Source organism: Netta rufina (assembly GCF_964035555.1).
Source record: "Netta rufina genome assembly, chromosome: 2".
Taxonomy (NCBI): domain Eukaryota; kingdom Metazoa; phylum Chordata; class Aves; order Anseriformes; family Anatidae; genus Netta; species Netta rufina.
The window spans coordinates 117,759,483-117,903,661 of record NC_140124.1 but is presented as its reverse complement, the minus strand read 5'-3'; the positions used below and the strand labels follow the sequence as shown (position 1 = coordinate 117,903,661).

General features: G+C 40.8%; 1 protein-coding gene and 1 pseudogene across 5 annotated transcripts; both read right to left on the bottom strand.

Annotated features, from left to right (window-relative positions):
* Positions 1 to 35,929: 35,929 nt before the first annotated feature.
* Positions 35,930 to 36,926, bottom strand: LOC311222477 (neuropeptides B/W receptor type 1-like; annotated as a pseudogene). Its single transcript has one exon. The product of its transcript is annotated as a neuropeptides B/W receptor type 1-like (transcript).
* Positions 36,927 to 58,268: 21,342 nt separating this feature from the next.
* OSBPL1A (oxysterol binding protein like 1A) lies at positions 58,269 to 134,966 on the bottom strand (the record flags this gene model as incomplete). Of its 4 annotated transcripts, XM_084282481.1 has the most annotated exons (30): positions 58,269 to 59,450; positions 62,038 to 62,061; positions 62,946 to 63,036; positions 65,161 to 65,284; positions 66,005 to 66,121; positions 69,170 to 69,296; positions 69,553 to 69,642; positions 69,734 to 69,841; positions 70,336 to 70,518; positions 71,241 to 71,338; positions 71,675 to 71,809; positions 73,218 to 73,293; positions 78,365 to 78,521; positions 86,584 to 86,746; positions 107,707 to 107,813; positions 112,062 to 112,143; positions 113,258 to 113,383; positions 114,609 to 114,710; positions 115,766 to 115,829; positions 115,909 to 115,982; positions 117,302 to 117,346; positions 117,435 to 117,502; positions 118,267 to 118,411; positions 121,806 to 121,891; positions 123,009 to 123,120; positions 124,294 to 124,368; positions 126,354 to 126,439; positions 130,540 to 130,662; positions 134,102 to 134,208; positions 134,905 to 134,966. In XM_084282481.1, the coding sequence occupies 28 exons, from the start codon at positions 130,658 to 130,660 to the stop codon at positions 59,348 to 59,350; spliced, it is 2,889 nt and encodes a 962-aa protein (XP_084138607.1). In that variant the 3' UTR covers positions 58,269 to 59,347. The 4 variants fall into 4 exon arrangements, with proteins under 4 accessions (XP_084138607.1, XP_084138610.1, XP_084138608.1 ...); XM_084282484.1 differs by lacking the exons at positions 134,102 to 134,208; positions 134,905 to 134,966 and having other exon boundaries at positions 130,540 to 130,675; XM_084282482.1 differs by lacking the exons at positions 62,038 to 62,061; positions 134,102 to 134,208; positions 134,905 to 134,966 and having other exon boundaries at positions 130,540 to 130,675.
* Between the last annotated feature and the right edge of the window lie 9,213 nt (positions 134,967 to 144,179).

Here is a 144,179-nt window from a genome sequence, read left to right as displayed (position 1 = left end):
AGATGTGATGTACATATCTGTGTTCTTGTTTTCTTTGAGGACAAACATTGCTTTAGGGCAAAAAAAAGTTTTATTTTGTTTACTTATTTATTTTTGTAATGATCATACCTGACAGACCAAGTTGTCTGAAAGGGACTAAAACAATACTACGAGTAGACTGAGACTTAGTGGAAACAAATTGCTTATGTGTGTAAGAGAGAAAACATCTATTGATATAGCCTGCCTTGCTATTTTTCTTGCTGCCCTTTAACTTGGTAATGTAAATGTAATACAGGAAGTGTCTCTTACCATTGTCCAGACTGGTAATGTCACTTTTTTTTCTTTAATTAGATGGCCTTTCACCATCTCAGATCATCCAAAAGTAGGAAAGACCTGATTTTAGAATCTGAAGTATTGTAAATGTACTGAAATCTAAACAGCAAATATGCCTTGGCCTTTAGCAAAGTTTTGTTTTACCGTTATCACCTATGTGCTTTTCCAAAGACAGTGGGGATTCATAAAAGGTTCCTGATGATGCCAGGGAGAGAAACCAATTGAGTGAATTTTAAACATCACTTTTCAGAAATGTAAAGTGCTCATGGGGTAAAGAGACAGCAGAGAATGGAAGAGAAACAAAACATATGCCCAAAGATATGAAATTGGTACCCTAAAAGCTGTGGGAAATAAACAAACAAAAAATCAACACTAAAGCTTTTTAATTTTACTGTCAGGAAACAAGTTGTTTGAGCAATAGAGAAATGTCTTGGTGTGTTAAACAAATATAAAATTAAATGTTACTAAAATAATAACAATAAAAGAGAAACAAGTAACACAATGCTGAGATACTTTTTAATTGTAATTGTAGCATTTGAAAACATTTCAAAGTGAATCACAAAGGAAAAGATTTGGAAGAAAATTCTTAATTGTTTGCATGGAAAATATTTAGAGGAATTTTACTGGTATTGAAGGGGTTACATGATAGGTCATAGATTATTAGTGACAAGCTATAAAATAAAAATTAAAATATGAAGTTTTATATTTATATATTCTTCCTTTTTTATTTGCCGACTAAGTACAGATTCTTAATTGTCTTGAATTCCAGTGTAAAGAGTGTTGTACACAGCTATTTCATTTTGAAATGACTAATCTTTAGAAGCATCCATAATATTTAGTTATTTAAGAACACATCTTTTGCAAATTGCACATCTTATTTGCTAATACCAGAATATCTTTCAATGACATGAAACTGAAATAGCTTTCTGTTTCAAAATTTCATGGTTTCTTGTACCTGGAAGAGGTCAGCATGTTCTCTCAAAGCTTCATCTGTAGCTTATTCTCCAACTGTAGAATAATTTATTTTTTTTTGCTGAGGTTCAAGAGATCTTGGAAGAATCAAATGATGTTGCTGCCAAAGATAGAGGGACCACATGCTTTAGATCCACTTCCATTAATAATCACTCTTCTGTACTTCTTATTTATCTTAGAAAAAAGACTTCAGCTCTTACATTGCTTTCATCTTGTCTGACTTGTTTCCCATCCACTAATTTATCCTTCCCACTTTCCTTCCTCTCCCAACTTTTACTCAAGCCTTTTTTACTTCCACTATTTTCTGTCTTATCAGACAGATGGTTTTCTTGACATTATGAGCAATGTCTATTCTTGCAAGAGAAACATTTCCTTCTTTACATAGTCTTTCCTTTCTCTTCAGGACCCGCATATCCTAAGGATGTTCTGGTGTTCTTTCTCTTCTAAGCACTACTCTTCATTTTCAAGGAAGGGAAGGAGAATTGTTACTGCCATGGGCAAATAAAGATTGTCATTATCTAATCTCTTCCTATTTTATAAGTCAAGGTCCTTGGCCCAGAAAGACATTTGCTGCAATGAAAACTCTCCATAAGTGAATAAAAACAGGTAGGTAGGGACTGAAGGAATATACGCATATTGCAGATCTAATGAACAATCAAATCCTTTTACATTTTGTTAAATGCAAATAGATGTCCATATCCAATCATAATGGACTGTCATTTTTAGGCATGTATTCCTCAGAGTTGGAACAGTACTTCACTTTTGGAAAAGTTTAAGATGTTCTACACTACATTTTTATTGTAAGGGCAGAAGAGATAGCCTGAAGCTAATACAGATGATATAGGTGACAGATTTACTTGATACTGCTGATACGAAAACCCATTCAGCAATTACAAGATCACACTTTATTAACCTTACTTTTGGCATGCTGAAATGATGCAGCGTAATATGCTGTTCATTTCAAATGAAAGTATTTGAACTCATAATTTTTTGAAGTTTGGAAAGCCAATGCATATCAGAGAGAAGGTAATTTTTAGTGAGGGATTGTTTATGAATGTATCAATTTTCAAGAACAGAAAATTATTTAAAACTACATTATTAGACCAAATACATCTTTAGTGTAGTTTTCCTATACCAATGGAAGTTTATCTGAAAAACATTTGACTATAAAGTATATTTCAATACAACTGAAAAACAAAACAAAACAAAACAAAACAAAGTTGGCTGTACACAGTTTTAAAATTAAAGGAATATTTAGCTCTGTTTCTATATAGTCTTCTACATTAGATGCTTAAGTTGGAAGGCTTAGTTATTTAAAAAGACAGAGTAGAACTAGAGTCCAGATTCAGGTATTCTCAATCACCTTTGGAGCCTTACTGACAACATTAGTTCAACTACTGAAATTAGATTGTCTGAAAGTCTCCTTCCTTCTGCTGATTTTCCCTTTCTTGCTGTTGCCTAATAACTCCTTTATCTTTCTTAAACCATTACCTACATCCCTTACCCTTAATATAATTCACTTAATCTAACAAAGCTTCTTTATTTATAATCTTTTAAATAAAACCAGGTAAAGACTATAGAGACTAAATCTCTTTAATGCCCATCTTTTAATATTCATTCAGTTCACTGAAAAACAAGCTGTTCTGGCCCATCAGCTCAACAGTGCAGTAACACCCTTTGGGCAGGCTAAAGAAACAAGTGCCTAAAGCCAATTAGTAAGGCATCAACTTCTGTCAAATAACTATTTTACTTTTGACACCTTTGGATGTGTTTTTTTGAACTAAGGTTGTATCTGTTCGAGGAGATGTATGCTAATGTCTGCTGGGAGTCTTAATATCCACCCAGTTTCAAATTGCCTGTAACAAAGGCTTTCTGCCAAGCTAAGAACTAAGGAAATAGATAATCTTTTCTGCTCAGGATATTTACTTTAGAATGACCCAGGCATGACAGTGTTAAAATAAATGTTGTCTGTTTAGACAAAAAGGACATGCTGTTTAAAATAAAATATAATCGGGGAAAAAGCACTTAAGCAAAAATCATTAAAGCATTTTTGTGTTCAGAATAGTAAGGGAAAATCAAATCTGCAGTGAACAGAGGAAGCAATGAACACTCAACATTTAAAATGTTGTAGAAGATCACCTGCAGTCTCTTGGAAGTTCATATGGGTGGTATTGATTAGGATCAGTAATATGGAATTTATAATAACTTATACCTGGATCTTCAAATAAATCCCTAAATAAATCCCTGAGAGTGAGGTAATTCTCATGGAAATTCAGCTATAGACGAAAGTGTAATATTCATGGACTCTTTTTAAAAAAAAAAATATATTGTCTTGGATTTTTTATTGTATTTTTATTTTACAGTATTGGATTTTTTTCATTTTATGAAAACAACTTGATGTTCAAGAAAAGAACCAGCTATTACTAAAATAAGCATTTAGAAAGAGATTTTAAATAGGGACTTCTAGGGGCTATGATAAATTATTCCAGCTGTGGAAAAGCCAATTTCATTAACATCCAGTGATTGTTATTACTGTGCAAAACACAGCAATCCAAAACAATCGGGATTTCTAAAGCTTGTGTTCTCTTTTCTTCTTTAATTCTGCTGAGGAAATATTCTAAAGCTGGGGAGAAGTAGGGTTTACAGAAAGCGTAGTGATACCAGGTAGGCATTAAAAGAAGCAATATTCTGTAAGTGAGAATGAAATATTTTGTTATGATTGATATAACCATAAGCAACCTCCACAGTTCTCTCAAATTAGTGCCCCAAGATAAATAGCTGACATCATGATGCATACAAGTGGTGTGTGTTATGAAGCCAATCCAGTTACAAAGAGCATACTAGCAAGCACCTAACCCTGTGTTTCTGTGCTTGTGGGGATGAGCCTTCCCCATGGGGACTACACTGCTGTCATCCAGCCTGCCAGAACAGCACCTAAGGTGCTGGTCTTGTTCTTCCCCCCAGAGCATTACCCTGGTAACAGCACTAGATTGTAAGGGATGTGTTCAGCTTTTGTTGCCAAGATGGTAAGAGTAAAGAATTTTAATGTGCTTTATATTATTTTTATGTGCATCCATGTATGATGAGGGACTCTGAAACATCAACAGGGATGGCTTATTCAGTTACTTCCAATTAGAAACTGTTATATTTTACTGTATGCAGAAACCCTTTCCAAAGATCCAAGCCCTCCCCTTGCTCTTTTTGTGAGTGAGCAACAGATGAGACGTGGAAATGCTGCAGTGAGAAGACAGGGCAGCAATACACTCAGGCTGGGTTTGTGCAGGAGAATAATAATTATGCCAGAAGTAGGAGAACAGAATGTCCCATCACAGAACAGGGCTGCTTTGCTCAGCTGTGCAATTTAAAAGAGAAAACTGACCCAAGGGCTCAATTTTGCAATGGTGCCTTATTCAATAACAAGCAGTGGCTCCAGCAGTTTTACTAATAGACTCCAGTAGTTTCCAGCCTCAAAAGAAAAATAAAAGACAAGGATGGATTTACCAAGGGAGAAAGGGACAGCTAAAATTAGAGCCTTTAGCCTCCTCTGCCAGGTAACACGAGAGGCAGGCTACACCTTGTCCTAGCCCCAGGTGCCCTGTATCCTGAAGTTAGCCAAGAGCAGCATCTTCCTTTGAAAAGGCAGATGGGATTTTCTTCAAACTCCGAGCTACTAGGTTAAAGAGTTAAGCTTTAGTCTTTCAAACCAACCAGTTTGTGAAAATGAAAAACTGCAAAGTAAAATTGAAATGGGAGAGGCAACATCGCAAAAGACAACTATTTCATTACACCAGGGAAAAGCTAGCAGTGTTACTCGAGATTAAAATTGTCAAAAACTGATTTCAGTCTGCAAATGAACAGTGAACTCTAACTGCAATAATTTAATTTAGGTGAGTTTTAGTTTCTAATCCACCTTAATAATGATTTTATTATGAAAATGCGCAGGAGAGTGTAATGTATTTTAAATCTTAACAAACTGATTTATTTGACGATCACTGTTATTTTTACTTATTTATCCCCCCTCCTCACACCCAATATTTACTAATTAAAGCCATACAATGTGTGAATTTCTGTGGCATATCATAGCAATATCATAGCAGAAAAACAGGAAAATAAGTGAGTTAAATGTATTATACTAACTGAAAATGAAAACTGTGTTAAATTTTCTGGTTGAATAAAAACTGCTATTAAAAAAAAAAAGTATTTAGGTCATCTTAAGTAAACAGTCATAATATCAATAATTTTGGGTTTCAGATCATTTTGTTCCTTTTTTTTTTTTTTTTAATTTTATTTTTTCCTCCCAGCTGAAATGGTTTGATTAAGGCAGTATGAATTGGTTATAATTACTAGTCACTGTGAACATACGTCACCAGTGAATTTATTTTTGCCCAGTTCTATTTTTATATCCATTAAAAAACTATTATATGGAATGTTAAGAGAAAATTCAAACTGTGATACCAGAAGGGTTTAGTATCCTCAGGCTGATTTCAAAGCTAGTTTGAAAGAGATCCTTTCAGCTGGGCAAGAGAGGTAGGAAGCCTTAAAAACAACTTTGTATGTGCAAACAGGTGTGAACATGACTGATAGATCAATGCAGACAATAAAATCAATGGAGCTAACATGAGATGTGTATTCAGTTCAGTGAATTTGAGGTTCCTGACATAAATACAGCAGTCTGATGTATCGTGCCTAAAAGTGCACGTTGTGCTCCCACAGCATGAAAGATGAGTGAAAAATATGAGAAGCACCTTGAAAAGCTCAGCACAAAGCACGTGGGAGTGCTCAGAAGTTTGCAGGGAAGCAGTGTGAAGCAAAGAGAAGAGAGTACAGAAGGGTAAAATTGTCATTGTGCCTTCCTTCTGTCAGAAGTGCCGCTTCTCTGAGTCACTGCTGCCACATGACATCTATTGCTTTGAAGCAGCGATTTCATAGGGAGCAGGAGTTTCTAGGCATCGGAAAGAAGAGATCTTGCCTGTGAAATGGGAATAGTGTACTTTCTGCCAAAATACAGTGTTGGAATAAAGCCATGGCAGAGATGAAAGGAAAACTTTAATATCTTACCGTTGGCCAATGCTTTCAACAGATGCTTTAGCAACAATCCAGAATATGTGAAAGATTGTATAGGAAGATGAGTTTCTGAAATATTTTTTCACCAATGTGGAATTCCAAAAGATAAATGACAAAACAAGTAAAATTAGACTGGCATTGATGGGCTGTTGTATGGATGGGAATCTATCAACATTAACCCAGTAAACACTGAAAGAAACATGAAACAAGAAAGACTACTCATTATAACCTATGAGTTTTTATTTAATGACTGTTAATCTATCTAGGAGATAAAGTATAGCTAAATTTAGAACAGGAAGATTATGGTAACCTTAAGTAGGTTCAGAAGGATCTTATGTTGTAAGAAGTTGTACTGATCTCAATAGTATTTAATCTCCAGAGTAGATGAAAAATTTCTCTACTAGTTTTTCTCTACACTAGTAGAGATATTTTATATCATGAGTTTGCAAAGCAATAATGTAAACTGAAGTAGAGGTAAAATTACAGTGCACTTCAATTTAAATTAAATCAACATTTATTGACATTTAGTTAATCTGAATATTACTACTCAATAGGAATTAAATTTTAAAGTTGGTGTTTGTATCAATTAAACTATGTTGGTTCAAATTCAAATATTAGATTACATTGGATCAGACTTACATAACCTTCCAAGAAGCTACCTTAAGTTAAAAATGAGCAAAATGGAGAAATGAATAATTTTGTTTAAATAAAATTATATTGATATTTTTAATATTTCATTAAATACCCTGCTAGTATGATGGCAGCCAATCTGTTGTCCCCAGTTCTATCCAGATGCTTATAGAAAATCAAATAAACACTTTCTTGTTTTGTGAGGTTGGTGAGTTCATTATAAACAAATTATTACCTCCAAATGCACCAAACTGGAAGTATCTCCCACTTTATGGCTTGTGCAAAATGATTTTAGTAGCTGATGAACAGCACCTTCTTCCTGCAAAGTATAAAGATCATAGAGACATTTCTGGGCACAGACAGACATATTAGATATCGACTTCACATTCCTGTAGTCAAATCCTGTGAGAATTTTTAGGGCCACAATTCTGACCAGTGGTCCTTGAAATGATATTTGAACACAATGGAAGTAACAATATCTGCATTGGCACACAGTGAAGCACAAAAAAACAGTTCATGGAGTGAAACGGTACTGAGGAGCCAAGGTGTGCATAGTACACTATATATATATAGTGTATATATGTAATATATATATTTATATATGTATATATACACATATCCATATATGTGTTTATATATATATATATATTTTTTTTTTTTGCTCCTGTTGCTTTTGGAAGAATTTAAGGACTTATGTTATAATAAGCAAGTATGCTTGTTGGACATGGTCCCCAGGGTCACAGCAGAATATCTGGGATAACATGATAGCTCATGTTGTTGCCTTGCTAGATAGGAAACACATTTCTTTTCACAAACCACTCTTTCTCTTTGTTCTAGGTTCAGTTTGCATGTTCAGAGCTGTAGAGACTAATCAGGTAGAAATTATTTGGAACAAACTTTATTTTTTCTTCCTTATCTTCCTCTCATGCATCACAAACTTGAAGTCTTTTATATTATTAGCAATGTTTATTTTACTTGTACCTCAAGCTAATCAATGCAATAAGCTTTTATTGGTGAAATGAGAAGCCTTAGGATATTTTTTACTTTGTTTTGAGGTTTGAGGATTAGACTTAAATTGATTAAAAACCTCTTAGACTGTACCAGCCGGTAGATATTGGCTCCACTACCAAATTTGTCTTTACAGTCATTCATGGTGCAATAGACTTTTGGGTGGCATCTGTCTTCTTTGGAGTGTCCATTCTTATCACAACTGTACAGTGTAGAAACATGCAAGTTAAAATAACATGAGACCAGATCCTACTTGTGCTTTGTTAGCTTGTTCATATTTTGAGCTAAAAGAGCAATTCTTCCTCTTGCAATGACTTGGCAGACAAAAGTACTTCTGAGTGAAAAACAACAACAACAACAAAAAAAACACTTTAAGTAATTGGGATAAAAGTTTAAACTATTTAGAAGCAGTCCTGAACTGTGTAAGTCTTATCAGAGCTAAACCGAACTCATTATTAGAAACAACTTTGATCCCCAGATTGAGAGGCTTGCTCCAGCTGGTGACTGCTTTAGATGAGAAGTTGCCATGTAATCTGCAGTAACGCAGCTGTTTAATTGTAGTCACTGAGCTCGTCCTTATCACCTGAAAACATCTCACAGGCACTTGGCTTCTCATGTATGTGAGATCACTAACTGTGCACAGAAGAATCTCTTTAAGAGAAATTCATGTCCTTAATCACTGGAAACATCTAGCTCCACATATGTGAACTACGGTGAGGTGAATTAAAATACTGGGGACTCAGGTTATTCTTGACCTCTTTAAGAATCTAGAAACAACACACTTTTTAAACAAAAATGTGAAGAGTACACAATAAAATTATACATTAATGATTAATTAAACCTGTGAGCAAAGACAAAACCCATGTTCTTTCATAGGTCAAATTCCACATTTTTTTGGGGAAACCCCAAGCTGAAATGGGAAATCTTGTGAAAGGATGCAGGATTTGGTCAGAATTTTCAGGAAAATAACTGGTTTTTTTGAATACTGTGGGCTGTGCTGCAACCTGTCATGTCTTTATGATGTGCCATACACTGAATGTACAGTAATGGGTTGATATTTTAGAACAGAAAATATGTTGTTGGTTGCAATGAACTTGTACAAATTGCTGAAGTTGCGGAAAAGTTTCTTTAAAGCTGGCTAGCTGAACAAAAGTTTTTGACTATCACTGATGCTTTTGCATCTGATTGTTCACCATACATGACCCATGGAATTACTTAAGAACACTTGTTTTGATCTTTCAGCATATATGGCTGGTTTTTTATGTCAGACCTGGTTTTCCAAAGAAATAAAACAGATTCACCACATAATAAATTATCATTTCTCATGTCTCAGCTTACTGGCAAACATTGCCTATGTGAAGACAGCTTCATAATCACACTTTTGTGTGTGTGTTAAATTTGTTGATTATTTTTGTTTGTTTGTTTTTCTCAGTGTCTATTGGCAAGTCATACTTGAAAACAGATCAGTGAATAGAAACGAGAAAACTCAGAGAATTTGGTCCTGTGATAATATTTAGCAATTTCAATGTAGTAAATGAGATTTCCTTTCGGGTTAGAGAAAAACTGTGTTTGAAGTGTTAGTAGAGAAAAATTTTAAATGTAGGCCTTTAAAACATTTCCAGCATATCACATTAGGATGTCTGGTCCCACCTGTGGTATGCCAGGAAAACACTCACCTAATCCCTTTTCTTGGTACAGAACAGATAAATTGCTGTGATGGCAAGAGGCATTTCCTAGTCACTCTCAGATCAGGTTCACAGTATATACATTACACATTATGTTCACAAATCTTTATTACTTGTCACAACAGATAGCTTGAGGTGAACCTCCTGAATTTTCTTGGTGGTGTACAGATAGGGAATTAGACAGACAGGAAATACACACTGAAGATGTAGCACTGCCAGTCTGACACTTTTAGAAAAGGGTGAATTTAATGCACACTTGCAGCTGGACTGTGCTACGTGCATGGTAGTGTGCAAGTGTGGACATTAAGCTCAGGCACAGACATCTCTAATATCTCGATATATAATCGATATCTCTAAAGATGTGTTATATTTCATATCCAGCTGAACAGTTTGGGCATCACTGATCATTGTACATGTGTTGTTTTTTTTGCTCACATTTCATGGAATCATAGAATAGAATCACAGAATGATTTAGTTTGTAAGGTACCTCAAAGATCATCAAGTTCCACCCCCATCGCAATGGGATGGGAAAACTTTCAGTGGTTCAGGTTGCCCAAAGACCCATTCAACCAGGCCTTCCTGTGGATGTCCCATTCCTAGGGCATCCATAACTTCTCTGTGAAACCTATCCTAGTTGTTGTGGTTTAACCCGGCTGGCAGCTAAACACCACACAGCCATTCGCTCACCCTCCTCCCTCCCTCTCTGGCACGGGGGAGAGAAATGGAAAGTGAAGCGCGTGAGTTGAGATAAAGACAGTTTAATAAGACAGGAAAATAATAATAACGATAACAATAATAATACAATGATGATAATAGTACTACTACTAGTAAAGTGTACAAACAAGTGATGCACAATGCAATTGCTCACCACCCGCTGACCAACGCCCAGCCTAACCCCAAGCAGTCCAGCCTCCCTCCCCTGGCTAGCCAGCCCTAGATATTGTTTAGCATGACATCAGATGGTATGGAAAACCCCTTTGGCTAGTTTGGGTCAGCTGTCCTGGGTCTGTCCCCTCCCAGCTCTTGCTGCACCCCCAGCCTGCCCATAGGCAAGAGAGAGCAAGAAGCTGAGATGTCCTTGGCTTAGTATAAGCACTGCTCTGCAGCAATCAAAACATTGGGGTGTTATCAGCACTCTTCTCATCCTAAGCCAAAACATGGCATTCTACCATCTACTAGGAAGAAAATTAACTCTGTTCTAACTGAAACCAGGACACTAGTGCATCACCATTCTCATAATAAATAATTTCTTCCTAATATCTAGTCTAAATCTACACTCTCTCAGCTGTTTCTCATAGATGGAGAACTTTGAGCTTCTATGAGCTGTGGTGAAATTCACCAACCTGTAATCAGCACAGCCAGGACAGTAGGGAACTCTCTGCAGGTCACAAATGGTCTAAAAAGTTGAATAAATACTCCCATGAGTAGCTTGTTCTGGGCAAGTACCTGTGGTGAGCAAAAGTTAGATTTATGTATTTATTGTTTCTTTTTTTTTTTAAGGTACTGTGGTGATGCCTACCTCAACAGTAGTGCAGTTTAGAAGTATGCGAAATTCCTGAGAGAAACCTGATTACAAATGCAGCCTTCCTGTACACTGGAGGGCTTATTGCCTGCAAAAGTGTGTGAAGAAATTTCAGGACAAACATTTTGCTAGAACTCATTTCAGTTTGACAGTATATTTATCTTCTTGCTCCTTCAGTTGTGGAAATTGGTGTTTGAGGAGAAACTTGTGTTTGAATGACATGTATTCATGTATAACTATGACATTATACATATCTGCAAGTCAGAGAAGGGAGCATGTAGGCAATATCTTGGAATTCTAAAACCATGTTTCCTAAGTGGGAGAGGTGAAAAAATCAACTGAAATTCTCCAGCCTGCCATCCTTGACACGTGGCTGACCCTTCTCTGCAGTGAGGCTGATCTACTGTCTTTTCAGCAGGGTAGGTATGGAGGGTTTGGGCTTTGTAGTGATCCTCTGGGAGTCTTGTTTCTCCTGTGTGGAGGAGAAGTATATCTTTACCTTAGAATAAAAGTGGTGGGATATGGCGAACACAAACAATAGGCTTTTTTGATATGACATTTTACAGGAACTAGCCAGTGGTGAGATGTGGTGATAGTATGTCTTTCTCAGAGGTACCTCTCTGATCTTTCTTGGCAATGCATGAAGCAATGGAGCAGAAGGAACATGAATTCCAGATGATGGGAGCATCAGTCTCAGATGATGGGAGCCCATCAGGTTCGGGATGTCTTTGTCCAGCTGTGTTTGTAGTTTCTTTGGAGTGTGTAGCTATGGACTTTAGCATACATGCCAATACCTTGGAGAAAAACACATATATCACCTGTCTTTGGGCAAATATAGAAATACTTTTGGAGATCTGAAGATGTGTATGCCATCTTTTCACATTCATTATGGTGCTTGGTAGATCATATGATATAGATCTGCAATGATCATTATGAAGAACTGGAATACCGGAGATTCCACTTTTCTTGGAAGCTTCCTGCCAAATATCTAATAAAAGGTCTTGGGCATTAAAAGGCTTAATATGGGTTTTTAGGTGTGGCTTCTGTTCTCTGCTGCTGTTTGGACTAGTTCTCTCCTTCTGAAGCAGGACATCATCTTTTTACCAAAAGAAAGATGGTTTCCCAACCTGAGAAACTGGCACCCAGTATTGTTCCTCACAGTGGATTATAAGATTGCAGGGATGGCCACATTGCTGAAGAGCAATTATGTGCACTTATAATCCTTTCAGGTCAGACCTATGAATTTCCAAGATGCCTATCAAAGATTTCACCTCTCCTCCAGTGACAACTTTAGGACCTTTGTACCTCCAATCTATGGTATACAAGACTATGAGATTCTGTTCTGAGAAAGTTTAAGGACTAAGGTTTCCCTTAATTTCTAGCTATTCCCTTTAACACAAGGGAAGATAGTTAGGTCCATATGCAGTGAAAAACATTGGACAGGAGGAAAATTGCATTTAAAACTTCATTATCAAAATGGAGGGTTAGAAGCTACATCTCTTATTGATAGGAAAAGTGGGACACTAACCACTGCTGAATTGGGGGTGACACAGTGCTACAGTGTTCTTTAGGAAAAATGGTCTGGCCTCATTTGACTTTGAAAAATATGACTTGTGTAGCTAATGTTAGCTTAGGTTATTGAGTTATGAATTGTAAAATGTGGGAGTTCCCTTCCGGTGTACCAGAGTAAGCATTAAGTTTCCTTCTCCTCTAAGGCTTATGTTAGTGTCTCCCTCCCTTCTGCTGTGTATTGCCAGCTCTGGCTATGAATCTGTAGGGAGCCCCAGTGTGTAAGTGGATTTCCTGGAGGATGAGGTATGTAAAGGCCAAGTGTAGCAATAATAAGCACAAAGTGCCCTAAAGATTTAACTTTAGGCTGTTTGAGTTTAATGCAAAGACTGTTGACATCAATAGGATTCGAATGTAAGGTTTAGGGATGCCTTTTCAAATTTATGAGACTGAGGTGAATTAAGCCAAAGAGTCCTACTGAGGTGAATATATCATAGGTCAGGATACTGGTATATGGAAAGTTCCTTTTCTTTAAGTATCTGGTTTGTGGTAGTGTTGAGGTATCTCTATTTACTTAACACTAGCTTTGCCTGTTTTTCATAAACCACACCTATGAGAATATGAATATATTATCTGAACCAAGAAAAGTTGAACTTATCTGACAGGTAAACCTGCAAAACTTGAGACTGGAAACACTCACTCATCGTTCTTTGCAGTTGGTTCAATTTTCCTGTCAAAATGAAACAATTATTTTCCTTGGAGAGCCAAAAGTCTTTTTTTTTTTTTTTTTTCCTCTTCACTTTCAGTTAAAAAAAAAAAAAAAAAAAAAAAAAAGGTAAGATGCTGCTCTTCTGTGATTTTGGGGAAAATGCATTAATGCCAATTTAACTGTAATTTTAACTCACAGCTGTCTTTCAATGCCACTAAAAAACATAGTATCAAAAACACTCCATAGTGTTTAGTTGTCTTGAAATTTTGAATTGTGCATGGTACCTTTTATTCTTCATAGCTTGTCTGCCTGCCATATTTATTTAAAAATGAGCTAAATGTAAATTGTATCAATCTCTGTTTTTTTCCAAGACCTTTCCAAACAAAATTATTCAATGCTGCACTATGTCACTAGAAATACTTCAGGATGAATTTAATCACGATTTTTGCCTTATGTTCTGGTTTATGAACAGCTTTTCTTATCTCTGAAAATGCAAAATATATATATACGTAAATGTCACATTTAGCAACAGATTGTGTGCATTGGCTGGGCTAGACACATATTTAACATTTATCTTCTGGCTTCAATCCAATAATTCATTTAAATTACTCATGTGCTTATGACTAGATAAGTGTTTAGTGGATTGGGGTCTAGGCTTTTTTTTTTTTTTTTTTTAAATCTTAAGCTTGCAACGTTTGCCTAGACTTTATAGCTCTGTAAGATGTGAAATTTAATTTACCATGTAATTCTTTTTCCTTTCCTTTCCTTTCCTTTCCTTTCCTTTCTTTCCTTTCCTTTCCTTTCCTTTCCTTTCCTTTCCTTTCCTTTCCTTTCCTTTCCTTTCCTTTCCTTTCCTTTCCTTTCCTTTCCTTTCCTTTCCTTTCCTTTCCTTTCCTTTCCTTCCTTTCCTTTCCTTTCCTTTCCTTTCCTTTCCTTTCCTTTCCTTTCCTTTCCTTTCCTTTCCTTTCCTTTCCTTTCCTTTCCTTTCCTTTCCTTTCCTTTCCTTTCCTTTCCTTTCCTTTCCTTTCCTTTCCTTTCCTTTCCTTTCCTTTCCTTTCCTTTCCTTTCCTTAATTCCCCTTCCCCTTCCCCTTCCTCTTTCTTTCCTCTTTCTCCCCTCTCCCCCCCCCCTTTTTTTTTCTTTTTCCAGTGGAGCAGGAAAGAACAATAAAAAGAAAAATATGGTGTAAAGAATTAAGACAATGTTAATCAGTCATGAAAAATACTGTTCAGATTAAGAGGCATTGTTGTTACATTGAAGAAAAACAAGCAAATAAACAAACACACATACAAAAACTTTCTGGTTCCCCCCAATTCCCTAAACAAGATTCAATCGACTAGTGCAATATGAAGAACTCCGCAGTAACCTGGTCTGAATATTCCAGTGTACTTCGCCTTTCCACACACAGCCGTAAGAAAGCTTTGAGTTGCCAGAAGATTCCTTAAGCGCATTTTAATTTTAAACCAGTAAAATAAAACCTAAGAACAATTAATAAAGTCTCCTACCTCTCTTTTCTCCTTTTCTACAGCTTGCTTTCTTTATACATACAGTGCTATTTTTTACCTCTTCTCTCTAAATTTGTCAAACAATTTAGGAATATTTTAATCTCTCAAATGGATGGGACAAATTATAAAGGCTGGAGCTAACCATCTACCTTACGTGAGAGACATATAATGTTGTTTTTACTATCTTGTTTATTTTTTCACTATCCCTATTTTCTTTTCAGATGGCTAAGTTTTGAGACAGGGACATCTGTGTACAGTGCCTTGTTAGACAGCTAATAGGATAGAAATGATCCTCAAACATTTTAGCTTACAAAAAGGAATAAGTTCCAGATGCTATGTCAGTATGTAAGAGCAACATGCAAAATCAGAGTAAAGGAAAATGTGGCTATTGGCAGATTACAAAGGTTCGACAAAATAAAAACAAATGAAACAGACATTGATTGGCATTTTGCACTGATCTCAACTGAAGAGGGACAGAGCACTGATGGGCTTTCCTTCACGGTACCCTTGGCTCAAAGGGATGAGGATCAATAGCGATCAGTTCTGCAGTCGGATCCTTCCTCCCCCAGGGTGAAAATGGCCTAGAGAGCCTGTTGTTTTGTGTCATTTCACTTTTTTGTGTGTGTGAAAGGATGCTACATATATGTGGAGGAAATCTATTATAATTCACCCCCACTTCTACAGCCACACTGGTGGTTTCCCTGGCAACTTACATAGAGTTTGGAAGGACGTGCACAGTCTGCATTTGGGAGAAGGTAGAAAGGCGATGCAGCTCATCAGCATGAGTGTGGCTACAATGCTAGCTGTAATGTAAGCATGTCTTTAAAAAAATACACACCTATTCTGTTTTTATGTATTTATTTATTTATTTTAATTGTCAGTCATCTCTGTAACCTGAAACACAGTGCCGGAAAGTCTTTGTTCTTCTTAGGCTTTTAATTCTCTCCCTTTTCCTTTAGTGTGCCATGCATGAAGACTTCTCATCCACTTTCACTGCGGCTCTGGGAGGAGCTCTACCAGGACCAGGTCTTGGGCTGTGTTGGTGCTCCTTCCTCTCTTATTCCTGAACAAGCTCAAGTCATTAGAATCATCATAGAATGTTTTGGGTTGGAAAGGACCTCAAAGATCCTCAAAGATCCCCTATTTCCAATCCCTTGCCATAGGCAGGAATGCCACCCACTAGATCAGGTTGCTCATGGCCTCCTCTATTCTGGTGTTGAACACCAGTATGGGGCATCTACAGCCTATCTGGACAACCTGTACTAGTGCCTCACCACACTCTGGGTGAAGAATCTCAGCAGACTGGAATTCTTCATGTGTACTAGAACCGTGCTGGTGATGTGATGTGGGATAAATCTACCATGGGACAGCACACCTTGAGAAATCCCAGGTGACTGTCACTGTCAGAAAGTTTTCAGAGGTGTAAACAATTTTTTTAGCCTCCCACTTAAAGAAACATTGCTTTACTGAGCTGTTTTGTTCTGTAAAGAAGGTTGTTCAATTTTGATTAAGTGAAACACACAAATCTTTTCCCATAGTGGATATTTTTTAATTAATGCAACCAAGACATCTAAAACCTCCCTTAAATTGCCAACATCCACGCCACATTAGAAGTCTTATCTCCATATTTTAATTCTATCTATACCGATTCTGTTTCTATTCTTGTAACAGCCAGAATAAAAATATTATAACTCAATAAACTTTGGGTTTCTCACAAATGTTGCGAGAAAATCTTATATTCTTGATAGCATGTAGCTCAGCTCAGCTCGGCTCTTTTCCTTCTCTCTCACTTTCCAAAGAATAAGGATCTGCACTGTGAAGGTGTGGTTCACCTGGAGTTCAATCTGATAAGCTTCTGTTCAACTGGTTTTGTGCCTCATTTAATATAAGGCCAAGTCTTCATCTTTGCTTAGTGACTGAAAGCTTAAGATAGCATTCTGCCTTTCAGTTGTACCTGACAATGTGGTAAGTTCTTAATTACAGTGAAACAGCAGACAATCTAGCTTACACAAATTGCCAGTAATTTAAACTTTACAGTGTTATTAAAACAAAGCAATTGAATTGATCTGAACATGGTGGGGTATCTGTTTGTTGTCTTCTTACCGTGCTGAAATACTTAGGCTTTCAATAATCCAGTTTGGGACTGAAGTTGCTATCTTTTTCTTAATTTAGTAGGTTCAAAAAAGAAGAACGAGTTTCCTCAGTTGTTTACACTTTTCCTGGAATTGTGATATCACCCAATCACTGTATTTGATCCATGGCCTAAGTTCTATATTATCGCATGAGGAAAAAGAGTTTCAGACAATTTTTTGTGCAGAACTACAGGAACCCTTCATAATATTATTTCTCGTTTTGCTTCTTTTGCAGGATATCACTTTTCTTCATCTAACTTTTGGGGGAGTCTGTACCTGTTATTCTAGGGCAAGTTCTTGTGACTAGAAACTTGTGGAAGAAGTAAAACCCTGAACCACTGAAGCCAGTGATGAAACTCCCAATAACTTGCAGAGACACTGACTTGTTTTCTAAGTTTTGTCACAGTGATGCTTTTAATATTCTGAATAATAAGGAGGCAATAAAAGAATTTTTTTTTTCCCTGGACATTGTCCTCACTACTGTATCAATATGAAGGTCTTCATATGTACAGATGTGGAGAAACCAGAGAAAAAATGAGGCCACTGATGAGAAAGGAGTTCTTACGACTCAACGGGACATTTGAAGATTCATTGGCTCAACAGAATTCTTACGGCTCAACAGGAGATTTGATTTTCACCCACTGAAGTGGATGAAGTACTGATCTGCTGAGCAATCTCCCAGGTACGTGCCCATGTGTGATAAAAGAAGAAAACAGCATCTTGCTGACAGGACTTGGGTGGAACTTCTCAGTGTGCATTTTTGTTTTCTCTGAAGCGTAAATCCCACTTTCTTACCTGAGTCTACAAATAAAGTTGTGTTTCCAGATCACCTTCCCTGATAATTATTATCATTAGTCTAAACGCTCCCTTTAGTGCCTTTGTTTTGTTCACTGATGTTCATTGCTTGACAAAGAACAGACTGATAATTTGTTTTCAAGGATATTTTCTCAACTTCTGGGTTAGAAACTCTTTCAAAACAAAGTGTTCCCATTATGAAAGCAGACCAAAACATATACCTGAAGTTTAAATACCTGAGAGCACTTGTGTGGGGAAGGCAGAGGAAGAGAAGTGACAACACACTTTAGAAAACCCCAAATGGCTTTCGCATTCATTCATTCTCAGTAAAGATCCAGCAATTTCTCAACCATCTCTGCTGCTTCTGGCAAGCCCTGATACTTGCTGCACTTCTGTGCCAGCCCCATGCTGGAGCACAGCCTCCTTCTCTGCTGTGTGAGGGACCCTGCTTTCTCCAGGCCCTGGCACAGCACAGCTGGCATCTTCTGTTTGTGCAGCTCTCTCCCTCCCTCTGGCTTTCTGGGCTCCATCTCTCAACACTGGTTGAGCTGCTTAGGCAGCTCAGTCACCGCTCAGCAGCATTATTTCTGGTACTGGTAAAGAACGGGGTTCTCTGTGGGTTAGAGACATTCATTACAATACTGCACTGTGGGTTGCTTAATTTATCATTTTGGTAATTTTTCTGTAATTAATGGGGTGAAACTATCTGAGATTGCACTTCACGAGATTTTAGTTCCCATTAGTACTGAATGTTAAAGATATGGAGCAGTACCCTGTATGTGTATGCACAACTATTTCCTGTGCTTATGGTATTACTGCATTATTTTTATATGATTTTTAGTGAACGAAATCCAAATAAAGAAACAAGTATCATCATTGAGATGAGTTAATCCTTATGGAAATTCATATTTTTCTTTTCATGCAGGATTTTTTGATCCTAGATATCAAAACAAGTCTCTCTGTTTCAGAGGCAAAAGTAACCCTCTAGCTTCCAGGAACAACAATAAGCAGGAATTTGAAGGCATCCTCAACATCACATCTGTGGAAGGAAAGGTCACACCAGAATAAATTTGAAAAGCAGAACAACAGAATATATAAAATATAAATTATTAGTCAATGAGAGCTCATAGATTGCTGTATATGAAACTCAGTCACTACAAAGTTATACACTAACATAACAAAAATAAAACTTGATTTTTTTGTGATATTGGCAAAACTCCCATAGATGTCAATACCACTTCCATTTAAAACAAAGACATTATTTTGCAGGTCTGTTTCGCATGTTTGGATAATCCCTTCTATTTTATAGTGTCTTATTCTGGGGTTGTTGATTTGAGAGCTGGACCAATCTATAGGTCTGCATAACTGTGGAATGATATACCTGGATTAAATTAAATATTTATAAAGCCTGCATCCTACAAAGCAGTAAGTACTATTAAAATGTCAATAGTATTTATTTTGAACAAAGCATCATTCATTTTTCCCTAATGAAAAACTCTTTCCAGCACCCAACTGCCTGGATAAAATGCTGTCTCTTGAAAATCTCAATGGGAAAACAGTTTCTCTTGAAGGCAAACATCCTGACACAAATGGAGAGTAAACTACTTGAAACAGCCCTAATGTGATCCAAAATATCTTTGTGACAATGCAAAGACTTTTTTTTTTTTTTCGCTTACATTGAGTTTACAATAGATGACCCCTCAGCTTTTTCTTCAGGACAGCACAGTGGAAGAGCTTTCCATCTTCAGCTCAGCTAAAGCAGATTGTAGCTAAAGCAGGAGTCTGATCAGATCACTCTATTTTCAGTCAGACAGAATTTTCTCCTGAGGAGATAGTTGGCAGAAGATAGCAAAAACAAGCTCAGGATTTGGACATAACTCAGCCAAAGCAAGGTAGAAATCCTTTTTATTTATTTATTCCTGCTTTGCCAACCCTGAACAATAGTTGTCCTCTGAAGTATACTTCAGCGGAGTTCTAATTTTATAATGTATGCTGCAGTAGATTTTCTGGTGAGCATTAATTCCATTCCCACATCATACATTTTTGAATGGGTATCTCTTGTAATGAGGGTAATAAAAATCATCAGTTAGATTGTATTCTGGGAAAAAAAAAATATCTTTGGGTTATATCTCCTGTTTAGCATATTTTAAAGGTGTCTGATCTGTGTAAGAGGAAAAAATCAATAATTTGACTAGAATTTCCCTGGGAAATAGAAAGGTGTGTAAAATTAGCTTTCAGGTGACAATGTTTATTTTGTCTTTAGAAAGTTCATGTGCTTTTTGCAACAAAGCAAATAAGGTGCTCCTGGTAAGTACATCCTGAAAGAGTTTTTGAGCTGATGTGGTTTTGGAGACAAAAGCAATATTGTACATATATATACACTATGTATGCAAATTCATACATATATGATCTATTGTATTTTGACAACAGCCGACTGAGAAGGTTGTTACATATATTTACTGTTGTGAAAAGAGTAAACCATGCAGGAGTATTGTAAGAAAGCCAGGTTCTTGCAGGGAAGTACCCAGCAGAAGCTGACAAGCAACAGTGCTGCAGGAGTTTTTTACCCTCAGTAAGTTTGCAGATGACACCAAGTTAGGTGCGTGTGTCGATCTGCTTGAGGGTAGGAAGACTCTGCAGGAGGATCTGGATAGGCTGGACCGATGGGCTGAGGTCAGCTGCATGAAGTTCAACAAGGCCAAGTGCCGGGTCCTGCACCTGGGGTACAATAACCCCAAGCAGAGCTACAGGCTGGGAGATGAGTGGTTGGAGAGCTGCCAGGCAGAGAAGGACCTGGGAGTGATGGTGGATAGTCAGCTGAATATGAGCCAGCAGTGTGCTCAGGTGGCCAAGAAGGCCAACAGCATCCTGGCTTGTATAAGAAACAGTGTGGCCAGCAGGGCTAGGGAGGTGATTGTCCCCCTGTACTCAGCTCTGGTGAGGCCGCACCTCGAGTACTGTGTTCAGTTTTGGGCCCCTCGCTACAAGAAGGACATCGAGGTGCTCGAGCGGGTGCAGAGAAGGGCGACGAAGCTGGTGAGGGGCCTGGAGAACAAGTCCTATGAGGAGCGCCTGAGGGAGCTGGGCTTGTTCAGCCTGGAGAAGAGGAGGCTCAGGGGCAACCTTATTACACTCTACAGGTACCTTAAAGGAGGCTGTAGCGAGGTGGGGGTTGGTCTGTTCTCCCACGTGCCTGGTGACAGGACGAGAGGGAATGGGCTAAAGTTGTGCCAGGGGAGTTTTAGGTTAGATGTTAGGAAGAACTTCTTTACCGAAAGGGTTGTTGGACACTGGAACAGGTTGCCCAGGGAAGTGGTGGAGTCACCATCCCTGGAGGTCTTTAAAAGATGTTTAGATGTAGAGCTTAGGGATATGGTTTAGTGGGGACTGTTAGCGTTAGGTCAGAGGTTGGACTCGATGATCTTGAGGTCTCTTCCAACCTAGAAATTCTGTGATTCTGTGATTCTGAGTTTAGCAAAGTAACTCTTTTCCAAAGCCTATGTTGCTGTTGGTTATGACCTGACTTCTGAAAAGATCTGGCTTCTGCCACCATGTTCATGAGACACCTGTGAAGTGGAACAAATACTCACTGTGCTTGTTCTTGCATAGCTTTTGCCTTGAAGAAATTCATTTGTCACCACTAAGCTTTTTGTACCACTTATGTTGTGCTTCAGCCTTGCTGCTCAGACCCATTGCCACCTGTCCTGTTTCTGTTTGTGACAATATATTAGTAAACAATCAAATCCATGAGGTGTGACATGGTTATGTGGCTCTGTTTTCTTCGACAGCATGTGGACCAATAGTAAGAAAAATAAAATTAAAAATATAAAAGAATCTTTTAGAAAGTCTTCAACAGAGACAGTTGGAAATACTCTGTCAAAATGATTTCTTAATAGGCTCAGGTTTGTTAAAACTGGGTTTCTTCACTCACACATGTCAGCCATTTCAAGAGCAAGGGACCTTTGGAAAATTCATTACTCTCTGGTTAGATTGGGAAACATCCATTGGCAGCCCAGGAAATCGTTAGTTTTGTGGTAGGTAAGCATGGTCTTTAGTTGAAAGGACACACAGAGAAAATTCTGGGAAGAACATCCCTCCTGCAACCAGTCTGTGCTGGCTAAATGCTACAGGGTTTGGCTTAGGCAGCCTTTGGACAAATAACAGAGAGAAACTGGGGAGCAGGACCCCAGCTGCACATCTGTTTCCTTGCCCTTGGAGTTTTTAAACAAAGCATCATTTATTCATTTGAAGGTATGAAGCAAATATGAAAAGATAAAACTAAGTACCCCTATTTTAGTTTCCTTCCTTCCTTCCTTCCTTCCTTCCTTCCCTCCTTCCTTCCTTCCTTCCTTCCTTCCTTCCTTCCTTCCTTCCTTCCTTCCTTCCTTCCTTCCTTCCTTTCTTTTTGCCTATATTCATCACTCCTGCTAGGAATATTATGGTCTGTTGCTCTCCAGTCCTCTGAAGTCTTGATTATTTTCTCTTAATTATAAGCTTTGCACTGCAAAGAACAATTATCCTTAGTCTGGTTGCAGTTGAATTAGCTTCTTCCAGATAAACATTGCCAATGTTTGTGCTTGTGATTTCAAGGTCTTGTTTTTTTTTTTTTCTTTCAAACTACAGGGAATTTCTAGAGAGAAGGAGGCTGAGAGGAGACCCTGCTTCTCCCTGCAGCTTCCTGAGGAAGGGAAGTGGACGGAGGTGCCAGGCTCTGCTCTTTTGGAACCAATGACAGGATGATTGGGAATGGCACAGAGCTGTGCCAGGGGAGGGTCAGACTGGGCATGAGGAAAAATGTCTTTACCATGAGGGTGGTCAAACACTGGAACAGGCTTCCTACAGAGGTGGTTCATGCCCTATGCCTGTCAGTGTTCAAGAGGCATTTGGATTATGCCCTTAATGATATACTTTAACATTAGGTTAGGCCTACAGTGGTCAGGCATTTTGACTTGATGATCTTCGTAGGTCCCTTCCAACTGAGCCATTCTGTTCTCTTCTATTCTCTTCTAAAAGATAGAATATGCTGTACAGGGTTCATTTAATTTTATAGGACCGAAGCGCTCTAGGAAGTCTTCAGAAACTTACTTTTCAAAATATGCTTTTATTATGTAATAACTTTTGTGATTTCTTGGCTATTCCTTTCTCAACTGAAAGTTTTTATGAGCTGTGTAATTCTTTACTGATGACCCAAATGATTTTCTGTATCATGATTTTTATTTATGCATTTATTTAAATGATTCAATATACTTTATATATATATATATATATATATATATATATATATATATATGTTTTTATTTAAAAGACTCAGTAAGCTTATTCCTTAATATAAAAAGTACACATAAAGAGTTCCTGGAAATTTATTTCCTAGCAAAACAAATAGAAAAGCTCTAGAAAAATCTTCCCTTTGGAAACCTACTAACTTGATATGAAACAAAAAATAAATCGTCTTAGATAAAGCAATATTTAAACTAAGAAGGAAGAAAATGAAAATCTTGCCAATTATCAAAAAGTCTACAATTGGACTTCTATGACTTTGTAATTACACAGTGAATAAATTTCTCAGGTATCTGCAATTATTCTTAATTTTTGTAAGATGACTTCTATACATATGAAAAATCCATTCTTATCTGTACTGTTCTACTTCACATATTATAGCTAAAGTCTTGCATATAATAACATGCAATACAAACACAAAACCTGACAATTAGTTTTACTGTTTCTTTGTTTATAAACTGTAATTATAGCATGTTAATGAAATATTTTCTGGTTAAACTTGGTGTTAGAAAGTGAAAAAAAAGTGGTGACTGGGATGATTTACAGCAGGTAGGGTTATCTGGTTACCTGTTCTAGCTCACTAGAGGGCTGCTTCTACTCTTCTCTTCCACAATCTTTCTTCTAAATTTTCAGGCTATCTTTTGGAAACAAATATGTCTTCATCCACAACTTTGGGAGATAATCAAACTTTGCAATTCCTGTATTAGTTTTGCTTTTCCTACCCTTCTGATTCTTTATGAATTCTTCATTTATCTACTAGTTACTTTTGTCTTAAAAGAGATTAGATTTAGCTTTATTCATAGACAAACTGTCTTGTGGTCAGTATTTTGCAGAATGGCCAGCCCACCTGAATCTTTCCAGGGCCACTATGCACTCTCATTGTACAAATACAAATAATTTTAAAGGGTTTCTATTTCTGCCTTTCCAGTCTTAATTCTGACTGATCAAGCTGTATATCACCCACCTACACAGTATAATAGTGTCCCTGGAAACAGCTGTAAGTCACCATTATAAATCCTTTTGGAGACAGACTACTTGGCAAACTGGACTGTTAGTTGTTTGGGGTTTTTTTTGTTTGTTTGTTTGCGTACTTTTACCTGCAGTAATGTGACTCAATGGTAGCAGTTCTTCAAAAGCTGAAAAAATTAGCTATGTAGCATAACCTCTGCGTAACACTTAGTCTAGTCTTATCTTGTCTTGTCAAGACAATATTCCTTGTCTAGTCACAGAGGAGTGGAAATTGACAACCATGAATTTAGCAAGCCTTGAATGAAAGTCTAATATCAATACAGGAAAACTAACAAAACAAACAAACAAACAAACAAACAAAACCAAATCTGAAGATCATCATTAGCAATGGCAGGGACTATTCAAATTATTTCTGCATTCTTCTGTCTTATATTCAGCCTTTCCCTGGCTTACTTAACTGTATCCTAAGCTATTTATACAAGGATTCATTTCACTGGATAACATTACTTGCTGCCTTTTTAATTTTAATGTAATTTAAGTAAGAGTTAGCAGAATGCTTCATTACACTAAGAAGATAGTCAACTGGGTTTAACTTTGTTCAGAAGCTTTTGAGAACTGAAGTTTTTGAGAAGACTGCTAAAATTTTGGTTTAAGCTAGGGTAGAGTTAATTTTTCTCCTAGTAGTTGGTAGGGTGCTATGTTTTGGATTAGGATGAAAAGAGTGTTGATAACACACTGATGTTTTAACTTATGTTTTAATTTTAAACCTGATCCCCAGATCTGGTCCCCAGATCTGGTCCCCAGAATTTTTCCACCAGCAACACTAGTCAACAGAGCAATCAACCATTCCTGTAGCTTTGGAGATGCTGAAATGGTCCCTGGCTTAGATGGAACCTGTTTCCATCCCAGCTCTAGAAATAGTTGCTTAGGGCTAATATCTGAGTTTCCTTTCTGTTTCGTGAACATCCAGAGAGACTCATCCTCCCTTCTCAGTTGAGTTCAGTGCTGCCTAGTCTTAAGATTTTCGATACTCAATAGTGTATCCCAGACTCCCATGTTTTGAGAGGGATTGCACTCCCCTTACATAATGTGGAAATCTCATTTTTCTGTCTCAAGGGTGAAGGTGTAAGGCATTTACAAATCATTGCAGATTGTGGTTGTTGTCAATTGCCATGTAAATTAAGGCCATGCAAGTACCTTCTACTGTTTCACCTTCCCTTTCATTTGTAGTCTGGTTACTACTAAATATTACATATTTGGAGAAATGTCCTAAAAAAAAAACAAAAACAAACAAACAAACAAAAAAAACAAAAAAACAAAAAAACAAAAAAACCCATTACTTTTTAATTTTAATGACTTTTTTTTTTCTTTTTTTCTTTCTTTTTTTTTTTTTTTTTTTCCCCTCTAGGTCTGACAGTAGCTGACAAGGTGGAAAGATGTGCTTTTCTCTTTCATTCTTCTGAAGTTAGAGGCAGTGTCAATTTGAACTGTGACTGAGGCTCTTCAATGGCATGTCTATCTTACTCCTTCAAATTCAGTGATGCAACCCGAGTTTACATTAATTAACTTTCAAGGATTCAACTGATTTAAAGCTTTTGGACACTGACAATTATTTAATAGCATTCCTACAGGTTTATTTTCTTCATTTATGTTTGTTTGCTCTCCATCTCATTCAAAGCAGTCAGGTTTTGGATTGCTTCTCTCTGCTCTGGAAATTTGCATTAGGAACCATTATTAGAATCAGAATCCTGATCTAAGAGTATGGTGAAAAATGTTGCACTCCAAGTTGGAAATTGGAGAGGAAAATGTTCACGTATATGTAAGAATTATACTCAAACAGTTGATTACACTTTTGCTTACACCTTAACAGATGCTTACACCTTTTCAGGGAAAACTTTAAATCTGAGAAGTAACAGGTAGCTTTCTATGTTTCCCTTGGAGATAGTGTACTCTTCTGTATTTTGCTTCTATAAAACCATTCAAATTTTTAAAGTCCTGTTGTCAGTCATACAACCAAACAACCTTGCACGACCTTACATGTTCCCCTCCAGAGAGATCGAGCCCTGAATGCAAGATCAGACGTAAATAATGCCAAAGTGTAAAACTAATTTATAAATACATTACTTTTTGGAGGGATTTTTGGCACTTTGTGGGGCTTAACTGTACCGCAGTGAGAAGAATGTCTTCTTGTATGAACTGAAATACCTCTATGCCACAATGTCTTTTTTTTTTATTTTTTTTTTGGTGATGGTGGACACCTGAAGGAGATGCAACATAATAAAATTAGGTGAAGGAAAAGTTGTTGTTTTTTGTTTGTTTGTTTGTTTGTTTGTTTTTAATAAAATTTAGGTGAAGGTAAAGTTCCTTCTCTGTTGTTGTTGTCTTTGTTTTCTTTTCCATACAGTCTTAAATCGAAGGTTCCATTTTGTGGCCTTTGGTGGATTATAAGCATGCTAGAACACTTCACATTATGTAGATCATATTTGTCTGAAATGATAATCACTTAGCTAGTCGGCTGCAGGCTGAAAAGTAGCCTATGCCTCAGGTACTGTTTTATGCCTTTGCTTTTGTTACTACATCCTTGTAAGTCTTCCAAAGGGAAATGAAATTATCCTACCCAGAAGAAACACTGTCCAGAAGACACTTGAGTTGTTAGGGCCTGGCTTCTCACTGAAACCAAAGGCGGTATTGAATCATAGAATATCCTGAGTTGGAATGGTCCCATAAGGATCATCGAGTCCAACTCCCAGCACCACGCAGGTCTACCCAAAAATTCAGACCCTGTGGCTAAGTGCACAGTCCAAACTCTGACAAGCTTGCTGCAGTGAGCACTTCCCTGGGGAGCCTGTTCCAGTGTGCGACCACCCTCTCGGTAAAGAACCTCTTCCTGATGTCCAGCCTCAACCTCCCCTGCCTCAGCTTGACACCATTCCCGCGGGTCCTATCACTGGTGACTAAAGAGAATAGATCAGCACCTGCCCCTCCACTCCCCCTCATGAGGAAGGTGTAGACCGCGATGAGGTTTCCCCCCAGCCTCCTCTTTTCCAGGCTGAACAGGCCAAGTGACCTCAGCCGCTACTCATACATCTTTCCCTCTAGGCCCTTCACCATCTTTGTAGCCCAGTATTTTACTGACTTGAAGAAAGTGGCTTTAATCTGTCCTGGTTTGTTTGCTAACGGAGGAGCACAAAAGAGACACAAGTCCTTGTGTTCCTTATCACTAAGAGGAGGTGAAGGAACAGCTACTGCAAGGAACACAGAAATCAGTTGTGCCAGATGTGGCTGTATCTGAGCTTGGAGACTGCAACCCTCTTCAAACTTCCAGATCTAGAGAAACACTTGATGACAGATGAAAATCTATGATAGCCATTTTGCCTTAAGATCATTTTCTCTTTTATTTATGTTTATTTATCTTATTTTATCAGGCTCTGTACTAATTTTCCTCTCAGAATGACTAGCAGAAATATGACCCTTACATGCCTTTTGTAGTTAATTCATTAGGTCAACTCTAACCACTAAGCCCCTTGTCAGGTTCTTTCTGTTAGCAATAAGGAGCAATTGAACCTTAAACATTGAAACGAGCTTGTTGAGCCTATTCCACAAGGTCTCATGACTCCACACATGTGAAGTGAAATCTGCCAGGTGGGGATCATTTCATCTTTGCTATATAGGAAGCATGAGGACTTATAGAAAGAATTGCCTCTCCAGGGGAGTTTGAGGCTCAGGTTACCTAAGGCACCTTTCTAGTGTCATGGTGAAATGGACTCAGTGTTCCCCAGCAGGCTGCTTTTCCTTCATGTTTTTTTACTGTCTCTGTGAAAGAGTTTTAGAGACTATTAGCTAGTTACCTTGGTGGTGCCTTCTCAGTACAGTAAAACCCTGGTGGTCAGACTTCACTGGGAAGTAGCTTGGAAGTGACTCAAGTTCAGAAGCTGGCAGGTAAGTGTTGCTGGGTTCTACCATTGTTTAATGTTGAGGAGTTGGAGTACTTCCTTCACCTTGTATGTTTTCAGTGAGACTGAAAAGAGAGGGAGGGGGGAGAGTGAGCAAATGGCTGTGTGGGCTTATTTGTCAGCTGGGTTAAGCCACAACTTCCATGTTATGTTTGGATGAGCAGTTAGATAAGTATGGAACCCTTGGAAGAAAGATTACTGCACTCTTTTGAATGTTTTCCTTTTAATCCTGCAATACACCTTAAAGTATTATTATAGAGAGGTTTTATTTTATGCTTTTCTCTAATTGGTCAAGTTGCTCCCTAAAGATGACAGCTACCTGCTCTCTTGTTCTATATGAGATTTTCAGCTTTATTTGTCCAAAGATCCCACAACATGTTGTATTACCAGAAGTGAAAAAATGATCTATCACTTTAGCTCTTAGTAATACCTGTGTAGCTGTATCTCATCACAGAACAAATGCCAAACAAGGGCTCATCAAATACGAAGACAATATCTTCTATAGGTACATAATATAAGGAACATGAAAGTTTTATATAGCCTATTGCTGCTGTGTCACTATGCCAACCAGAAATTAGTCTAGTAATTTCTTTAGTTGAAGATCACTTTTATAACACAGACTCGGTGGACTGGGGCATAAAAGCCCACATGTAACTTCAGATTCAGTTTAAAGGTGAATTGAATACAGACTTTAGAAAAGGCATACTTTTTTGAGGGAAGCAGAAACCTAGATATTCATTACATTATCTATGGGAATTGTAGGAAAATATTAGGCAGTAATAAGTTAGGAAAAACAGATTGCATTGATGGTTATTCATGTATTAAAAGTATTAAAAACTGTATCCATTGTGTTACTTACAGCTCTCCAAAATTTTGCTAGGTGCCAGGTAAACACTCTGCTCCTTAACAGAAATTTTTTTTTTTCTTAATATGCACATTTAAAAAAAAAAAAAGATTTGAGGCATGTTTTCTTTAAAGAAAATCACAATTTTTTTCTTTAAGAATTTGTGAGTTCTTCTTGAAATGCTGTTATCTTACCGATCTGCCAGGAGTCTGCATTGTGAAATTGAATTTGGAAGCAGTAAGGAGTTATAATCTAGATTTAACCTAAACTAATTCTATTTCAGCAGACTTCGTTTAGCCATTCAAGCACTCTCTATTGAAAAGTACAAACATCCAGAATTTCTCAAATGTGTTTGGATATCAGTCATGTGGATGGGGACATCACATCACAACATTGTATTTGAGTGTAGTAAGATCTGCTCTGCAGGTGTTCCACCCTGGTTCAATAAGCAGCTTTTACAGCATTTATTCCCTGACTTGCCTGAACTAAGATGTGTTCAAGGGTAAAATTGCATTTACCAGCTAGATCTGCCCATATCATTTAAAATAGAGCCAGGCTTATTGAAAGTTTGATCACTCTCCTGCAGCCATGTGGAACAGCCCAGGCATTTCCCTGAATACAGCGAGCTGAATCTGAAGTACATGTACTCTCCTCCTTCAGCCTGCTGTGTATTCAAGTTGCTTTATATATAATTTATATTAATAAAAAAAAAATCCCAATGTTTTGCTGTTTCCCTGAAGACTGGCTAATTTCTATTCGTGTGGGCATATCCCATAGCTCTTGGAAGCATTTTTGTTTGTTTTTAAATCTGGTTTAGGAAAAGAGCAATGTCTTCTCAGTGAAGAATCAGTGCCATCTAGAGGCTGAGAGCTGGAAGGAGAATCAGTGCAAAAACCACTAAATACAGCCTGGGGATACACAGTGGGAGCTAGGGACAGGAAAAACGGAAATAATGGGAAAATCTAGCAGATAAAAATAGTGGGAAGCACAGTACGGTGACAAACAAATCCTTGCCCAGATACAAGCTCGGGCCATGGTTTGAGTAATGAGAGGGAGGAAAGGTGGTCTCTGTCAGCCAACACTGCCTTTGTTTTGTGAAATCAGCTTCGTGTGAGTCAGACTCCTGAAAAACAGTCTACCCACGGGGCAGATTTACTGGGAGTGAGAATGTACGGGAGGAAATGGCCCCTCAGCTACGTCCAAACATTATGCTTCGTGGCATTTAAAAGTGCTATACATCTAATGAGCATGCTTACAAAACCACTGAGCAGTTCTGGGCTCACACCTTTAGAAAACTATGACCTAAAAACTATGTTCTTTACCTATATTTTTAAGCCTTTCCTTAAAGCCGTTCTAATATCCTGCTTCTGTTATGCATGCGAGTAAAATATAAGGAAAAGAGCTTCCATAGAAAATGCTTGATCTGTGTCAGGAGAGACAGCAACTCGAGTTCCCACGCAGCAGGTTTCTGAATAACTTGTCTTTGAGCCCCCTCTGGTGGTGTAGGGTTTTGTAAGCAGATAGAGGTTCTGTAGGTAGTCGTGGAGCCTCAAATAACATATTCGTAACATAATGAATATGGAAGAAGATAGGAAAAAATGCAAATCCATAACACTTGCACAGAGGCTTTTTTCTTTTTTTTATTACATATCGAAAGAGAAAGAAATTGGTTTTCTGTCACTCAAGAGATTAATGCCAAATCATCTTTAGTTATAATCATGTTTTATGGTTAGAAGTAGCAAAATTGTACAGCTTTCTCTATTAACTACTATGAAACTATTTGAAAGAGGATAGGAAAGGAGAGGAATGCAGACCATTCTAACTGGAATGGGATGGTCTGCCATGAGCTGTTCTTTCTGCACTAATAGACATGGTAATAGACAGAGTCCAGGGTCTTCCTTCCCTGGATCCAGACACAGGGAGTATTGTACTCTGACATTGTGTGATTCTTTGATGTTGTACACTCCCTCTTTCTACTGACTGCTGATGCTTCTCCTGGCTTCAGGGCAGCTTTATGCTCTGGGACAAATAATCAGAGAGAATCGATCGCTAAAATGCAAATGATACATAGGCACAGAATTTATTGGATGGGAAATGTAGAGATGGCAGAGCAGATGTATGTTCTGAGAGCTGCTTTGGCCATCCAGTGATGCAGTGCATCTGGATATGAAAAATATCATAGTGTGGTGTATCCCTTCCCTTATGCCAGCTTTCAGGGGAAAAGATGATGCAAATCTCCACATGGAGGAAAAAAAAACTTTCCTGACCTGAGTGAGAAACCTGCCAAAATCCTCTGGTGTCAGGGCAGTGTGTTGGAGGAGCCCAAAAGAGCTCAGGGAATACTGGCTACCACTAACTGCTATAGGTTTGGGGTAGTCATCTGAGAAATTTGTTAAAGCCTTTTTGCACCTTTGTGATTTCTTGTGGACAACAGTCAGTACCTCAGAAACACTATTGGTTTAATCCTTAATCAAAAGGTGCTCACAAAACAAGTACAGTCAGAAGGAGCTGGCTGAGTGTCTGCAGATCAGGTCCCTACCCATGAATGGTGCATGTGGGTTTGGTGATTGGGCTGTTGGCAGAGCCCCGTGTGCCAGAACCAGTGCTGCAGGCTTGCCATCCTTTGTGCTTCTGCTGTATTAGAGGCTCAGACCCTTCTGGGTCCCTGATCCAAGCAGAGCAAAGTCACCTTGCATTATACAGGTGCATCTTCCTGGTACTATAATCACAGTCTTGAAACTACAGCACCATCTCCTTTCCCCATCTTCTTTTCCTGGAAAAAAAAAAAAAAATCACACACACATGCATACAAATAAATTTCTACATAGTCGTAGGTAATTCAAATATAATTTAATTCAAAATTATTGAATATAATATTTAATATAATAATATAATATATATAATATAATAATAATATAATATAATTTAATTCAAATATAATAATATAATATCAAATATAATAATTCAAAATGCTGGGTTTAACACCAACCCAGTCAAGGGTGATTAAAAACAGAGGGTGAAGTACAATTAGCTGAAGAATGCTTTTGTGGGATCAGCTCTATGTATGGATGGATACCTGCCACTTGTGATAAGTTACCTGTGGTCAGGACACCTCAATCCACAGAGGGTTCAGTCTTTCTTTCCTGGCCTGTCTGGCCTACAAGTAGTTGCTTGTTAGGTAAATGTAGGATGTAGCAGGTCAGGTGTTGTCTGCCTTGATACCTGTCTCACAATGTTCCTCTGCAGAAGTAAAATCTGTGTTTTCTTTTTGAGAAGCTCATGCCCACATTGAGGGTGCTACTAGCCATCTGGATCTGCAGTTCATCCTGGATTCATTTCCATCTGAAAATGCAGGTCCACTTGAGAGAAAGCCACTAACCAAGTAGGATTAGGTATCTTGCATTTGCTAATCCAAAGCATTTTGTATCAGGATATACTGGTGATATATCACAGGATAGTGATGACCTGGCTGCAAATTCTCTCATTTCCCCTTCAGTATAGTGAAAGAAGTCTGCCTTTTTAAAATTCTTAATTGTATTTTATTATTTTATATTGGCTGTACTTTTTCTCTGCTTTTTCTCCTGAAAGTCTGTATTACCTGCAGTATCCACAGCAGGTCACACAGAAAACTTGTGCTGTGATTGTGATAAATTGATTTATTTTTTAGCTTACTCATTTTCATTAATACATCTTTACAGCAACTATAGTGTCTCAAGATGTGACGCCACTGAATGTCCTTATAGCTTGTTAAACATAGGCTGAACAGGAGGATAAATCCCTCCTCTAGAAAGGAAGTATAGAGGTTTATGGGAGTGCAAGTTTTGCTGAGATATTATCCTCTACTGCTTCTGAGGGAGTCAAAGTTTCTCTTTTAAAGAGCACCAAGTTGCCCTTGCTGACCAGCAGAGCTGAAGATCTAACCTCTCCCTATCTTTCTAGGTTTGGTCATATTTGGACCAAGAATGTTCTGTTTCCTATACTAAAAGGTGGAACAAGAAAAGAAAAATATGTATTGTTTGTTTTAATGCTGAAGTTTCTCCAGGCAGAGGAGGCCTTACTTAGCTTTCAGCATTTTCCATGCTGTTCAGTCTCACCTTTCTTATTAGTAGCTGTCAAACTGCAGTACCTGAAGCAGGGTAAGGACAGGGTCCAGTCCCACCTTGCAGACATGTCATGTACACTGAAGACAGCCCAGCCAAGTGTGGGGAAGTCCTGCCCCACGGGAATTTGAGTGGAGCACCCTCATCACAGCTGAGCTGTTGTTGAGTCTTAGCCATCTCTGCAATTAGATGCTGTGGGAAAACTCTGGGCATTTGGGCAAACACTGAAGTCTTCTTCATATAGTCATCCTACTATGAAGAACAGGTATGGTGGGACTTCAGAATGAGAAGGAAGATATGGAAGGGTAGTGTTTAACATAGGTGGTAAGAGAAATTTAGTAAAATATGGTACTTGCCATATTTCCCCAATGGGCAACAGGAATTGAAGACAAAGAGAATTTTCTTTTACAGCATGCCTTTCCTCATACTTAGTATATTATCCTTCTTTAAAGAAACATTGATGTAGTGTAAAAGTTTTCGTTTTATTTTTTTAAATCTTGAAATGGATTATATTGTTCAGGAACACAATATTTTGAGATTCAAAACTAGATAAAAATGAAATACAAATCAGATTGTCCTTATAACCTATGGTTATCATCAATTGAGCATCTCAGAGATGCATCTGGTATATAGCTAGAGACCAGGTTTTGCAGAAGTACTCTATAAAACTACTCAAATGTCAGTAACATTTCTAAGATAAAGACAAGTCCCAGTAGGTGATAAGACAAATGTACCTGTGTAACAGCATCAGTATCAGGAGCAATGCTCAAATCTGTGCTACTATTCAAAGTGATTGTTTGTTTGTTTGTTTTTTAAAAAAAAAAGTATTTTACTTTCATTCTTGATATCCAGGGAAGGATACCAATGAAAACACAGTAATCTTGGAAAAAATCTCTTGTCCTTTAATGCTGTTTAGTTTCAGAACTGTATGCAGAGTTTAGAGAAGTAATGTTGCACATCTGATGACTTAAAGATACAGGAGAGGTGATGTGTGTATTGACTAGCAGCCTAAATGGGGACCTACCTTGCAACTTGGCCTGTGCAGAGAAAAATGCCAGAAAGTGCATCAGACAGGAACATGAAACCTTTCTGCACAGCAAGTGACTGACCAAAGAGAAACATCAGTACAACGTAAAAGCCTAGCTGAAACAACAGGCAGCTGGTGGGAAAAGCTAATTATTTTTTCTTTCAAGAAGCAAGATGAAGTGGGACACTAGTTCCTGCGGCATGCTTTTGTACATGTGTAGAAATGAGTCCTCAATGCTTTTTGGACTTGCTCTTACAAAGGACAGCTTCTGTGACTGATGCAAGTCAGTCACATGCTACCCACTGACTTTAGTGAAGCAGAATTAGACATCATTGTCCTGCAAAGTAATCCTTCCATTTCCACTACAGCTGGAATGGGTGTTGAAATTGGCACCGGCTGCCTCACAGAACATTAGTGACTCACACAGAAATAATTTAACCATTAACACAGCTACATGATGTTATAATGTATTGGGGTTTGTATAACTGAAAATCTGCTGTATTGCTGCTATCTACAAGTAAAATTCTTATTTGGGTTCTCTTTGGAAGGATATGGTGAAAGATGCTCTCCATGTGTTGATAACAGAGCATTAGATTGCAGCAGTGGGAAGGGAACTAGTACAAGGACTTTCAGGAAGAATCTGCAAATCTGAGCATGTGACACATGAATCCTTATGCACCTCCTGAAACCCATCTTCCCTTCCTGTGTAAGTGGAAATGCCGTTCTTTAACTGCATTTCCCTACATCTCTGTACTCAGTGGAGGGGCAAATACATAACAAAATATTACCCTGCTACAGCAAAGAACAAGACCACCAAGATGATAAATACTAAGATTGCAAGCATTTTTACAGCATTCCAGTTTGTTTTCCTTGGAGGGCTAACAGAGGACAAAAGAGGAAAAAGCCTTCCCATGCTATGTGTGGACACGTGAATGCAAGTGAAATTCTCACTGATTCTCTCTCCTCTCCTCCCTCCCCCTTTCTGTTAGAAATAACTTAAAAGCTGCACATAGTGTTTATCATTTGTATGGAATAAGTCTTCCCTACATTTCAGCAGTTCCCTTTCAAACTCCAAAGGCTATCTCATATCAAAAATAACTTTTGATTCTGTTTTCTGGGGCGGGAGAGGAAGTGTGCCAGAAGGAGACTAATTTATTATACTTCATATGTTTATAGGCAAACACCAATTCTGGTGCAAAGAAACTTAACATTTTACAAATTATAGACACAAACTACGCATTTTAGCTTTCCACACCAAATTGTACTAAACCCCCTGGTATTTTATTCACCAGTGAGGTACTGGTCTTCCTTTAAACCAAGCTGAGTCCTTCTTGCCTGTTCTCAGGGATTTTGACTACTTTTGAATAGTCTGTGACACAAAATGAGCTCAACGCCTTGGTTTGCTCCTTACCTGGTGCCTTGGTATATTGCCTATCCTTTCAATCTGTGCCTTTTTCAATATTGTTAAGTTTGTGAGACTTTTGGCAAGCAGTTTCTACGGATATGAAGGAGGCTGAGGAATCATTAAGCAAGAGACCCAACAACACACCTTTTATTTGGCTTTACAAGTTTCTATTAACAGAGACAATCATGTGGTATGAGCTCACCAAGCAGTACCCTGTTAAATGGAAAAGGGATCTGCTGCAGCTCTGTGAGCTACAGCCCTAGGACATAAAGCACGTTAGAGAGAAGGATGAAAAAGCATTAGTGAAAGAGATGGAGAGCAATGCTGAGGCAATGGGCACAGGAGAGTTAAGAATGACCCATCTGTCCCCAGTTTGTGTTTGAGTAGTGAGACAACCTGAGGCACTGTGGACCATCACACAGTAGACGGAGCATAAGCAGCCTCTGAGCTCCTGAGTCACCCAGGAGGAGCAGATGACGGTGCAAGGACGTGAGAGGGAATGGTGTTAGCTCTATGAGGTGGTTCTGCAGTCCATCAGTTTGCGAAAGCTCCTCTAGAAACTGTCATCTAGAAAGGCATACAGGAAAGGGTTAAAGCAGCTGTTAGTATAACTCAAGCTAGCGATGAAGTAGGAAATCCCAATGATCAGAGGAGTTTGTGGGATGTCTATGGTGAGGGCCACCACTGAGCTAAGGTGATAGGGTGTCCAGTAGAACAGGCACACAGCCAGAATGACAGCCACCACCTGTGTCACTTTCTTTTTGGCTTTGTCCAGGGCTTTGGCATTGCTGTGGAGATGCACTCATCTCAATCTGCACAACATGATGGTGTAGAGGATGCAGATGGTGGATACTGGGATAGCAAAGCCTAAGATAAAGGTGTAGATCCGACTGCCTTTCCACCACATGCTCTCAGGGTGGGGGAACACAAAGACACACTGGGAGCGCCCCTGCTCCTTGTGTATCTTAGCAAATACAGTGAAGGGCAGGATGATAACTGTGACGAAGGACCAGATGCAGAGGCTCACGATCTTGACCGCTTGGTAGGTGCGGTAAGACATCTTCCTGGGCTTGGTGGTGGCCACCGCAACAAGGTAGTGGTCAAGGCTCATGATGGTAAGGAAGTAGATGCTGGAGAAGATGTTGTACTGGTCTATTGAGATGATGAGCTTGCACATGAACTCTCCAAAGGGCCACTGCAGGAGCAAGTAGTCAGCAATGTTGATGGGCAGCACCAAGGTAAAGAGCTCGTCAGCAATGGCTAAGTTGAGGATAAAGATGTTGGTGACTGTCTTCATCTTTGGGGCTTTGAGGATTACATAGATGACAGCAGTGTTACCTGTCAGCCCCACAGCACAGATGATGGAGTAGATGACAGGCACCGTGATGTAGAAGCTGGAGCTCAGCAGGGGAGGGGGGCATATTCAGCCCCTCATCCCCTCTCCCTGTGCAGTCTGTGTGCCCAGGTGCACATGAGGAATTGAGCTCTGGAAGTGAGGAGTTTTCCATGGCCACAGCAGAGGGGCCAGGCCCACTGGTGGCGAAGAGGACTTGGAAGAGGGGGGAAAGGCATGGATCCTGGTTATTCTCAAACTTATCTCCTCCAGAGCATCCAACCACCAATGTCCTCCTTTCAGCTACCGTGTGCCTCCTGCCACTGGGGACCTGCTGGGAGCAGCAGGATATCACCATGGGCTCAGCTGAGGCTCCCATGGTCCCCTCACAGCAGGAATGGTCCCCACCAGCTGCTCTTGCCCACCACCAGTGCTGGTGGGATCCATGGGGTTGACAGGACTGGAGATGGGAGCAGGGGGAGAGGGAATAGCTCACAGCCCCACACTCCCCTAAGGTGACCACTGAACTAACTCCACATGGGGACTCCCCAGCCCCCCCATGTCCCTTACCAAGCTCATGGCAGCTCACCAAGCCTTGAGCCTGAGGCAGGGTCCAGTGCCTTTAGGATGCTTGGGGATGAGAGAGGGAAGCAGAACCCCCCCTCCAGAGCTGGGGTAGGCTCGGGGGGGGCTGACCCACAGACTTGCCTGGGCTCAAAAATAAGTCAACCTACCCCCTCCCAGTGAGGCTGAGCACTTTGAAAGGTGAGGAAGAGCAAGCACACTGACCTTTCCCAGCTGGCTGGGGGGACCCCTGGGTCCGACTGCGGGAGCAGGTTTGGCTGCGGGCAGGCATCACTGATGACACATCTCAGCTTGATCCTAAGCACAGCCAGGAGCTAAATGCGTGCCCACCTCGCTTTAGGGAACAACAGAGAGGCCACAGTAACTGCAGAGAGGAGGGTTCAAAATTCAGGAGCTAGAGCTGTACCGCAGGACAGAAGAGTTTTGTGCAATTACCCCTAGTAAAATCGCCTCTCAACAGCTGCGGAGGGTTGCAGTGCAGCAAAGGTGGGAGAAATCCGAGCTGCAGACAGCATCTGCTTGGTATGCTGGGTCTGGGAGCATGGAATCCACCACCAGGTCCCCAGGGGGGCCTGTGGAGATGTGTGGGGGCAACACGTAGCTGTCAGGTGGCATGGCACATAGCACCCCGAAACACACTGCCAAGCCCAAGCAAGGTGCGCCAACAGGAGTTCTTATACCTCTGTACTTCCCCTCCTTCACCTTGGGATAATGACAGACCTGAATATAATCCCGTGGGAGGCAGTCTTTTGTAGAGGGTAATTCTGAGCTCCTAATTTACCTTTTTTTTTTTTTTTTTAAAAAAAAAAAGTCTCCACATGCTTTTTTTTTAAAAAAAAAAAAAAAAAAAATATTTACCTTTCTATCTGGCTTCAGTTTTATTGGTTTTGCTTCAAATCCATGGGCTTGTAGTACATTTGATAACATTTTGTGTCTCTTAAATCAGAAGTGAAAACAATGTTTTTCATAGTGTTATCAACACTACTGGTTACAGGTATTAAGCTGTTAATAATGTAATGCATGCTTCCTTTTGCAAGTAATCTGGCAAAACTCTTCAATACCTCTGAGCTCACACCACAGAGTAAGAGAGAAACTCAGTTCTTTGCTCTGACTGTCCCACATCCTGCTGCACAATTACCTATGTTACCAGGATTTCACAAATACGAAAATTCAAGCAAAGGAATTAATTAGTAAATGTATTAAAAAGTAACCAGAGAAAATTAGTTTTTCTTCATTGTGGTTATGTCTGTCTGTCTTTCTTTTTTAATTATTTATTACTGGTAGCTACAAAATATAGCAAATGATACTTCATGGTACATCAATGAAGGATCTGTGATTCTTGGCTTCCTTTACATTTGCGAAGGAAAGGTGTTCCCACCCTTATGTGCTCCCATAAGAATGATGTAAAAACTGTGTTGCAGATTAACCATGGTGTTTTGATCCCTTTTCTGCATACTTTATTTTTCTGGCTTGTGAAAGTATAAACTCACCTTTACTATGAAGTTTCCTAAAAGCTAGCACCTGAGTCACATTTTTCCAGCTCAAAGACATAGGCATAGTTGTGTAAAGTGTATATAGCTTGGAAAACTTTACATAATAATCGCATTATTAATGCTGGGTGTGGTCAAAACTCCAGTTGAACATCTTTTTTTAGCCTTTAATTTCCAGTGGTGTAGTGTGGATCATACCACAAGCCCTTTCTTTCCCTTTTTATCTACCTAAATAGTCCCAATTGCAAAATGTAAATTTAATCATGGGTAAACTGATTCACTTATTTTTCACTACTCACACACTTCTCTGGAGAAGCTTCTTGATCCTCCTGTGTTATTTCAGAACTGTTTTGTTTCGTTTTTCTTCAGAAATACTGCTGAAATAGCAATTCTTACTGAAGTCTACTAAAACTTTTCTTAATAGTTCAGCTCTGTTTTAAGATCAGCCATAGCAGAGTTCAAACAAAACAGAACACAAATGCTGAGTAACATCATAATAGCACCAACACAGGGTCTATGATACACTTTTTGGTACTCTAGACAGGCAGAAATTTTTCTTTGTAGAAATGTTTTTGGAGGATGTCAGCCACGGTGTGTGCTTATTGCAGTAATATGAAAGGTAGCCTAAGTAAATAAAATCTGTGTCTCTACTTGTGGTGACTGGAGGAGACCCTTGATGACGACAAGAGACATGTCATACTCTCCTGCAGAAAAAGGGAGACAGTCCAGGGAACTACAGACTGGTCAGTCTCACCTCAGGCCCTGGAAGGATTACTGAGAAAATCCTCCTGAAAGACATTTCCAGAAATATGAAGAATAAGAGTATTTCAGAGCAACCAGCATAGATTCAACATAGGCAAATCACGCCTGACCAGCCTGGTTGCCTTCTGTGTTTCTGTCATGAGATGACTGATTCCATGGATGAGAATAGTAGGTGTTGTTTACTCACCTAATTTTAGCACAGCCTGTGGCAGTCTCCCTTGGACACAGTGGATAGGTGGGTTCAAACAGTAGCAGTCAGGAATTCAACATGTAATTGGTGGTCAGTTATTAGTAACAAAATAGAATGGAGTGCCATAGTGAGGAGGCTGGAGCACGTTACAGAGGAGGGGATATTGAGAGAACTGGATTTGGGGGTGTAGTGGAGTCACTGTCCCTGGGGGCTGATTCAAAGATCGAAGCCGAAATTCCTTTAAGTGGTATATTCTTTATTGCAGCGCTGGATGCACGGGGGATCTCTCCACCTATCGTGCATACCCAAAGCAAAAAGCAGTCTTGAATTTATACAATCAATCTATCAATATTCTATAAGCACCTATACATATGCATTACCTATCCCCGCCTTCCCTCGCTTCTCATGCTAATTAGCCTTTTGGCACCTTGCGCCTGCGTAGAGCCTTCCAAGAATTGTGGGCAGGGGTCTTTGGGACGTGGGCAGGGGTCTCTGGGAGGAAGACCCCGAGTCTTCCTCACAGTGTACTTTTCACCTTTGGTCAGGAATCTGCTGAATTGGCATGTTTCTTAATTGCGAGAGCTGGTTGTTGCCAATTCTTCCGTTTGTTGTATCTTTATAATGAATTCCAATGTCCAGTTTTGAGATTTATAGTCCTTACGTTTGTTTCTCTGTCCGTCTGCTGCTTCCTTATCATGAGTTTCAGTGTCTTGTTTCGAGATATACAGTCCATGTCTGGGGATTGTCCTTGCCTCCCCAATGCCTCCCCAATACCTCCTTAATCAGGGCGTTTAAGCTAAGCTTAGGGACATGGTTTAGTGGGTAATATTGGTGGTTGGGGGATGGTTGGACCAGATGATCTCTGAGGTCTTTTCCAACCTTAATGATTCAGTGATTCTTTGTTTTTCTTAGAGAAGAGAAGGCTTGGGTGGCAGTAGAATCTAATTGCTGTTTTCAGCCATCTCAACTTGGGTTATAAAAGTTGCAGCCGGTTTACGTGGCAAGGTTTTGCTAGCGGGGAGAGCTGCAGGGGTGGCCTCTGTGAGCAGAGCCCAGCAGCTGCCCCACGTAAGATAGGGGTCAGTTTCAGCTGGCTCCAAAGGGGGCTGCCACTGTCCAGAGCCAAGCCAATGTTGTTTGTGCCTGTGTGAGACCATATTAAAGAAAAGGGAAAGAAAAACCTGCTGCTGCTTGCTCTCTGGGAGAGCAAGGAGTGTGAAGCAGTCCTGCAGCCCCCAAGGTCAGTGCAGCAGGAGGTGCTGCAGGCAGCAGCAGTTGCCATGCAGCCTGTTCAGGGAGAGGCCCCTGGTGGAGCAGGCTGTCCCCCTGCAGCCCATGGGTCCCACATGGAGCAGATCTCCACGCTGCAGCCCGTGGAGGAGCCCCCAGTGGAGCAGGTGGATGTGGCCTGGAGGAGGCTGCGGCCCATGGAGAAGCCCCCACAGGAGCAGGCCCTGGGCCGGAGCTGCAGCCTGTGGAGAGGAGCCCATGCAGGAGCAGGGTGTCTGGGGGGAGCTGCCGCCCACCCGTGGGGGACCCGTGCTGGAGCAGTTTGCTCCTGGGGGATGGACCCCATGGTATGGAGCCGTGTGGGAGCAGTGCTTGAAGAGCTGCTGCCTGTGGGCAGCCCCCGCAGGCTCAGTTTTTATGAGACCTGTTCTATAATAGAATTCTTATGGTGACTGATACAGTCTCAGTGTTTTTCTCTCTTATAACTGCTTCCATGTTGTTGAAATAATTTCAAGAGTTAAATATGTGTGAAGGAAATCTTTAAGAATTAAATAGAGAGGAAAAAAAGTTCATTTTACATTTTAGGTATTTTTTTTTTTTTTTAAAGAGAAACCCAACGATTAATTATATTTTAACATTCTTTGACTTGGACTGATGGAGCACAGTGATTAAGTAGCAATGCATAAAAATGTATTTAATTTCCTAGGAAACATACTTCAAATTTTTGTCTATCCCACATATAAAATCTTTCAAGGTTATTTCTGTATTTACTAGCAATGTTTGTTATATATTTTGACAACTAAAAAGGAGAACATAACTGTCTCAGACTTTATCAGTGTGCTGGGTCTTGTCACTTTGCTTATTAGTCTAAATAAACAAATGAAACATGATTATTTTACTAAGTGGAATACAAAAGAAGAGGAAAAAAAAAAAAAAGAAATCAAAGCTAACCGGTATTGAAGCTGTTGTAGAGATGCATATTATTACATTTTACAGGGAGTAGCAGTTTTAGGAATCAAAATAGGTACCAGACTTTTTATTTATTTTTTTTCCTGTAAGAGGACCATTGATAGTACAGTACAGTGTTAATTTAATATAGATTAAAAATTCTCTTTTATATTGGCAAATAATATGGGAGTTTTGCAAATGATTGAGACAAACTCAGAAAACCAATATTCATTTTGGAAAATGGAACCACCTTCTCTCTTTACTTTAGGAGTTCATCAGTTTGTGAGTTGTATTAATATAACTGCATGATACAGGCAAGTATGCCAAACATTTATGCTCCTGCTTATTATAAGGGCTTTCTTCACTTCAAAATTAATTGAAATTGTAAAAATTTACTGTTTATGTATTGGTCCCATACACGTCTTTCAGTGGTTTTTTTTGTTAGTAAATAACCATGTGGACCAACTATGACATAAAGAATAATTAGTGTGTACATTTATTATGCATTAGAACTGAACAGTCTAAAGGATTACAACATATAAATACATTTTTATAATAAATTATCTTCACAAATTAATCTTCATTCTATTTTAGAATGGCTTTCCATAGCATCTCCGTACACATGACCATGCTATCTCAGTCTGTATGCACATACAAAATTTTGACTGATATGAGACAGGAAAAGAGGTCATAGAGATTTAGATAAAAGGGTAGTCTTGAGTGGAGGAAAAATCCTAACTGTTGTTGATTCATGGAAACATTGCTAGTTGTTTGTTTATGTTATTCTGTGGGCGAGAAGCTGCATTGACAGGGTGTTTTTGAACGTTGCACTGACAAGGAGAGCTGCTGTCAGACATTGTTTATGATGCAGACAGGAGCTATCTGCTAGTCAGATACTTATTTCTACTTCATTTATTTGTTAATCCAGACAGTTGCTTTGAAGTTTTTTTCTTTATTATCCCCTGTAATTTAATGTCCACTGGCCACCTAAAGAATTTTCTGTGTAATAAAGGTGAGAGTTGAAGATAGCTAGTGGAAGATAATTTTATCCTAACTTTTCTGCCTTTTATGGGTATAGCTGTCTCTAACACAAGCTCTTTCTAAGAAACTGTTATTTTGAGGAAGCTGTTTCGGTTGCTCCTTGTTTAGCAATTAGCCTAGGGAAATGGGTTAATTGCACCAATCAGTACTGGAGAGTCAATTGTGAAGACAGGAAAAGCAGGTTAAAGCCGTTCTCTCTTTATTCATATTCTCTGCTTTAAAATAAAGAAGCACTTTACAATCTCCAAACAAGGACTCATGAATTCAGGTAAGTTACCTTCCCTGTTTAAGGTGACTCGCAGAAGAGGGAGTGTTGCATAAGCTTAATGGTATGAGCTAGTATTTAAACACTTCGCAGATTAGTCCACTTAAATATATTCTTCTGTGCTCTGATATGTGGTTAAAGGTAAGCTCAAAGAGAGGCTGTAGTAGTTTTAGTACTAGTAGCTTTAGCTAGCAGTACAAGCTTGCTCCTTGCTTGATACGTTGCAAAGATACATCACAAACTTTTCTTCAGTTTTGAAAACTGTAGTTTTTAAGGGCTGAGATCTGCCAACCATTTATGGCCTCCAAGAATGTTCCTTGCTCTGTAACAGGCATGTTGCTGTCAGAGTTGCATCATCTGGAAGTACAGTACAACTTATTGTGCATAAGTTTTTTCATAATGCTTGTGCTATGGTGTCTACACTCAGCCCCTTCCTTTTTGCAGTATCATTGTCTGGGTCAACTGTGAAGCTGTCTCTCCCCAGAAAGGTCCCCTAACTCTAGCAACAACTCTGTTCTGTGGAATATGTCTTGCTTTCTGACTCTTCCTCTGTATGTACCAAGGTACCCAAAGTACTTCAGTGACATTGTTTGATCTCCTACTTGGTGATTTCGAAGTTGAGAGTAAAGAGCCTCATAATGTTTTGCTTTTAGAAACTTTTTTTTCTTTATCCTAAAGAGTAATGAAAAGGATTAAAATTGTAGCCATGGTGATGAGATGGTGTTACAAGCTTGTGAATAAGCAGCTACTTGTTCAGTGTCAAATGGAGTGTTCCACTGAGAGAGACTACAAAAACCTTCTTATTGCTGCATTACTCATAACTATTAAAACCACTAAGCCAAGTTTATATTTTAGTATACTTTTAAGTGTTATTTCTTAATTTGGAAAAACTTATTCATAAATGCAATTCGCTCATTGCCCATTCAACACTTGTATCCAGCTTTTACTTGCATACTGTTATGCTTCACATCTGCCTGATGACAGAAGCAATGGATTAAATAACTTTACTGTGATTTAAACGAGGGAAAGTGAAGGGGAGTCCCTATTCTTGCTCAGTAGTGTGACTAACAGAGTAAATATTGAAAATGAAATACCCATCCCTTGACTAAATCTCACTCTTCACTAAAGAGCTTTTAATGTCTGGGACTCCAAATATCACAGAATCACAGAATTTCTAGGTTGGAAGAGACCTCAAGATATCTCTACAAAACTACTACAGAAAATCAAAACTTTTCATTGTCTTGAATATTTTTCCATTCAAAGAAATACTCTTCTTATCTCAGGACAGTGTTTTGAGTCAAACATTTTAAACAGCACAAACTAAGAATAGGGGCCACCAAGTTAGGTGAATGCTTCTACTTAGCCACTGAGAGAACCGGTAAGTTTTTTGTTGGGGCCTTATTTAGGCAATAGATAAATTAATAATTATAAACACAGAACAAATAAAAAAATCCTTTGTTGCCTAATTTTAGATATTGATGATCTTTCAATTTGTTTGCTTTTACAGCAGTGTCTGTTATGGAGAGAACTAGTTGGGCTGCTGTTTCTGAGTTTGCCCACAGACCTGAGACCTCAGTCTCAATCTGTAATTCTAAATTAAATGTATCTATAGAAAAACACTCCTCTTCTTGTTTAAATGCAAACCTGTAGTGGAGAAAAATACCATATTAATAATAATTCAGAAGTATTTTCAGTATAATGCTTTTACTTTTTTTTTTTGCGTCTGTCTGTATACAGTCAGATGCCCTTCTCTTTGTGCCCTCCTCCACACATAAAATCTGAATTTTCTTCATGTGCTCCAGAAACTGCATTTATATTCTTTTTGCATCTGTCTGCTTCCTTCTCAAGGTAGCAAGTGTCCTTGTGTTTGTACTTGGACTTCTCTTCAAGCTGAGGTCTCGGGAAAAGTAGAAGTCAAGCCATTGACTGAAGGAAGGAAAGGGGATTTAATCCTGGCTGGGTGTTGTGTTATCTGGGGCGTTTCAAAATAAAGAAATCCCAGTCTGACTCTTTGGGCCTGATGATGAATAGAAGCTTCCTGCAGAAAAACAAATTAAAATCAAACTTGGGGAGCTGGGCAGAATAGCAAATACCATGTACTGGATATAATGATGAAGCCACATGGTATGTAGCTTTCTCTTTTCATTACAATGATTGTCGGACCCAAGTTATCAGGCTGGAAGAAACAAGTTTTCCTGCTGAGCCCTTCATACTCTTCCCTTCCCTCCAGTTTTTTATTTCTTACCCCTCATTGAAGTATTTAAATGAAATATGCCCAAGATTTTTAAGTCTGTGAATCATCAACATCTGGCACTTGGTGAAGAAAATCGTTTTGTTCCCTCTCCAGAGGCAAAGCCAATCATCTGTTCTGGGGCCTGGCCAGCTCTAGCCTTGGGGCTGCTGCTTAGCCTTCATCTCACATAGCCACGATGTGTTTGTCACCATGTTCAGGCTACTAAAAACATGCCTAGCATGAGGAGCACTGTCAGCAAACATATGCCATTCAAATCGTAACAAAGCATGAAGAACATGCTTGTGTACTTCTAGGCTAAGACACTGCTTATTTTCCAACAGAAGAGAAAAAAATTCTCTCTCCCCCCCCCCCTTTTTTTTTTTTTTTTAAATCAAGAAACCCAACCTCAGAGTTGCTGAAAAAAAAACAGGGATTTATTCTGTGGAAAATAAATGTATAGGTAGACAGGAATGGAAAAGACTAGGAGCAAACAGGACTAAGAAGATAAATTATCACATAGAGTCTGACTTTCAGTGAGTAGACCTTGAAAGGACATCTACTAAAAGGTCTTTTACAAGGTGAAATAAATGAAGATGGAGAAGATGGAAGATATAACTTCTGCAAAAGTAAAATGAGAACATAAACAAGGAGAGAAACCATGCTGCTTTTCTATATACATACATATATATATATACACACGCACATTTCCTGTTATTTACTGCCTAGATTCTGGTTCCTGGAAGATTTCTTATCTTATCTTTGTCTTTATGCAAGCTGAATTACAAAGACTTACTGCTACTTTACTTGGAAAACAAAAATTCTTAACACTTCATGCTAATTTTGAGTTCAGTGCAACACAAATAACAAGCACAAGCCCCAATGTTTCACACTTTGCTTCTGCATAAGCAGCTTATGGCCTGTTTCCAAGAGCATTTCTGAAGTTATGGGATTACCTCTTTTGTGTTTGAAATGCCAATGATTCCTTGCCAATGGAAATTTTTCAGTGCTTCCTGACTCCGATTGCTTCTGTTGTCTGCCTGTGGCTATCTGCCTCCAGCCAGGTAGACATAAGCTTAATTTCTGTAGCAAGCCACTCCATAGCTAGGTCCAGGTTACTTTTCACCATTTTGATCAACTCTAGGTCTATGCTAAAGATAGAAGCTGACTGTTCCTCCTCAGTTTACCACATATTCAAGAGCACTTTCATTCCTAGCGGCTGGAGCCTAGACAATTGCAACCTTTTTTACATGGTCTTTAGGCATAGTCTGTATAGTATACGTTATTTTCAACACGCCCTTGTTCTCATCACAGGTGCACATAAAGCAGTATGGTTGGTGATGGACTTACATGCCTAAACTGCCAGCTGCACTAATGTGGTCTAGGAGTACTTCTGTCCCCTGTGTCCCATGATGTAACCTGTCCTCAATTTTTGTTTCCTCTTTTGTTTGTTTAGAGATAATGAATGTAATAAAGAGCACCTACTCAATTCAACTTTAAAGTATTTTTTTTTTTAGGAGGAAAGGATACAATTTTCAAGGCAGAGGGGCAAGGTTTTTGTTAATTATGAAAGCTAAAATAACATTAAAGAGCCAAAATAGTAGATTTGGAGCATTAGTGCTTTCTCAGAGGACCTGCCTCAGTGTCCCAGGAGATAAATCAGTCAACCTAGGCAGTACAGCAATGAGTCTGGCAACCTGTATGTTGCTCTCTCTACAGGTAGCACTTTCTACAGGATGAGGAAAGAGAGTTCAAGCACTTCCTGGTATAACCATGGTGGCACTAACATAGAGGGTGCTTTACAGAAGAGCCTTTTTTCTTTTATTTTTTTTCCCCTGAGAAACTCTTAACACCTTCAACTCAATCTGGATAGCACCAGGCAGCCAGGAATTCTCCTGGAATGAATAGCTCACTACTGACAAGCACAGAATTACTTTAAACTTGTTCCCAGGACCTGTGATACTGCCAGGCAGTATAAAGAAGCAAAAAAGCCAAGCTCCTGGCCAAGATTTTGAAAAATTGATTCAGAATTAACTGTTCGGACTTTGGCAGAATGAAGCATCATCTTTTTCTGCCTCGTTTTGAATACTGCCTACTGGTTCACTAATTTGTTTTGGCAGGCCAAATAGTTCCACCAGTAACCTCTTTTTTTTTCCTCAGTGTGAATGTTCCCCAACACGTCCATGTACATGTCCATGCGCATCAACCATTTTTCCCAATCAATTCCCTGGCATGGCTCACAACTGATCAGGGAACATTTCTGGTGGCAGTGCTCCTCATACCACCATGATTTAGAGGCATGATTTAACATCAGGGATACAGACTAACTGTTCATGCCTACTGCCCTCAATGTCTAAAAAATAATTTTAAAATCCAGATGACAGATAATTTTCCTCACACAGACACAGATTTTACACACTGCCTATCTCAAAATAGGCATTTTATTTTAGTGCTTAGGTTGTAAAAAGTCAGACAGGTAGGAGTAGCATACCTGGTCAGAGGCCCTCACTTTCTTTTGAGCCATATTATGCCCAGAGACAGGGAGAGACACCATAGTGTTAAAAAGCCCCAGGCTGTAGTTCTGACTGGTGGAGAGCATATCCAGTGCAGGAGCCAAGAGCCTCCCATCATCTGCTGTTTCCTCCACAACATCACTGCTGCTGCTGTTCCATACCAGAAAAACAAAGAGCAAAACTTTGCATGGAGCAAAGTTCTACCTTAATGTCCAGATAAAGCCAGGAAGGAAAATGAGGAATGTGTTCATTTTGGGTGCAGCTGGGGAATTACTTCTATAACTAATTAGCTTTTGAATGAGGAAAAAAGAGTTAATGGAGTTTTCTCTATTCTATTATCATGTATTTTTTCCAGAGTCAAGATTTTCATTTCTCAAGGAATCTTCATAGAGAATTGCTATTTAATATGTCCACTGGAGCATCAAATGTACACATACAAGCAGATGAAAATTTTTATTTTTTTTACAATTTTTGCTAGATTCACTATGAAAAGACATCTGTTCTATAAGAATTATCAGCTGCTACACATTTTCTATGTTTGAATTTGCCAGCTGCAGGATGAGCACGCCAGTGAATAACCGTTTTATTGTCCGTATGTCCTCACTACACCTATAAATTGTAGCTCCTTTGGGAATGTGTAAAGATGGGGAGACAAAAATTGTGGTTTAGCTAATTTGCATGCAAAGAACTGACTAATGTCCATGGCTTTAGCAGGGCACAGATGAGCAGGTGAAAATATTCTTCTTAAGCATCAACAGCTGGGCAAGTACACAATATTTTTGTCATCTTTCAGCAAAAGCAGATCCCCCTATATAAGCTGGTAGCGATTAAGTACAACATAGACTCTTCTAAAGGACCCTGATAACAGATTAGCATATACTTGAGAAGCATAAAGTCATCAACAGCTGAAAAAATATTAATGAGCACTGAACAGTAGTATGTCTCCACAAAAGAAGATATTAAAAAAAAAAGAGTAATAGTTTGCCTTTTGGAGCTTAGTCCTACCAAACTGCATTAATTCAAAGCTCTTTGACAAACTTAATCCAAATCAATTTTTTTCTTCCTTGAGTATCCTTAAATTTGCCAGGCTTTAAAAATAAGTTCTAGGATTGATTTATACAATCCTTAGGCAAGGAGAATAAGGAAGTGGTCTTTCATACTTATGGGACTGCTGTCTAGTAGTTAAACCTAACTGTTTTCCCATCTCTTGGTTTTGATGGAATAATACTATAAAGCACAGCAAGCCAGGGTTTGAGAAGCAAAACCACCATGATGTATTCATCTTTGCTTATAGTATAGTAACATTTAATTTGACATGGAACTGTTAATGATGTGATTTCTCTGGAGATGAATGACAACCCTGTGGCAAGCCCGGAGACTGGGTCAGAGAAATGAACTGTAGCAGTGCAAGTTGCCCCTTGTAGGTACGGTGAAAAAATGGTTTAGAGAGTCAGATTATTTAGAATGCAGAGAAACTCCTGCTAAGACTAAGCATGGAGAAGACGAGGCTGGGCCATCAGAGGAAGACTAGGGTTTCTGGGAAGTATAAATATGCAGGTGGTGCATGTGAAAAATGCAAGTCCTGTTCTACCCATTTAGCGGAAAGAAATTCCAAGTTAAAAAAATAAAAAATAAAAAATAAAAAAAAATACATTTATCTTTTGTAGACTGTCTTTAATGAAGAGTTAATAATCGAACTGTAGTTTTTTGTTTTGTTTTGTTTTCTCAGAAACAAGTGTTCTGTGGGACCTTGAGTCACTGAACTTCTGTCTGGTAACTAGTCTCTGTCTCATGTAAGATTTTAACCTTGTATGGAAGCTATTACTTATGCAGATGGGGCAGAAGACGGCAGGACAAGGTCATTATCTTCAGTTAAGCAGACTGCTCTTAGGCTGACAGGCCCTGCAGTTATGGGCCAAAGGGCGATGTGTTTTAGCAGAGCAGCTGCTACAGTTCTCATCATGGATTTAGTCTAGGTGGCTTCCAAAACTGGCATTCAAGTTCCAGTGCAGTGGATTAGTTCCCAGAGAAATTTTTTTCCTATAAGCTCCTGTGTTGTGCTCTTCTTAAGTTTCAGACAGACGTTGTTAGTGGCTGAAGCTTTCTAAATATTTACGGACAGTTACGCTTCTGTTCAGTGACCTCTAATTACTTTCTGTTTTATGATATCTGTATCTAAACATCTTCAAAGCTTTTGATGTGCGGTTTCACAGGCCTAGAATTTTGAAAGTTTTCCAAAGAAGGATATTTATAAGGTGTCTTTTGATCTGCATTCATTGAGATGTTCACATGACATTCTGCACACAGGTACGTTTAGTGTGCTTATGAAGTCCTCTTGCTTCCATATGCTCTCCATACTGAAATCTAGACTTCAGATTATTCTGACTCCATAAGTAATACATTTTGTAGTTCTCACATGCATTCTCAAAGTGTGTCCTATTCTGTGACGTTATATTATACAAAAGCTATTCTTTCTAATTTTGTATGTCTTAGCATATTGATATTTAACTTTGATTTTATTTATTTTTTAACATCATGGCCTGTATTGTCACTCTCCAGAAGCGATGAGGTATTGTATGTGGGATTTTTCTTAGTGAGAAATTGTTTTCTAAGGATTCTTTTACGGAAGAAGCATTTTGTGGTGTTTAACACTAACATAGTTTCCAGTGAAAGAACTCGAAAGTGGTACAATACTCTGTTAATTTTGAGTAAACTCTTATGAATATGTGTTACTTATTATTAAAGGAAGCCATTGTAGATCACCTACACACTTCAGCAGCAAGGACACTTCAATCTTAGATCACCTGTGCCCCTGGAAACCCCCCCAGGTTGTTGCAGCGTCGCAGATGCCCGGCAGCAGGTAGGTGGGTGATGATTCCTCGTCATTGATGGAAAAGGATCGGAACTGACCGGCGTGGGGATCCACGGGATCTGCCGGTGACGTGAGGGCCGTGGTGCAGGAGAACTGTGATGTCACGGCCCCAGGAAGGCTCCGCCCAGGGAACCCCGGCCTCGGTGGGGAGGCTGCGACAGGAGGAGGCCCTTGAGCAAGCAAGTACCAGGGCAGGGGGCGCAGGGAGCGGGGCATGTCCTGCAAATGTCCCAGGCTGAGACGTAGATGCCTCCTGTGTCTCATCACGGGGGCGTTTGGGTTTGGCCTGTCCTAAGGGGATGTGTGTTGGCACAGTTTTAAATGACCATGATGGTTTCCTCGCTGTAGGGTCAGACCGTGCTGCCCAAAGGGCCATGCAGTGGGGGGTGAATGATCTGAATGCTGCACATGGTAACTGCCCCCGTTACATTTAAGGAACGTTTGGGAGGTGTTGGAGAGGGGCTGTTGGTGGTGTGGCACAAGATGAGGCACTACAGTCACGTTGGACACACTGGGATGGGGTAGAAGATGCTCAACTTACCCATCTCCTTGTTGCAGATGAGAACCTGTAAGGCACCTTCCAAGGGAAGAAGATGACCGACCTATCTGTTCCAGAGAGCCTTCACACCTTACTCGAGGGTGTGACCACAGCAGTCATAAAACACAAACCAGTAGACACTGCAGAGTTTGTAGCTCTCTATTTCCAAGACTTCATTGCCTTTCATAGAGGTTTGTTCCTACCAATCCTTATCTGAAAAGGACGAGCTGTTCGGATGTTAACTACAGTTTAATTTGTGCTTCTATTTTCAGACAATCTAAATTTGGACTTAGAGGAAGTGGTGAAAAATTTTGATTTCAAGTACGGTAAGATGATTGTTGCTTATTCTTTTTTAAATATTTTGAGACCATGTTCCAACATAAACAGATGCAAGCAGTTTTCACTTACTGTGGGCTACATCCTATCTGTATGCAGCCCTGTGAAAGAGGCACACAGGCTCTGTGCTATTGAAGGGTGGACATCTTCAGAAAGCACTTCCTTCTATTTAGTGTGGGAAGAGCTAGTGCCCTGGGGTGCTCTGCTTTGTGCTCAAGCATAGGAGACAGCTAGGTTACTTTGGGGCATTTTAAGATATTGAAGTAGGATTTATCACATGCTAAGCAGATAACAACTTTACAAATTGTACCTATTATTTGCAAATAGATACTGTTTGTTTATAAAATAATAACAATAACAATAATAATAATAATAATAATTCTGCATGTTGCTGATTCCTTTGGGAAGTGCTGGGCATTCTCAGCTGCTCCCTGGGTTTGGCTGTAAGGGCTGGAGTAGATGGTGCCACCTGGAGGGTTGTGTGGGAGCGATGATGGGTGCATTTTCTAGCCTGCAGCCTGTTGGTATCCATCCTACTGGGTTGGGTCTCTGTTGTCTGCTTACCAAAAATACCAGCGTGTTCAAATATCCCATCACTTGGGGCTATGGGACAGACAGGCTCTTTAGGGATCCTGGGCAGAATGAGAATGCTTCTAAGTTGTAGCTGTGATTAAAGCTTTATTAATTCACAGAATGTTGTAATTAGCCTAGCATTGGATTTTTCTAATCGGAATCACTGTAGCACAGAATTTTATAAGTAACATGGCTTATGGTTACTTACTGAGCACCTGGAGCCTCTGCAGATTGGGTCAAATCTTAATACATAGTATGCAATGCAACAATGATAATCAAGGCTCAAAATGCATATAAAGGAGTACGAGTCACTTGCTCAGTCCTTGGAGGAAACAGTCAGTAGTGGGAGCATTCCTCACCATCGGGGGGGTTCATTGGTTTTGCTGTCCAGCAGCAGTTCTGGTCCAAGCCCTACTTAGGACTTGCAGCTGCATGATTTTCTAGGCAGTGCTCTGTGTGCTGTTACGCTTCCCTGTTTGGTGATGGGACCATCACGACGCTGGCAGGGAGGGGAAAGTTGGCCCGGTGTCCAGGGCCTTGAAGATAGGTGAGGAGAGAAGATGTCTGCCTGGTACCCAGGACCTTCAAGGCTGGGGATGATGGGGAGAAGGGTTGGGTTGATACATGACCAGCTTGCTTACATGTAATGGTTGTTTGCCTTCTAAAATGGCATTAGTTTTGCTAACTGTATTAGCAGAAATCAGGGGATAGAGTTCATTATCCCCATTGCTGAGAGTCCACCTTAGCTAGCTTCTCAGTAACCCTGCAACTAGCCAGCACTGGAGACAGTCTTGGTCTATAGATTGAGAGTTATGCACTGAGGAAATTACAGCAGTGATGAGATGTCTCAGCTATGAACAGAAAGTGCTATTATCTTGTGCCTAGCTTAGGATGTCCCCTAAAACAAAACTTAGAACCACTGACTTCAGAAGTAGTTTTCTTGTAAAAATGTCTGGTGGAGATTGCAGTGTGACTTAAAATACCAATGAAAGCTGAATTTTGGTGCATTTGCAAATGTTGCATTAATTGTATCACACAGCTGTTTTTGCATAATGTCACATGCAAAAATTTTGTCTGAATACCTGTCAGTGATTCGCTTATGTGACTGTACACTGACCCCAACATAATCACCACACTCCAATACTCTTCGCTCAAAGGGTGGTGAAGCACTGGCACAGGCTGCCCAGAGAAGCTGTGGATGCCCCATCCCTGGAGGTGTTCAAGACCAGGCTGGATGGGGTCTTGGGTCAACCTGGTCTGGTGGGAGGTGTCCCTGCCCATGGCAGGCAGCTGGAACGAGGCGATCCTTGAGGTCCCTTCCACCCAAGCCATTCTGTTCATACAAGCCAGCCTTGCCCTTCATCCCTTATAGAGCGCTTAGTCCCTCTCTTCCCCTGTTGCCTGCTCCCTACCATGTAGTCATCTAACACCTCTAGTGTAATGCAAGGGATGATCAGAGGAATTCTGTAACAAGCTCAAGCAAGGTTTACTCTGGAGTTTCCCTCTATGTTGTGAGCATAGTTTTGGGGCTGTTTGTGTGCTAGCAGGTAGCTAGTTAGCTTCTGTATCTGCAGGGGAGCCTGTCTTTTCTGTAGCACTCTGATACCAAGAATAGGTGTTGGCTTGGGGACAGCAGAATAATGTTTTGAGAGAGGATTTCTCAGTCATTCTTTGAGTCGTTTCATTTCTGACCTCATCCAGTCATGACTTCAGGAAACAGCTCAATGCTAAGCTGTGATGACACGTCAAAGAGTCACTGACTTTTCTACTCTGTGCTCCATCTGCAACTGTACCAGTCTTACACATTGGCTAATGCTCACTGAACATGACAGCCAACAGATCTTGCTCGTGTTGTTAATCAGTGTTAAGGGGTTTATGAACCAGGCGGTGGAACACTCTTTTGATCCCATGAGTACTCTCATGTGTTCCTCCCTAGATAGTTAATCGCTCAGCTGTTTTTCACTCTGTATCTAAAATCTATTCATGGCTTAGCTTCCTCATTTCGGTATGTGTTAAGTCAAGCAATCAAGATTCTTCAGGAAATTCAAATGTCACTGTCTGTGCATCTAAAATAATTTGTGTGGATCCAAAGTGTTCTCAGGCATTGCAAAGGTGAACTGTAGCCTTCTAACTGGCTTATTTAATATGCTTAACATTAAAAATCTATTTTTTTTTCCTTTTTTTTTTTTTTAAGTGGTGTTTGTGGACAGTAGATGAGAATGTAGCCATCGCTGTAGGATCAGGAATACAGTTAAGGATTCCTCGCTTCTGAAGTTGTGCTACTGCCTTCTGAAATTTCTTTCCTCTTACTGATAGCCAAGCAACCCCCCCCCCCCCCCCAAAAAAAAAAATAAAATAATTACACATCTCTGCAGCCTAGGAAGCCTCATAATTACGCAGTACAACATCTAATTGGGTTGACACGGAAATCACTCTTTGTTTAAATGGAAACATTTGCTAATCTATTGCCATTATGTGCTTTTTACTTTGCAGAAAATCCAACTGGGGAACTAGAAAGGAAGGCATCGGACCACAGAGACATTTCAATTTCTAGTGAGCCCCAGAAGAAGGAAGTTTCTACTGATACAGAGGAAGATCAACTTCTTGAAGACATCGCTATCGAGTATAGCTCCAAAGTAATTCAGTGCCCGTCAGCTGTCGGCTCTGTTGCAGAAAACAAACCCTCCACTGGACCTGATGGAGCTTCAGCCCCTGAGGGCCCTGAACTTGCCTATGTGCCTGCCGATCCCGAGCAGCTCGCTACCCATATTCTAGGTAATACGGATTCTGCTTATTCTGTGAGGGATGTGGCAACCAGCGTGCAGACTCTTAATGAAGACTCTCAAGCCTCAGAGACTTCGTTTACACTAGTAGACGATGCTGAAGAAGATGATGCTGCTGCCTTGGCAGCTGGGGCTTCTGTCGAGGCTGTTAGGTCACAACCAGGAGTGCAGTGTTACTCCCCTGTGGCTGGAGAACCAGGGCCCTCAGACAGCCAGGCTGATGTCTCAGCAAATGATGTACAAGTTTCATCATCCCTTTTGCAGGAAGACCCTTTTCCTCCTCCACCACCACCACCACCATCACTTTCTTCCCAAGGGCAGTTGCAGGTTGCACCTTCCAGCAGCGCAGCTGAGCCTATCTCAACTGCTGAGGGTTGGGATAAGCCGACGGTGGATGCAGAGGTTCCACCTTTCACAGAGCAGTTCCCAGAGAAAATAATCATTCCCTTTATAGAACAAACAGCTTATCTGTTAAAGATCGATGTAGGCCAGGTCTTATGTGCCAAGACCTTAGGTCCACCTGCTGCTGCTGCAGTGTGCCAGCCTGAGGGAGTGGAATCCGCAGCACACATGGAATCAGCTGAGCAAGTTTATGTCATGTCAGGTAAGAAAGGTCCTTGTGTCATCTTCCTGTTCCAGCGGCCAGCCCTACTAACTTCATCAGTGGTTATTGAATGGAAAACCACCTACATCAGCACACTGGAGTGGCAGTGACTTTTCAGAAGCTACTGTACCAGCACTGCTTGGCCACAGCGCATGTTAGATCTCTGCGATCTGTTCCAAGAAGTGTGGCTAGCTCTGGGCAGGACTGCTGCTTTCCTGTGGATAAATGCAGATGAGAGCAAAGGGAAGGTAGCCCTTGATCCCAAATGGTCTTGCTCAAAACAAGCCATACTTGCTGAAGCAGGTAGGAGAGGTCTAAGATGTGCCCTGTGGCTGAAGATGTGACTGGTAAGAGCTCCTCTTCTTCAAAGATCTCACATTCCAGCATTGATGTATGAGGTTTTCCATTTAAAAACAAATGGTGGTGGTTGCCTGTGCTGTCTTGGTGAAACTGGTGAGTTTCTGCAGCTGCGCTGGGTGGGCTGAGCACTGGTCATCAGTTCTGCAAACATGAAGAGAGCTGGTGCTCTGTTTCTTGGTGAAGCCCTCATCACCATCTCTTCCATGTGGTGATAAGTGCCTGGCTCATCCCTCGCCCAGCTGGAAAAACCCTCCAGGGTGGAGCTCCCCTGCCCCAGGTCTCCCAGGTTCTGCAGAATCTGTCCAAGCCTTATCCCAGGTGCTAGGAGAAGTAATACAGTTGTGAGGTCTCAGCAAAGCATGGTGTAGAGGAGAGCTGAATTTGAGCAGATCTCTAAATTAACGATGTTGCCTCTTAAGACATGGTTTTGGGAGAGTTTGGCAAGCCTTAGTTTCAGAAGTGCTGGTCAAATGGCTGAGTTCTTAAATGCTCACTCAGGAGAGCCTCTGACCATGAGCAGTTCCACTTCCCCAGGCTGCAGGTGTCCATCAGCTGTGTTTCAAACTGCACCTGCTATCCCAGCTCTCTTCTCCACCATGCTTGCTTTTACAAAGCATAGGTCTGTTTGTCTTGAACATAAGGACTTAGACTGTGACTGGAATTCACTGCTCCTGACACCAGCCCTCTTACGTTTTTGTCTTTGTAGCCATGGCATCAAGGGAAGCCGGACAGCCACCACCATGTTCTAATGTGTGGACCCTCTATTGCCTAACTGACTTGAGGCAAGGTCAAAAGCCACCATCCCCCGGTCAGCTGCCACAAGTGTCTGCTCCAATTTACGCGATGCGAGAAGAGAACAAGAGGGGAGACACTCCACCTTTCATTTTAGTGGGCTCTACCATTCAGACCAGGCAGGACTGGCAGTCTCTTCCTAGCCATGCTGTCTTCACACAGCAAGGGGCAGCTGCCAGGAGACTCACGGTAGTCCCAGTCCCCGTAGCCAGGCCAGCTGATGAGGAAACAGACAGGCCCTGTGTGCCAGACTTTATCTCGGTTGCCATCCCTCTGGATATGGTGATGTCTGCCAAGCAAGGCTGACCAGCTTGCAGGTATAAACGCCCGTGCAGAGGGTTACAGGGGAGATGCGGGGGTTTGACTGTTGCTACTGACAAGCGTAATTCAGCCCATCTTTAAATACAGTCAGGTTTAAGGCTAGCGATTAAACTACTTGTCATGCATAACAGACACGAGGCCTTGCCCAGCTTGTTACTTTGCAGTTAGTACTACTGCTCTTGCTCTGGTTTTAGCCTACAGTAACCAAGATTTAATCTGATATTTACATACAGCTCAAACCTTTTTTAAAAAAAATCAAACCGCAAGTGTAGCATGACAGTGTTGCAAAATACTACTTAACTTTAGAGTTCATTTTGGTGACATAATTAAATTGTAGTTCTCGGTATATACACACCTTGTACTGAGTTCATGCTGGTTTTTTAAACAGGTTGAGAAGCGACGCTGGCTGGCCTTCAGGATACGTTCGTAAGGAATGGAATTTAACATATTAAAAACTGCTTTATAAAAATGAATTGCATCCTGTGCAGTTTATACTTCTCTAGCCCAGCACGACATACCCAGTGTAACTTCCAGCATGCACTATGAAAATGCAGTATTGCAATATGACCAGAGACATCGGCTACAGCTGTTGTGTTGCTGAGGACTCCAGCTCCTTCACTGTGCTAACGGTGTACGCATAAGCTCAAACTACACAGAAATTATATACAGCTTAAGTTAGTTCAGTGTGTAGTGTAAAAAAGAAAACAGAAAGTGTAGTTGTAGCTTGTACTGCTGGGGTTATACTCACATGAAAGGCTGCCAAGAGAAGACATTTCCCCTTATCTATGCAAACGTCACTGCATCACTGCGCTGCCTGGGTAATTCTAGTAGTGCACAGTAAATATAGAAAGTATCTCATTGCCTTCAGTACAGTTTTGCTGGTCCAGCTTCCAGGAAGGAGGCTCCGCAGCCTCATTGAAGTTCAGGAAGAAGGGACTGCATTCCCCAGCCATCCCCAGCTCCCATAAGCAGAAAAGAGGGCACTGGAGCCCACTACCCACTCCACTGCAGCAGCTTTTGCAGTAGGCCTGCTCTGAAATGCCCAGCGCTGTTAGACAACACTCTAGACCATATGCAAGAAGTTTTGAAGCCTTTATTTAGTAGCAATTAAATTATTTGATTAACACTAACCTCCAGACAGCAGTTAAAATATTGTACAAAGAGCAGCTTGCCCTCTAGAAGCTCTGTACACAGTTCAATATAAACTTACATTCTAAGATTGAATGCACCCCACTGAAAAGGGGTAAAGCAGCTGTGCACAGGAGGCCTCACCGAGGTGCCTTACTACCTCTGAAATGCACAAGACTTCCTCCCAGGGAATTTGCACAGTACAGACACAGTTCCTGTCCCCCACCACCGTGTCCCGCTGGGTCCTGGGCTGGATCAGTTCTTGCCTTTTTGCAGCGGTGCTGGGCACCAGAACTTCTAGTGCATTAAACAGATTCTTTTTAAACCTGTTACTAGTGTGCAGTTCGAATCAGATCTGTAGGTGTTTAAATGGCTCTTAATTCCATAAACCATAAGGTTGGTAGCAAAACAGGAGAGCAAAATTCAAAACACACTGCACAAAACATTGAATAAATACCTCTGATTAATGTTACCAGCTTAAACAACTGCGTGAATGCTCCAGAAATGGGCACGCTTCTGGAATCTGGCCAGAGCTCAGGATTCAAGGGAGTTGCTTTAGTAAAAGAAAAGTCACTTTATGAAAAATTACATCTTTACAAGAGTGACACACCCTTCTTTGCTTTAAGAACGGACTATTGCAATTACTTCGTGTGCTTTTAAACATTCCCATGTCACAATAAATAAAACCAGTTTTACTTGTGCCGACTTTAGCTACGAAAGAAAGTATTCACAGAACAGCCGAGGGTGTTCTAGTCCTCATACACCACAACCTAATATAGGTGTATTCAGCAAACGGGGCAGCTCTACACCATGACGACGTACTGGCTTTGTCCGCACGGGACCCACCATCAGCCACAAAAAGTACTCCCTACCCCAGGGACTGCAGGTCATGTACCACCAGCATTACTGTGGAGACGTATAATATATTCTGTTGGATAACATGTCAGTTTTTTTCAGGAGGTAAGTAAAACGAGGGAAAACATTAAAACAGATTAAGACTTATTTGTGTCTCAGCCACAGGCTTCTTATTGCGTTTTAATAAATATCAGGCAAGTTAAAGTAGTTTCTGTCCCAGTAGTTGCCAGAGTAAAGCCAGTCCTGTGTACCGGTGTAGGGGTTGGGACCTTGGTGGAACCATCTGTAAGGAAACACACAGCACGTTAGGGAAGCTGTTCACGCATTTCTGTGGAAGTTCAGAACTGCTTTGCTGCGTCTTCAGTGGTTACTGCTCAAAGTATATATGGTGAATGCCGGAGCCCTCTGGATTTTAAATTCTTATGTCAGATTTCCCCATTCCCAACACCACTTTAGTGTCTCCCAGGTGAAGTATCTGACACATATTTTGTCACTTGAAGCAGTCAAGACTATCACACAGCAAGGACAGATCCAGTTAGACTTCAAAGCAGTTGTGAACAGTCATTTTGGCATGCAGGAGCACTAACAGTTTTTTCAAGACATGTTAAACACTGCAAGCACCACAGTCCTGGAAACAGAAAAACGTTAGGATCTAGATTTCCCCTTGTGTTTTACGACTTTGTTTTGCAGTGCACTAACTCACAACAAGCATGTTAGCACCCCTCAGCATGGACAAAATTCCCCCCAGGGGCTGCAGGGGAAGTCCCGGCCTATCACCGCGTAAGGCCTTGCACCCCAGTGTCAGCGCTGTGGGGCTAACCCCAAAGCCAAGAAAGCTGGTCCCAGCTGCAGGAAACTATGTGCAAGCTTCTGCTGAGCTGGCTGCTGCCAGGCACTCTGGATGTGGTGCTGCCTTCGTTTCCCTTCTCTCTCCTCCTGCCTCCTCTGGAAGCAAGCTGTGTACGTGCCCACAGATGTGCACTCATGTAGCAGCGCGGGTAGGGGGGTGACTGTAGAGTAGGGTGCACTTCACAAGGCCAGACTGCTGGCAAGCAGCCCCCAGTGGCAAGTAGGACCTGTCAGAGCACCACGGTACAGGAGTTTGTCCTCTTCTCTCACACCAATGCTGTATGGCATTACTGAGCACACCTTACTGCTTGGGACCAGCCTGATTTTCTGCCTCACAGCAGCAGACCGCACGCCACCAGCCCTCTAGCAGTTAAAGGTTTTGCTGTGTTCTGCCAAGCCACGTTCACAGCAAGAGGCAGGTTGCTGTAAGCCCTTTCTGTGGTTGATAAGCTCCAAACACCTCAGTGGTCACAAAAGCCAGCTCGTGCTTTATACGCCTCGCTGCAGTGAGTGCCCTTCCTTAAATCATGTGTGTGTCTGGCAGCCCACTTAAATTCAACTCTGCCGTTCAAGGATATCATTGGGTCCCCCAAGCAGAAGTTAAATCAAATTTGGACCAATTATGAGAAACCGACTTTGAAAAGCAAAAGCCTGAAGGCAGCCAGCCCTACAGTGCCACACCACCAAGTGGAGCAGCTTGTAGGCGAGGCTGGCTGGGTCCAGGGGGGTTGAGATGCGTATCAGAAGTAACGCCCTGCCGAGCAGCAGTGGTCCTGCCCTGATTAAATGAAGGAGTCAACAGAAGGCAGAAATAGCTGTTGCCCCTTGTGTTGTACATGGCTCATGACCATATCACCTCCATGCAGGATGCATCTGCTCTTCTGATATAATGTGTGTGTGTGTGCACGCGTTTGCCTAGCATGGCACCTAGCACACACACACACATTCGCCTCATCCCTCAGAGGAAGGAGTTTCACCCCTTGGTACCTCACTGCAGCATCTGCAGCACTGGAACAGATCAGGACACCGGAGCATCCTCCAGTGCTGCTGCTACCAGCATGGGAAGGACAGGGGGACGCCAAAGCGATGGGCAGCTAAGTGACAGGGGAAAGAGCGGGATCTGAATCACCAGCAACAAGCACCCCTCTGCTTCAGAACTGAACCAGTCTTTACTCAGGAGTTCAGACTGCTGCTCAGCATGAATCACTTCTTCAGAAACACCAAGGCCCCCCTTCTGAAGTGGATTCAAAATAAACAATCGCTCGGCACGTTGGAGAAGTCTCTTAGGAGGGAAGAATTTGCTAGACAAGCCAAGTAATATACCTTTATGGGGCCTGGAAGGTGCAGCAGTTTACATCAATTTACGTCATGCTGCAGATGAAGACCTACAGCTGACCTGCTGGGAACAGGTAGGAGAGTTTCCCTTCACAGTATGTTTTTTTCCCCCCAAGCCCAACCCTTTGCATTAAAATGGAAAGGAGCTGTTCCTACATAATTTATGTTCATCCTTTGGAAGCAGCTGTACTTGGCATTCCTACTGAGGAGATCAAATACTAGGGGGAAAAAAAAAAGAAACAAAGGAGTTCTTAAGGGATACCAGGCAAGTGGTGAGCAGGTCTAAAGTTCATGCACCGTCTACTTGCACTACAACAGCTGAAGAACCTTGGGAATGGTTTCTGCACTCATTACAGACCCTGTAAAACCACTGCTCTGAATTGTGCTCTGGAAATTCCCCTACTCCTGATACTCAAAGTCCAGGTGCTTTGAGCTATGCCTTAAGGTACTTCAGATACCTGGAGGAACACAGTGTAGTTTTCCTTGCTTTAAAAACATTTGGCAGGAGTTAGAACCAAAGCTTATAAGGCCTCTGAATTCAGGAAAGGAAGAGGGAAGTGTAAGGCTGTCCAGCATTTACTCAGAAGCATTACAAAGATGTTATTTTGCACCATTTTCAGGGCAGACAAACCCAAACACTTCAAGAGAGCAGGCATAAGAAAAAGACAGTTCAGACATAACCAAACCTGGGACTCTGGGCTGATGGGTGACTTCATTTGGAGGAAAGAAAACAAAAAGTGATTTACAGTTACAAATAGACATTTTAAAGACCTTTAATCCATAGTGTCTGGGTGTATTAATAGCTAATTAGTAAAGAAGAGATGAAGCTTGGTTCCTTTTAGAGTTTAGCCCTACTGTTTCATTTCTTTTCCTTTTTTTTCCCTGTGAAGGGATGACCAACCTATTGATATAAATTTAATAGACTCCAGTCAAACTAGGTTTATATGGTCATGTTTTCAAGACTTCTGTTTAGCTTGCTGTGCTTAAGAGCTCCCAACTGACTTCCCTCACCTTACGGTTTAAAAAATTATCCTGGCAGATGCTAAAAAGTAAGCTAACCTTTGCCTCAGTTCTAATTTTTGCAGTTGGTCATGCTCTCAGAAAGGAGGAAATGATTTAGTGAGGTGAGAAAGCCATTTCACCACGTTGAAAACAGCTGACTGTGGTGGGAATGCAGCGCTGCCGACACACAGCAACTGAGAAGTGACAGCAGTCAATAAGCTGTCAAGTTCACCGGAGGAATCATTTCTTCCTCCCTTTGGCCAAGCACCCAAATTTGAGGCAATTATAAGTCAATCACCAGCAGTCCTTACAAGCAGCTATCAGAGGCAACATCTTTGCCAGGCCAGAACCAACAGAGGCCCAGAAAAGACAGCGCACTTAGCATGTGAACAGCGAGAAGGAAGGACTGTAGACAAGCCTGACCCTGGAAGCACTACAGCCTGTGCAAATACAGCAGCACCACCACCAAACCAGGTACGTCAGCTTCTTCCACACCGACACATCTCTGTGCATCGCTGGCGTGGTGGCAGTTAACCTGCGTGTTCAAAGCCTTTATATAACTAACCACGTGCAGAAACGTGGGCACGCTTACCTTGTCTTCCAGTCTTCCTCTGACTTTGAACGATTTTTGCGGGCGGTCCTTTGCTTTTCTTCTAGCCTCTTCTTTTCCTCACTAGCTAGGTCTTGAAGGAATAAAAATACACAGGTAAATAAATATTCACAAGGCCTTCGTGTATATACATATGTACATAAAAATTTGTATATAAGAGAGAGTCACAGCTGACCCAGCAAATTAACAAGGGACGTAGAAAAATTGTCCATTTAAAAAGCCATCAACATAACACAGTAATGTTCCTGTTCTAGCCTAAGAGCAGAGCCAGGCCAGCTGTGGCACAAGATCAGCCACTGACACATTCCGGTCTCGTGACCACTAAATACACATTCATGTCCTGAGGTCCATGACAACATTTCCATGTCAGCAAATGTGAGCTAGGGGAGGCAGCATATCTAGAATTTATTTCAGTAGGGAAACTGATAAAGTACAACACAATGCTGGATTTATTGCCAAAGTCTGGCCACCTGCCGGAGTTTTGGGTACGCTGTTACTAGCGCTTAGTTTCTGGTCAGTAAGGGTTTGCAATATTCATCTCCAAACCATGAGGAATAATCTTTGCAGCACGCTTTTGTTGTTGTTGTTGTTGTTAAAGTAAGCTTGCATTTGGCCAAAAGGACGGGCTTGTTTTTCCTTCAGAATGTCTCAGGACTAAGTCAGAAGTCAGACTAAGAAGCAGATTAAATGAAAGGCATGATCTCTTTCATACTTGAATACTCAAAAAGTGTTTCACAAACAGTTCAGAAAGAAGTATTTGAGAGAATTATTTTTGGAAGACCAACTGCATGTTACCAGTCTATCTGCAAGATCAACTTTAGGCTGTTAGTATAGTGAAGAAACATTTAACTCTTGTTAAAGGCACAGGTACTGCACTTCAAGTTTAGACACACAAGTTATTGGCGATGCTGTGAACCAGGAATGTCCACCCTGCTGGCCAAAAAACAATCCAGCAGACAGAAGAGACTGCTTGTAGGAATTCATTGATCTGCTTTTTTTTTTTTTTTTTTTATAAGCTTCAAAGAAATTATCAGCTTCTGAGAAAAAAACTCAGAAGTACAATTGCACTGTAGTATGTCTGTTTCATTGTTTTTCATACCTAAGTCTCAGACTATTTATCAGAAGCAGTCACAGTCATCATGCTATTACGTAGGTGAAGCTGAATCAGAGGTTTCATGACTTACCCAAATCACTTAACAAGCCAGAAAAAAAATATCAGAAGCCCCCATGCTTTTAGCCTACAAATGTGGCCACCCTGCTTTATAAGTAAAATGACAAAGAGAGGGGCAAAAAAGAGTTGGGGGAGGTTGTTCCACACCATAATCAAGTATTTAACACCAAGTTGCACATCAGAAGACTAAAAGACACTTTTCACTCCATGACATTACAGTAACAATCTCTATGAGGTTTCTAAAAAGCACACAATTTCTACTCATTTGAAGTCTCGTTCACTTCTAATTCACTATTCTAGGACAACAAAAGTGTTCAATTCCCAGCGAAGAATGATTTTGCAGCAAGTACATTTGACGTTGCAGTTTCAACTTAAATACTTTCGACTGCATTAGTCAGAATTGGCACAACAAAATATCCCTTTTGCACTGGCTGATGAAAACAGAAACCAAAAAGTTCACAAATACTTCTGAGACTCTCTTCTTAGATTAGTCTCCAATCATAGGGCTTGACTACAGAGCACAACAAAGGGTTTCAAACTAGATAAAAAGCATAGCATGAAGTTTAAGATTCCTGCTTATATGGAAGAACACAACCAAGTAGGTGGTGCAGCGTGTTCCTGGACAGGAGCTAAGCCACTCATTCTCTCCAATTTGCCGAGGAGGAACTAGGGAGAGAATCAAAGAGCAAAAGCAAGAAAAACTCATGGGTCAAGATTAAGACAGTTTAATAAGGTGGTCTTGATGCTGCACAAACATTCAACGGCATGTCATCAGTGCTTGGGCACCAGTGTAAAAACACAGCACCGTAACGTTAGGCTGCTACGAACAAAATTAGTTAGTACCTGACCCAGTAAAGGTGGGCAGCATACCTTTCCCACTAGAGGCACACCAGTTAAAGAGTTATGGTCTTGTAGCATGGGTCACTACTTATTCTAAAAGTTCATCTAATAATTGAAAAATGGAATTTGTTTCCTTTTTTTTTTTTCCCTCCAGCCCTTCAGTTTTAACAAGAAATAAAAACGTACCTATCTCTCCGTTTTCCATGGCTCTGATATCTGGTCGTAGCCGGCAGTCAGTTTTGGGAATGACGCTCTCCATTTCTTTGTCCAACTCATTCAAAGCCATGGCAAAGCTAGTGAAGTTGTACATCTGAAATACAGAGATACAGCTGAAAGTTGACTTTCTTACAAAGCCTCTAGCTGCTAGCCTTAATACACACCAGAACAGATGTATAAAAACAAACATCCAGATGCTCTTATATTATTTAATCACTCAAGATAGGAATACTGAAGATACCAGCAGAGCTGCACTGTCAGGAAGAGTGTAGCTGATCCTTGGCGGTTCTGTTTAACCAGGACAGCATCCAATTACTCAGTGCACTACTTCACTCTTATCTTATTTTTCCAGTCCTATTGGTATTTTCCCCAGCTCTGTAAGGAGACTTCCCCCTTGATTAACTTATTGAGGGCACCTTTTCTTGTTTGAATTCTTTTTTTTTTCTCCTGTAGTGGCACACATGCCCTCAGTCCCTGCCCACTGGCTCTCCAGCTCCACAACCCTTCACACACCACTGAGGTATGTGCCTCAGCAGGGGAACAGAGTGGAGAGAAGAAGAGGGGAAGTTGCCCATACCTCTGGCTGCACAAAGCACTCCATTTTGCAGAAAAACTGAGCAAACTAGAGTCATACCTGTGGTGGTTACCCCTCCAATCCCACATTACAGTTAAAACTGTAGTGAGAAAGTTTGTTGCTGTGACCAGGCAAACCCACATCCATTAGTGAAAAAGAGGACAAATTAATCTGCTTTGCGTTGACCAGGCAGAACAACAGGATAGCATGCATTTTTTAATAAACAGAAGCACGGCTGACCTGTGCTGAATTTGGAGGTCTTGGAGTTATCTTCCATAGCAAAATACTTCCAGGAATAACATACACACTCTCAGAATCTGGCAATGGCATCTCATCGGGTTCCTCGGTATTGCCCACCTAAAAGTAGCACATAAAGAAAATGAAAATATTTTACTATTTTTATTATCATCACAGAATGGTTTGGTTTGGAGGGGACCTTAAAGACCATCCAGTTCCACCCCCCTGCCATGGGCAGGGACACCTCCCACCAGACCAGGTTGCTCAAAGCCCCATCCAGCCTGGCCTCCAGGGATGGGGCATCCACAGCTTCTCTGGGCAACCTGTGCCAGTGCCTCACTGCCCTCTGAGTGAATAATTTATTCTTTATACCTAATCTAAATCTACAGTTTTTTAGTTTAAAGCTATTATTCCTTGTCCTACCACTACATTCTCTAATAAGGAGTCCCTCTCCTGCATTTCTGGCTCATACCAAGCTTCTCGTCAACCAGCACCTGCAGGTCCTTCTCCTTAGGGCTGCTCTCAGTCCCTTCTCTGCCCAGTCTGTATTTGTGCTTAGGATTGCCCTAGCCCAAATGCATCATCAGCAATATTAAGGAGTCAAACAATTTGCACTTGTTCTTTCTAACACTGGAACTTATGTAAAATTACTTTTACCAAATGTAAATTTCAGGAACAAACTTTTCAAGATGTGTACTCCCTCCCAAGCAAAGACTACCAGCAGTTTCGTACATCGATATCTTCATGGATAAAATTTGGATGATCAAGTGCTAAGAAAGGTCAATTCTTCTGCTAGAAAAATGTCCTGTTTACTCAAACACAAGCACTTCTATACCTGATGGCATTAATTCAGCCACACAAGATTATGTTACTGTCCTGAACTAAAGCCAGCTAGACAACCAGCAAGACCCTCCCATGAAAATTTGGTGCTACTATCACAGCTAAACACAGCAGTTCATTTCAGAGACCACAGAAGAGCAGAGCTGAACTTAAAGACAACTAATGCTCTAAAACCCCTGGCTACATGCTAACAGCTTTAATCCTGCTGCTAATAAGCTTTGCTCTGTGTTGGTTGTATCAGATAATACAGGCTGATGTTTTAGTACAAAATAAATCCCACCACCTAGAATGGGCTCAACTGTCCTCCAAGCTGATTCAATCTTTCAGAAATTAGGAGTTTGAAGCAAAATAGATCAGAAAACTCATATAACAAAATATAATAAAAAATACTCATATAGCAAAACAAGGACACTTCAGTAACAGACTGTCAAATTCCAAACCGACTTTTACAGAAAAAACTAGAATGCATGCTACAATTTGAGTCTGGTTTGATACATGATCTTAAAAATGCCACAAGAATTAAAAGGAATTCAGGGAAAAAAAAAAAAAAAAGAAAAAAAAAAGCATTTTTCAAGTGATTTTGCCACAACATTGACTACTTTATACTCAGCACTGCCCAATATCTCTTTCATAAGCTATACTACCAGAAGGATAGTGAAAGACTTGCCAAAGCAAGACCTCTAGTGTCTGTAACCAGGCATAAATGAGGACAAGTGCCTTACAGTATTTCCTTCCACATATTAGCACTGAAAATTCTGCACAAAATGTTTCATCTTGATTAAAAAAAAAAAAAAAAGCTCTGGTTTATTCAGAGCAGAGTTATCTTGGCCTAACTCAAGGGTCTACTCTTATCCTGATGTTGGTAAAATACTACCTTTGCATACATTAAGACTTATTCAGCACTCTGACAAATTATATTTCCAGTAGTTTCCTCCTTATAAAAATCAGAGATTTAGATGGAAAACCTGGGGCATTTTGAAAAAGGACTTGCATCCCAGCTGGTCCCCTAAATGGAGACAGAAAAAATCCTACATTAGCAAAAACACAGCAAGAAGGAATCGCTGGAAAACAACTAAAAAAAAATCTGAAAATTATAATTAAAAGGAATTTGAATGGCAATGTACCCTCATGTCTGAATAACAGCTTTATTACCTTGAAGGTAATAAACACAAACAAACCACATCCAGATATTATACTTGAGACTTGTGTCACTGAGGTCAAAACCTATATGCAATATCAGCTTCTCGAACACAAGGGGGCAGTGGGATTACATATTCAACAAAAACTATGCTGATTGATAGTGTGCATTACAGAGCTTTCAGTTTTCTTCACAGAACTAGTTCTGTTAAATGAATAGAAAATACATGCTTTACTTGTGTCAGAGGAACACGTAGTTTGAGCTTTACACAACAGCATGCTTCATTTTGACCTGTAAAGCAAGGGCCATCTTCAGCTTTGTTGTTCAGTGGTAGCTGAACAAAGACACAAGGTATGTTTTTCTTTGCTCCTTTCTCCCTAGAGCTCACCAGGCCAGACTCAAGGAGAAGCAGTAATCCCCAGTGCCTTAGTACTCTCCTGATGACAGGCACTGGAGCAATCTCAGATACAGCAACAGTCTGAACCTGCACAGGAACAACTGCTTTCAAAAGTTATCTCCCTTGTTTTGACATTAAAATGACCAACACCAAAACCAACAAAGAAATCTGGCTATAGTCACCAAAGGGGAACAATCCCTATTTTAAGTAACTGTGAATGATTGTTCTTCATCAAGCTGTAAGGGGCCACCGTCACCATACACCTTAAACAAAAACCTACCAGAAGTCTGAAACAATTAAGAACATTTTAATTTTTCTCCCAGAATAAAGAAAAAAAATGCAACTGTGGGAGAAAAAAATTAATGATTCTATGGCTGGGACAATGTAATAGAAAACAATACCTTGAAAAAGCTGAAAAATAAGATTTCCTATCAAGATGAGAAGCTAGTCTATTTTGCCTCTCTAAGTCCAAGTTCTGCTAAAACACAAACGTTATTGTACATTGTCAGAACCACAGTCCAACTAACAAGTATGCAATACCTCCTTGGGAGGAAGGGGCAGGTATTGAACCAGCCAGCAGCTAGATAACTCCAATATTTGGGAAGCTTTAATACAAATCTGTGAGAGCACATGCCTTTTATCCCTTAATACCGATATTCATCCAGTCTGGTTTTGTGGGATCACTAAGAAAGACAGAACAAGTGAACAGTAATCCTAATGCTCTTAAACGCTACAAAAATATTTAGCTGCCCTATCACGCCTCTGAGATACCACCTTCATACGTGACTAGTACCTGTTTACTGCTTTTCTTCTCTTCTGCATTTTTCTTGTCATTTTTTTTGTAAGCTTCGAAAGTAGCTGGGTCAACACTGTACAGACACTCCGTCCACTTCCCATACAGTGCACAAAGTTTCTTTTTGCTGTCAAGAAAGACCAAGTTTACAAAGGAGCTTAAAGAGATTTATTTCATTTCAGACAAAAATAGCTGAAAAAAAAAAAAAAAAAGGACTTTTGAGGGCAATTTTTTTTTAAACTGCACACTTAGTGTTACACAATTCACAACCTGCTGTTTCAGGTTTATGCCCTTGGCATACTGTGTTAAGGACATTCAGGCCTACAGTTCCCTTCACAAACAAAGGGCAGCAACTTGCTTCTTATTAGCAATGAAACTGTTACCTCTTGTCCTGAATGTATCCTTCAACTTTGTGCAACTCCTTCCCAAAGAGGCCACAGGGCTTGAAGCTTAGTACACACTTCTCGCCAGTTCTGCAGGCAGAACAAGAGGGCACCAATTACTTCCAAATATTTCTCCTTTTTGAACTCGCAGCAAGTGAAAGCACTCACATTCTCAACTTACTTGTGGTTAGTTATTTCCACATTTCCGTACTGCTCAATCCAAAGTTTGCCCACAATGATGTTATGCACACAGCAAGTAGGATTTGTCCATGTGTAGGCTTCATTGTGTCTGTGGGATATAAAAATAAGTTACTTGTATCTTTGTATTGAATGTCACTGCTGCAACAAACCATCTTCTATAAATGGCATCAAGTCTTGAAACAGACATAGCAACAAGCCCAGCAAAGTAAGAGTTTTATTAACCTCTTGCTACTGGTTTTATCAATTCCTTAAACAGCAACTTCGGTATAGACACTGAATGACAGACATCAGGAAAGCCAATAGGACTCAAGTGTGCTAGTCTTAGTAGGACTGGATGCCCAGGCATCTGTGCAGAACGCAGACATAAGCACCAACAATTACTACTCTTATTACACAGTTCATTAAGGCAAGCGATAGCAGTTCCTTTCATCTTCTCACTCCCTCCACCCCACAAAGCAATCTGCCATCAAACATTAGGATGTGGGCGTTAGACATGCTCATTCCTAAGCCACGAGGCTGTAATGCGCACTAACCATCACAGATGTGGCCATGTACCTACGCAATTCTTACTTATCAACTTACTCAAGGAGCTCCAAAGTCATTGTGCCTTTTGGTTCCGCTTCCACGCTCTTGCCCCAGAATTTGAGTTTAGGATAAATTGATCCATGAAACACGAAGTCGTTATTTAAACCTTCAGCATAGAAAGCACTGATGGGTGGATGATGGCTAACTTGCTCTGAGAGAAGCCTAAATCCAAGATCATCTCTGCAAAATAAAGGTTCCAAAAATCAGTATTCTGAAGATACAAAATAAAAATGACAGAAAGCATTTATCTAAGGTATCAAGTACAGTGAGGTTCTTTTCCCTGTGGTGAAATAGATAGTTGGACCCACACACAGTTGCTGTACTCAGTGCAAGACTTAGTTAAAGCCCTAAGGTAGGACAAAAAACAGCTCATCTCATACATAAAATATCCTCATTCTAAATAACCGAGGACATCATGTAAAGATGTAGCAATGACGACCAAATCTGATCAGTGTGTTTACTTTTGATAGTGACCTCTTCTTTAAACTTTTGCTTAGTTATAGACCAGATGCTCACTTGTTTTAGAGAAGAGTTTGCCCTCAGTGCAGCTGCACAGTACCATATTAGCATAGCCCATTTGTATTCTGGACACTCATACAATGAATATGATACTTCTAACATCTCGTTCATCTTTTCATTGATACGGTTTCAGAAAAGCCATTTTTTGTGTAAAAAAGAAGCCTGCTTTTCAAACTGACAAATTGTATAGCCTTCTCTGAGTTGAAAAGTTCAGTGGGGGTTGAAATTTCCCTGAGGGGCACATGGCTGAACACCAGCACATTGCAAACACCTTCAGCAGCTGCGAGAATAGGCAGCATCTTATGAGCCACCTGACAAATCTAATCAAACATTAGTACATCAAATACCACCCTTTGCTCTTCAGTGCATCTTCTGTTCATTACCTGATCAATTCATACGTCTCTCCAAGCAATGGGTTGAACGGCTTCCCCGTACGTTCCCACTGTGAGGCTACAGCAGACACAGCAAAGGCAGCTACACACTGTTCAAAAAGAATGAGCACACAGTTCATCTCCAGGATTTTAGTCTTTATCAAACATTAACAGTCACAGTATTACAGAATGCCTCTTCTGAAGTGGCACAGAAAGGTTCTACTTTCAAGGGAGGGCAATAAATAGTTTTCCTCAAAAATGCTAAAAAAAAAGAAAAAAAAAAAAAAAAAGAGCAAGCCTCAGGAAAAGCAAAACACTTTCTTAGGTACGTAAAACTGATTAACAAGAGCATCTGACATGAAGCAGATTATAGCAGTTCCTCCTATACAGAGACTATCTACAAAGAAAAATGTCCAAATGCATTTAAAATATCACAGCCAAAGTACCTGCATTCGCTCCGTCGTGCTAGACAGCGAGCTGGCTTTGTGGATGAGGTATGTGTGCTCCATGTACTCTGTAAGTCGCTGAAGGAAGCTCAGGGGCTCGTTGAATATAACTGGCATTGTGATCTTGGACAACTCCTGATGCACAAATGAAATTTGTGTTAAAAAACAAATGAGTAGATACACTGCCCTACAGTAACCCAAACCTAATTGGCTTATTACAAAAATAAATTATGCTCTTAGTGCTAATGCAATGTGCTTGATCTGGCTCTGCTAATGCCAAAAGGAAAAAACCCTCTACATCCCTCGTGAGCTTGGTAAGCTTGTGTTGGCATGTAAGGCTACTTTGAAACAAAAAGAAAATCAAACATCAAATAAACTAACTTCCCACTAACACACACATTAAGAAAGTGAGACGAAACAACAGAGTGAAGTACAATGGGTCCTTTCAAAAACTAAGTTATTTATTACTCTTAAAAAGGATATAGGCCACCTAATTACTTAAACATATTATCTTTTCTGGAGGCAGGTGAGCAGGCTGGGGATTAGAATGGACGACAAAATGTCACTGTACAGGAATACAAACAGGATTTTTTTATTCTGAAAAGGGAATTTCTATAACAGGAATATAAATTTAATGCAGTTTTGATGCTGTTTATTCTCTTTCATATTTTTTAAAACATGCCCTTTGAACGCATGATGTAGCAATGTTTAAAGCCATCTGCAGTAGCAAATTAAAAGCATAGTATGACCACTGGCAATGCATGTAGTAAACAACACTGTTCTTAACCACAATAACAAGATCTAGCACCTTTGTGGCTTTGTTTTTTTTTGTTTGTTTGTTTTTGTTTTTCCTCCTTACACACACCTTTTGCAAGATAGGCTTTCAATCTGTTCTTTGTATTTTAGGGATATAACACTTCTCTGCTAAAGCCACTGTGACAAGCATCAGATGCTTCACAACTCAGGAGACCTGGAGCTACCGATAGAGGCATTCCCTAGCATTTCCACTTCTTGTTTGGTGTTGTGTGCTGTTTTGAACTAGAGCAGGGGAGGAGGAAAAAACAACAGTGACTAAACACACACATGCCCTTCTGTAGGCTAGTGTTACAGGGTGATTGAGGTTTATCAGCAGTAAGTACTTTCAGCCCACTGCAGGATCTAATTGAGAGAACAACTTCCCAATTCACCCTTAGCTGGAAGCAGATTACATGCCAGCCAACTAACCTCTGATCTGTTCACTGGCCAGTAACACTGCTAGGTGTGGAGACTGAAATACTAGGGGAGCAGGGAGAAGAGCAAAGTTAAAGTTTCTGTGAAAGTTAAAAACAGCAAACTGCTACCACAAAGTACTTTAAGGCTTAAATTAAAGAGAAAATGCTCTTAATCAAGCAGTATTACGCTAAGCAATTCTAATTTTCCTAGTTAAAAATAAACAAAGAACAAGAAGCAAATTAAAAAAAAAATAAATCCCTCTCCCCTCTCACTTAGGCCTCAAATGAAACAGTAACTTCAAATCCTTTATCACAGCTTTCTGATTACCCACCATTCCAATGCATTTTCTTAAGATACTCCAAATACTGAAGTCATTTCTGGAAAACATTGGAGATGGCAAGCTTGTTCTGTGGAAAGAAATGGGGAAGAAAGAGAAACAGTAAGAGAAGTTTTCCATTACTAATGGTGACTGATAAACCCAACTACTCTTCTTTGAAAGTAAGAGTTTTCCAAATCACCCAGTAAACTGTAAAGCCAAACCACTCTTAGCTAGCACAAAAGGGCTGGGAAGCTTTCATTACAAATACTAATCTCATTTAAACTTTCATGTCCATAAGCTCATTTAAACAAAATTCCATATATTAAATTAATAATAATAATAATCATCATCATCATAATACATTTAAAATTAAAACCCAAAGGGGAACAACAGTCCTACTTCGAATCATATAAGCTGCTTTACCTGACCAGAAAGCTGAATTTTTCCAAAACCAGTACCATTCTCTTCATTTTGTATAAGAGCAATGGAAAAGAATTTCTTTTCATGAAGGACACTGCAGGTACATTCACTATGTCTGAACAGATTTAGGAGTTAAATAGTGGGGTTTCTTCTTGCTAGTCACCTGTGTAGCAACAATGACGGGCCATGCCATTTATTGCCTATAACTATAATCAACCCTCAGAAAGAAAGAAAGAAAGAAAAAAAAAAGAACAGAAAAAGAAGCTTCATTAAAGAGCTGAACAGGTAACAACCTTTTCTACAGGGGGCTGACATACCCGGACGCAGGTCTGAAACGTACTTTCAAGACTAACATTTAGGCTGTGCCATACAGCTTGTATTCCTCAGCATTACTGGAAATTGGGTAATGATTTTGTTCCATTTTTGTACTGCTACCAACCAGCTCAACTATTAACCCAATTTACCCAGAGAAAGGCAGAAATATAGGTCAATGCCTTTTGTCCACAGCAACACTGAAATCAGTGTTTGGATTATGAGGCTATTACCAATGAGGAAAATCCTCAATAGATAAGAGCTATCTACAGCTCACTCAAACAGCAAGAACTATTTAATTTCAAAGTTTAGCCAACCCTGCCTCACAATTGGCACCCTCCTAACCAGGAAGGTGCTGTTTCTTATTTTCTTAAGAGTTGCAGTTTGAATAGGATGTAGGTGCCTCCTCCATCCCACCTTTTTGATAAACAGAAACATTGCCATGGGGGAAGAAAAAAAAAATTTAACTCGGGCTAAGTTGTTAGTTTCAGTAGCCCTATTTGCTAAATTACCTTCCATACTTATCTATTACTAAAACACCTTTACCAAGGTTGACCTTTCAGTTTTCAGTACAAACAAAAAATGTTCCTTAAAATACAAGACCTATCCTATCAAAAAATAGGATATGCCTGAATTCCTTAAAGTACTAAACTACGTTTCATCTTACTTGCTAGCAGCCTAACACTGACTTGTTTTACTCAGCCTCCCATGCACAGAGCATGAGTGGGTAGCAGGATTTATTTTAATTGATCGACATGGTATCATTCATTCCCTATTCCAATTTCCCACCGATAGCAAAACATGTGGTGAAAGAGATCATTTTGAATTTTATTAAGTATAAAAACACTTTTGTGGATGCTTTGATACAAATGTCCAGGAGAGGACAGTGTCCACCAAGCAATCAGCCTTACTTTCATTTTCAGTGTTGACTTATTTCTCTGTGTGTCCTCGAATGAATGGAGCTAGCAGAGCATATATTTTTAAGTCCTTCTGCATGTAAAACACTCACATACTTCTGGCTTGAAGTATACATAGGGATTGCTTGCCTTAAATATTAAAATTTACATTTTCATGGAAGTTAATCTCCATTCAATTTAACTACATGGAAGTTGGCATTCAGTTTAAGCCATTCACCCACATTTCTTCCTGTGAGTGTAAGAGCCAAAACCGATGTGATGTTCAGTTCGTTCCTTCACATAACACATGCATAACAAGGAAACAGAACAGCTTTAAGCCTCTAAGAAAGCTAGGGGGGGACAAGTGAGGACACGTGCAAAAATGACAGGCAGCCAAGACCTGAGGCCTACTAACCTTGGCCTACTCCCTGTGATTAAGGGAAAGGTTTGTGAGTGCACAAATTTCCTCCCAGATGTCAATTTTAGAAACACCTCCGGAAGTTAATTTTAGCTGTGACAAAAACATCTGCAGGAATTTACTTGCATGTAGAACAGATAAGGTGCATTTAAAGATCATTCACTGAAAAACACTTGTCCAAGCTTTACCTTTAGCAGATTAACTACTACAGGAATCCTGCTGGGAAGGAGACACAGGGCATGAAAAGGCATGTTTAGCTCGCTCTTCATGTAAACCTGACCAAAAGACCTCCTGGCTCATGAAGACCCAAGCACAAACACCTTTGAAAGGTTCCGCTAAAGGAAAAGCTGACTACAGAAACACAGCAGTAAGAGGGAAACAGCAGTGACAAATAGATGTTACACTATGTTACATCCCACACTTCCATGGATTTTTATTTTTTTTAAATTTGGCTCAGATTAAAAAATTCCCCTTTAAAGAAAGAAATGATTCGAATGCTCCCAAGCTAGTTATTTAATGTACTACTCCCCCTAACTAGACAAATCCTCTCCCATGAAGTTTTCAAAAATTATGAAGTGTACTCTCAAATCAGCCTAAAACTACAAGAAGTCACATCAGCCACATTCTTTCAAGCACTATGACCACTCAGTAGGATGCAAGCTATATTAATAAAACCAGACTTAAACAGCAAATTACAAGTCATAACTAAACCTTGGCATTTTCATTTCATTACCTAGCACCTGCCTAGTAAGCTTAAAAGGCAAACAGTTTGTTGAAAATCAGGTTGTAACTGCTACAAACAGCACCTTTGGTGAAATATTTAATGGCACTGGCTTCACCTGTCTCCATCTGTATATCCCAACACTGGTATTTGTTTTTAAACCAACAGATTTACTCTTGCATCACTAAAGCAACAACAAACCAACAAAAAGCAACCTCCGCCTCCCTGCACAAAACACACACTGCTCAAAAAAAATTAAATAAAAAATAGATGAAGTAGATGGTAGCTCAGGTTTTCTAAATGGAGATATGAAAGAGTCTTGTTTATAATGATAGGCAAACAGTGTTGGGTACTTATGTGCAGCCCAAATACAGCTGCAGATCCTCTATGTATCTAATACACTACAGCAAGGTATAAAGATTTTAATCAAAAGAAATTTATCTAGTCTATTCTATAAGCAACTTGCTTACATGTGGTTAACAAAGTGTAATGATGGAATTAAGTGCTGTTAAAAAATTCTGCTCCCTACACTTTGCATGGCATGAAGAAGGTAAGGTTTCTGCTCTGAAAAGGACACAGGATGATGCGTATTTGTCTACTTGCACTATAAACTAGCCCCAAAACAGGCACAGATTGGAACCAGCAACTCCAGTTAGGTGACACAGTTTTGAGTTCAGACTTGCAGCCAGACACAGCAAGCAGATCCCTTACCAGGACAAACACCACAGCCACCACAAGTCTCAGAAACAACGCTAGAAGCACCACACAACTCCCATCCCCTGAGATGGCTCTCGTGGAGGTAAAGTTTAAATTGGCAGTGCTCTGGGGAAAAACAGTTTGCATCAATAGACTTACAGACAAATCCCAGCATGTCACCAAGGTGCCAGGTAAGAGTTTGACATTACAGCTCAACCTAAAACATGCTCTGGCTATTTAGTCATGTAAAGCGTGACCATACATTCTTACCTATAGTGACCATACATTCTTATCTATATTCAAGAGAGAGGTTTCCACTTTTCCTGTGCAGTATATTAATAGACAGCCAATTTATGCTCTGGCTTTACTGTAATATCCTACATCTTAAGCAACTCAGAGAGAACAACCTATGGACAGATATGTACAGCTTTTCATATCTTATAAAAATAGATTTTAAACGTTCCTCCAGTCACCCGGCTCCATGCAGTTCTGATAACACAGTGCAGCATTATGGAAACTTGCCAAGTTATTTCTTTTCACACTAAGTAGATTATCAGTTGCTGTTAAAACTGCCCAGACAATGCATGTCAACACTCATCATCCTTTTTACATTGATCATGAATTGCCTCCTTTCTCCTCCTGCTTTCCAAGGCAGTGAACGTAATTCAGACGTTCACCTTCACCTAGTGCTTCCCCTCCCTACACTTCCTGTGCTAATTAGGAAAGGCACTTAACCAAGGCCATGAACACCGCCCTGCTAACAGCACAACAGCGCAGAGCAGCGCGCTTAGTCAGCTGCTTTACATTACCTTCCCTAACCACACTGCTACTCCACCCAAGCCCTCATTTGCCTTAGTCTTTGCCTGCTACAGGAGGGACATGCGTTCAGAGGTTGAACCCTGAGACATCAAGTCTCTGACATTGCCACATGCTGTGACAGTCACTGCAATTTAGCTAGTTAAGATACCAAGTGATTAAAGCACGTCTCGTTTGCTTTAGTAAAATTAAATTTTAATTCCCTGTTTTTACTGAGATCTGGTGTCCTCATCATCATTGTGCGTGTCCAAACCGCTCCCAAATGAGACTTTCTGAAGCATGCTGAAGTCTGACTTTATCTGTAGCGCAAACATCACGTTGCCCTTCACTGAAACTTGAGAATCATGGTGTCTATTACGTCTCATTAACTCTAGACCTATTGTTCCTTTTTATAGGCAAGGAAACAAACAAAAATGGATCATTTGACAACACAAAATAAGCACATAAAACATAGATGAGACTGTTAGAATAAGACTCCTTTTGTTTGCATTTGAGTTCCTGATGGCAGGCTAGCAATATTTTTTCATTCATTCCTAATACCGACAGAAGGATCAAATGACTGGAAATTAAAGAGGCGATGGGAGGCATTAAAGATACATGAAGGAATTAAAAATCCACGTAGACTTCAATAAGACCTACTCATTTTTACACAGCATAATCTATTTTATTTTTACTTATTCAGAATTGATCATCGAAAAGCAAGACGCAAAGGAAAACACTAGCCATGGAAAAACACTCATCATAAAATCTTAGAACTATTTTTAAACCATCCCTGGCAAAGCTATAGAAGTTTTCCACAATTACGTTTTCAGAGATTCTTGTGGTCTTTCACTCGCCGTTAATGCATGCTGTAACACCTTAAGAACAGGCAACATCCTACCTGTGCTTTTTGATTCCGTTCGACATGGACTCTCCGCTGCCACAAACCTTTTCTTCGGACACGCTTGAAGTTATCGTGTCTTTCGAATCCATGCTGTCCTCCAGCGAGTACGCTGTTGTTGTTTCAAACCCACTTAATGATTTTTCAGATTCTGAATCTGCAAAAGAGCAGGTGCATGTTAATGAATCTGCCGCCGGTGCTGGACTTCAGTCACTAACAGATCCTCTCTCCTTGTACAAAACTGAAACCTAAGTCGGCTCCTGTGTCCTGATGACAGCATCCACTTGGTAAGTAACTAGTACTGTCACAGACCGCTGCAGCTCGGTATCTAGACGTAGACTAAAGAATACAGTAGATTAAAACTCCTCTATCCAACAGAGCCCAAACCTGATGTTTTTATTAAATTGGAGCTACAACAAATTGCTTAGGACAAGCGCCAGCGTCACAAAGATGCCAGTAGCTTACCTAACAGTTAATGCAACAGTCAAGCACTGACGGCTCCTCCTATGTAAGATTTCAGTTTGGTCAAAATTCTTAGACATTCGGTGCTTTTCAGAAGCCTTCACTTCCCAACTCACTGAACAAGTAACAAAAAACAAAAGCAGGTATTGTACACAATATGCTAGCCACGCAAGTCCCAGCAAAGTCTAAACGATAAGCTCATCAATCAATAAGATAAGCTTTGTACTCTGGAAGGTAGGTTAATAGTACAATCCACATCACAGCTACAACTGAGAATATCAACAACACCTTACTTCCAACCCGTGTCTTGGTCAGACAGTGCTTAACCAGCACTTGAGAACAGATCGCCTTGGCCTAAATTCAGGGGCAAAAACCTCCTGGCACAAAGTCTCAGTATGGCTGAGGCTGGAAAGGACCTCTGGAAATCAACTAGTCCAACCCATCTGCTCAAACAGGGTCAGCAATAGCACAGTGCACACATCCAGGTAAGTTTTGAGTATCTCCAAAGAGGCCCCAAACCTCTCTGGGGAACTTATGCCAGTACCCTGCTCCTCTCACAGTGAAGATTTTCCTCATATTCAGCTGGAACTTCCTGGGTTTAACTTTGTGCCAGTTGCCTCTAATTCTGTTGCTGGGCACCACCAAAAACAGTCTGGCCCCACCAAAAACAGTCTGGCCCCATCCTCCTGATACTGATGTATAGAAATATCTAAAGGGAAGGTAAGATCCTCTCTCAGTCTTCTCTTCTCCAGGCAGAACAGGCCCAGATCCCTCCCCAGTCTTTCCCCCTAAGAGGGGCTCCACTCCCTTAACCATCTTCATAGCCCTTTTCTGGACTCGCTCCAGTAGCCCCACATCCCTCCTGTACTGGGGAGCCCAGAACTGGACCCAGCACTCCAGGTGTGGCCTCCCCAGGGCTAAGTAGATGGGCAGGATCACCTCCCTTCACCTGCTGGCAACACCCTTCCAAATGCACCCCAGGATCCCGTTGGCCTTCTTAGCCACAAGGGCACACTGCTGGCTCGTGGTCAGCCTGATGTCCACCAGGACCATCAGGTCCCTCTCTGCAGAGCTGTTTTCCAGCACATTAGCCTCCAGCCTGTACCTGCACTTGCCTTTGTTGAACTTCATGAGTTTCTCACTGCGCAACTCTCCAACCTGTCCAGGTCCCTCTGAATGGCCCCACAGCACTCTGGGCTATTTGCCACTCCCCCCAGTTTTGTATCATCAGCAGACTTGCTGAGGAGGCACTCTGTTCCTTCTTCCAGGTCAACTCTCTTTCAAACCTGACAAGTTTGCCAAAGGATTATCCAATTGCAAGTCCCAAGAAACAAGGGAACAGCTCATGACAAGTGAAGATGCACCAATTTCTACCTCATTTAGGAAGCCCTTTAGCAGAAACCAGGTACAACAATGAATGGTAGACAGCCTAATGCAAGCCTCATCTTCCAAAAAAAGCAAACCCAAACTGTCGCAGACACCATTTCTGCTCTGCACTTCCTTCAACATATGTTGCTGCTCTTGGCTGCAAATACCCAGAGAAATAATTGCAAAATTAGTCACTCTCATACATTGATTCTAATTCAAAACCAGCAACCAAAAGCCACTGACGTAGTAGCCCATCCAAACCAATATCTCAGCCACAGTTGTCCATTGCCAGGGACTGTCCTGTTTTATCTTAAAAAGCAATCCCAGTAGCTTCTCCATAACATGTCACTTACACATTGCTTTGGTGAAGGGGACAGTGACAGGACTTTCTACAACATCCAGACCACAGAAGTGTTAAGAACAGGACAAAATCCTGATTAATGGATGTACTATGCCACAACGTCTCCATCCTCTAGAGAGGATGAGCTCTAGAAACAAAAAGGAGATCTTTGCTTTCGTTAAAAACATCCATCTCTATCCTCATCAAGTCAGTACTGAAATTAAGCCAGTTGCTAGGGAATGAAAAGAAGTGCCAGCTGGTGCTGAGGATATGCTAAAAAAGTGGACTGGCACTCCACAGAATCTTCTCACAAGTTTCCCCAAATTTGTCGGTCTAGTTACATGCCAATTTATGACGTAACGTATCAAAGAATTAGTTGGGTGGGTACTGTTTATAAAAAGTAGGATAAGCAGATGATTTTTTATTTTTTACCTGTGGACAACTGTTACATAAATATAGATTTCTTTAGAGACCAGAAGCCTAGGTAGTCAGAAAAACACTGCTGCATACTCAAATAGCACAGAGGAAAGGACACGCTAGCAGTGTAACACAACTGGGCCCTCAGCACCCTGACCACCTCCTACAGCCAACGCATGACAAGCCCTAAACTCCTCCCAGGTAAGTTTTCTAGTTAAGTAGCTGCTTAACTGTGCCAACAGTTATTGTGACAGGGAAAGCATGAAACAAGGACCAAACCCTGTAACACAACAGAGGAGTCTGCCTGCCATAAGGCTCCTTTACACCATCAGGGGCTGTCTTGTTTTCAGCTGAGCATCATGACGACATTCCCCACAACTCCCTCAACGTGAATTTCTGCAACAGATCTAGGACTCCAGAGGTGGAAAGAACAGGATAGGTAAGCTTCACCAGAACCACTGATCATACTGATATGCCTCTCAGCCTAACGAGAATCTTTAAAGACTACATGTGCTCAGGTCTCCAAATGCTGGCCATATGTCACAGTGCCAGGAGACAACTGTGCTGAAGTGACTGAGCCCAGCACCTGCAAACCTCTTCCAGGGCTGGACAATGACCAGACAGCCTTTTCCAGGGCACATGGCTTACTTAATCAAAATAAATAAATAAATAAAAAGCATGTTGTGCAATGAAGAATGGTGAAACCAGAATGAAAACCAGACACTGTTAGATGAAATTCACTCTCTATAGGTGCTCCTCCCAGTTCTCTGAGAAAGGGCTCTCATTGAGAAAGCATGTCTACAACAGCTCCTGCCATTAAAGAGCTCAGTCACTAATCCCTAAAACCTCAACTATCTCTTTGGCAAAACCAGCTTAACAAGCCTTGAGAGTTCGCTTAGGTGTCAGAGTGAACAAACCCAGTATTGTATCACTAGCCTGATCAACAGGCAACTCAAAGCCAATTTTTCCCGATGTACTTAGAGCTATCTCTTTTCTGAATTAAGATTTGCATACTCCCCCGTTACAGTAAAAAAAGGATTTATATTCACAAGTTGCTACAGAGCAGCTGTCAAACAGATGACTAGGAGAAAATGAGATTTTATTCTAGTGAACTGAAGGGGGTGTGGGCCGAGGAGGGGGGAGACAGAATAAGACTCCCTATTCAGAAGCCAAGATTTAAGTGATCTTTAAGACAAGAAAAGGCTGAACATAAAGCTCTCCAGCTCAAAACCCAAAGTGTCAGGGTAACAGTAAAACGTCAGCTACCTTTTACAAGAGTGGGAGAGCAAAAGCAATGATCACCTAAGTCAAGAGAAGGTCATCTCCTATTGCAACAACTGGTCAGCCTCCAGTTTCCAGTGAAAAGATTGGTCAATGTATTAGAGCAATAAATACACCTTCAAAAGGTATTGTTTAACCACCGGCAAGGTTGTGTTTCAACACTGACCAGGTGGTTCTCACCCTCTCTCTGAGATGCTTGGATTTGCTCTTTTAACTATCTTTAAGGCAAGAAGCCCATAGCCAACAATATTCTCATGGAGGTTGTGGAACATTTTTGGTACATTCAAACATAGCATTTGACAAAATACCCTAAATATGGAAGGGAAGAGCTGTAAGTTCCCATGCTTTTTTTGTATGACTTTTAAGTGAGCTGATAACTGGAAACAAACTAAGAAGTGAACAAAAGCACCAGAACTCATCTACCACTTCTAGCAGAGCAGCATTTAAGTACAGTGTTGATGAACACAGCACCCATGAGTAGCACGTAACAGCTGAAGCCGTATTATGGCAGGTTAGGTTTAATATAATCTACATATGCCTGCAGCTAAATAACTGCATTTATAGTAAGATCACATCTGTGCAAAACTGTCAACGCACACTTCAACACACACAAAAGCTTTGTTTGCAAAACAAACAAAGAGAAAACCTTCTTGGATAAAACCTTTTACGAAAAAAACATCAAGACAGTTACAAGCTCTTCCTAAATTGGGTCTTTGATCTGCAGATAATTAGGGACAAGGCAAAATCAAGTACCTTCACCCTATAATTCTTGACCTGCTTAGCCATTTTTCAGCATTGCAGATGACCGCACTTGTATTCTGTCTTCAAATGCTTCCTGAGGTTTGTGTACTTGAAACTGGTAACGTCTCCAACTCTCTGGAAGATGCCACTGGTCTTCGTAAATTTTGCCACTTGTTCAGTGCATCTTCCCTTCCACAATGCCTCCCTTGCCCTGCTCTGCTCTGAATGTAGGAGAGTTTGGCACATGTTAACCATTCAAACCTGCAGCCAAGAGCTCAGGCTACTAATAAACATTTCCACCACTCCCAGGATGAGAAGGTGAAAGCACCAGGAAGCACTGTTAAATGACCTATTACCAACAGAGTTCAGGTTAACAACACAAAATTTTGCTGGTTTTGAACTCTGGAAATCATGCTTTTGTAATGCAAACTAACTCCTAGTTCCTGTAGGTTCTTCCTTTCATGGTCAGGATCTACTGCCCTCCCACTGCGGGGGATTCAGCATTTACTGTAACACCCAGAAAACACTGATAGCAGCATATCACTTAAAATTAAAAGAGAAATAATATTAAAAAAAAAAAAAGGAAGACTTCGGCAAATAAACGACTACAGTATGCAGTCTTACCAAGTTATAAACATCTTCTTTACCCCGGTTTTGGAAAAGAAATAGGGCATTTCTGTAATAGCGAACACAATTCCACAGTACCCACAACCAGAAATACACAACACAGGCTTATCAGTGACCAGCTTAGCCTATGCCAACATTAGCAAATAACATGCCTCAGCTGGAGCAGATCTGTAGACTAAGCAGATGGTGCTGAGGACTTGGCACTTGAACTAGTTACATTTCTGTTGGTTTTCTCCTCAGATTAGCTCTACTCTCCTACTATGGATCTGTGTCTACTGGGAACTGAACTGTATCTTCTGATTCACCTTCATTCAAGAGCCCAATTCATGCGTTCATATTGCTCTGAAGCATGAATCAGACCGTGGTCAATGGGGACAAGATGATGCTGCTGTGAACATGTTCTTTCTGTTACATCTCATGTTCAGAAACACGTTTGAAAATTCTTGCCTTGCTCCCAATTGTCACAGCCAGTGATACATTTGTTGAGAGTAAACAAGCAAAAGTGTCTAATGCACATAAAAAAATTCCAAAATAAATATTTTTTTAAAAAAAAAAGAACAAAAAAACAGCAGTGGCTCCTTCTTTCAAGTTGTCAAGTTAAAGCTAAGGATTCTTCAGCTCAAAGTGCAAGCTGAGTTATGCAACACTCTCACTTCTGTAAACTCACTCCTACAGTGAAAATTTAAAAAAATCAGAGAACTATAACCAGGCAAAAACATAACTGGAAAAAGATGGGGTACTAACAGACAAAATGCTCTCCAAGTAGTGATATTTTGCCATTGACAGACATTATAACCTGTCACAGCACCCTGTTAAAATACATTGGCATTTGCTGAATCTCTCCTGCTGACTAGTAAGATGATTTGTGAACACGCCCATTTATCCAAAATGAACAGACATTTGAAAAACAGTTTTAGTAAAATCTTCGAAGACCCAAAGTCTAAGTATTTTAGATTTCTAAAACTTGTTGGCTTGTGACAGTTGGGTCCATTGTTTTCTGTTAGGAAAATATCACCCTATCCCCTCTCTCAATAGCCCAAGAAAGGAGACCCACATTCCCAAACTCTGAGCCAGTGTCATGTGTCCCCTGACCCCTCTGCTCTCACTGTGGTGGTGCACTACAGTCCTTCTAGCTGAAACTCAACAGACATGGCAGAAAAGCAAGAGGGTTAGTAAAGTAATCAGGACCCTAGGGATTAGCTTAAAAAAAAAAAAAAAAAAAAAAAAAAAACAAAACACACAACCACCCACAACATGCTTCATATCACACCCACAAACATCTAAATCCCTTTGTGCTTATGGTGAAAGTCGTAACATGCATCCAGCAGCCAGGAAACTACGTCACATCTGCCTTTCTCTAGCCCACAAAATCAGAGTGCCCTTCCCCCAGACACGTGTCCTCAAAGGCACAGAGGACCCAAATCACTACAAAGCACCACATGTGAGCAGCCCAGAGAAAAGAATCTAATGCAAGTCTGGTGAAGCTGACAGACAGTCAAGAAAGTGAGTGTGTCCTGGAAAATTATTTAAATTGCAACCAAGATGAATTATGTCATGTAACTCTCTCCTTTGGGAGAGAGAATTGGCATATGTTAAACTGTGTGTGTGTGTATATATGTATGTATGTATACATACAAATGAAAATGTCACACTACTTGACTCTGTGTGATTTGTTTGCAGCTTCGAGAGGCAAGAACACCACCTCTCTCAACTAGGCAAGCAGCTTTCATCACTTTCATTCAAGAAAAGGACTTAGGAGAGGTATAGAACAACAGATCTCTAAAGCTGAGAGTTCTCTCACATGCACAAAGCAGGTCTGGCTGCAGAGGCTACATTCCAGCAGCACCATATAAACAAGTAATCTCTGCTTTGTTACAACAAGCAAAGAGCCCGAGGCCTTTCAGCAGGATTATTCTTTGGGTTCTAGTTGAAGAACCTGTTTCTAGAGTCCTTCAATCTCTTCCCTTTGCTGAAGATTTAAATTCGTTACTGTGCCTAGGAGTAGTCTGTTGTTGATCCACTGTGCTCCTGTGCTGCACTTGAGATACTCTGAGAACTTGACCACAGAATCCACTCTGCCTGTTTTTATTCTCTGCTTAGTTAAGTTGTGCACGACACAACGCCCATCGAGGAGACTGAGAGTGCTGCTTCTCCTCATCTGTCAGAATCATCAGACAGCTGAATTTGGAGAAAAGTAACCCCAAATATACTTCCTCGTAAAGTATGCCAATCTAATTATCTACTACATTTAGCCTACGTTCACCCTTCAGATTTTCCAGACCCTTCTTAGCTGTAGTCAGCTTTGCATTGTGGGATTACCCAATGAGAGCTATTACTGAGCTCCACCACGTACAGCCTCTACACTAACTCATACTGTAACCATCCTCATGCAATTCAGTTTTCCAAAATTACTACCTGCATGTTCTGCAAACAAAAAATATGAAAGATTCCAAACTGAAGAGCAGACAGTAGACAGAAAAGATATTTCAGGAATACACGAAATACTTTGTTTCATCCTTTTCTTCCACCTGCGACACCTAAGGTAAGTGAAATAAAACAAGCCTTTCTTAAATTCATTATCCCTCAAAACCTGTGTTTCTTACATGGATCTTAAGAAAAAAAAGAAGCACCACCATGAAGAATGCAAGTCATAAGGCTTCCCGATACAGTTACATCTCCCAAAATAGGAGTCTTAAGTTTTGCTATTTTAAAAAAGGGCGTAGACACCCAAGCAGTCAAACCTTTTATGACCGTCCTGAGTTTTGCAGCTTTCTGTCACACTCACATGAAACAATACAATTCTACAGGTGAACTAGGGCAAGACTTTAGAGGCTCAGTCACCAAGCACATGAAGCATTCTCCTCAGAGACAGTTCCATGTTAGAAAGACAAAGATTTCACTTAAAGTGCAACAGTTCCCCCCCCCCCCTTCAATGCGATCACCATGCTGGCTGCACACTTGCATTCTGGACGTAACTACTTACCTGAAACAGCATCATAGAACTGCTCTTCACTGATGATGCTGAGAGGAGGAGATCCCTTAACCAGAGACTGCTCTAGTTCATGGTGTTCAGTAGCTAGCGTCTCTAATGCTTCTGACAAGATCTTGTTTTTCTCCTGCTCATGCTCCAGTTTCAAATTCCTCACCTATAAGTAGATACATGTATGAATAAAATCTCATCTCTCCAAAGAATGTGTAGCTGAAAGCTATTCAGAAAATAGACTCAAATAAATAACTGGTTCGAAGGCAAACAGCTGGAACTGAGGACACACTGATTAAGGAGAATATTACAGCACGTCTATGACCACGATATGGTTGTTACTCAGCGTTTTTCAGTAGCTGAGAAATCTTGTCAGGTAAGATCTGATATTACAAATCAAAAATCCACAAGCAAATTCAAACCAAATAACTGTACCTTAAAACTCAGGGGAAACACTTACAACTCAGACAACCTTAAATATGGAGTTACAGCGATCAGTTTCCACATGCACCAAGCTCCTTGTACTAGTCTGCTCTAATTTGGGCCAAGAAGAATCATCTGAATTGAATTACAAAGCAAATGGCAATGCCAGCTACAAATAACTGCAACTGAACTGTGAGCCGAAAACATTTAACCCTGAGGATTAAAGAAGGAGGTTAAAGCAGAGATTCCTCTACTAACTGATTTACCTTCCATATAAACAGCTCTCTCCCCCCACTCCCAAAACAGTTTACAGAGGAGCCAGAAGCTGACAAGGAAAGAAGACCAGCCACCAGATGGTGGAAGGTTTGTTGTTTTTTTAAGCCCACACATGTAATCACCATCAGAGAGGAGAATGATATCTGCATATTGAGTCCAGGACTAGTAACAGGAGAGCAACATGTCCTTCCTATTTCCTTTTTTTTTTTTTTTTTTTTTTCCTTTTCCTGCTGGTGCTTCCTGTCTCCTCCTCCTCCTCCTCTCGGGGGAAGGAGGAGAGCTCATAGAATATCCTGAGTTGGAAGGGACACACAGGTATCATTGAGTCCAACTCCTGGCTCCACACAGCACCACCCAGAAATCACACCATGTGCCTGAGAGCACTGGCCAAATGCTCCTTGAACTCCAGCAGCTCGGTGCAGTGACCCCTGCCCTGGGGAGCCTGTCCCAGTGCCCGAGCACCCTCTGGGTGCAGAACCTTTCCCTAACCCCCAGCCTGACCCTCCCCTGTCCCAGCTCCATGCCGTTCCCTCGGGTCCTGTCGCTGTCCCCAGAGAGCAGAGCTCAGCGCCTGCCCCTCCACTCCCCTCGTGAGGGAGCTGCAGGCCGCCATGAGGCCTCCCCTCAGCCTGCTCTGCTCGGGGCTGAGCACACCAAGGGATCTCAGCTGCTCCTCCTGTGTCTCACCTTGTACTCCAGCTTACTCTCAAGGTCAGGCTGTGACTCTAACTCCCCCTCCACTACCAACACGCACGGATGTGACACTCTTGGAACAATCACAGGGACAACTTACACATGTCCCTAAGCAACTTACACATATACCAACATCACCTTTTTGAATCTAATTTAAGAACCATTTGGATGTCCCTATCTGGTTACTTTTTAATTACAAAAGCTTCACTTTGGAGGCTTCAGCCCCCTCATTTGTAACCACCACTCAAACAGCGTATTCAGAGGTGGGCACAAATGAGGAGGTGGGAATTCATGGGCTAGAAAGGAAATACCAGAGCAGATTTGCCACTTCCAGTGAAGAGTTTCTATTTTGGCAGTAATGTATCCTCTGGAGAAAGACTTATGGAAGAAATTTTCACCCCCTCAGTGGTGCCAAAGAGTAGATCATCTGGTTTTGCTGCCAGGCTCTGAGTGTAGAGGGGTAGTCCAATTAAATGATAATTAAAGAGTATAAAATTGGGTTGCTAATTGAAAGCAATAAAATCAGTAAGTCACCTACTGTCTGATAGTTTTACCTTGAATGAAACGGGGGAAAAAAACCTGGACTAGTTATTGTCACCTTCATTTAAAGTTCACTTTGGAGGTTCCAGTGAAAACATTTACTGCAATGTTTCATAAAAGTCAGATGCGCTGCTGCAGGGGCTACATTTATTTAGTAAGCAGGTTCTGCATGGGCTACATTTGTATACTAAAACAGTTAAGGAACTGCCCATTTACACAAAACAGCATTAATATTTCCCCCTCTTGAGAGAGAGAGAGAGCATGAAGGACTGCTATAAAGTGGTGCTTTTCATTATTATTGAACAGCATTAAAAGGAAACCAGTTATTGAAATGGTATTTACGTATTTTTTCAGTTGTAAGAGTTGATGCCCTTATCTTCTAATGTTTTGTTTTGATTATGATTTGAGTAATTTATTTATTTAAAACTAAAATTTCAACATTATCAGAAAGAAATTGAAAGAAAAATCAAAGTATATCTAACAAAACCCAGATAAACCTTTTTTTTTTGCTTCCACAAAAAGCAGGGCAGTGTGACTAAACAAGCAGCAACAGATATAAGCTTAAAACAAAACAAAACAAAAAAATCCTTTATTTTAAGGTTCCTATGTCCTGTTGTAATAGAGAAATACCTAAGATTTCATAAAGTATACCGAAAACAAATTACTTTTTGGAGAATAATTAGCCAGCTTTACAGTAAGACTCACTTATCTGTGTACTTCCAGACTTCCTAGCTGCCAAACGCTTACTAGTATAGCAGTTATACACTACTAGTAGGTAATGAAAAAGCCTTTCCATCTGTTACTTAATTAGCACAATGTTAGCCAGATTCTAGGAAAAAAGAAAATGTGCTGAAGTTTGTAGCTTGCAATTTAGGGGGTGTTCATTCATAAATGAATGACCAGGTTTTGAAGCAGCCCAAATCCAGTAGTTGGGGCCAGGACAGGAAAGTCCAACCCAAACCCTTTGCCAAGAGTCCTGAGTCTGTAGGATGGCCTGTGTTTTAAGAGAGCCCAGACAAATGTCTGATACACGAACGTCTACAGCCTGGAGCTCAGTGCACTCTCACAGCTCTGAAGGCAGTGGTTTGGAAGTGATGTCCTTAAGCACCAAACCAGCTCAACAGTATTAATGTGAAAGGTGTGGAAAAAACATACGGTCTTACTACCATTATTTGACTAATTTCATCTCTAGAAAAATAATGCTTGCAGAGATAGAACTAACACAGTCTTCATGTACTCTACTTAAAAATGCAGGTATCACTGGAGAAATAATCATTTAAAATACAAATGTTAGTACTTACTTTTATAAACATAAAACAGCTTTAAGTGATACCACCATTTTGTCATCTTGCCTATTATTGATCAGCTATGTCTTTAAATCTTCCTGCGGTAATTTGACTGTGAAGTTAGGACTTTTAATTTTCTTCCAGAACTACACACTCCATTCTTCCAAGCTTAAGAAGAAAGATGCGAGCAGATTCGTGGTATTTTCAAAGCACATGTTTATTGAAAAACATAACCAACTGAGCTATAGGTTTTCCCAAAGTGTAAGAAGTAGTTTGCTCTTATGCATGTTTTCCCCATACTCTATTTTTTTGATTCACAAGACTCGGCCAATACTTGAGTCCTGAGGTGAATGCTTCCATCTTCCTGCTGGCTAGTCTACCACCATTTTTGGAGGTGATACTTCAGCTTTATCCCCTTTCCCACTCAAGTTTTTAATTCCCCATCCTGACTATCCTCAGTGTCCCAACATACAAACGACTGCAAGGTTACAGAAGAAACATCCAGACTAGTTTTTAAAATGCTTATTAACACAAAATCTTTAGGATTTATCCGTAAAGTAGAGAGCTTTCAGAAGAATTTGCGTTTCAGTATATTAAAATTGATTCAGAGCAGTTTTTCTGTGGACTATCACCTGATTTTGTGAAGTTGCATTAGTAAGAATTTCACTGCATTTTACACACAGTGATAAAAATATTTAAATAAAAATAAAGTAGTAAATATTACTACAAAATGCTGCAGTTGTCAGTGTATACACAGCTCTGAAAATTCAGTTTAAGCATACCCATAAAAATGTCAGAAGAGACATGCTACTGACAGCCTGTGTAAGGCACAGCTTGTGATACAGCCGTGGTTTTTGTACCTTTTGTAGTTTTGCCTGAGCTGAGAGAGAGACAGATGGCAGTTCGCATCACACTGGGTTCAGCTCCTCATCCTCCAGCTATGGCATGGCTGTCATCTTTTTGATCCCTGCTGCTGAACCCCGGCAACACCAATGCCAGCACTGTGAGCTCTCAGAGCTCCGTGGGGACAGCAGCACAGAGCGCTCCAGTGAGACCAGCATGAGGCCAGCCGAGTTCTTGGTGTTCAACTGGTCAGGCTCTGCACCCTACCCTTGTCAGGAGCTATTTTGTACAACAGCAACTGCAGTTGATCAAGAAGGTTGGGCTTGTGCTTGCCCTGTTAAGACAATGACAGTTGAACATCAGTTTTGTTTTCATGTCTGAAGGAAATTTTATAGTGAAGCGTCGTATCTGTAATTGCTGATGGAAAGCTTCTAGCTTTGTCTCACAGAAATAAACATGCACTCAGTCATTAACCTTGCAGCTACAAACACAACTACAACCCGATACACTGACACAGAACCACCAAGACAAGATTTCAGTATCTAGGTCAGCACAGCAATTTATTGTTATTATTTTTTAAATACATCTCCAACTGGAGAGATCTGATACCCAAGTTCTGGTAACTGCTGTCGCTTCTGGTTTAGCTGGAGGGGTGTCCACTCTGTAGACATTCAAGTTCTTCAGGCTGTAAGCACTGAATCGTGGATTTAAGTAGTAGAATGTAGTTATTGTAGCTGTCTGGCCTCTATCTTTTATTAGTTTTAAATGAAAGCAACAGGCTGTTTGCAAACACTTCTATTGCCTTTCCATGCTACTAGAAATGCTGCTAAGCCCAAGAGCATGATTTGAGAAGTTAACTCTTTCACTGCACGTTTCTGGCAGAAAGGTCACGTGCCCATTCCAAAATATCAAATAGCTTATCTGTGTGTCACAAACACCAGTCCCATTCCTTTCCATATCTTCAGCTTACATGAGGTAGGTGGGAGACCAGTAACGTGCCTGAGACCACTACTTTTCTTTTTCCTCTTTTTTGAAAGGCTGAAGTCTTGAAGCATATCTGTGTAGCCTATAACCAAGGCTTCTCTGTCCATCCTGAAGACATCTCAGTACAATACACAAAATACTTGCTTTGTGTGGTGCTGGATGCTTTTAATTTAAATTGAGGCCCAACAACAGTGGCACTTTTGTACGGTAGGAAAGGGTCACACTACTGTACGCCCAGCTAATAAATGATTATCTCAGCAACATGCTATTGCAGCTGCAAGTAAAGCCTCTGAAGAGGACACACAGCAAGCAAAGCATAGAACAATTCTCAACAGTGTGCAGGGCTACCTGCCTTCAGCATTAAAACAGCAAATTAAAACGCAGCGTACCTTAGCTCTGGCTTCTCCTGGATTGAAAGAGAGAAAAGACAGACTTCACAACACCACAGGATGATTTAGTTAAATCTTACATTCAAAAAACCACTCAACTTCAGTGCTAGGAATAAGAATGTCCAAAATATGCAGCCTTTCGAGTTGTGTAGGAAGGAAGAACCACCTCTTCCACATAGCAACCACCAGGGGATCCGAAGCCAGCCTGCCGAGTGTCGGTACACCACGTACCACTTTGGCTCTGCAATAAGCTGACTGCAGGAAAGCCGCCTATAACACTGTCTTACTGATGTCTCTGGTGGCTCAGAAGTGGAGCTTTGTCTTCAGAATGAATGGCTTTGTCCATTTGCCCCAGAAACTCCATCCTCCCCAAAACATCACCACGTACGGGACACCTACCATGAAGCACAGGCACACAAGGACTCAAGTCTTCAGTTGCAAGCTAAGGGCTAGTCTATATCTGGCTGAAAATTAACATTTAAGCAAACTACTTAAAAAATGCTGCTGCAGCAGAGCTGTTAGCTTTCAGTAGACACCTCCTGACATTCAGAAATGCAGTCCTGCTTTCTGTAACAAAGTAAATGCCAACCAAACCTGCAATCTGTTTCATGCTACACCCATTTATATGTAACCCTTAGTTTCCAGAATTAGCTTTTCCAACACAACACACATGGTATTCTGAAAGACCTAAGCTAGTGGAGAAAGCTGTGCCTTGAAACTCTTTAGACTATAGAAAACTACTCACAAGAAGCACGGGGAATTAAAAATGAGGATTTTTTTCCCTTGTTCTGTGATCTTCATACCAAATGAACTCCCCCCCTACAAAAATCTGATGCTGACAGAGCAAATCACCACCTCAATGCAGTTTGTGATATGTGCACTGTTTGTGTGTTCTAACAGACAAGCTCACAATTGCGATTTTGCTGTTAGCACAATACTGCCCCTATTGCTAGCGCCTCCATGCATAAGCCAGTTCTTTGTGATGACCAGTTTGAACTAGTACTGAGTAAATCTGTTATTACTTCACATTTAACGTGGAATAACACCACGTAATTTCAATAGTCAGGTCTGCCTCCGTGTCTTGGAGAAAACCTGTCTTTTCATTTCATCTAGGAAGTAAAGACTTAGAATAACCTCCCCAAGGCATATCTATTTAAAAACTGGAACAGTTCTATATATTTTGTAAGCTAGCTTTGAAGCATGCTATTATAGTACTGTACCTCTACAGGACTTGTTTCCATGAAGAAGTGTTTTTAGACTTTCCACTACCTAGAGTGGGACTCAGTTGTTGCCTAAGCAGCTACTGAAGTGAAAACTGAAACCAGTTACTTTCACTTGGAGTTCTCATAGATTTAAACATGCTTGACCCTTAATAGAGGACATTTTCCAGAAAAAAAAAAAAAAAAAAAAAAAAGAGAGAAAAAAGCTTGATTTTACCTCTGCTTTTGGGACTTAACACTCACTAAGCACAAATTAGTAGCATATAATACAAAAATGCTTGGTCCTGCTTTTCTCCTACCCTTCCTAACTAATCCCCCCCCAAAAAAAAACAAAAAACAAGGATAACGTAAGCATGCCCAAGTACAGTATTTGACTTACAAGAGGCTCAAGTGCATTATGAATACTCTTATGACACATCATAAAACTGCAACTGTGACAGCTCACATTGGGAACACTTTGTTTTTTCCTTTAACAGATCCAGACAGTTTTATGAATACATCACTAGATTCCTAAGGCCCTAAAACACGTAAACATTTTCTACAAAACCTTTTGAGTTCCTATCTGTTCACACACAGGCCCTTCCACAGAGTGCCCTGCTGACTCACTACTCGCAATCACCATCAGCCACGGGGAACTTGTGACAAACATACGCTACCTTAACATGTGTTAAGACCTTATATCCTAATCCCCATCTCCTGGAGAAATGAACTCTTGTAAACTTGGTCATGGCCTTTGCTCACCCCAGGGTGAAGAGAACTGAACAAAAATGCCATGCTTTACTTCAACCATTGCTTCTTGTTTTCTCTCTGTGCTATAAGCTTACCATTTACCTGGCTTTAGAGATCTATGAGATCTCTAGCTAAATATAGAATAATTAGGTAGCACTTGCCAGTGACTTGAACTACTGCTAGCGCAATTACTGAAATGCAAACCGAGATGTGAACAGTTAATCAAAGAGATACCGATCTCTCTGATGATTGGTAAAGGGTTACTTACTGTATCACAAGACAGCACCAGCCCTCACCACAGAAGTCTGGCCAGCTGAGTCTACAGCTACAGCATCTTATTGGGGTCATCAAATTCAAAAGAGAGAACTCCAGATGCTAACATAACATTTTGCTCTCTGTCAGACTCATATACAGGCAACATTGCCATTAAAGTTCCTTCTTGGTCAAAGGCTGGAAGTCCCCCAAACACACAAGCAAATCCCATACATACAAATTCCTAGTCCTCGTCATCTATTCACTCACATCCCAACTCAAAGCCCATAGAAGAAACCAAAGACTTTGTGATTCAAGTCACAAGACTCTGCCTCAATCATTCCCCAGATGAACAAAAGGATTCATTGTTAGTCAACTACCAGCATTCACCCCAAAGTTCAAGACAAGGAGTACAGTGGTGCTAATTTGGAAAGGCTACATTTCAATCTTCTGAGTGCAGAGTTACAACAGATCCCCATACTTGATTAATTAATAAAATTCTGCTAATGAAGGACAAGATACACTCATAAAACAGAGACTGCAAAACCACTGTTAGAACCAAGACCCAAGCTGTTGTCCACTCAGAAGAAACACAGAAGAAACACAGTAAGTCCTTTGGCAGGACTTACCTCTGCCACACATGGACACCTAAGTATCAAGAGAACTGTTATTCAAGAGGAAAGCTGGAGATTCTGATCTTTTTCCAGGATACAAATGTGTGTTATGAAAATCCCTAATTTAAGATCACCTAAATTAACAGTTTCTGAACCATTCACATACTAGAGACAAATACCTTTTGTTTCCCACCTTTTCCCTCCTAGGACACTGACACTTCCTCTTTCAATGTGGAGCTTGTGCTGCCTTGCTTCCCATTTCCTATTTACACATTTGGCTATAACAAAGTTTGTCTTTCAGAGGCCCAGGAAGCATCCCAGTTCTACCACTGGAGAAAGTTGCAGCTCTGGGCCAGGACCCCACCCAGGAGAGCAGGCACTAATTGTGAAGACTTCATTTCTGATTACAAATTCGAAGCACGGCTTTGGTTTAAGAGCTTGGGCTTAAGCTTTTCTATCAGAAGTTCTTCTGTTTTGTTTCTAACATAAAACTATTTGGCAATTCCAAGTCTTCTCTAAAGTTTTTTTCTTTTTTTTTTTTTCCCCCAGCTGCGTTTTATTTAGATCATTCAATGTACGCTGATAAGTCTCATAAGGAATTTAGTTAGGTTTGAGAGCTGCAGAAGTTGCCAGCTTCCAGAGCACATTTGGTTCCTATTTGTGTTCCAGTGTTATTATAATGATGATTAGTCAAATATCAGGAGTTCAGACAAAAAGCCTTCTGATTCTGTTTTTTTTTCTGTTAAGTATTGTTTCTATTCTGAGTCAAGCTGAAATTAAATATGGCTGCTATTCATATTTGCCAATAGCTTAAGCCAAAATAAGTTGGGGCTGAATGACATCAGTGGTGATGTACATGTTTGGGAAGTTCATTTCAAGTTGCAGAGCAGCAGGATTACAAAAACAAAAAAGCCCCACACCCCAAGATACTCTGCTGCCCTAGAAAGATTAAGCATCTGTTTCCTCAGAGGCATATGCCACAAGTAACCTTACCCAACTAAGGGCCTTGTTCAACCAGATATATTGCCAACAGCAGTAGAACAGTATATGGCTGCGTGTTTTCAGGTCTGCCAGGGACTTTTTTGGTCTTTTCCTTTTGAGAGGCTCTGGACATCTTTGAAGATTGTTAGTCTGGTCTCTGTTTGTGCGACTAAGATGTAAGTGTTCTTAAGAACGCACACAGGAAACATTTCCTTTTTTATTCTCAAGGACTGTTTTGAAAACGGGTCTTAAGGCAGTTTTGATCTAGCTACTTCCCTTAAGTCTTTTTCAGTATAAGCCACTGCCTACTTTGATCAACCTGTTTGTATCCCCTCCCTTCCCCTACACTTCTTCCCAGCTGGATCACAGCGAACCCATGTATTAATGTTTTCCCTTTTGAAGTAACTGTCACATTTTTCCTATGTTTGTGTTGGCTTTTACTGGCTTTCTAGTGCTACTACACAACTGGACATATTTTGGACTCAGAATGAGCCCAGCTTCCTATCCAAAAAATTAACACTTCTGAAGCTGGTTGTCTGCTCTGCAGGCTCTGTATTCAGAACCCTGTTCATTAATTATAAAGAATAAGTAATTTTTTTTAAAGCAATTCCAAAAACCATGCATGCTGTACAGTTATTTCACAATTATGAAAACTCAGATGCTTTATTAGCTAGTTATTACTTCAGAATAGGAATGCTTAAACAAGTACGGATGCTAAACAAACTAGCTCAAAAATAAGAAAGTCTGAAGTCCTACCTAGGCCAGAAGTCAACAGCTTTAGCTTCACAACACAGTGCTGGAGTTCTGACCTCTAAACGAAACCCACTTTGGAAAGCATTCTCATTTCCTACCCCTGAGAACAGACGCTTCTCTGCGTTCCAGTATGAAAGACTCAGACTTCATAAAGAAGATTTCAAACATAGAAATCTCATTTTTAGTTGAGATTTGTGAAGGACTTACAGCGTTAAGAAGTTTGTCTCTTTCTAGGGAAGTTTTTCCTCTCAGGCGCTGTTTTGACCTTACCCTGAAGCAGGCAACAGCAGGCAGACACACGCTAGGCCCTGGGTAGGCTGATAAGGCACTTCCTGGAATTTGAGCACGTCGTACTGAAGTTCATCCTGCATTTAGGGCAGATACAACTGCGCTTCTGGGCTACAGAAATCCCAAGTTCACACCCTTCTATCAAATTAGCAAAAAGACATTTGCTTCCTGACAGTACAAAATACCTTCTCCCAGTTCACATTTCCACTAGGAAACACTGCTAGAGTCTAAAAACACTACAGTTATCCTAAAATATGACACCTACAGTTACGTTACAACGAGACGCTACCCAACACACCACCCTTACCATGCAGAACAGCCAGATAATCCAAACAAGTGTTCACACTTGGTGGGACAGATCTTTTCTCATCATGAATGATTTTGGTCAGTTTTATCTTTATCTGGAGAGTTTTAGCATTTTTTCTGTGGCAAGAATTCAGTGTGCTATTCGTTGCTATCCAGGTCTTTCTTGTGCAACATGTAATAAAGAATTGAGGAAATAAAACAAGCTTGTTTCTGAGTTACGTATGCTTCTGTGGACAGCTAGCTCATCTAACAAATTTTTTTTTTATAATAAATCATTTATTAATCCCCAATATGCAGTCCAGTAGTTTCTGCACTTCAGAGGAAGAAGTAGCCCCAGCTTAAACTTCTGGTAAGCTCTTTTATGAACTTCTCCAATAAAAACCACTGCCTCCTAGAAGAAAATTAGAAGGTAGATTTGATGAAAGTACAAGCTTAAGGAATGCCACCACACCACCACCCTCCTCCCAAAATGAAATACGATCTGATAGCTTAGAGCAACAGGTTGCTTTTAAGATTCTTAAAATTGCATGTGAGAGGAAAGACAATAGGAGTTAAAAAACACAGACTGTATGTTATCAGCTCATTTACAACACATGATTCCTTCAAGTTGTCTCCAATAACTATACTACGCTGCCTCTTAAGTACTATGTGGATGTTTCAGCAAAGATAGCAGCATCAAGATGACTTTCATATCCAACTAGTTGCCTCTGGTTTTGCCTCTTCTTTCCAGTGAAGCAGTCAGCCTCTGGAAGCTGTGTATAACTGAGAGTTAGACTCCAGTGTATGCTGGTGGCTACCCAGCTGAAATGCAGCTTTGTGGAAAAGGACCTGGGGGTCCTGGTGGACACCAAGCTGAAAACAATCCAGTAGTGTGCCCTTGCAGACAACAAGGCCAACAGTATTCTGGTGTGCATTAGGCAAAGCACAGCCAGCAGGTGGAGAGAGGAGATCCTTCCCCTCTACCCCAAACTGGTGAGGCCACCCCTGGAGTGCAGGATCCAGTTCTGGGCTCCCCAGTAAAACAGAGGCATGGACATACTGGACAGAGTTCAATGCAGGGCCACCAAAAGGATCAAAGGACTGGAACATCTCCTCTGAGGAGAGGTTGAGAGAGCTGGGATTGTTCAGCCTGCAGAAGAGAAGGCTCAGGGGGGTCCCATCAATGTCTATAGATACCTGAAGGGAGGGTACAAAGAGGACAGAGCCAGGCTCTTTTCAGTGGTGTCCAGTGACAGGACAAGAGGCAATGGGCACAGACTGAAACATGGGAGGTTCCCTTTGAACATCAGGAAGCACTTTTTCACTATGCAGGGTGGCCAAGCATCGGCACATGTTGCCCAGAGTGGTTGTAGAGCCTCCACTGTCGGATGTGCTCAAAAGTCACCTGGATGTGGCCCTGGGGAACCAGTTCTAGGTGCTCCTGCTTGAACAGAGGCAGTGGACAAGATAACTTCCAGAGGTCCCTTCCAACCTCAAGCCTCCTGTAACTCTGTGAGATTAGAACTTTTCCTTTAGCAGAAATTGTGGCTGTAGAGATGGTGAAGAAATAGAACAGATAAAGTTAGATTCCTATTATCCATAGGTACTGCAACTGCCTAAAGTTTCAAGCTGTGCTAAAGGCTCAGCCAGCTCATTTTCTCCTCTATTTGGTTTGTCTGACCTTACAGCAAGGTGTTACACTGGAACAGCAGCCAATCCAATCTGCATGCATAGCACAGAGCACTTCCACAATTAATAGTCTTGTTGGCATTGCCAGGAAGGTATAAACTACTGACATATATGGATTAGCACATTACCTAGAGGAGTTGTACCATTGTCTTGACACATTCTCCATCAAAATGATGAAATCACCACATATGACTTTGTGCCACTGTCTATCAGTTCAAGTTCTCCAAGTTCCTGCAGATCCATTTCTGCTTTCCAGAAGGTGAAAGCAGTTTTTTTTTTCTCTCTGACATTTCTGCCACCATAGCTCATGGGAGAGAGAGAGAGACCTAACAAACAACACTAGATTTCAAGCTTAATGGGAGGGCGTATTTCTATTCAAGAATCAAACAACAAATCCAAACAAGCTTATGTTATAGAAGCAGGGTAGCTGTGGCAGCACAAACCTCTCTGAAGCAGATACAAGCGCATAGCCTGCTTCCAGTTATAAGCTAAGGACTACTCCTACATTATGATGCACACTGTAGACTTCCTTCAAATAGGCATGCTTTACAGGTATTTTTGTAAAGTATATCTATGGATCCGAGAGTTATTGCATTGATATCTGAGTTTTAACATTAATAATGTAGCAGTGACGAGTACAAGAGGAGAGAAAGCACTCCTGCTCAAGATACCACTGACTGAGTCCACGTTTACCTTACAAGTGGCTTAACATAAAGCTATGCAAACCAAGCAAACACAGCACAGGTGTCACTCCCAAATGCATTCTGTGAAGACAACAGAGATCCAGATGAGGGCTATCCTTACATCAAAGCTAGAAATCTCTTGCACTGGGCTCTTCAGGATATTCACGCCAAATGGATATGCTTTATTCATCAGGGGCCCCCGTATCTTACCACTCCTTTGCAGCAACACTCAGCTTAGCTCTTTACTATAAATGAAGCGTCATTTGCTTTGTGGGTGCTTATCATCTGTCCTTATGTGAGCACAGGCCTGCATTTCCAATTTGTGCATAATGTGGCACACATTTATTTTTTAAGTTTATTATCGACTCATTTAAAAGGCAACGATGCTAAGAACAGAACAAGCACTCTTTGGAGGAACAGGTTACTAACATTCATTAATGCCCAGGCCTCGCATGTACCTTCAAGGAAAAGTATAATACCAGTGATTTATTTTCAGTACATAAACACTTTCCAAATATAGTCCATTTACCAATTCTAGAGATAACCTCAATGACTCAGCAGTCAGCACTACACAAATGCACTTCTTCACTGGGCAGCACAGCAAGCAGGGATAACTCAGCTCTGAATATTCATATTAACACCAAAAATGTTTTCAAAGTCACCGGCAGTCAGAGAGACCAAGAGGCCAACAAGTACACGTTCAGGTTGTGAGGTTAAAAATATCAGAGAAGAGGTCAAATTCCACAATGGCTTACCTCTGTTATAAAAATGCTATCAGCTCTGAGGAATCTCTGAATAAACAAGTGACAAGGATAGCTTGGTTGAAAAGACAAGGCTGCAGATAGCTGAAATTAACTATAAAAAGTGGCACCCATGTACGCACCGCTAATACTGCCTACATGGGAAACCACCCATTTCACTCTTACTTTACCCCTGAAGACCCTGGGATTTCATAGAGCCAGAAACAAACTATACACCCGAAAGCAAAGCAAAGAACATGAAAAGTAAATTTGGACTCACCCTCCTTTATTGAAGGAAAGGCCACATGACTGCACACTGACAGCCTGCTAGGCCATCAGGCAAGAGATCTTAACTCTTAAATCACTGACATTTAAGGAGGCCAACTAAAACATACCAAAAAATCCCATCACATGGCAAGCTAGGAGGATTTCACAACAGTTAAGTGACATTGAGTAGCAGAAGTAACTTAAGGCTTCAGAACAATCTTTTTAAAACAGCCTCACATAAAACATACAGGTAATAAAAAGTTAAATATTGTGTCTCCCTCGAGCATGTGTTAATATCCAGTACTGAACAGGGTAAGTGAAATTTATTTTTTCAGATGTGGAGAAATATATACTTTTAAAAATTATTCCAAGAAGCTAGTTTTTATCAGCTTTACAAGGAAAAAGGCATTATTAAAACCCTAAGTTCTGAGAAAGAAAGGTCAAGATGGAGAAGATATCTCCAGAGAATTAGTAAGCGTGTGTGACTGCAGTCACCCGGTTCAGCATCCTAATGTTTTATGCAACTGAGAGACAAGAACAGACCACACAGACAGACTGCCACTGCAGTCAAGTATCTTACACACTTGTGGGCAAAATCCCAGTGATCAAAGTATCATAAATTCAACCGTAAATCCTGTGTGGTTTTTTTACTGCCTTTTTTTTTTTTTCCTGAAATGTTACCAGTCCCTATCTGACAATACTAGATCTGGGACCTAGCAAGTTTTAGAGCTCTGCTTCTTATCTCTGTTCTTCCAACACACATCAGATACAAATTAAGCCAGAAAACTAAAAACAAGCTGGTCAGCTTTACATGCCATTATGAAATCGCAATGACAGTGGAAGGATAAAAATGTGCACCCTCCTCATTCCAGTTTGTTTTTCTAAGCATGGTAGAGAAGAAAATAACCACCATCCTTATTATAATAAGGAGCAAGAACACCCAAATACAGTTTCCATTCTACACATTTCTTTTTGCTCCCCTCTGTCAGTTTGCACACAGACAAGAACACCATTTTCAAATACATTCACAGAAAACGGAACTGGATGATTTCTATTTTAAAAGCTTACTATATGAGATACTATTCCATTAAACTTGATTGCTGCTTCATCTTTTCCTTGCAGGCTCAGCTAAGCCCCCTTTCTCCCTGTGTATACATTTAAAAAAAAATAATCCACAAACAATTTGTATTCAAGACCTCAGAAGTAAACCTCAGACTTGGAGCTGCAGAAGCACAGAGAGGACGGGTTTAATTTCAAGCTAATATGCTTTTACACTGTGTTTCCCCAGAGGCCCATGAACTGATTCCACGTTAGTTTACACAAGGCTGCTTAACAACTGCTGAGAATGACAACAACAACAAAAAATCTACAAGCCAAGCTTTCAGAAAAATATTAATCCACTCTAAAAAGTGCAAGAACAGGTTAACAGAGCGCTTTGAGTCAGGCAATACGGTGCTGCGTGCAGAATGCCTTCAGACAAGTGGTACATGTATGACTGGCTTGCACACAAGCTGGTAAGAGAACAAGTCACAAAGGGTTTTCCGGCCACTAAAAAGTGTTTAGATTTGCCATCAGATTACGTTCAAACATATCATTACCTACAAAGAAAAGGATTAACTTTTGAAGCATACGTGCTTAAGGAAAATACCTTTGGGCCCCTGCTGCACCAAACGCCAGCAGCGTTCATCATTTGTCCTATAGTAATACCCAGGCAGCCTTCTGTCTGCCAGGACTGTCCGCTGCCCAACAGCCTTTCATATAAGCATTTGACAGAAGATCTTATCACCTGCTTTGAAACTGAAGCATTCTGTCAATATACATAATACTCTTTCAGAAAAGAAAAGGAATAATACTCACTTATCTTCTCCCTGAACAGAGTCCCAGTATTTGTTATTTTACCAAGCCTCCAGCTGGGCTGCTGCTCAGCTTCCATGCCCACTCTGGTGACCTATTAGTCTTGGCTGCTCTAGGAAAGTCCCGGCAAAAAACAAGTTATGTTTTGAACTCCCCTATCTCATGGATACTTCGGACTTGCTTAATTGCTTCCTTTACATAATGCTGACAAGGATGCTATCTTCACAGACCTTTAGGTCGCTTTCTATCTGCAAATCTGCAGTAAGTAAAGAAAACGCTTCCAGTGGAAGAACATTATGCCATCTGCAAACGTTTCACTATTGAATTGCCTTGATTTGAATATCTCATCTTTAGAGCTTTAGCACAGGCAAAAGACATATATGTATGTAAAGCACCAAAAAATTAGCACAGCAAGAATCATCAAGGCATGACTACAACCGTTGACATGACAAGGAAGGAGAGAAACAATCTGCCAAATGACTTCTGTCAGCAGCTTTGTTCTCTTGTATTCCATGCCTACACGCCATTCCACAGCACGTTACATCCCATGCTCCCCTGTTCAAGGGATAAATACGGGCTTTATCTCAGCATTTGTTTTAGCATAGAGATCCTCCCAATTAACTCGTTACTTCTGAACAAGATTCAGGGCTGACTTAAAGTAATTAATACAACTAGGTGTTCCTAGTACTTACCTGGAGGGAGAGGGGATAGTGTCAAGCCAGAGACCCCTACAGCCAATAAAGATTTTCTTGACACTTCAAGTCTCTCAATACCAGGCACCTCTTACCATGCCCAGTGCAATGATCAGTCTGAAAACTCTTCTCACCGAGTTTACAAGCTGAACAGTGTTTCAACTGTTTGCAGCATTGCCTAAAGGCCTTGACACACCAATGTCTCTCTCACCTTGGTTTCCACTACCTTCAACAAGAGGCTGAGAACTGAAGGGATAACAGAATCACTCTATTGTGCTCCAGCAACTGACAGAAACAACAACAAAAAATAGGACTGCCATCTGTACCTGAGCACAAGAAAGAGCGGAGAAAAAGGCATTGGTGTCATGACTTGAGGGGCTAAGTCCAGCACAACAGCCAGCCACCAAAACATGATTCCATCCCCAGCCCTAACACCAAAATCATGAAGTTTAACCCCTTGGTTTTTTGCTTCCCTAGTTTCGCTCCAGTCCCTCAACCATCTTCACCTCTCCCTCCCCCACTTGGAGGGCTACTACTACCTGACAGAGGTTAACACAGCTGAGTATTCAGCCAGGCAGCAGGCAGGATGGAATCACTGATTGCCTCCAGGGCTTTTTCTATACAGACTTGTTCAGGGTGCCCTATCAACCAACCATCCTCCCTCCACTGCTGAGCATCAGTGCTGCTCCCTCACTTCAACCCAGATGAGGGAATTGATAATGAAAAGTCTCATTACGAAGTCACCTGGCCACAGCTTACGAGCACCTTCTTCATTCACAATCCAATAAGCCGGTCTATGTTACAACAGCCATGCTCACGCACGTCTTCCAGACCACATCACAGACACCAAAAGACCATTTGTATCCCAAAGAGCACGCACACATTCATTCACTGAAACATGCATGAACAAACCTAATCCTTGGATGCTCCATTATGCTCTCACAATATTCAAGACGTATGAAACAAACCAAGGCAGTACACTGGACTTCTAAACTAAGATTAATATTTACTCATTGAACTGCATGAACTTTTTTTTTTTCTATTTGCAGTACAACAGTTATACATACAGAAGATAACATATTACGCCATGGGAAAGATAACTAAATCCAGGGACTATGACCTACAGCTTGCTGACCTTAAAGTCCCTGCAAAAATGACAAGCTTAAATATGTTACAACAAACTCTGAGTATACAACTCATTTAACCCAAGAGATGAAGGAAAAAAGAACTTTCATTTTCTGAGCCTATATATCAGTGGCAAAAGGTTTTCATCAGCCTGTAAACAAAGTCCCTTCTGAAAAAAAAAAAAAAAAAAAAAAGCTATAAAAAAAACAACACCTACAAACAAAGGAAGAAAATCTAAGCCACCAACAGATTGCAAATGAAGTCGACCGCTTTTGGTCTAAATTCGTACTGCAAGATCCAGCATTTAATGCTAAATATAGACAGTAAAAGTGAAACTTAAGCGAGTCGAGGTACTTATCAGCACACTATCTAACGCCCGTTAATGAAGAAGCAAGCTTAAAAAAGACAAGAAGCCGATTCCTTTTCTGAAGGAAGAAGGATAGATCATACCTCTCAGGCTCGTATGGCTTCAGCGTATGGAGCTCAAATGGCAGGGACGGATTTTAACCTTACCCCGTTACTCCAGCAAAAACGACCGTGCAACGGAGGATTAAATCCCAACCTCAAGTTAAACTTCAGTTATATAAAATCGCCGCGGACCACGGCGGTAGGAGAACCGGGCTGCTTCCAGAAGGCAGCTCCCGCTACCTCCTAGAAACCCCGCTCCCTCACCTTGTGCCAAAGTCACTGCAGAAACCCGGCACAGCCCCGGCTTGGCGGCGAGCAACCCACCTGCCGCTCCCCCCGGCACCTTCCAGCGGGGTGCCCAGCCCACCCCTCGCCTCCTCCCGGAGCCGGGAGGGCTCACCCCGTTGCCAGAAAGGGGAAAACCCCCCTGGGGCAGGCGCTACCTACCGCCCAGCCGCTCCTCCGGAGCCCCGTCCTTCGCCTCGCAGCGCGCCGCGGGCGCTCCCCGGCGGGGCCGGCGCCTCCCTGCGAGCCTCGGGGGGCGGCGAGGAGGGGACCCGAGGGGGACCCTCGGGGACCGAGAGAGACCGGAGGAGGCTTGCCGGGCCCTGCCGGTGCCGCTGGAGGTGGCCGAAGCCCCGGGGGGGCCGCGGGCAGGGCGGGAGCGCGGCTCCCGGGGCGGGGAAGGCCCCGCCGCCAGCGGGCATGGGGCTGGGAGCTGCCGGGGCTCCGGGCCCGCCCCTCTCGGGGGTCGTGCCGGCAGCGCACACACCCCCCTGCGGCATCAGCGGCACCGTCACGGCCCCCCCTGTGGCGTCACGGAGCGCTGAGGTCACGCTGAGGAGGAGGAGGAGGAAGAAGAAGGAGGGGGGGGTGGAAATCAGCGCCTGCCGCACCGCTGCCGCAAGGGGAAGGGGGTTGAGCATCGCCCCTTTCCCTGTTTGGTGCTCCTATGGTGCTGGTTTGGTTTCCCTGTGCTCCAGCTTGCCCTAAAGAGGGGGGAATCTGGAACAAAACTCGCCTCCGAGAGGCAAAATGGGGCCGTGCTGCCTCAGTTGGCACCCAGGCAGCAGCGCCTGGTGTGCTGATGGTTGAACCCAGAAGGGAAAAGAAATTCTCCTTAAAGAGGAAAGATAAAAGGGTGCAAACGGGTTTGTTGGAGGCAGAAGCAGGTTTCATGGGATACGCACGGCACAGGCAGCGTGGAGCAAGCAGTTCCTCTCTGGCAGAAACAGCGCGCTCAGGGAGCTGCCCTGAGATGAGCTGCAGGGAAACAGCCCAGCGGGCAGTGGAAGAGGCCCAGAAACAGCAGGGCAGGCATGAAATAAGCTTTTAAACAGCTGCTGTAGTTGGTTGCCCTTCCCAAAGCTAGCTGGGCAGTTTTAAGCTCACAGCAGCGACTTCTTGCTAGAGCGGAGCATTCAGAGTCGTTCCCAGTTACAACACCTGAGCCTTGTTTCTTGTTTCATCAGCGAGATCATGGTCAGAAGAAAAACAAATGAAGGTATTTTTGTTCTTAAGTATTGTTTAGATGAGTGTTCTTATAATAGAGTTTGATACTTCAGCAGACCTACTTTACTGTTCCATATACTTGATGGAGTATTAAAGGATTTCTGTGGGGTCACTTGCTAACACAGAACCCACTATATCGCTTCTGCAATGCCAGCTGAACTACAGCCTGGAAATCAACACTGAATGCTAAATAGCAGTGCTCTGTCTTTCAAAAAACACCGTGGGTTTAAGCACAGCAACACTTAAGGGACGTGCTTTTTCAAGAAGCTCAAGTTTTAGGGAGAAATCGCTGCTGTAGTTCCTTCCCTTTATGAGTTCTGGTGTCTTTACAACCCTGGATTCTATTTTGAGACAAAACTCCCCAGGATCACATCCCCCCCTGTCATGACTGACTGGTTTCTCTAGCTATGGTGGAAATTCAAGTTCACACCTCTGCCTATCCCTCTGCGCCCAAATCCATGAGCTACCAGATTGAAACAAGGCCTTTAACACCTACTAAGACTGCTGAAGTTCAAGTAAGGTGAAGCTACAGTTTCACCATATGTTTTGCCATACTCCACTCTGGAAACCTATTTTAGTCTTGCTCGGAGCAAGATGCCAGCACAATTAAGGAATACTAACCAACACTATACACCCACTGTTGTAACAATTTCCCCCTCATCCACAAATGGATCTGCCAACTTCACTATTAGATTTTCTTAAAGGAAAAAACAAGATGTTAAAAAGCAATTCTTGTTCCTCTCTCGCTAGAGCTTGACTCAAGTAAGTCTAGAAGACTCGTGACTGGAGACAAAAAGGCTTGGAAAGGAATGAAAAAAAATATTAAATCAAATCTAGACAATGGAGCCAGTGTTTGCAGCTGACTGTTAAGTAACTAGAAGACTAACAGCAAGAACACAACCTCATTTTGATACGTAGCTTGCTGATGACAAGAGCTAAAGGGAAGCACTACTGTTACCACAATTCGGGAAGACAAATTTATTCCATGGCACTAGGGTGTCTTCTGGGGGATTAAGGGGGTGGAGGGGGGAAGTTCTAGATCTTCCAACCCAGGATGTAATGAGTTTGCCATATATACCCAAACTGAAGCGGTTGCATTATGTTTAGCACCACACAAGATACTTGTCACTGGAAAAGCCAGGAGTTCAACAGATATCACTCACACACCCACTAAGCACATGGTCTGAAAACACATTCAGAAGCAGTACTGTTCAACACTTCAGCTAGCCACCATAAAGAAGAAAAACATTCAATATTTTAACCTTTGAATCAGCAAAGCAACTGCTACATTGAGTTCAAGCATTCAATTTCAACTTTAAAAGCAGCAGTTTGCAAGCCAAATCAGACTATTGAGCATTCAGAAGAAAGACTAAGATATCCATTTTTAGATGAACTTAGCTAGTCTTTAGAAGAGCAAGCTTTCATTAGACATTCAGCATGTGAAATGACAACCTGTCACCAGTATGAAATTCTAAGGATGCGTTGGTGTTTTGTTTGTTTGTTATTTTGTTTTGTTTAAAGCAGGTAAGCAGGGGAGCTAGCAAAACATACTAAGCTATTCAGACCCTTTATAAAACCCCCCACACAGCACAATACATACCCCTTCCTGCTTTGTGAATAGGTGGAGGCAGTCAGCCAGGGCCTCACAAGTTTCCTGGGATACTTCAGAGACTACATCAACTTTTTGTAGGAGAGGAGAAGGTATTCCTGAAAGTACCAAAGGATTAGTAGCTTTAGGGGGGCATTATGGATTCTACAGGGTTCTTTTAATTATTATTTTCTGTCTAAATTATACAGACATAACATTCATATTCTACAGAAAGTCAGCGTGAGGGAAGAACAAGCAAAAGTAGCACTGAAGAAACATGGGTTTTCTTTTGCATCCTTTACCCAGTATTGGTATAAGTGACACATGGATGGATCAAATGTCTAACCTTAGTTTAGATTTAAGAGACTCATGAGAATTCAAATACAAAAGACGCTACACTGGTTTAAAATAAGTTAACGTGAGAAATGTAGGTTTTTTCCTTCTAGCATGGTACTTATACAGGAGGCAAAAGCTTACGACAATGCAGCTGAAGATTTAGTTTTGAAAAAATAGATGGGGAGCTATAAGGATATTGATCAATAAAAGGGGGAGGAGATAATATTTTCATGGAGTCATCTCCTAGATAAGCAGCATGGCTCGCATAGCAATGCCACCCCGCATTGTGCTATGGCCGGTCATGTCTAGAACCAGAAGGACACTACGATAACACAAAGAGCAGGTAGCAAGATTTTAGTAATATTTGAGTTCATCTGTCAAGTTTCGTGATGTGCAGCAATTCCCCAGAAGTGAAGCACGTCGTTCTCTGAGTCAGTGTATTTGTTGCAATGAAACTAAGTGTTCCTTTAGTGGTCCCAGCCTCTAGGTCTGTTGAATCCACGTTATAACACAGGAGCTCCACGCTGATGCCACAGCAGTAAAGGTTCAGCAATGACAGCTTTAAAATACCTTCCTGAATTTATTTTGCACCTTGTGCAGAACACAAGGTACAGCACATACAACACATACTAGTTGTCTTTGACACCAAGGCTCCCATCTGAATGGAATTAGGAGTTCCCGCTTAGAACATCCAAGAACAGCAAGCGTCTCTAGGAGGTGCAGCACACTGAATACAGGGGCAGAGACACATTTGTAATAAATATGTTTAAATCCCAAAGATACCTAGATTTATAAATGGCATGTTGACAGACATCTAGAAAATGATTTTTAAGTATCTAGTCCCCAATATAGCCATTTTTATATTACTCAAAAGCAAGCTCGCTGGCTTGCTCCAAATATCTTGTCAAATACTTTGAGAACAGGGAGAGCTGCAGCAGTTTTCTGTTGAGACCTACAGAGATTACGCGTGAATCTGTAAACAGTTCACTGACCCATGAAGCTGCAAACTCATTACAAGAAAAATAGGAACTTATTACTGCTACTGGCCAAGACTAGCAGTTTCTTGGAAAGAGATAGCATCTGGTTTTGCTTTACTACGGGTTTTGTTTATTCAAACTGCATATTCAAAGAAAAGAAAAAAAGTCAATGGCCTCATTGGTTCTTCAGGTCAGCATTGTGGGGTCAGAAAACATTCCCACATCTACCAAAGGGAATTTAGCCACCACCATAATAATTTTGAAAATTTTAGAATAATTCTTTAACATCTGGTATTATTCAACATCTTTGTCAGTGACACGGGCAGTGGGACTGAGTATTTCCTCAGCAAGTTTGCAGGCAACATCAAAGTGAGTGATTCAGCCAAAATACTGGAGGGAAGGGATCCCACCCAAGGGGACTGAGACAGGCTCAAGAGGTGGGCCCATGTAAACCTCATGAAGTTCAGCAAGGCCAAGTGCCAGGTCCTTCACCTGGGTGGGGGCTATTCCAAAACATGAACACAGGCTGGGTTATAAGTGGATTAAGAGCAGCCCTGCACAGAAGGAGTTGGGGGTAATGGTAGATGAAAAACTGAATATGAGCCAGCAATGTGTGCTTGCAGCCCCAAAAGCCAATCATATCCTGGGCTGCATCAAGAGAAGCGTAGCTAGCAGGACAAAGGAGGTGATTATCTGCTCTCATGAGACCCCACCTGCAGTACTGTGTTCAGCTCTGGGGCCCCCAGCACAAGAAAAACATGAAGTTGTTGGAATGAGTCCAGATGAGGGCCACAAAGATGACCAGAGGGCTGGAGCACCTCTCCTATGAAGAGAGGCTGAGAGAGCTGGGGATGTGCAGCCTAGAGAAGAGAAGGCTCCAGAGAGACCTTACAGGGGCCTTCCAGTACCTAAAGGGGGAAGCTACAGGAAAGCTGGAGAGGGACTCTTTATCAGGGAGTGCAGTGATAGGATGATAGAATATCCTGAGTTGGACGGGACCCACAAGGATCATTGAGTCCAACTCCTGGCTCCACTCAGGACCACCCAAAAATTCAGACCATGTGTCTGAGAGCACAGCCCAAACGCTTCTTAAACTCTGACAGGCTTGGTGCCATGCTTCGTCCCTGGGGAGCCTGCTCCAGTGCGTGACCACCCTCTCCATGAAGAACCTCTTCCTGATGTCCAGCCTGAAGCTCCCCTGTCACAGCTTGACACCATTCCCATGGGTCCTATCACTGGTGACTAAAGAGAATAGATCAGCACCTGCCCCTCCACTCCCCCCCGTGAGGAAGCTGTAGACCACGATGAGGTCTCCCCTCAACCTCCTCTTTTCCAGGCTGAACAGGCCCAGTGACCTCAGCCACTCATGTGTCTTCCCCTCCAGGCCTTTCACCATCTTCATCGCCCTCCTCTGGACACTCTCCAACAGTTTAAAGTCCTTTTGTACTGTGGTGCCCAGAACTGCACACAGAACTCGAGGTGAGGCTGCACCAGCACAGAGTGGAGCAGGACAGTCACTTCCCTCAATCGACTAGCAATGCTGTGCTTCATGCACCCCAGGATATGGTTGGCCCTCCTGGCTGCCAGGGCACACTGCTGGCTCATATTCAACTTGCTGTCAACCACAACTCCCAGATCCCTCTCTGCGGGGCTGCTCTCCAGCGTCTCGTTGCCCAGTCTGTATGTACAGCCAGGGTTGCCCCGTCCCAGGTGCAGGACCCGGCACTTGCTCTTGTTAAACTTCTTGCAGTTGCTGAAGGACAAGGACATGGGGTATGACAAGGGGTAACAGCTTTAAACAAAAAGACTGTAGGTTTAGATAAGATATTAGGAAGAAATTCTTCACTGTGATGCTGGTGAGGCACTGGCACAGGCTGCCCAGAGAAGCTGTGGATGCCCCATCCCTGGGGGTGTTCAAGGCCAGGCAGGACGGAGCTTTGGGCAGCCTGGTCTGGTGGGAGGTGTCTCTGCCCGTGGCAGGGCGTTGGAACTATGTGATATTTAAGGTTATTTCCAACCCAAAGCATTCTGTGATTCTGTGACGATTGTTTTGTTGTATTATGAATTAGTCTTGTCTGTGAATTACAGTCTTAGTCATAAAAGACTCACATCTGATACAAAATGTTACTTTTCTTTGTGAAGCAAAAGCTCAGTGTATCCACTTAGAGCAAGTGTATCCAGCTTGAGCAAGATAGGTTAATGCCACAAAGTAACTGACCCCAGTGGCATTTGGAGAAAAGACTCCTCATTGAGAAGGTACAGGCATGAAAATTGCTATTATAAGGGTATGATTTGTGCAAGTATTACAAGGGTATGGGTTTGTGCAAATAAACTTGTCTTCTAGTTTGAGCTTCATAAATTTTAGTCACAATATTTAAGATGCACTGAGGTTACAAAGGCACAACAGTTGAACACAGAAAGGCATCCTATAAGAACATTTAACCTATGAAGAACTGTACACATTTAAGGTGTTCTGATCTCTAACAGCTTGATGCCTATGTTATTTTCAGTCAGTTATGCTGCAGAAGTTCCAGGTAGAGGTCAATTTAAGATTTATTACTTAAAATAAATCCTGAAGTCTTCAAAGCTGGCATGAAACTCATGGCAGAAGTCTGTGGAATATATCGCATCACACCACACCTCCATTCCCCTGTATAGTTTTATAATTCCAGCTTGTGTCCTGTTTACTACGCCCCAAGCTTTCACTGTTTCTACTCACTACAACAAAAGTTCTTTAAGGAGGAATCTACATGAAGAGAGCCAGCTATTTGTGCTTTTCAGGTGACACACTCTGCAATAAACTACCAACTACAGATTTTAAAAGTTCTTGAAAGTAAACCTCTACCTTATATTCCTGTGATACTCCCCAGTAAGTACAACATCTAAGGGTAGATTCACTTCATTTATAGACACTAATAAATTGAGGAAAGCAGTCATAAGTCTTCAGGAGTTTGAAAATATCATTTCAGTGAAATGAAAGTACATGCTGCTTAAGGAAAAAAGGAAAAGGAAATTGCCTGGTAACAAACTGCATTTTATAAGAGTAAGTTTTACCTTTTGTAACATCCAAAGATTTAACCATTGCAAGGAAGTCTGAAATCTCTTTACTGAGTCTTTGTTGGCATGCTTGAGCTTTCTGGAAGAGAACAAGGGCAGTGATTTCAGGAGGGCCTTGTTCTAGGGAAAGCATACGTCTATTATCTTAAGTACACTGAAACTTTTAAATTTGAAGAGCATTACATATTAAAAAAAATTGAATTTGTTTTTGAATTACCTTCAAAGGCAAAAGCAAACAGAAGATTTATGCACTAATTTTGTTTAAATTAGCATAACAAACTAAACCTCAAAATTATATAATATGTTCTGCTTTTCCAATTTTTCTCCCTTTTCTTTTTATTTTTTTTTATTAAAGTTTGAAAACCCAGGAAAAGCCATTGCTTGCCCTTTGATAAGAAAGGCAAGAGTAAGCAAATGCATAAGTTAGCTGACATCTGGCAAGTACAGAGACTTACAGGAACACATCCCAAGATCAAATCCCAAGCCTGCATTTGAACTTGCAGTTGTCTATTGATAACATCACCTTCTTGAGCAGGCTGCTGGGAACTGCCAGCAGCAGTTATCCTCCCATGTCCTTTCTGCCATTGTCTTGTACCATTTGGTGCTCAGTCATATGATTTATTTTTTTGCATTACAGTCAGAAATTCTGCCTACTCCTCATTAAAAAGTGAAAGGGTTTTAGAAGCATGCATACAGCAAAAAACAAGAATCCCAGCCTTGATACTAAAATAATCACAAGACGACTCATTTACATCGGAGGCCTGAACAATCGCTGTGCAGTACACCTGATGGGTCCTGAGGTGTTAAAGGCTCGTTTCTAAGTCATTTCACTGCCTCTTTTATAGAGGTACATATAGCTGAAGGTTAACTTCGGTAACATCAAAGCTAGAGTACAAGCATAGTATACAAGGCTCCCTCTCCTGGCCGAAAGACTTAAAAACAACATTCTACCTTACAGTAGTGCTGGTAAAATTGAAAAGAAAAAAAAACACCATCCTCTAACTACAATAAACATGTCATTTTATGCACACATTCCAAACAGGAATATATCACAATAAGCAATACAAATACAAGCAGCATTTACGCACCCCTGGAAAGGAAGAACCATTATTTTTGGCCAAAAGTACACTGAAGTATCCCTGCACGGAACAGTGCAACTGCCTAGATACATGAAACAAGCATTTAGTACATACTTTCAGAGTTTCTTGTAGATCTGTAACAGATACTGTATCATCTTCCTCATCATCACTACTCAGCTGTTCCTGTGTGCAGTAATGAGTGCTATAGGCAGAGTGGTCTTCTATGGCTTCCAGCCAACTCTGAACAGAAAAACAAAGTTAATACATTTCAAAGGTCATCCCCAGAAGGCAACAGCATATATGCAAAAGAGCAAATTAAAGCGTTCTATCTAGATGACATTCATTTGCAAGATGTAACATCTTAGCAAGCAGAAGAGACTGACAAAAATTTCAACATATTCAAGATAAGATGCAATGTGGTCAGAGTGCTGCTAGGACTTAACTGATCAGACTTGAAGTACAAATGCCAGTCACTCCCCAAGTCTATCCAAGCTCACATAAAAACATTATATCGATTAATAGAAGACTGTAGAGAATGTATTTTGCACCTTTGTTTTTCTGTTTAGACAGCAAGGTCTCCATGGCAAAGTCAGCCTTCTTTTCCATGACAAACTATGTACAAAACTTCAGGCGCTATTGTAATTAAGAAGTTGATTCTTTTCCTGCTCACAGAATCACAGGGTGGCTGAGGTTAGAAGGGACCTTTAGAGGTCATCTGGTCCAAGCCCTGCTCAAGCAGGGTCACTGGGCTGGCCCAGGACCTGACCTAGATGGCTTCTGAATATCTCCAAGGATGGAAACTCCACAACCTCTCTGGACAACCCGTGCCCCTCACCAGACTCCCTCCAGTATATCCATATATCTGTCATACTGGGGAGCCCAGAACTGGACGCAGCATTCCAGGTGCCTCCACCTCTACTTCATGTCTAGTTTGCACACCTATAGAAGTACAGTACTAACTACACTACAAAAAAACAAAACAAAACAAAACAAAAAAAAAAAAACAACTCATGTTGTCCCCACCCCCATATCTTCTACCCCCTCCCCCCTCCAAAAAAAAATTTATATATCATCTGGGCAATTGGCTAAGAGTAGACCATATCATGAAACCTCCTTTTGTTTGGGATAACGAACTATGACAAAGTACAACAGAAGGAAGTTGCAGTAGAAATCTACCGGATGGAGAAGTTAATGAAAAAGAAGAAGTTAAACTACAGGGCACAATACAGACTAAGGGCTGGAAAAGAAGGAAGCACTAGTTTTAAAGATGCTAGCAACAATATGCCCATTTCTGCAAGCTAGTCTGTAGTCATGCTAAGAGATTTAACACATGCACTTACGTTACCAAGTCCTGATAGTCAAGATCCTGAATCTGTCACTAATGCACCCATAGATAGCTGTATCCAAATATTTTCATTATAGAAATCATTACATCTTAAAGCCTTTAATAAAAGCCCATTATTACCTCTCTAGTTTGAGAAGGAAGGCTATTTTTAGGGATCTTGAAACGATGAACGGTGTCATCAAAACACCTGACAGAAAAGAAGCAACTGTCTGTAGATTTTACCTAAAGCAATGGGGAGAAGAGACAAAATGAGTATAAACAAGCAGTAAGAAAAGGCAAAACAGTAAGAGTAAGCAAGGTGGAGAATTACTCTCAGAAGTTTTTGCCTCCATTTTGATGCAAAACAGATACGGTTCACAAAAAGCTTTCTCAGAACAGTTGTGCAGAATGTGCTGACTTGCACTTTACCCCATATGAAAATATAGAAGTTCGTTATGTCAAGACATTATATTTGCATAGCATTAATTGATTCAGACAAGATATCAGTAATGGTGTAAAGCCACTGAAGTTAAGGAATTTGTAGGTATAAAAAGGAAAGAATCACTTTTCATATAAGAACATATGTAACAGAGCTTGTGGTGCCAGTTTACATATCTAGGACAGGCTATCTACAGAAGTACTGAGATTATCCTAAATGCATTCCCCTTGAGCACTTCATCTTTCTGCACATTATACGTCTTTCCTTCCTTCTCACATACTTCAGCAGTAAAGTCTGAGATACAATTATTCTTTCTCCTGAGAGGTGGATTGTCACACCTGACTTTTTTTTTTTTTTTTTTTTTTTACTGTCTTCCCCTCCATTCCTTCCCAAAAAGGATTCCAACAAGCATAACTGAATTACTGAATTTAAGGAAGTGCTCAGAAGTCAACTTCAGAACCGATTTGTTCTCATCTGAAATGAATTTAATTTACACATTCAGTCACTAGTAGTCAGCAACAGCTACAAGAGGAACTAGTTATTTGCTATTCTGTATCACATGCTACAGATAACTGTTTGGCACAACTGAAGAGGCATACTATCAGGAAGTCTTACGTTTGTTTAAATTTTCAGGACTTTGGGAAGAAGTGAAAGAGCTAAAAAGCAACACAGAATACTTTACTTGACAAGAACCACTGTGGTTTTTGCAACAGCGCAAGCTTTTTCACTTAGTAAAAATAATAGGCAGGCTTAGCAACCTAGCTGAAGGTTTCATCGTCTAGGAACAGAACACTACCACAAAACAACAACAAATTAAAAAAAATCATACAGTAGTTACAAGTCTTATTTCACTTCCTACCGTGCACACAGCTTGTGTTAGATGCTTGCATCCCTGACGATGCTCGTTATTTACTGCATCAGCTCTTTGAAAGAAAAAGAGATTTAGTAACAAAGGTTGGAATTATTTAAATCACTTATTAGAAATTTAAATAATGAACTTACTGTCTCCGATACCAGGAAAGGACTCCACGGTCAAGTACTATCCAGTAGAGTTTCCAACCAAAAAATCGTGAGCTCTAAGGAAAACAAAACCAAACCAGAAAAAAAGTAAGGTTAAAAGCTGAACAGTTACAGTTCCCATTGAGCTTGATTGCTTGAAGGTGATTACAGAAAACCATCAGTCATGAGGAAAACATTTTACCTGCTACATATCATAAAATGGCTTGGGTGAGAAGGGACCTTGAAGACCATATGGTTCCAACTCCCCCACCATGTTCAGGGACACCTCTCACCAGACCAGGCTGCCCAAAGCCCCATTCAGCCTGGCCTTGAACACCTCCAGGGATGGGGCATCCACAGCTTCTCTGGGCAGCTTGGGCCAGTGCCTCACCACCCTTGGAGTGAAGAATTTCCTCCTAACCTCTAATCTAAATCTCCCTTCTCCTGGTTTAAAACCCTTTCCTCTTGTTCCATCATTATCTCTCCCAAGCAAGAGGCTGCTCTCCATCCTTTTTTATAAGCACTCTTTAAGTACTGAAAGGCTTCAATGAGGTTACCCCAAGGCCTTCTCTTCTTCAGGCTATCTTGTTGGTCGCAGACATCTGAGAATACTTTACAATTATAGTGCTATTTTCTTTTCTGGAAATGTCATAAGACAAAAGCTTTGATAAGTTTGCTATTCAGTCATATAGCAACTGACATATTTAAACTGTGCTTTTTATTTTTTACTTTTACGGGGATTGTTAATCACCACACAATTCTACTTTGTAAGAAAATCAGAAGAGAAACAAAACATCAAGATATCTAAACTGCAAAATTTTACCTTTCACAAGTCTTGGTACGTAATTTCGATTTAAAAACCAGCTCTTATATTTGTGTGTGCGAATAGGAAAATTTACACTGAAGAAAGCTTCAACAAGTCTTCAAAGATTTCATGAAGGAATATAAAAAAGCACTTGTACAAGATTAAAAAACCAAGTTCAACGGGGAAAAAAGTTCTTTAAATATTATAGAAAAACAAGCACTTGACTGACATTTTCCCTGAAAGTTTTAAAGATTTTCAGAAGTTGAACTTGTGGCAAAATATTAGTCATAAATTAAACACACACCTATTCAGGGAAGAAGTGTTTTGCCTATCACACAGATAAAGGCACAATGTTTTACTATAGTGAAGCCTTGTCAGAAAAATTACCAAGACGTAATTCTAAGGACAGAGGTTAAGATCAGAGTGCCACAAATCTAATAACTGCTTTACTCAGCCAACTTGTAATTTGTCCAGTATACTCAAGTTCTGTATTATTGAAAAGCTCCCTCATCCATCAACTGCTACTTATGTACAGGAGGTTACATACTTGTAGATCTTATACACTATTTTAGAAAAAGAATTAAGACATACCTTCCACAGGAGACCTTCGTATCTTCTCAAGGGTTTGTTGATAACCTGCACAAAAATTAAAGCTTATATAGGAGTAGCTCAAAACTAGACAACCTTTGCAAGTGGCATTTTAAATGGGTACAAAACTTCTTACCTTTCCAGTTTTACCTCCCAGTATCAGTTTCATTTCTGCACCTTGGGCTAAATCAAGGGGTGTCTGATCTGCTCAGTAACCAAGACAAAGCATGAGAATTTGATAAAAAATAGATGCAACTGGCTTAAGATAATCACCCTAACTCTGTGCAAACCCACTGGTCCCACAGGCATCTGAAGTTTACTGGAAACGGGGAACCCAAGCTCCCCCGGGGCAGAAGATGACCAAGGATTCTGAACTTTCAGGCACTGAGCTGCCCTACAGAGTTCTGTCAGCCACCAAGGGAGCCTTTGCTCTTAGTTATTTAAATTTGTTTTCAGCACTTCAATTTTGTAAAACAGTTTGGAACATTCACAATTATTAAGGTGGAGGTGTCTTTAATCAGATGACAAATACAAAATCTGCATAACATCTGCGTAAAGATTTCCTGGACTTGCTTTCATGATTAATCTAATGATCAGAAGCCTTTTCCTGAAGAGTCACTTTGTCTGGGTCATGCCTTCAACCTTAGCACTTTTGTTACCAGTGTCTAAAGTTCAGTGTTTAGCATCAGAAAACAAAAGCCGGGCACGTTTCATGGTTAAGACAGATAACAAGTAAACTTTCTAGAAATGGCTAAGGTAGGAAAATAAGAGCTTGTATGAGAAGTATTTCACCACAGTTTGTAAGTCTCCTACAATTTAGTCAATGTTGGGCTACCTGTATTACTGATACAGAGCTTGTAAAGCACTAAGATTTTCCCTGAACATTAAGTTGTAAGTAACATAGCTTATAGAAGCAGTTAAGTTTTTGTTTTATCTTAACACTTTATGTACTTTCATTTGGTACTCACCATTTTTGTTTCTTATTTTAGGATCTGCTCCACTTTTCAGAAGTTTTAATGCACAGTGCTTATGGGCACGGTATGCTGCACAATGCAATGGTGTGTTCCCCATCTGGTCTGTACAGTTGATATCAGGTGGTTTGGGCTTGTTTAACTGGAAAAAAAAAAGTTTGGTTGGCTTACCAGTTTCCCCTCCCCCCCTCCAGATGCCACCTTCATCCTTTTGAAAGCTTGAAGTATCCTAGTTAGGAACAGTTGTGCAGGTCTGGCAATGAAACAGGCAGGTAGCAGATGTTCTGAGAAAGGCAAAGACTACAGCAATCAAGGAAAATGTTCAGCTGTAGTAAGGAACTTTTTTTCTATGCTATATCCTTCTCTGCTCAGAATCTTGCTAAGCCACGCAGTGTCAGAGAGAACTCCCCAAAACCACGGTTCAGTCATCTGTTACATTATCCGACTTTTGAGCTGAGCCAAAACTTACTGTTTTTTGTGGAAGACTATTATCCACGGTCTGAAAGTTAGTACCGGCCAGCACTAAATCCAAAACAAGTTTATGCAGCCACACTGCTTCAGAGAATAAGGGTTTTGTGTAGTAGGGTGGTAGGCCTGTCATTCTCAGTGACAGCACTTCAAAAGCAACAGCCATTTAAAAGTTCCTGGTATAGGCAGCCTGTCATACAGTTTTGCTATATTCTCACATCTAACTACCACAGAAACTTAAGATTTAAGCAGCTATGTAACTGAAGAGAGGAAAAAAAGAGTTTTAATTAGACATGGCTTTGAGAAACTGACCCTTTTCTCAAAGAAAAACGTTATTAAGCATGACACAACTACCACCCCTAAAATACCACTAATTCCACTGTAATATGTGGCTATTTGATGTATACACACAATTATCGTTAAACTTCCAAACCAAATGGAACTTTCTTAATAAAAACACTAAGTTGGTGTTCAGCAGTCTTGGGAAACTAGATTTACAAGTGCCTGATGACAATTGTAGAAGGCTTAAACTGAGTTTCTCTAGGTCAGACACGCTATATCAGAGAAATTATTCCTTAATAACAGGATTCCTGTGGCAACAATTTAAGTTAGCATCAATATTAACCAGCTTAATGTGCCTCATAAAGGATAAACTGCTACAACTGTTATGTACAGTTTAACTGGAAAGAGAAGTCAAGAAGAAACAGCTTGTAAAAGTATAACCTCATCAACACCAAGATCTCAAATACCTGAGCATGCACAGATTTTTACTCCTTCAGCTGTTTTATATCTGCCCTACCACTGCCCATCAAAGCACCTTTTAAGCCACTTGACTGTACTTTCAGAATCTTTTACCTTGTCACGAGGTACTATTTGAAGGAAGTTTGATGCATAGACTCATTGAGACAAGAAAACCTCCAGCCATGTCAGTGTATGTACGAGTAAGTTTTTGAGAACTCAGAGGAAGAATGCTTACTGGTTTTGACTCACGTAGACTGAAGAACCCCATTTAAGACAGCTACTGAAAGTCTAACTTTTAGTAGCAAAACATACTATGATCTAGTGAGAATCTCAACAGAAGGAAAGCACAAGAGCCACCAGTAGGTTGACTTTAAGAAACTACAACAGGAGTAACTAGAAGGTTAGAAACATATGCAGGAAAAGGAGAGAAAATGGTCTGAAGTTCAATTAGAAATGGAGAGAACTATATGGAGAAACTATACAATTAAGTTATTTCTCTCAGACAATTGGGTTAAAATACGCACCACAGTATTTTTTAGTAAAATTATCAGGATAAAGGAGAATTAACAATAAAGGTATCTTTCAAGTAAGTGCTGTTCTGTTCCAAAAGGAGGGCACCAGAAAATAAATTCTAGTCTATTATGTCTCACAAAAGAAAACTTAACCAGCTAAAGCTGCTTCATGAGTATAACAGTCTGCTAATTAAAAAAAAAAAGAAAAAGGAACAGAAAAGTCCTGAACATCAGTAGGCAAAACATAAGGAATTCTCAAGATAAAAGGGCCATTCGGGAGAGCTACACAAACTCTCTATTGAGATTTTACTTAAGGTTAGAAAAGTCAAGTGGAAAAAAGTTCTTTGGGTTTCCTCAAGAATCAGCGATAGTTTTAAAATTGTAATGCAATGGTTACAGGTCCAATTCAAAGGATTCCAGGACAAACCCATGTCACTACTTAATCTGGGGCTCAAAAAAAAAAAAACAACACTTAAGTGCTCTGAGATGTTTAGAGGTCCACATATAGCTGTCCTCACATATACACAGCTCAGTGATGCTACATCTGAAATGTATACATAGCTTAGAAATGAAAAAAGTTTACAGCAAGAGTTATATGTGGTTACATGGCACATGAAAAAAAGCACAAAGCTCTTTAACAACAGATTACTAAGAGGAGTCACCCTTTTCTGTTTCTTTCCCCATATTACGGTAATAGTCAACAGGCACACAATGTCAAATGTAGCAGGTGTTATGAATCACCAGAATCAAGAACAGACCACTTATGCCAGCATATTAATTACAATTAGTAACATCATGCCAGTACATTAATGTACTATTCTTCTACATGAGGTATTCTGTACATCTCTGGTTCTCTCTCCAGTTCAGAGGATAGTACAAGAAGTACAGATAAGAACAACAAGGCTAACTGAAGATTTAAAAAGTTTCCATGCAAGTAGTTGGATGGACAAGGGCTCTTCAGTCTTGAAGGGATCAATTTAGATGAGGGTAAAATTAACAGAATGCCAAATCATTAAACATACAAATCCCACAGTTGTGAATTTTCCATTAAAAGCAAATAGGAACATTCAGACTGCTTTAACATATTACCTTTTAAGACTAAAGATACTAATTAGATGGAAAGTGTTCCACAATGCACATCTGACTTCCAAGGAAACTCTTCAGTACTCTCAAGAAAACTTGAGTTAAACACTGAGGCCCTGCTTCAAAATACAACTGGTTCTTGGCAGCCTGCTACAGTTGACTCTGTTCTGCAAGCGGTTATTTAATTGGACTAGATAATTTAGAGGCACATTCTGGTCTCAATTTTTCAGTGATTCTGCTTCTCCCATTGCCTTACTATACCATGGTACTGTTCAGTTTAAATTACTTTCAGCGTGTGTACAAATACAAAGTCTTCAAGCTTTTCTCAGAGTGGAACTGTGTTGTGCAGATTACTGTTCATTAAAAACTAGAGATTTCAGCTGCACTGGTTGGTGGGGACAAAGGGTTACTTTCAAGACTGAAAATAGGCCATACTGCAGTGAAAACACACTGCTATGTCAAGAGATCCAGAACACTGGAATTTAAAACTACATGAAGACCATTTAGAAAACTAACATGAAAGACGTAGAAAACAACTGCTTTGCAACCTCCAACAAGGTGGCCAATAAACACCTGGGGCTTCAGCATCTTACCAACATAATATTGTACACAGCACTAACATTTGGAAGTCACAGCACTTTGAAATGTAAGGCCCAATGTCACTTTGTTACACATTAGCGTCATAGCTTCAACCACTTGACACTGAAGTATTGCAAGTACTTGATTCCTTACCAAAGCAGACAGCTTCCCTGTTTCCCCATCTCTTGCTGCTCCTAAGAGTTCTTCTTCCAATTTCCTTTCCTGTGTCCTTTCCACTGCTGTTAGAGAAAAAATAAAAATAAAATACAATCAATCAGTCTCAATGAACTGGCAGGTATGTCTAAAGTACACAAGCGTAGGAAGAAACTAGCAATTACAGTATTATTTATTTGGGATAGGTATAAATGGATTATTTACTCAGAAGCAACTGTGTCAAAGACAAAAATCTGATGTTCAGAAAAGTAATAATATTTGACAAGACATGCAAGTATGTGTACACACATGCATTAATTACTTTTAAACACTTATAGCCCAAATCCAGCCTCCAGTAAAATAGAAAATGAAAAAACTACATGCCAGCCCCATCATATCGTCCTTGCGTTCCTTTCAATTTCTCTCCTATTCTTCCTTTCATCCCACAGAAGTTTTATTATTCTCTTACAATCCAGCAGATGAGCATTGGGAAGGACTGTTATCTGTGCAACTGAGTGTCAAACCAGAAGAGATCCCTTTTCACATATACAGTCTGTAGCATGGGACACAGCTCTTCAGCAGTATTTAGGGGCAGTACATAGTAACACTAGGAGGCAACAGTTCTTGGACTCCCCAAAACTGTAAATAGTGAGGCTATGTAGGTATTTGGACACCACTTCCCTCACTTTCATCACCTACAAGATGGTGGAAGAAATGTGGGAAGGTTGGTTTTTGTTTTTATTTCTTCTTCTTCGTTTGGGATAAGCTCCAAGACTGCAACAACAAGCTCTAAATTTGATCTAACACTGAGTCACCTTTGCAAGCTGTTCAGAATTTTGCTTTTTATCAATCTTGTTGACAAAGACATTTTCTATTCTTGACTTCAACTTCTCCTTTTTGAGAGTGCTACAGCATTGACTGCCATGTACTATTCAGAGCTGTAGCAAGGATCAGCCCAACAGGATTGAAATATTTACTTGAATAATGCTATTAATATTTATAATACATAGCTCTCCAAGTTACTTGCAGACATACCATAGAAAAAATAACCTGTTGGTAATTCAGGAAAAAAAAGTGTGTTTTTTCTTTCTAATTACCATATTTAGATAGAAAATTCAATCGAGCTTTTATAGCTTGCAAGAAAATAACAGCTTTTAGAAAGTACAAGTGTTTAACAAATGGTCTATAACCTACTAAAGTTACCTTCCAACATATTCCTTATGTCTTTATCATGAGTAACTTCTTTTGCTGTCTCTCCACTCCCATTAACAATAGAAGTATCAGCATTACACTGCAAGAGTAACATCACCACCTCCTGGAAAACAATTTGAAGAACACTGTTTATCTATTCCAGTTGTGGTAAGGCCAGAACCCAGCTTTCCAGCTTTTGACATCCTGTAAGAGGAGTGGTACAATAACCTATCACCACTAACGAAAACAGGAAGGAATGTTTCTGAGAGATTGAAGAGCAGGACTAACTGCCACCTTCTCTTTCACAGCAGCCAGGCTGAGGGAACTAACAGGGTTATGGCTGAACAGACCCACTCTGATTTAAAAGCATGTATGTGTATCTGGTCTAAATACTGAATTCAACAGGTTAAAATAACATTACTGGCTCTTGATAAGAGAAATCTTACAGCTAAATAGTCACTCTTTCATTAGGGCCAAGTGATTACTCACAGATGTAGTGCTAGTTTGGGAGTAATGACAGGAAGCAGGGAATAAATCAAAACTAGTCTCACATCACAGACCTTTAAGAAGCCCGCTAGTTCTACTTATCTATGAAGAAACAACAGTTCCAGACAGCAAACGGTCTGTCTTATTTTTAAAGATAAGATAATTTATTTTTAAATTGATGTTTTCGCCCCTCCAGAAGCCCCTGAGATTAAAATAAAACGTGCTTTCTGTCTATGTAAATATGCATTTAATTAGGAGGAACAATTCCTACTCCTCTTACCCAAACATACCGGGCACAAATTGACCTGTTGTACTTCAGCAGTAGATGAGATCTCCCAGCAGAGATCTTTACACTGTTCTCCACATGGTAACTAGCACCTGCAGCTACAGATAGTGCCACACTTAAGCATTTTCTCTGGCATAAAGCCAAAGCAGAGCAGAAGCACCAGTTAGTTACACAACTGATGCACAGCACGTCAGTGGAAGACAAATACTACTATTTCTTTCCGTTTGCCAGACACACTGTCACCACCAAAAAGCCAAAAAAGATATGACATATCCTATCACAGAAAACCACAGACCAGTCTTCTCCTGTCTTCAGGAAAAGAAGATATTTGTACCGTGTTTTTGTTTTGGACAGTTACAGCAGCTATGCAATGTGCGCAGTTCTTTTGAACACACTGTACCAAAACAAACGATAAGTCTTCTTCAGAGAGATGCTGTATAAATATCTTTGTGAAGTGATCTTACTGCTAGAGTTTCCTTAGCAATCCTGTGAGTGAAGCTTAAAAAAAAAGCTAATGTACTTTACCTTACGTCCTGTGAAAGCTGCACGATGGAGCGGAGTGTCTCCCATGTCATTCAGCACATTCACATCCGCACCAGCCTAAATGGCAAGAGCAAAAGGTATCTGAATGTCCTTCCAACAGGAACTGCACAGATACTCCTTCTGACTAAAGGGGGCCTCATGACAAAATTGGATCAGAGCTTAATGCAACCATACAGGAAATAAAGGTGAATTATGTATGCAAGATTCATAGCCAGAACTGTACAAGCTGTTTAAAAAGGAAAAGTCTCTTGTGTTTTTTCCAGGCATCTCTTTTGCTTTTCAGAAGGCAAACAGAAAAAGTTTAACAGTTTGTGGGATTGTTTTTTTTAGTTTGCCGGTTTTGCATTTTTATTTTTTTTTATTTTTTTTTCCAACTTACTGAAAGAACTGCAATAGCAATGGGAATGTGCATATCACAGCTGTATACACACAGCAGCACTAGTCTGCTGGTGCTGCCAATTTAACAAGTAATATTCTCTCTGGCAAATATTGCTGCACTTTCACTTGAAGAGAAAACTTCCTTGTCAGCATTAAGATGGTACCTACCTGAAACATAACCTGTATCTCCTCCCTTCCCTCCTGTAATCTTTGGCTTGAATATCACTTCCTCTTGTCACATGCCTTCCCCATCCCATACTGTTTCTCTGAAAGGAAGACTGCTTAGCATACTACATAGGAAACCAGAAGATCTTACCAGTCTTCTGTAGGGATTTTTCTATTCTTCTTTGCCTAACCTCTCAGAAGCTCAGGAAGAGGACAGGACATGTGTACCTTTATGGCTTCTGTCTAGATCACGTAATTTCAATCAGACCACTGCTGTCTGACTCTGGTTCCAGGGCCCTGTTCCTGACAATTCCTCACTTGCTAAGTCATTGAGCACAAAACCTAGGCACAAGTAGAGAGAGCACACTACATGCCTAGCTTTCAGCAGGGCACAGCCTCCTTTATCACTCTATTTATTCTTTAAATAATACCTTTTCAAGAGCACTACAAGCTATGAAGAAAACACTTAAAATTACACACAGCCTTTCATCTCTGGAAGTGTTGATAACTATGTTAAGTGACAAAACTTTACCTTTTGCTTTAAGTAGCCCTCTTGGATCGAGAACAACATTATCTACTGAGCAGGCACGTAGGCTAGAGGAGAGCTCTAGAGAAATATCACCTTTGTTTCCTGCTTTAGTGTCATGATTATGGTTGGTAGCCTTTATTCTGAATGAAATACAAGTTTTGATCAGCTACCTTTGTATTTGATACTGTTCCGCATGTTCCTACCATCTACAGCAAAATCTTTCAAACAAGAATATGGTATAATACAGGTAGGATTGGTTGAAGTTACTGTGAGAGATGAGGGGAAAAAACCTCAGCCAGAAACAACTCAAAACACAGTGCAGATGTGACTACAAAGATACAAATAGGTTAGGTTTGACCACAAAGGTTAACAGTTCATCATTTCAAAGATGTACGAAAGAAATAATGAGTCAAACTACAGTAACACGTGCCTAGAAAAAAAAAAAAAAAAAACTGCATACAAGTTACCCTGCACAGAGTTCTGCAAATACTTCTACATAAAACTTAGAGTTAGGTAACATAAGTGCCTGCACGTGAAACATTTTGGACTTACTTAAAACTCACTAAGTGAAATTTCCTAAATTATACACTTTATATACCACAGTAAGATAGATCTGGTTATGGTTACATAGGTGGCACACATGCTTAATGAGAAAGTCAGCTTAGCACTGCTAGTACTGATAAACACTGTTCTAAGTAACAGCTGCATACTACTGCAGTATCTCAGAGACTTCCAATATTACTATTTTGGATCCTTATAAACTGGGCTGGTCTTAATACTGCAACTATTTTACTCGTTCATTTTGAGGATCAGCTTAGTTATCTCCATTACCTGCTGATAAACTGTAGGAATGGCTCCGTCTCTCTGCAACAAATACTTTCTTCTATTGCAAAAAACTGAATAAATACTAAGTGCTTCTAAAATAACAAAGATTTTTCAGCCTTATACACTGAGGTAAATAGAAATATACCTTCAGCAAATCCTCTACCACAACAGCATGTCCAAAGTAGCATGCAAGGTGCAGAGGTGTCCAACCCATATTAGATTTACTTCTGCCTAAAAGACACAAAACAGAGTCAGGTAAATTAACTTTTGGTCACAGAGCACAAAAAAGACTTTGTCATGCGTTTGGAGCTTTGTACGTACCCTCATTCTTCACAGTAACAGAGGAACAAGGAGGGTGGAAGCATCAGTATTATGCCATCTAAACTATTAAATCACTATGTAGTTTGAGAAAGTCACAGATTCCAACCCACAAAGTCTTTCTTAGGGAGCATTTAAAGCATGTCTTGGAGGACTGGCTGTATGATTGAAAGTCAAGAACCGTCCTACAATCACTTCTTTACAATTAAGATATTAAAGCATTAAAAATAACTAAGTTGACAAATGCCTCTTACTTGCCCATTGCAATGCTGACACATGTTAAGAAAAGATGCTGTGTGTTTCTTTTTTACTAAGCAACAGACCCACAGCATTCTGAGGGCCACCTAAAAGCTATCACTCTGTTTGGAAGCAAAATGAAAATGAGGCATTAGAAAATAATTTAAGTTACTTCCACCTTCATGTTTCCCTTTTTGTGTATGCTGAAGTTGGGAACATGTAAACAATGTAAGTTTGCCATGAGGAAACAAGCCACTTGCATGAGGAAAAAAAGAACTGCTGAGCAGACTTTCAAGTTTGTCATTCTCTTTCTGCTCTCATTTTACAAAGTAACATTAGAATGTAGATCACAGCTGAAACACTTTCCCATTTCTTATGATTGTTTCCAGCTAATATTTCTATATTCTATTGGCCGTTTCTTTGGTTTGTTTCCTTCTTCTGTGGTCCTTCTGTTGTTCCAACCCCAGATTTAATACCTTCCCCTCATCCCAGTCTGGCCTACAACAGAATTCCTGCCCCATATGACCAATAGGCTCAAGCACCAAAGAAGACAAATGCTGTGTGGATCACTAACTTTGGGGCTATGTATGCTGGGTAACACACACTAAATGGACATCATTCACCCCTCACTCTAGTAGGGCAGAAGGTTCTTCCAAAGACCACAAAAAGGGGCCTAGCTGCACTGAATTCATACAATTAGCCAAAGACAGTGCTTAGTTATAGCACTGACAAGGCAATGCTGCTGCCAATGACTTCAGTCACGAAAAATTCAGGTACCCGTCCAGATTTGCAGTTCTTATTCAATGAAGTGCCAGAGGCCCTTGTTCTGCACCCACTCAATGTTTGCATTTTTGATGTTAGCCAACATGTTACTTCTCAACCTTGAGGCATTTGTTACTCCTCTTCAAGTGACCACAAATGTTTGCACTTTGATGTGTCCTACTTTATTTATTTAACAACAGGACATCATTACACCGGGAAGAACGCAGGGATATAAAAGTAGACTAGCACAACAAAACAACCTCCCCTACCCAATTCTTTGCTTTGATGGCAGTTAGCTGTAACTCTCAAATGTTACCATTTATTTACAGAATTAAGACAATCAAGGCAGTCATATTTTGGTTGTGGTCTGCCAGGCTACTCTATAGTCATTCAAATGAATATCGTGGCATGACACTATTGACCATTGTCTTTATTTCACAGTTCTGTGGTTTTTCTGTTTGTTTTGTTTGCAAAGTCCTAAACATTCTATTTTCTTGAATTTAAGAAGATGGCCATAGAAAGTACGACCGTTTTGGATGAAACCCTGGTTTGTTGGTGTTTGAACGTGGATATCTTTTTTTGAAGCTGGCAAACTGAGAAAACTGGAAAGGGAAGTTCACACCGCTTAGCTGGATTATCATCAAGCAAATCTTGCTTATCTGCAAGCACTGACTGACTAGAATCCAGCCACAGCATAGCAAGTGTGAGAAGTGTGGATTTATTTTCCCTTTCTTCACTTTGTCTGAAATTGGGATGCTTGGGACCACTGTTGTAAGACTTCATGCTTGTGTACCTAGAGTACAGCCTCAGAAACAGTGTCAGCCTTGGGAAGACAAGACACCCAGGCGCATTAACCTGTCAGACTTGAGTCTCCCAAGGCACGCTCAGGAGCGATTTACACTACCTCCAGTACATCCTTCCACCTCCTCCAGAAGTACTTTATTTCAAGGCAAGCATCTTTACCACATGGGATGCAAGTCCTGAAGGCACTTCTGCAGCATTGAAGACAATCCCCATACCCTGACTTTCTAGGGAGATCTGTGATTATCCAGAAGGCAATGACAGAAGGACAAGAGGCTGAAGAGAGGAAGATTGAGGGTTGCAAAAATGTCAGTTACAGTCTACAGCCTGCATTTTAGTTAATCATCCTGTGGTTATGCAACTACTGATCTCTTGGGAACTGCCAGATAGGATTTGTAGCAATACACGGTGGTTTTGGTAATGAGGAGGCAGTAGAGGCTGGTTGGATGGCATTTGTCTTAGACTGCTTTCAATGGGATACTCTACAGGAGGAGAGTTTATTGAAACAGCCAGTCTCCAAAGAGCGACTGCGGAAGGATGGAGATTTAACTCAGGTTTCACACAACCAGAACAGTTCCTCCAGAGAATGCTTTAGTTGCACTTCTGTCCTCTAACACTTAGAGGAACCAGGACATAACAGAGATTTCACTGCATATAGATTCCCTATTCAGATTTACTTTAACCTCAACTGTCACCAGCACATTCCCTCTAGTTTCCTAGACCTTCCATTAGCAAGCATGCATTAGCTGGCTGGCCATGTATGACTGAACTGAAAGAGCAACAGCTAAACACCATCCACATTTCCTTTCATTAGCTCAATCTCTTCTACCTAGCTACAGACTTTCACAATATCAACACTCAGCTGGGAGCAGGAATGCTGACCAAAGACTAATTTGTTTGACATAACGTAGGACTGCACATTATACAACTTCATTATGCTTTCTCGACTTCAGATTATGTTTAGGAACACATCTGAGAAGCTCTGCAAACTCTTCCAGGCACTTTTTTTTATTCCAGTTGTTTAGACTACACACAATGCCATGAATATTTGCAAAGGACACGGTTGTGAGGGAGAAGGATTCTAGCTCCTTCAAGCTCTACCTAGCTTCCTTTTAAGTTATGAACTAGCTCACTGAGGATGAAGTATCAGGAGTCTGGGTTTTCCACACAACTTGTTTTTCCTGAGGTGAGCACATTAACTATTGGAAAAACACAGCCACGAATGAGTAGCCAAACAAAAGGATGAGTAAACTGCTGATTAAGAACTAGAGTTGGGAAAGGATCAGAGCTTATTTAGATAACAGCCTTCCCTGCTCTCTAGGGCAAGGTGTTCCCTCTGTCGTGGCTGAGAGGAAGCATAGCTGCTCTCTCTCCCACCCCTCTGTAGTGCTATTGTCTCAGTGTTGCTCAACAGTTAAACAGAATTGCCAGGCTGCCTAAAAAAAGTGGGATACACATCCACTTTTTTTGAAGCAACCAGAAACATACTTGTGTAAAGAAATATAAAGCTGCTAAATGAATAAAGAAATAGGGCAGCCTGCTACTGCTAACAAGCTTGCTGAGCCAGCCCCGGTTTGAAGTTTTAACGCTCAGCAAACTTAACTATGTGAGCTATGCATATGCCAAACTTTAACATTGGCCAAAGACCCAGATGCAGACAACTAGCAGTTTTACTTTCATTTCCCAAGTGACCTAGTACACTACACAGCAAAAGCTATGCCTTTATCCCAACCGTGCTCACACGTGACAAGAGATAAAGCTGCTGCCATTGCACGATAATGAAACACGGGCCTAAAAATCATATTTAGCAGAGCACAAATACAGTACCTGATCTTTTCTGCAGCCTTGATGGAGACTCTTTACCTCCCAGAACCATCCCATGGCACCATGGTCTGTTTTGTTTAATATTACAGAGCTCCAAAGTTGACATAAGCTTGAACGTAAGTAGAAAGAGGTACTGATTTTTTTTTTGTCTTGTTGACATTTCTGGCTTCCGTGAATTACTCAGTTTCTGTACATACTTCTGTACTCTGCTTTTATGCTCTCTCCCCTATGCAAGTATGGTCTTAAGAGCCACAGGGTAAAAACTGTTGTATAAGTTTTTTTTATTACTCTGTTGAGCACTCCAAAGAAAACAAGGTTATACTGCCAGTGACAATTCCACTATCTGTGGCTTCAACAGCGAGGTTAAACATTTGAGGAGGGCTACTAACCTTTACAGTTGATATCAAAGATTATTTCTCCTTTGTTCATGGTATCCAACAGTTGCTTAACTTCTTCAGCATTTCCATTTCTAGCATCATGGAGAAGCTGCTGTTCTGCTTCAGTACTCATCTCTAATAAAGACATAAAAGAACCAATTTTTCAGTGTCTTTTCTATAAGATATGACTTAATAATATTTAAGGGAGAAAAGTGAGTTATTAACACCAGTATGAGAAAGATGATTATTTCGTATGTTGAACATGTTTAATGCACAAGCTGTTCTCAACTGTCCAGCACGCAGTCATGCCCCTAAGAGGCATTAAAATTCTTCATATTAGCAAAGCACTTAAGCTTTTAAGAGGCATTGGGGGGTGGGCAGGGTGAAAAAAAAAGTTGTACACTTTTTAACCCACGTCTTCAGAATTAACTGAGACTTATTTTGACTGCTAACCGTGGGGAACAGAATCCACATTCACATGGAGGCCTCAAATTCTCATCAGGGACTGGTATAATCAATTCTTAGAACTCAGATACCTGATCCCACAAACCTGATTTGAAGGGGAATCAGATACTCAAACATTTTTGTAGATTTGACCTTCTTTCTAAGAAGCACAAGAGTACAGTAAGAGGAGTCAAATTTTCAAAGCAGCCTCAGAAGGCTCTGATACACATTGTATTGCTGCCAAAAACAACAATAATAGAAGAGCTTGCCCAAACTTGATGTCTCCAGTTTGGTATCTTCACCTGACACACCAGGCTTGAGCCTGATGAATCAAGATTCCTAAAGTCAGTTAATGATTACAGGGAACATAACTGGTCTAACACAGTTAGTTTTCCTATACTAACCTGAAAATCAAAAAAGCAGTTCCACAACTTGTTTACACTGCTGCATTGGAGAGGCAGCTCAATTGCACTACAAACATTCAAAACTAAAAACAGATGCAGGGAGCTCTTCCACTACTGTAAGACGAGAAGGCTCTCAGCAAGAAAAGACAGTAAGAGCACTGGGTAAGCAAAAAAAAAAAAAGCCTGTAACAATAACAGATCTTGTTAATATCCAAGACTGGGAGAAAGAAACCTAGAGTAGAACAGAGTGCCAAGTGGCCACCTACCTTTTGCTCAAACATTAAAGGACAGAATCAGTGTTCAGAGTGAAGGCTTTGCTGGAGAGACTAACAAAGCCCTCTCTAACACATTTTGGAAGAACAAACTGGATCGGTCACCTGCAAGCTATCACAGACACAGGATACAACCTCCTTCTCCAGTAGAGGTTAAAATACTCCTGTTTGTTCCTGCTTTTCAGTTCTGCTAGGAAAAACAGTGTTAGTCCTTCTAGTAAGCCTTCAAGCCCTAAAGCTACCTTCTCCTTTAAAAAGGAGTCTACCCACTTGTCTGAGGCAACACAGTGGTTTGTTTTTGCTGGGACAGGTATAATTTTCTTCAGTGAATCAGTTCCACCGGTGTCTAGAGAAAAATTGAAATCAAGTATGTTAATGTATTATCGGTCTGCAATGGTTTTGCTGAAGCTGAGCAATGCTGTTTCAGTGGGACACAAAACACAGCACTGAGAATCACACAGACAGAAGCTGCAGAGGATAGTTAGAGCTCATTTTGCTGGCTTACCCAGAGAGGAGGAGGAGGGGAAGGAAGCAAAACTCATCCTTCATTACACGCACACAGTATTTCTTTAGGAATCTCTTAAATACATCAGCTGAGAGAAATACTCTCTTATCGTTACTCCCTATCATTTGTCAACATCTCACATACACAGCAGGTACGAACAGCAATACGCTTCCAACACATTAAGGACCCGCTGGTTCCATTTGATATTGACGAGAAGGAAGAAAAGACTGCTTGGGAAGGAACCAAGAAACTGATCCAAGCGCACAACTCTTGTATGCAGCAAGGGCAGTTGTGTGCATGAGCAGAATGTTAAATGGCTGTGTTCAGCAGAGAGCTGAATCACTTGGTATAACTACTTGCATGATTTCTCCCTCCCTGAGCGGTCATTCAGTTAAAATCCCTGTGACTTGTTTGTACTCTTACAGCAAATATTACTACTAGTAAAGCGACGTGTGGTAACACAGCTGAGAAAGGTCTGTTTGCTTCACTGTTTCAGTCCCCAAAGCTTTTGCTGCTTAGGCCGAGTCTCTAATTTCAATACACTTTGTAAGCTTGGAGCATGCAACGATGCAGAAGAATGACTGTCTGGCAATTATTCATAGTTAGAAGGACCATTCACATGAAATTGTTCCTACTTCTGGGGCTGGAAAGTGAATCTGTGTGCAGTTACTCACTATGCAAGTGATACAGAGCCTGAAGTTTTAGCTAACTAGCTAAATTAAGTGCCTAAATGAAGCTGACAGCAAAGGGACTCTTAACAGAACTCAGCATAGTCTTCAAAACCCTGTTTTAAGCAATATGATTTGCTCCTTAATGGAGACAAGCAACTGCCAAGAGAATTTTGAGTGGCAAGCTTACAGTACTGAAAGAAATCAATACGTAGGCACTCAAACTCTATGTGCTTACAGTTAAATTTCACGTGCCTGTGTTCCACTGCGAAAGGGAATTTATTGTTGGGTCACATAGCCTACCATCAAAATAGCTCCAAAATCCTCACCTACCAGCTTTGAGGTACTGAAACAGATCATCAAGGCAGAAACTGAAGAGTTTAGTTCGGATTTACCATTCATGAGACACTAGTACCAGGTCAACCTGTATGAATTGTGCTGCCTGAATGCAAAGCTACCAGCCACTTCAAAGAGCAGGCACCTGTTCACAGTCAGCAATGTTGCCAACATTGGCTTATTCCATTCATTGGTGGATACAAGTTAAACTGCCTTTCACAGCTCGTCTTTTTGCTTCCTACTGTTGAAAGGCTTGTACACTGGCCCATACACTCACTGCTATACCATAAGAAAAATGAACAAGAATAATAGTTAGTGCCTCCAACATAGTCAAGATGTGATTGCGAGGCACTCCCATTGAACTCAGTAGTAGTACCTGAGCAGTACTTGACTGCTAGTTCAATCTTATCCTTTAAGAGGCTAGAAGAAGAGCATTTCAGATGCTCTGCTTTTATCTTCCTCTATGAATTCTATACCAGAGTGATTTCTCACTCAATTGCAGCACCTGCCAGGGATTGTTTCCCGACACACACTAGAGAACCCAGGTTACCATTTTGTTTGCACACATGCTTAAGGAGTCTTTCAGGATACCCAACCACAAAAGATGCCCTAACAGCTGCTGATGTACCAAACACAGTTACTCAACTGCCGGAAGAATCCAAGTGAAGAAAAAAAAGTAGTTGCTTTTCTCACCCAGTAGTCTACGAAGACCTAAAGCACTGTCCCTGACCGAGCAGCAATACTGTTGATATCAACCATTTGCTTTCACGTTTTTTGTCTCCTGCCAAGGCCTCCTGCCACACGTACACAGCCCAGAACAGCAACAAGACATGCTAACAAGAACATTGTTGGTTTGCACTCTGCTGCAGCTTGACAGGGTTGCAAACAGCAGAATGAGGACTGGCACTGCCCAATTTAACGTCGAGGCTCTGAGTCAGCACCTACCGGTAGCGTAGGAAGCTTTCAATTCATGACACGCAGGAAGGCTGGCAGGGAGCACCGCGTTGGCTGGTATTTCAGGAGACCTCCCTCCAGCAGCGAAGATCGGGCTCCTGTAGGAGAGGACGACAGTTGCTTAAGAAGACTTTTTACGTGTCCCAGCAAGCACGCCTCACAGAGCGATGCTCGTAAAAGCGGCGGACAGGGAGCACCCCACCGCACCGACACAACCAGTCAGCAAACCCACACGGCAAATGGCACAACAGGGGGGAAAGAGGTGGGATATCAGAAGGGCCCAGCGATGTTATGGGGTTCACAAACCGTGCTTCGGCGCCTCACGTGCCTACCTGAGGAGAAATCGCTGCCGCAGGTGCAGCACCCTCGCTGGGGCAGCAGGCTCTAAACTGACCCCCCCTCATTTTTTGGCACCCCACACGTGTCTCGCCTCCCTTCTCCCACCACTTTTCCCATCCCAGGGACCTCAGGCAAGCTCTCCACGAGCACCACCAGGCCACGAGCAGACACCAAAAGGGGGCGAGCACCCCAGCAGCAGCGCCCCCCGCTCCCCAACCCCACAGCGCCAGGGCCGCCCTGGGGGCTGGCGGAGCAACCCGGGCAGCGCCCCGCACCCTCCGGCCTCACCACCTCGACCCCGTGATAACACCCCGGAGGCCGGAGGGGCCAGAGGGGCCGGAGGAGGGGGATAAAACCCATCCGGGGCCGAGCCGAGCCCGCCGCCAGCCCCGCAGCCCTGACGGTGCGGTGGGGTCCGGTCCCCGCCGCCCAGCCCCACGCTGCGCGATACGCACCGGCACCGCCGGCCGCTCCCCCCCCGGCTCTGCTGGGCTCGGCACAGCTCCGCCCCGGCCCCGGCAGCCCGCCCAGGGGCCGAGCTGGGGCTCCCGGCGCCCCCTCGGTGCGTGGGGCCGGGCAGCCGCCTGCCACCGCCCTTCCCGGGGCGGGAGGAGGAGGAGGAGGAGGAGGCGCGGGGCCGCCTCCCCGCCGCGGCCCCTCAGGCCGCCATGGCCGGGGACGGAGGGGGGGGGTGGGGGGCGTGCTTGGAGGAGGCCTCTGGGCAAACAGCAGCGCTGTGCTGCCTGTGAAGGGAAAGGTGGTTTGGGAAATCGCCTTCGTTTTATATATATGTGTGAAAGCGAGTAAGCACGCGGGTCCTGCAAATAACACACGGAGAAGCACCCTAAAGGAGGCAGCCCGCTTCCTCCACCGCCCTGCCCTTGTTTCATCTCTCTGACCCGCTTCGCCCAAAACCCGTAGCTTGCTGCTCGGCCCCCAGCATCTGAGAGGGGTTCTGCGTGTTGGAAGGTCCCACGGTGCTGCTGAAAGCCTGCAGGGACAGGCTTAAAGGAAGCGGGGAAGGTTTGGGGTGTGGGGGCACGGCCAAGGCTGTGTTGTGTGCAGGAGGAGCGCTGGAAAAGCAGGGCAGGCGTCACAGGTGCCATGAGGCAGGATCTCAAAAGATCAGGACGAAACTCCGCTTCCAAAAGTGGACAAGTTCAAACCTGAGCAATTATTGTGAAACTCTTAGGATATATGTAAAGAGGCATACTTTTTTTTTTTTTTTTTTTTTTTTTTTTATATGTAGCTGTGTATATCTCTACCCTTCTAAGAACGAAGAACCAAAAGGCAAACGGCAGCTCCATACCTACGGACATCACACAAACCTACTGTGTTTGGATTTCTCCTGCTTTTCATTAGTTCAAATTAGTTGACCACTGTTAAGAGGCCTGCTTCCAGGGATGCTTCAGGTACACAGCATCTGAGAGACTTCAGTGAAGGATCCCATTGACCTTCCTTTAGGAGCAGCTCTTCGGGTTGCTGTCCTTACTTTTAGAGCACTGACAGTCTCATACTCACATTCCTATTTTTTCTTACATGCTCAGCTGCTCCTAAGCTTTTTTCGTTTTATTTCTTCCTCTTGTTTCTGGCTTTGAGCCATCTTTCATAATGCAATAACTGCTCCAAGCAGCATCACAATAAAACCAAGCCTCCCTTTCTTTTCCTATTTTTATTATATTTTACATACACAAATGCTATGTATATTTATATACTTCCCCATGTTTATCATATATTTTGGTGGCAAGATGAAAGTATCAGCAGCCCGCCTGCTCCACAGCCCATTGCAATGCAGTGCGGTGCTTACAGCACGGGGCTTTACCCTTCAGCCAGGAGTTAGTCATGTTGTAGCTCCCTATCCTGCACTGGTGAGTAGGAGCAATAGTCCAACAGGTTTTCTGGATCTCAGTAAGAAAACTAAGCCATCTACAAATGGCTTAGTGAAATATCTGTCTTACTAAGAATAAGAAAAGTGATATATATAGTGTGTAAATCTTGCACCCCTTCAAATGCTGTGAACCCTACTTTCATACAACATCAGACTGACCCTTGATGGATTTCTCCCATGGCACACTCTAGCAGATGCCATCTGTGGAAGGAAACTCCTTCTTTGGTTATTCGAGCTCTTGTATAATTTTCCTACAAGAAAACAACTATCATAGAGGATGTTTGCATGAGAACTTCTTGCTGCATTGTCAGATAAAGGCAAGGCCACGCAGGTGGCGTAATCGCTAGCACAAAGAGGGAGCTGCCTGCAGGCTCCTTTTTTGTAATGAGCTGGTGGAGTTTATCCTGAGGACAAGGGATCAGCGCAGCACAACGCAGCCTGAAGGACACAGCACAGACCTGTGCATACTCAGCTGAACTGTATTGTGGATCAGCGACTCCTTAATACACAGTGGTCTCCTGGTCAGCATCACTATGCTCCCCTTGTTCCCGGAGTCATAAAGAGGCATCTATTATTTACCAGTGCTTTGCCTTCTTGCACACCCCAAAGTAATAATCCAGTGAGTTCTGGACTCTGAAGTGTGGAAATGCAAAAAACAGTGCAGCTTATATCAAGTTGTTTGTTTGTTTCTTTTTTATCTTTTCTTGTCTTTCCTTTTTCAGACAACCTGCTGAAATTAGTGATGCAGAAAGCATGAAACTTCCCATGTTAAAGGTGAATGCACTGACAAGCAGCCTTGCACAGAACTCACCAGGCTGTTTTGTCAATTATTTTCACAACATAGTGTATTTTACATCATCTCTTGCTCGGGGACGGGACAATGGGGCAACCTGACTGCAGAATTTGAAGCTGTAATGCCATAGCCTTGCCTGAGGAGAAGCTTATTGTGTAGTGCATAATCAGCTAGCTGAATTCACTGCCGCAGGTAAACAAGTCATATGACTAGAAGTATTGAAGCTGGAGATTTTCAAATAATACCACTCTTCACTGCCATAACTTTTAAAAAATAACCCCATTATTGTTTTTGTCATTACTAACAACTATACAAGCCAAGATACTCATCATTTCTTATTTTGCAAGGTACCATTGGCAGCTGAGGGAAGACAGGAAGCATCTCCCTACACTCTTTCTGGCTCTGCACAGTTGACCTAGGTTATAGTGGATTAACCAGGGATGAAGCAAGGACTTTTGGAAAACATTCAGACTGGGAAAGGAAGAAGAATAACTGGGCATTTCTATTGCTACCCCCATGCAACTTCACAATTTTATTTATGACAACACTTTAATATGCTGATTTTTTTTATCCCTCTTCAGCTCAGCAACAGAACGTACACATGAAAATGATTAGTGAGGTAAGAAATTACACATGATAGGTTGTGTGTATGTTTTTACACAGTAAAATGTTTAATGACTGAATCTTCATTAATTTACCAACAGTCATTAAACAGAAACTAAAAATTTGTTCCCTAATAGCTTGTATGCTTCTTGGCTGTTTGGAAAGCAGGACAGCAAACACAAGGCCGGGTTGTTTTTCCATACCTGTGCATGCCAGGCTGCCAGAAGACAGGCACAGCACACAATTAACAAATGTGCTGACTCTCTCTGACATGATCCCTATAGGCCTTCTTGGATTACCAAGGGCAACTTCCAGCGACCGATGAAAGCAAATTTTCATGTTGTTCTGAACTGTTTGCAATAGGAAATTTTACAGATGTGAATCTGTTGCTGGTATTTACATTGGAGGAAATAGCCCTGTAAAGTGGTTGATTAACTGTTGAGATTGCTCTCTGCTGTTCAAAGCAAAGCTGAAACAAGTTCAGACAGTTTTTGGAGGTATTCTTCAGAAGAAAGCATCAAATGAAAGAGAAGAAATCATTTAACATACCTCTTTTTATGTGAATGCATGTACAGCAGGAGAAAATGTGAGTATTCACTGTTACTCCATTGTATTAAGGCTTTCATGTTTCTCTAGCTCTATAGAAGACAAGTGTGTGCTATTACAGTCAGCACACGACTGGATGGTAACTAAAAAGGGAAGAAATGTTCTTATCCAAATTGTCACAGTCACTTGTATATACACTTCTTCTGCCTTGCCAGACAAGTAGCTTTAGGCAAAGATTAAGGCTTGTTTAATGCACATCTTTATTGCGATTGAATCAATTTGGTTTGGTTTTAATTCCAGAATGACAAATTAACTGCATATGGAGAGATTATAACTGTGAACTTTATAGCTAATTTTGTCAATTTAGCTCCCCAATCTAGCAAAATACATCACTGTGCAATTGAAATCAGATGAACTACTTCATTCTTATATGTATATATGTCCCTTATTGGGTGGCTCAGACTGAGATTTATGTCAGATGATGAGTATAAGCAATCAGATCATTAGAGAAAATTCAGTCTTGTTGGTTAGTATAGCAACCTGCTGTCTTTGAGCTATTACTAACATAAAGTTTCAGTACTGACAGGGCCTTAGTGAAAAAAATCCTATTCAGAAACAGATTACAGAACTGAGCACATTAATTGTAGTACATGGCCTTTGTACTTAATTGTTTTAAATTTTCCTCTTTTTTTTTTAAAAAAAAAAAAGAGAAATTGCAAATACACAGTGCTGCTTGACCTTTTGTGTGCAAAATCAAGCAGAGTTACTGATACTGTACTCCAGTGTTGTAGTTCTTTATATACATTTTACTTTTTTTGATTCATCCCTGATTTGTCCTGTTATGTTACATACCAAAGTTAATAGTCAAACTCTCACCAGCTTTAATGTGGTTAAGATTTCATGACGTATGTCTTACATGTGACTCTTGATCACAAATCAGAATTCTTCACACGCATCAGTTGTGGCATTTTACACCTAATTAGCATTTACTACGTGCTGTCAAACTCTATATAGTTTTTGTGACATCGCTTCTGTACCAACTTGGTTTATTCTATAAATCAAATGTTTATAGGCTTTGAATCATAAGGGTTTTTTTGTTTGTTTGTTTGTTTTTGTTTTGTTTAAAAGCAAACAACCAAAAAAATAGACTAGTGAAGATGAAATAATTTGCAACAACAAATGGAGCTCAAGTGAGCTAAAGGGAAAATTATGTTTTTCAGTTAGTTCCTTTCCTTCGTAGTAACATAAAAATGTGGCTATTTACCTCCCCCGTCTGGACAGATTTGGTAATGGAATGAAAACAGTATATTGAAAAACATTTTTGAAAATTTGTTAAATTTTCTTTAAAAAATGTTGGTGGCTTTTACATACATTGCATTTAAATAACATTCTTATTTAAACTTTTTTTTTCTTCTTCTAAATTTTGCTTCCTTGTCTACATAAGTATTATTTGTATCTGGTTTATGTTTTTGTAGTCTAGGATTAGATTCTGGTTTCAGAAAAGCATCAGTAAATGATCCAGTTTATTATCTTGTCCTTACAAGACAAATGCAAAAAATCTACATTCTCTGTAGTAATCTGGGCCACTTTCTGACCTTCAGAATCTTTATTTGCTTAATAGATTTGATTTGAGCTTTAAATATTTTTGTTTGCTATCACAAAGGAAGAACTGATGGACCAAAGGTTAGATTTAGTAACCTTTTTAAATGCCAAAGTCCATTCATTGCTGTGAAGAACATCAGCTTGGGAGACTTTTGGCTATTAATAAGAACAATGAGGGTCAGTTATGCACTAAAAGAAGACCCCAAATGTTTCAGTAAACTCTACTATGCTGGAATCCCATATTTGAAAGCTAAGGATATATGTTTCGTATCCTGCTTAACAGAATGTTTACTTCAGACAAAGAAAATAATCAGCTGTTAAATACTCTTGTGCACCATATCAATTCAGCTACTCTAATATCAGTTATCTATAAACATGTTGGAGATTCATTAACTATATTTCTATCCATGTCAGTTCAGCAAGACTTATCATAATTATAACGGACAATGAAAAGAACTGATGGAGTCCTCAGAAATCCCTCATAGATGTCTACAGTCCATACAGCTTTTGTGATTTATTCTTTGTGCTTTCTCATCTGGTACAGTTTCTTCCTGATCCAGTGATAGACTGTTAAATTCCTTCAGATAAGGAATTATAAGGACAACAACAGCCAAAAATATTGACAGTGATAATCTTAAATTATTTAATAACAAATACCATGAATACTCACGTAAATTCATTTGTTTGGCTAAGTCAAAAGAAGCAACTTATAAAATGCATTCTGATTCTAAATTTTCTGATTGCTATCAGAAAATTGAAAAAGTCCTGTAATGTCATAGTTCTCTCTTTAAATTTATAAGGCAATTTAGTATTAGAACAAACAGATGCAGCACCATCCATGCAGCAGGTCCCTGTAGATTAAAGCTTTCTGTTATGTTTTGGTCAGAAGGAAATTGCCTTTTTTTTTTAAGAAAAAAAAAATGTTATCCCTTTTTATTTTATTTTATTTTATTTTATTTTATTTTATTTTATTTTATTTTATTTTATTTTATTTTATTTTATTTTATTTTATTTTATTTTATTTTATTTTATTTTATTTTATATTTTAGTATAAGTGGAGTATGTAACTTTGCCTGATAAAATCTCTTTTTTTTTTTTTTTTTTTTTGTCATGTCCTGAGATTGGGTACATTCTTTTGATTGCTCTTGATAAGCAATTAAACCAACTCTGCCCATGACACTAAAGGTAAATGTAGAGTCAGAAGCCTTACTGATCTCAGAAAAAAAAATCCCTTTCCAGTTGTCAAATAAGGGATAACCATCAGTATTCATAATCTCACAATAAATAAATAAATAAATAAACTATTTAGTCATGTACTCAAACAATACCAGGATAAAGTTTTATTTTATTTTTTCTCAGTTACTACAGGTTGGATTCACTAAGAAAAAATATTTTTTTTCCAAGTTCCATCTCTGAAAACTGAACATGGAATTTAAAATTCTGAACTTGGATAGCATCAATAGTACTGTTCATTAAGTATTGATATGCATCTAAAAATATGTATGTTCTTAAATACTTCCAAATTCCAATTGATTAAAATTTAGGAGGCAAAATAGGAGTCTGAAAACTGTTTTCTTGAATCAAGATCAAAAAGTGGAACCAAGGTTTTCCTTCTTTACCACCTCTGTCATATTTTGCCCTCAAGTTAATGTCAGAGTTAACGGTGGTAATCTAATTTCCAGTAGAACTACAAGCCCAAGAATATGTTCACATAAGCATCATAAGAATTACTGCTTTCACAGTTACCCAAGACAAGATTAACTGTGTTCAGGTCCAACCTCTCTTAGAGTGATGACAACTCAATAAACTCCTCAGTGCTTGGCTCTTCCTCATAATTACCTGAGCCTTTTTTCCTCCAAAGATAATGTGTTGCTTCATCAGCACATAGTATTGTCTCCATCCCTGCAATAGATTTTGTGTAAATAAGGACTATAATCACTCCCTCCTTTTCACTCAGGATGACTGACTTTGTTGGCAAATTCTCTGTAGCATCTGGTTTGAGTCTTTCAAAAATTCAGATTAAATCTTTGTACTTATTTTTTCCACATCAGAGAGAACAATATATTATTTTCTCTGCTGCGATCTGTAGCATATTAAGGTTACCTACCTTTCTTAAACTACTCTTTACCTTAACTCCTTCTCTCAAATCTTTTCAGATGTCCTGTGGGAGAGTGGCTCAAAAGCTGTGCAGAAGAAAAGGATCTGTGAGTGCTACTAGATGCTTGCCTGAACATGAGCCAGCAGTGTGCCTAGGTGGCCAAGAAGGCCAACAGAATCCTGGCTTGGATCAGGAATAGTGTAGCCAGCAGGTCCAGGGAGGTGATCGTACCCTCTACTCAGCTCTGGCAAGGCCGCACCTCGAGTACTGTGTTCAGTTTTGGGCCCCTCAGTACAAGAAGGACATGGAGAGCCTGGAGCTTGTCCAGAGAAAGGCTACAAACCTGGTGAAGGGCCTGGAGCACAAGTCCTGTGAGGAGCGGCTGAGGGAACTGGGGTTGTTTAGTCTGCAGAAGAGGAGGCTCAGGGGAGACCTTACTGCTCTCTACATCTACCTGAAAGGAAGGTGTGGGGAGTTGGGAGTCAGCCTCTTCTCACACGTAACCAGTGATAGGACTAGAGAGAATGGCCTCAAGTTGTGCCAGGGGAGGTTTAGGTTAGAAATTAGGAGAAATTTCTCCTCAGAAAGAGCAGTCGGGCATTGGGATGGGTTGCCCGTGGAGGTGGTGGTGTCACTGTCCCTGGGGGTGTTCAAGGAAAGGTTGGACCTCAAGCTTAGAGACATGGTTTAGTGGGTGACATTAGTAGTACGGTGATAGTTGGACCAGATGGTTTTGAAGGTCTCTTCCAACCTTAATGGTTCTATATCTGATATAGATATATAGATAGATATCTGATTCTATGATTTTTTCTAGATTTGTGATTGATTTTATTGCATTAATCCAGACTTCAGTTAGTGCACATTTTTCTTAAAGTGCAGTTGTAAAGTTTGACACAGAATTCCAGCTGGGGCTTTAGCAGCTTTGCAAAAAGCAGGATTACTTCCAGTATCTCACATTATCTCACGTGTGTCTGGACATGATGGCATGGTGGTTCTTGTTTCAGCAAAAGCATAGCACTATTGGTGAACGCTTAGCTTGGGATTCACTATAGCTCCCAAATAATTTCTGTGGAACTGCTGTCTAACCAGTAATTCTCCACCCTGAATTTCTGCAGTCGATAATACAGTGCTGAATATGTCTCTACTCATTTGCATGCTGTTGTGTTGTTTTGTTTTTACCTCTTTGTTTGTTTTAGAATGTGCCCCATTTGTTAAAATCATTTTGGATTCAGATTCTGTTCTCCAGAGCTGGTACAGATTTTCTCAGCTTCCAAGAAAGGGGAAAACAAAACCTTAGCTTTAAAATTTCAACACCAAACCTGTATAAAAATACATCAGAAGAAAGCATATAAAATTAGAAAGAAGAGGCGATGCCCACACTTTGCACTGAAGCAAAATAAATAAATAAATCAATAAATCATTATTGATCAGTCACTGCCGTCTTTTAAAGAGGTATGCATAACTTGTCAACATTGAACAAATGAACTGCATTTCTCTATATGTACATGCAATGCCTATGATTTTTCTGCAATCCACTTTTAGAGTAAATTATATAGTTATAAGAATTCCAATTGCTCATTTCAAATGACAAACAAATGCAAAGTAAAATGACTGCATATGTAAAGCTGTCACTGAAATTTAACTGCTGATCCAGTTTATTTTTAAAATAGTATGTCAGGAGTAGGATGGAAATACCACCTGACACGTGAAACTTTAATTCTATGTCGATGTGTGATGGAAGTAGATGTTATAACAATTTATTAGTGATGTATCTTGACGTAGGTATTTGGCACAGTCACTGTATAAATATACTAAGTTTCCTTTCTTTAGGACAGTACTTAAATATAACCTGGGAACAAATGCAAGCTCACTATATTTGAAGATCACTCATTCTTTCAGAAAGATGTAAAAATGGTGCAAGGAAATAGCACTGCAGCACTCTGAGGATGGAAAGGTTAGAAGGAGAAGATACTCAAGCAGTTATTCGGGAGTCAGACATAGCTATGCTTGTGCCTGAAGGTGTTTTGGTCAGGGGATAGCTCTGCTTTAGATAATACGGAGTTTGTACGTCAGAAGCAGAGGTCACAGGAAGGGAAGGTGCTGGGAAGAGCCGGGCAAGCGCAACCTGACAGGACCGGTGCCAAGGGGAAGGGCAGGGAGTGCTATAGGAAACCCCTCACAGAGGAATAAGCAATGAGAG